Raw genomic sequence first — 144,179 nt, 5'->3', positions numbered from 1 at the left:
TAAAGGAATGGTTTGGGCATTCCCTGAAAAAAATTCCAAACAGCAAGTGGAGTCTACATTGTCCCAGTTGCTCCGGACTGCCTGTGGAAGGTTCTAGGCTGCTCCTGCTTTCCCTCCCTGAATGATTGCCCCTCTGTTCCCAGACTGGCTTACCTAGTGTCTATAGTCCTCACAGAAGTCAGTTCCTTGTAGATTCTCTTTTCCTCCTGCTCTCCTTCATCCTCTCCCTCTCTTCCTCCCTCTCCTGCCCATTCCGACCCCCTGACCATTAAGGTTTATTTCTCTGGTTGATCCCTGACTAATACAAGCCTGACAGATTTATCTTCCCTATTGGTACATTTCACATTCTACTACCACCACCCCCCCCTTTTTTGTGTGAAAACGACCCCTCTCTTAGTTTCTGTGAAACACACATGCTGGTTCCTCTGGTGCATAGAAAATTGTAGACACAATAGATATTCCTGTCTCTTGTGTAAAGCCTTGTATAATTTCTTAGTTATCCTGCATATCCTTCTATGGCATAATGTGCTACTCCCATTAACATAATAAATACCCATGCGCAGTCAGCAAATGCTAGATATTTGGAAGATTTAAATGTCCTAGAATCAATATATACTAAAAATTTGGTCAAGAGTAATCACGAAAGTTATGGTAGGAAGACATAATAGACAATTTCCAATAAGTCTAGGCCAAAATGATTATAAGGTTTTCCACTTCAGTGGAATTTTATTTTATGAACCTCTTTCAAACATTCTCCTTTTTAATCAACAGTAGATAAACCACAGGATAATATCACAGAAAAAGTGATCTTCAATAAATGAAAATAAAAAATTATTTCACTTCACTAAATGGTTTCTAAAACACACTCTCTAAATGATACATCTAAAACACATCACCAGATAGACTTATATGTACTCATCGAGATCTAATCATTCATTGAATAACATGTAACGAGTTCATCCTAAGTGTAGATATTGCTGCAGGTGCTGATGATACATTAGTGTCATTGCCGTCATTAATCCTACGTATCAGGGGAAGGCACAGAAATCAATAACTAAAAATGGATGAAATAATATTAGATGTGACAAGTGAAATGAAAGCAATAAGATGAGGGATAGAGAGGGATGGGATTAGCTATGTCACATGTATTTGTATCTATATTTTGTGTACTCTAGTTATGAAAATGGAGCTGCAAACAAGACACAGAAAATCCCTTTCCTATACAACCAACAATCTAATTCAGGGAAGGCATACCTCCGACATTAAATAAGTAAAACATATGATGAGTTAGAGTCTGATAGTACTCTGTAGAACAGTAAAGGAGGAAAGAGGAAAGGAGGAGCAGGGAGTGGGGATGAGAAGAGAGGATGCCCCAGATCTCAGCAGTAGGGCTAAATAATGGATTGCAGTCCAGCCCATATAGCTCCAAAACCCACTCGTGAGGACCAACGGGGCTACTTTGCAAATATGTGAGTTGGAAGAGAGGAGTCAGGAATTCACTTGTCAGGGAGGCTCTTAATGTGCACTTCATCAAGAACTTATTAAGTGGGTAAAATTGGTTGGATAAAAGAATTTCGATCCTGGTACAGAAAAGGAGGGGGAAAGGAGAAATAAAGTTCCGAGGGTTCTGTGAATTGGCAAGGCTAAGCCCTAGGTATAACAGATTGATCTGTCATGACACAGAGAATCAGTGAGATTCAACAGAAGAGATAAAAATGGGTTTATATTCTGAGTAACCCAATGTCCTGGCTGGATTAGGTGAATTTAAGGAGGGAAGCAATCGGAGCTGGTTATTAGAAGATGCCTCCATGTCTCCATGAGGAACAGCATCATACAGAGAGACCTGAAAGGGAGGACAAGGATATTTGTCAGTGACTCCAGGAAATTACAGCCAGAATGGCTCATGAGAGGGAACTCTTAAGAAGAAAATGTGCCATAAGCCGGATATGGAACTCCTCCAGCTGAAAATTGAGGAATGGTGTGTCAAGGCAGTGAACATTCAGCTGCATGGAAATTCTTTCTCTCAGCTGAAATCTATATTCTCTTAACCTTACATCATTTGTTTCCAGAAATATATTTCCATCACTGTACCTGCTTTATTGGGAGGGATTTCCTCTTCAGAGGATACTCTAGAATTTTTACTCTTCACTCATATCTCATATCATATAATAATAGCAAACAAATTGGTGAAATGATGAAGGTAAAAGCTGAAAGGCAAATAGCCTATCTAAAAGTGAATAATTATCTGTTTTGGCTTCTGAAAATCTACAAAATAATATTTAGGTTAATTTTTGGTCATAGCAATCTGACCTCTATTTTCCCTTTAATTTATTTTTTTAATTCTCTTAATTTTTTATTAACATATAATGTATTATTTGTTTCAGGGGTACAGGTCTGTGATTCATCAGTCTTACACAATTCACAGTGCAAACCATAGCACATACCCTCCCCAATGTCCATCACCCAGCCACCCCATCCCTCCCACCCCCCTCCCCTCCAGCAACCCTCCGTTTGTTTCCTGAGATTAACAGTCTCTTATGGTTTGTCTCCCTCTCTGGTTTCGTCTTGTTTCATTTTTCCCTTTAATTTATACCTCTCGATTTGTCCCTTTTATGTTCTTTCAACCCTGACCTATTTGGGAATAAGACCTGTACACGCCTCTGGACGGGCTCAACCACTCTCCAGGGAAGGGGCAGCCCATTAGCAGTGTGCACAAGATCTATTACTTTTTGTTGGGATCGTTTGGCTACTCGTTCCCCTTTTGCTCATTATTATAGTTATTTTCAGAAATAAGTGCATTATTTGACCACAAAACCTTTCATAACTTGTAATGATATTTGCAAGATGAAGAGTGAATTATAGTGGGAAACTGAAATATGGCCCAGGCTCCCAATGAGTCAGTTGCTTAATAAGTAAAAAGAATGATATAAAAAAACAAAAATGGAAGTGACTGGAGCAATAGTCAGAGTCAAGGTAAATCATTTAATGTTACATAAAAATTATACGTTTATTCAGCATATTTAATTGTTAGCAGCTAGGAATAGATTTCAAGTGGCAAATATTTTACTAGGGCTGGTTGTTCTTCTTTGTATTGCTAGTTTCTAATAAGGGCATATGCTATTCATGTAATAGAAACTGTGAATAAATATGTACATATTATCACCAGAATCATTTTTATAAAAAAATCCAGCCAAAATAATTAAAAAAAAATTTTTAGCAAAATCACATTATGAAGAGCTATTGTTAAATCTGAGGGCTCCCATTTTTAGCTGTCAAAAATAATGCTACCATGAATATTTGAGTTCAGGTCTTGGTACAGACATATGCTTTCATTTCTCTTGGATACACACCTAGGAGTGGGATTTCTGGGTTCTCTGGTCAATTTATGTCAACATTTTAAGAAAGTGCAGAAGGCCTTTGCCAAGGGTGCTGCATCGGAGCCATCCTGCCCCCCTCCCAAGGCACTGGGGCTGCCGGGGCAGAAGCGCCTGCATTTCCCACCACTCCCTTCTCCCACCACACATCACAAAAAGCCACAACAGCAGGTCCGCTGTCTGAACGTCCATCCCCGTGCTTTCCAGCGTACAACCTAAAAGCATCATCGTTCATGAACAGGGGCCTAAGTCAGCGGCTCTCAGAGGATGGTCCAGGCATCAGGACCAGCACCAGCATGTTAGAACGTGTTAGACGGGCAAACTCTCCAGCCTCACCCCAGACCTACTGAATCAAGAATCTCTGTGATTGAGGCCCGGAGGAGGTCTGTGCTCTAACAAGCCCTGCAGGTGATTCAGATGCATCTCCTAGGTTAATGCAGTCTTGAGGTTAATCTCCGAGAAGGATGCTTTCTCAGAAAAGAAACACGGCACAGCTGGGAAGGGAAGCTTCTTTTTGTCCTCTCCCGCTCAAATCCTCCCCTTTCTGAACCTAGACAGTCTAGTAATAGACACAGAGAATCAGTTCTGGGTGGTGGGGCAGACGGGAACAGGCCAGGGAGGTTCCCTGAGGACAAGCACCAACTGGAAGGCGAGCAAAGTGAGTTGTCTAGAACAAGATTGCCTTGCTTCCTTTTCTTTCCTTGTAGTTTTCCTGAAGGCTTTAATCAAAGTGCCTCATCTCTGCCCTCTGTTTGGAGGTGGGACCAGCTTCAATCAGCATATTCATGTGGAACACACACACACACACACACTCACCCATGGTCACCTCGATGGTGACAGTGGTTACCCAGAAAGCCTTCAAAGAAGTAGAACTGGAGAACCCTCTTCTGCACCTGGAGACATGCCTCCAGAGCTCCTTGAGTTTCATTTCTGTTACTGAAAGGGGCTTCATGCTCTTCACGCAAAGGTCTGTGAATACCGTGGGGATAGTAGTCTGCCTCCACTCTCCTAACACAACTGTGCACACATATTTTTGCTGCTTGTAATATGTTTGTAAATGCTACATAATGAAAGGAGGTTACATTAAATCATTGTAACCCATAATACAGAAAGTTTTTCTCAGTAATACTGTTAATATTTGCTAATACTTTTGGTTACTTTTTTTTTTTCAATTTTGTGATTCATTGAAAGGAAATGTTATTAAGAAAATTAGCCAAAAAATTGGAATTGTCTGGTAAGGTTGCTTTCATAGGTATTGAGAGAGGGATTGAGGGGAAAAGAGAGAGAGAGAGAGAAGTCTCCGTGCTGTGAAATCAGGTGCACTTTTGATATCCTTCTTGGGAAAATGCAGGATTGGCAAAACTTAACAGAATATATAATAATTTGAAATTTATTTCCCTAATCCCTAATCACAGCAATGTCTGTATCCTCTTGAAGAAGTCTGAGTGTGTGTGAGCATGTACACGCACATGAGAAAGGGAGAGAAGAAACGCAAATATTCCCATCCCTCCCGAAAGCTTTGTAATTTTTTAAAAAGATTTCATTTATTTTAGAGAGAGGAGGGGAGAGGGAGAGAGAGAATCTCAAGGAGACTCTGCCTTCAGTGCAGGGCTCGATCTCATGAACCTGAGATCATGACCAGAGCCAAAACCAAGAGTTGGATGCTTATCCAACTAACTCACCCAGGTGCCCCAAAAGTTTTGTAATTTTTGAGGAGCTCTTGTGTCTGGAGAAAAAAAAAAAAAACAAGAAAAAGAGGTCATGTTTTTCAAGGCTGAATGAGATCCAGGATCTTTTCTCTTCTTTTTCTCTTTCCTTCCTTCCTTCCTCTCTCTCTTTCTCATTCTTTTCTGCCCTTTGGTATTATGAGAAGCTGATTTGAAGTAAGGGCTGGGCTAAGCAGAGGTGAATATTGAAGAAAGGTTTCACTTAGTGGCTTTGAGAGGAACAGTACAGATGGTTATTTTGACTGCTCGTGGCTTTGATTTGTATAAATCAGTTGGTATAAAGGAGGTAATCCATCCCATTTGTTTTTGTTGCTGTTCCTTCCCTGTTTCTGAGTGGCTGTTACTTCCTTCTGAGGAACAGAGGAGAGGAGTACGCTACCTAGAACTTCTGGCCCCAGGAGGCTGCTTAAATGCCTATTTTCAGGAAAACTAGGATGCGGCCTGGGGGTGTGTGATGAGTGCCCCACTTAGGAATATTATACTAATGCTGCCAGGGCCATGCCTCCCAGAGAATGAAGAATGGGGGAGAGCTATGAGGAGCTCTGTTCTGTGTGCCAGCTGGGTGCTTGCTCTCAAAGCTAGAATGGGGACTGATCTACATCCCAACCTCCCTAATCTAGGGAGCTCTATTCAAGGACACCTGACAAGCTATGGCTCCATTAAGCAAAAGGAACGTTGAGTCCTGGATGTGGGCTTCACTGGGTGCTTGGTGAGAAATGAATTCCCAGAACGCATGAACTCACTTCTCATGCTTTACCATGCCTAGAGTCCTCATACACCCCATCAATCCTCCCGTCCCTTTGTGGCTCCACTGTGAACCTAAGGGGGTTCCTGATCTCACCTATGTCTAAAGGCAGCTGAGACCCTCTGTGGAGCTGAGAGACTCTTATTAATAGTTATGGAAAGGCTCAAGAGCATGAAGGAGCAATCTATAGATTCATTCTGGGAGTTGTGGGAGCCCAAAGGTAGCATCATGCCCCATCCTACAAACTGAGAGCTAAATGAAGGAAGGTCAAACTGTCTAAAACCCAACTGTTAGATTTGACAAGCTCCTTAGTTGAGAACTTTTGGCCATTCTCTGCTGTGACTTTTAGCCAGGTCGGAGAGCTGCAGGAAGTGATAGTTGAGATCTGTTACTACTGTGGGACATGACCATAGGGGTGGCGGTGGGGTCTTGGAAAGTGTGAGAAACAGATGAAATCTCCACCCTGGATTATATCCAATGGGTCCATTTCCCAACATCGTTTATCCCTTACCAATTTTAAAGTTTTAAAAACCTTTTAGGGTTTTTCCTGGCTCTTTTACCTATTACTGACTCAAATGTGGGTTTTCTCTCAATCTCTTGCTGGGTTTTTACCACTTGGTACTTGTCTCTCTACCTTTCCTTTCATCCCTCTCTTTTCGCCCTTCTCTCGAGTGTGCTCCCTCTCTCCTTCATTGTCCTCCTGTTTATATGCTTAACAACAGTAATGGGGAACAGTTGTGCAAGGCCCTGGTCCAGTGACCCCCTGTGACACAGACACTTTGTTTTGCAAATGAGGAAACAGGTGTCTCAAGGTGTCTGGGCTGGTAAGCAGTGGGGCCGGGACTCTAACCCGGTAGCTCAGCTTCAGGAACCGCACTCTTAACTATGATGCCATATTACTCTCAGCTGTGTTGTCCCTTTCGGGTCTTAATGAACAGCAGCTTTGTACCAATTCCATAAAATGGAATTTTATACCACCCAAGAGTAACTTTGAAACGTACAGGAAATGTTGCCTGTCACCTCCTCTATCAGCATCCCATATTCTCTACAACTTGGGTTCTCTTCCCCAAGGATTATCTTCCTCTTGGATTCGTGGGCGCATTCGGTTAAAGTAAGGGCAATTTACTTTGTGCAGGCACCGTTTGAACTTTTTTCTCTATATCTGCCCACAGCACCACTGGAAGCTTTTTTGGCTCAAACGACATTTCTCTTTTTGTACCGCTTTCCGTAAGTTCCTCTCTAGTCCTGCTGCTTCTCTTGTCCCACTCTTCTTTCTACTTCTGTACCTGGACATTACTTTTCTCTTCCTCTCTTCCTGTTTACATAATCCCAAATACCTCCTGTCCTATTAGACATGATCTCCTCACATGTTTATGGGATCAATCAAGACAGGAGAACCTTCACTCCAAGTATTTGAAATGAAGTCATGCCACAGGAATAGGACTGAACATTTTGAGAACCCTCACCCTTTGCTTCCTCCCCTCAACCTGAGCATCTTACATTTCTATTGCTAGATCTCAGGTAAGAACAGCAGCCCCCATTTCTCATTCTGTGATATTTAGATGATCAGCTCATCTCATGTGGTGAACATGAAGAGGAAGAACAGGGCCCTGGAATGTGGGAAGAGACACTCTAGACCTTTGTACTGGGATCTGGACTGAAGAAGGAGAAGGACTTCAGAATGCTTCTATCAGACCTCATGGTTCTACTGAATGTAGGTGCATATAGGGACACAGTCAGAGGGCTGTGGCAAGGACAGGGCCTCCCCCTTCAGTGCAGAGTGTTAATATAAATGCTAGATTTTAGCAAATAGATGATACGTCTCTGAGCCAGCATCAAAAATCTTCATGATGCAGGAGAGTGGGAGGTCACAGGAACTGGCCTGACTGTCCCTTCAGAGGATGGGCCACACAGGGACCGTGAGAATAGAACAAGCACAGTCCGAAGGTGGGGCTGAGGTTTCTCTCTCTTCAGGCCACACTTACTGGTAAGGTCCAGATTCCAGTAGTGCAGTTGTTCCTCCATATCCTTACCAATGCCTGGCGTGGTCTGTTTTGTTGTTTTGGCTTGATTTTAATGTTAGCTATTCTATTGGGTGTGTAGTTGGATCTCATGGTGGTTTTAATTTGCATTTCCTTAATGACTAATGATGTTTAGCATCTCTTCCTATGCTTTACCTGCCCGTTGTATATTTTCTAGGGTGAAGTGTCTGTTGAATTTTTTGCCTACGTGTTTAGTTGGTTTGTTGCCTGTTTATTCAGGTTTGAAAAATTTTAACAGGTTTTGGACAGAAATCCTTTATCAGGTATAGGATTTACAAATATCTTCTGCTAATCTGGTGGCTGTCTTTTCACAGTCTAAATAGTATCTTTTTAAAGAGCAGATGTCTTTCATTTTGATGATGTTCAATTTATTGATATTTATTTTTATGGATCATGATTTTGGTGTTGTAGCTAAGAAATCTTTGTATAAACCAGAGTCACAAGGATTTTTAATCTGTATCTTCTAAAACTTCTTAAAAATTTACATTTTACATTTATATTTATGATTCATCTTGAATTAATTTTTGCATAAGGAGTAAAGCTTAGTTGGAGGTTAAGTTTTTCTTGCATTTGCCTGCCCAGTTGTTGCAAAAACTCCTCTTCGTTGAATTGATTTTACACCTTTGTTCAAAAATCAACTATCCATATCTACGTAAGTTAATTTATGGGCTCTATTCTCTTCCATTGATCTATGTGTGTGTCTCTTTATCAACACTACACGGTCTTGATTACCATAGCTTTATAGTCAGTTTTAAAATTAGAAAGCATGGGAAAAAATAAAATTACAAAGTCTGATTCTAACGTTATTCTTCATTTTCAAAAATTGTTAATTCCTCTCGTTTCTTTGCCTTTACACATAAATTTTAATCAGCTTGTCTAAATCTACAAACACCCTGCTGAGATTTTTGTAGGAATTGCATTATATCTATCAATCAAAATGAAAGGAATTGTCATGTTTCCTATGTTGTCTTCCAAACCATAAAAAGGATGTCTCTCTCCATTTATTTGGTCTTTTTGATTTCTTTCATTAGGACTTTATAGATTACAGCATACAGATATTGTGCATGTTTTGATAAATTTCCCTACATTTTTCTTTTACTTTCTCTTTTCTTATTTCTTTCTTTTTTTTTTTTTTTCTTTTCCGTATTACAAATGGTATCTTTACTTTGGGTTTCACGTAATACATTGCTAGCGTATAGAAACATGATGGGGCTTTTGTTGATGTTATTTCTTTTATATAAACTTGTTCTTTTGGACTTGAAAAAAATTGCATGAGTACTTCAGAGAGTTCCTGTATATCCTTGTATTTGCTTTTCTAGAGCTGCCATAACAAAGTATCACAAACTGAGGTGCTTAGAACAAAAGAAATGTATTGTCTTATACTTCTGGAACAACTAAAATCAAGGTGTTGGCAGGACCATACTTCCTCACAGATCAGAGGATATTGGGGACGCCTAACATTTCGATTCAGTATGGTACTCTGGATTGGATCCTAAACTAAACAGAGCATATGAGTGGAAAAACTGATGAAAGCCAAGTCAAGCCCGTCTAATTGATGATAATGTGCCAGTGTCAATTTTTTAGTTTTCTTTTTTTTTAACATTTTTTTAATTTAGTTATGTTAATCACCACACATTACATCATTAGTTTTTGATGTAGTGTTCCATGATTCATTGTTTGCGTATAACACCCAATGCTCCGTTCAGTACGTGCCCTCTTTAATACCCATCACCAGGCTAACCCATCCCCCATTCCCCCTCCCCTCTGGAACCCTCAGTTTGTTTCTCAGAGTCCATAATCTCTCCTAGTTCATCGCCCCCCCCCGATTACCCCCTTCATTTTTCCCTTCCTACTATCGTCTTCTTTTTTTTTTAAACATATAATGTATTATTTGTTTCAGAGGTATAGATCTGTGATTCAACAGTCTTACACAATTCACAGTGCTCACCATAGCACATACCCTCCCCAATTTCTATCACCCAGCTACTCCATCCTTCCCACCCCTTCCCACTCCAGCAACCCTCAATTTGTTTCCTGAGATTAAGAATTCCTCATATCAGTGAGGTCATATGATACATGTCTTTCTCTGATTGACTTATTTTGCTCAGCATACTACCCTCCAGTTCCATCCACATCGTTGCAAATGGCAAGATTTCGTTCCTTTTGATGGCTGCATAATATTCCATTGTATATATACACCACTTCTTCTTTATCCATTCATCTGTCGATGGACATCTTGGCTCTTTCCATAGTTTGGCTACTGTGGACATTGCTGCTATAAACATTGAGGTGCATGTACCCCTTCAGATCCCTACATTTGTATCTTTGGGGTAAATATCCAGTAGTGCAATTGCTGTATCATATGGTAGCTCTATTTTTTACTTTTTGAGGAACCTCCACACTGTTTTCCAGAGTGGCTGCACCAGCTTGCATTCCCACCAACATCTGTCAAAAGACTCCACCCCAAAACTGCTAGAACTCATACAGGAATTCAGTAAAGTGGCACGATATAAAATCCCCTTTCTCTGCATCCCCGCCAACATCTGTCATTTCCTGACTTGTTAATTTTAGCCATTTGGATTGGTGTGAGGTGGTATCTCATTGAGGTTTTGATTTGGATTTCCCTGATGCCAAGCGATGTTGAGCACTTTTTCATGTGTCTGTTGGCCATTTGGATGTCTTCTTGGCAGAAATGTCTGTTCATATCTTCTACCCATTTCTTCATTGGATCATTTGTTCTTTGGGTGTTGAGTTTCAGAAGTTCTTTATAGATTTTGGATACTAGCCCTTTCTCTGATATGTCATTTGCAAATATCTTCTCCCATTCTGTCACTTATCTTTTGGTTTTGTTGACCGTTTCTTTTGCCATGCAAAAACTTTTTATCTTGATGAAGTCCCAATAGTTCATTTTTGCTCTTACTATCCTTGTCTTTGGCGATGTTTCTAGGAAGAAGTTGCTGCAGCTGAGGTCAAAGAGGTTGCTGCCTGTGTTCTCCTTTAGGATTTTGATGGACTCCTGTCTCACATTTAGGTCTTTCAACCATTTTGGGTCCGTTTTTGTGTGTGGTGTAAGGAAATGGTCCAGTTTCATTCTTCTGCATGTGGCTGTCCAATTTTCCCAGCACCATTTTTTGAAGAGACTATCTTTTTTCCATGGACATTCTTCCCAGCTTTGTTGAAGATGAGTTGACCATAGAGTTGAGGGTCCATTCTGGGCTCTCTATTCTGTTCCATTGATCTATGTGTCTGTTTTGGTGCCAGTGCCATACTGTCTTGATGATGACAGCTTTGTAATAGAGCTTGAAGTCTGGAATTGTGATGCCAACAGCTTTGCTTTTCTTTTTCAACATTCCTCTGGCTATTCGGGGTCTTTTTAGGTTCCATAAAAATTTGAGGATTATTTCTTCCATCTCTTTGAAAAAAATGGATGGTATTTTGATAGGGATTGCATTAAATGTGGAGATTGCTCTAGGTAGCATTGACATCTTCACAATATTTGTTCTTCCAATCCATGAGCATGGAACGTTTTTCCATTTCTTTGTGTCTTCCTCAATTTCTATCATGAGTATTTTATAGTTTTCTGAGTACATATTCTTTGCCTCTTTGGTTAGATTTATTCCTAGGTATCCTATGGTTTTGGGTGCAATTGTAAATGGGATCGACTCCTTAATTTCTCTTTATTCTGTCCTGGTGTATAGGAATGCCACTGATTTCTGTGCATTGATTTTATATCCTGCCACTCTACTGAATTCCTGTATGAGTTCTAGCAGTTTTGGGGTGGAGTCTTTTGGGTTTTCCACATAAAGTATCATATCATCTGCAAAGAGTGAGAGTTTGACTTCTTCTTTGCTGATTCGGTTGCATTTTATTATTTTTCTTGTCTGATTGCTGTGGCTAGGACTTCTAGAACTATGTTGAATAGCAGTGGTGATAGTGGACATCCCTGCCATGTTCCTGACCTTTGGGGGAAAGCTCTCAGTTTTTCCCCATTGAGAATGATATTGGCTCTGGGTTTTTCATAGATGGCTTTTATTATATTGAGGTAGGTACCTTCTATCCCTATACTCTGAAAGAGTTTTGATCAAGAAGGATGCTGTACTTTGTCAAATGCTTTTTCTGCATCTATTGAGAGGATCATATGGTTCTTGTTCTTTCTTTTGTTAATGTATTGTATCACATTGATTGCTTTGCAGATGTTGAACCAACCTTGCAGCCCAGGGATAAATCCCACTTGGTCATGGTGAATAATCCTTTTAATGTACTGTTGGATCCTATTGGCTAGGATTTTGGTGACAATTCTTGCATCTGTGTTCATCAAGGATAGTGGTCTGTAATTCTCCTTTTTGATGGGGTCTTTGTCTGGTTTTGGTCAAGGTAAAGGTGGCCTCATAAAACGAGTTTGGACGTTTTCCTTCCATTTCCAATTTTGGAACAGTTTCAGAATAGGTTTTAATTCTTCTTTAAATGTTTGATAGAATTCCCCTGGGAAGCCTTCTGGCCCTGGGCTTTTGTTTGTTGGGAGATTATTGATGACTGCTTCAATATCCTTAGTGGTTATAGGTCTGTTCAGGTTTTCTACTTCTTCCTGGTCCAGGTTTGGTAGTTGATACATCTCTCGGAATGCATCCATTTCTTCCAGATTATCTAATTTGCTGGCAGAGAGTTGCTCATAAGATGTTCTTATAATTGTTTGTATTTCTTTGGTGTTGGTTGTGATCTCTCCTCTTTCGTTCATGATTTTGTTGATTTGGGTCCTTTCTCTTTTCTTTTTGATAAGTCTGGCCAGGGGTTTATCAATCTTGTTAATTCTTTCAAAGAACCAGCTCCTGGTTTCATTGATCTGTTCTACTGTACTTTTGGTTTCTATTTCATTGATTTCTGCTCTGCTCTTTATTACTTCTCTTCTCCTGCTGGGTTTAGGCTTTATTTGCTGTTCTTTCTCCAGCTCCTTTAGGTGTAGAGTTAGGTTGTGTATTTGAGACCTTTCTTGTTTCTTGAGTAAGGCTTGTACTGCTATATACTTTCCTCTTAGGACTGCCTTTGCTGCATCCCAAAGATTTTGAACAGTTGTGTTTTCATTTTCATTTGTTTCATGAATTTTTTAAATTCTTCTTTAATTTCCTGGTGGACCCATTCATTCTTCAGTAGGATGCTCTTTAGCCTCCATGTATTTGTGTTCTTTCCAACTATCCTCTTGTGACTGAGTTCTAGTTTCAAAGCATTGTGGTCTGAAAATAGGCACGGAATGATCCCAATCTTTTGGTATCATTTGAGAACTGGTTTCTGCCCTAGGATGTGATCTATTCTGGAGAATGTTCCATGGGCACTAGAGAAGTAGGTGTATTCTGTTGCTCTGGGATGGAATGTTCTGAATATGTCTGTGAAGTCCATTTGGCCCACTGTGTCATTTAAAGTCTTTATTTCCTTGTTGATCTTTTGCTTAGATGATCTGTCCATTTCAGTGAGGGAGTGTTAAAGTCCCCCATTATTATTGTATTGTTGTCGATGTGTTTCTTTGCTTTTGTTATTAATTGGCTTCTATAATTGTCTGCTCCCATGGTAGGGGCATAGATATTTACAATTGTTAGATCTTCTTGTTGGATAGACCCTTTAAGTAGGATATAGTGTCCTTCCTCATCCCTTAGTATAGTCTTTGGTTAAAATCTAATTTGTCTGATATAAGGATTGCCACCCCAGGTTTCTTTTCATGTCCATTAGCATGGTAAATGGTTTTCCTCACCCTCACTTTCAATCTGGGGGTGTCTTTGGGTCTAAAATATGTCTCTTGCAGACATCACATCGATGGGTCTTGTTTTTTTTTTATCCAGTCTGATAGCTTGTGTCTTTTGATTGGGACATTTAGCCCATTTACATTCACGGTAACTATTGAAAGATATGAATTTAGTGCCATTGTATTGCCTGTAAGGTGACTGTTACTGTATATTGTCTGTGTTCTTTTCTGGTCTATGTTACTTTTAGGCTCTCTCTTTGTTTAGAGGACCCCTTTTGATATTTCTTGTAGGGCTGGTTTCGTGTTTGCAAATTCCTTTAGTTTTTGTTTGTCCTGGAAGCTTTTTATCTCTCCTTCTATTTTCAAAGACAGCCTAGCTGAATATAGTATTGTTGGCTGCATACTTTTCTCATTTAGTGCTCTGAAGATACCATGCCAGTCTTCTCTGGCCTGCCAGGTCTCTGTGGATAGATTTGTTGCCAATCTAATGTTTCTACCAGTGTAGGTTACAGATCTCCTCTCCTGAGCTGCTTTCAGGATTTTCTCTGTCTCTGAGACTCATAAGTTTTACTATTAGATGTCAGGGTATTGACCTATTTTTATTGATTTTGAGGGGGGTCTCTGTGCCTTCTGGATTTTGATGCCTGTTTCCTTCCCCAAATTAGGGAAGTACTCTGCTATAATTTGCTCCAATATACCTTCTGCCCCCCTCTCTCTTTCTTCTTCTTCTCGAATCCCAATTATTCTAATATTGTTTCATCTTGTGATATCGCTTATCTCTCAACATCTGCCCTTGTGATCCAGTAGTTGTTTATCTCTCTTTTTCTCAGCTTCTTTATTTTCCATCATTTGGTCTTCTACATCACTAATTCTTTCTTCTGCCTCATTTATCCTAGCAGTTAACACCTCCATTTTTTTTTAAAGATTTTATTTATTTATTTGAGAAAGAGAATGAGAGAGAGAGAGAGAGAGAGCGAGAGCATGAGGTGGGGGAGGGTCAGAGGGAGAAGCAGACTCCCCGCTGAGCAGGGAGCCCGATGCGGGACTCAATCCCGGGACTTCAGGATCATGACCTGAGCCGAAGGCCGTCACTTAACCAACTGAGCCACCCAGGCGCCCCAGCACCTCCATTTTTGATTGCACTTCATTAACAGCCTTTTTTATTTCAACTTGGTTAGATTTTAGTTCTTTTATTTCTCCAGAAAGGGTTTCTCTAATACCTTCCATGCTTTTTTCAAGCCTAGCTAGTATCTTTAAAATCATCATTCTGATCTCTAGTTCCGACATCTTAGTAATGTCCGTATTGATTAGCTCCCTGGCAGTCTGTACTGCCCCTTGTTCTTTTTGTTGAGGTGTTTTTTCCATCTTGTCATTTTGTCCAGAGGAGAATAGATGAATGAGAGAAGAAAATGCTAACAGGGTAACGATGACCCCAGAACAATATACACTAAACAAATCAGACGAGACCTCAAACTGGGGGAAAAGAACGGGAAGGAAAGAAAAGGGAGAGAAAAAAAGAAAAAGAAAAAAATAAAAACAAACAAACAATAAAACAGAGTATGATCAAATATGATCAGGATGTTGCATAGATCAGTGCCGCACACTAGATTTTAGGCATATTTTGGTCTGTTAGAATAAAGTACCTCCCAAAATTTTAAAGAAACAAAAACTTATATATGTACAAAAATAAGGGTTAATACGATGAAGGGATGGAATATGACTATAAAGATGAAAATTATAAAAGATTTTATAAAAGGAATTAATCAGATAAGATGTTGATTGAAAAAAGAAAGAAGAGAATTTAAAAAAAAAAAAGGGGAGAGAATGTGATCAGGCAGGAGACTAGAACAAAGCCATACACTAGAGATTTAGGGTATATTTTGGTCTGTTTGAATGAATTATATCCTAAAATTTTAAAGAGAGAACAACATATATATATACCAAAAATAAGGTTAACTACTATGAAGGGACAGAATATGACTCTAAAAATGAAAAATTAAAAAGATTTTTAAAAAGGGGATTGATAAGATGTTGGTTGAAAAGGGGGAAAAGAACTATTAAAAAAATAGAAAAAGTTAAAAAAAATAAACTTTGAAAGACCAAAGAATCATGGGGAAAAAGCCATGAATTCTATGTGCAGTATTCCCCTATTGCTGGCGTTCTGCCATCTCATTGATCAGTAAACTTGGTCTTAGCTGGCTGTTCTTGCTGATATTCTGCAGGAGGGGCCTTTTGCTGTGGTTCTCAAATGTCTTTGCTGGAGGTGGAATTGCCCTGCCCTTGCCGGGGTGGGCTAAGTAATCTGCTCAGGTTTACTCTCAGGAGCTTTTGTTCCCTGCAAGCTTTCTGTACAGCTTTGGAGGACAAGAGTGAAATGGCAGCCTCCCAATCTCCACCTTGGAGGAGCTGAGAACTCGGGGCCCCACTCCTCAGTAAGCCCCCAGAGAAAAGCAGTCAATCACTCCTGTCTCCCTTGTCTCTGGCCGCACTCTGTGCTCACCCGGCCTGTGACTGAGCGTTTCTATTTCTGGCACAGGACCCTGTGTGGATTCTCCAAACCCAGCAGATCACTGCGGTGCACTCCCACACCGCTCCTCCCGGGGGAGGCAGGGGAGTCTCCCTGTATCTGTCGCTTGTTGGGTCCCTGCTGGAAGAGCAGTGGCCCAACTGTGCCGCAGATCACAGTTTATGGCAACCCCGATCTGAGAGCCCGCTCCTCGGCTCTGTCTCTGCAGCCAGCTTCCTGGCTCCGATACCTGGGAGCTCTGCCGCACTCAGGCACCTGTGGTCTTTCTGTGACCCCGAGGGTCCTGAGACCACACTGTCCCAGTGAGAGTTCCACCCCCCGCTTAGCCACTGGAGCTACGTCCCTCATTGGAGCTGACTTCTAAAAGTTCCAATTTTGGGCTCCGCTGCTCTATCAGTTGCCAATAGCAGATGATGGAGGCCCCCTCCCCCACAGTCTATCTTCCCAAATATCGCCTCGGATTCACTTCTCTGCACGTCCTACCTTCCAGAAAGTTCAGAGAGTTGCTGCTATTCTTTTCTTCAATCTCCTGTTGAGTTCGTATGTGTTCAGAATGGTTTGATCCCTAACTAGCTGAGTTCTGCGACCAGACAAAATTTAGGTCTCCTACTACTCCACCATCTAGCTCCTCCCCAAATTGTGACTAAATATTTTTTAATTAGATGTTTGCTGTTATCTTTCCCATCTTCTAGAAATTGAATGGGAGAGGTTGCATATTGGCAAGGCTTAAAACTTATCTTGGGTTCAAAATACCTATGAAGTAAAAATTGCTTTACTGAATGGTTATAAAATCAATCTTTAAGATAACTCTTTGAAAAATGGGTAACAAGGAGGTGATGATACCTACAGATAGATTTATGAGTAACAGTTTGTGAGAGGGGATTTATGGCCTTCTGCGTGATGAACACACCATTTTCAGTGACATGGAACATAAAGCCTTCTACTTCTACATAAAACCTGTCCATCATGAGGAGGTAGTTTGAGGGACAGGGAGAAAGTTTACATTAGCCCTGAATGGGCTAGAACCTGGTCAAGAATTCAGCATGAATATAATCATTTCTAGGTTGATAACATTAATGAGAATAATACCATTAAAATGATAATAGTAGAAGCTAATACTGTTTTCTAACTCTAAGCGTGGACTGACTCCTCTTATCTGGATTATCTGTTTTAGTCTTCTCAACAATGGTAGTAAATTCTTTTTTCTATTTTTACCAACACTTTATAGCAAGGAAGCTTGACATAGTGTGAGTAAAATAAGTTACTTATCTAACTAAAAGTCACTTATTGAATAAAACAATTGATCCCTTATTCAAATATAGATCTTACTGACAGAAAATGAAAGAGAAAAAAATGAAAGAAAAACTAAGTTTTAGTGTCCAAGTTTAACATAAATGAAGCAACATTGAGGGATCTCTGAGCTGTATTGAGAATAATCTATTTATAAGATTTCATGGTAAAAAAAAAAGACCATATTTTGGTACTCACTAGATCAGAGTTTGAAGGATGATATAAAACAAGTTTTTCTAAAAAAGGAAATTGTTATAATGAAAAATGTGTGATGTGACAATGTGTAATGTCAAAAGAGAAGAGAGAACCATTTTTTTTTTGTAAATTTGTTTATTTTTTAAATGATTTTATTTATTTGAGAGAGAGAGCACGAGCAGGGGAGGGGAGGGACAGAGGGAGAGGGAGAAGCAGACTCCCTGCTGAACAAGGAGCCCAACTAGGGGCTGGATCCTGGGACTCCAGGGTCATGACCTGAGCCTAAGGCAGATGCTTAACCAACTGAGCCACCCAGTGCCCCAAAGAGAGAACCATTTGATAGATTACTTTTGGTTACACAACCATGCTACATGTATACATGCTCAATGCATACAGCCAAATTTACTTATCTTAATGCCTCACATATTACTTTAAGAAGATCCCCTCCTCAGAGTCTACCTTTTTTTAAAACAAAAGTTGACCTACTTTAAACTAAATGTTTCATAGTTTTTCACATCTTATCCACGACCTTCATTTTGAAAATTTTAAAGCAATTCAATTTATTTCTTCAATCAACCCTGATGCATTCAAGAAATTAATGATAAAAAAGAGTCTAGTAATATACTCATAATTCAATCAGACTCATTATCTAGAATTCCAGTTCTCTATGAAATGATATATACCTCAAGTCAAAACGGTTATCAGCAGTAAATGACGGTTTTGTTTTAAAATACATATTTTTTCTTGACTTGCGATAGGGCTACTTCTGAATAAACCCATTATAATTTGAAAATATCATAAGTTGAAAACACATTTAATACAACTAACCTACTGAACATCATAGCTTAGCCTCTCCTACCTTAAAAGTGCTCAGAACACTTACATCTACAACTGGGCCAAATCATCTAACACAAAGTCCATTGTATAATGAAGTGTTGAATAGGGCCACCTGGGTGGATCAGTCCGTTAAGCCTCTGCCTTCAGCTTTGGTCATGATCCCAGGGTCCTGGGATTGAGTCCCGCATCAGGCTCCCTGCTCAGCAGGATGTCTGCTTCCCCCTCTATTCCTCCTCACTGCTCGTGATCTCTCTCTCTCTCTCACACTCTCTCTCTCAAATAAAATAAAAATAAAGTGTTGAATATCTCATGTAATGTATTGAATATTGTAGTGAAGGTGAGAAACAGAATGGTTGCATGGCTGCAAATGGTTGTAAGTGCATCAGTGGGACTGCCATGGTTGCTGGCTGACTGGGAGATGTGGTTAATTCTGCTGCTGCCCAGCATCACCAGAGTGTCTTACGGCATATTGGCAGCCCATGAAAAAAACCAAAACACAAAATTCAAGGTTTAGTTTCTACTGGGTGTGAATTGCTTTCTCATCATTTTAAAGTCAAAAAATCATTAAGTCCCACCACCTTAAGTTGGGGACTATCCATAAATTGATTTCACTGCACTGAAAAGGGTCCTTATTTTCATGTTCCATGGATGCAGAGAGCCTTCTCCTACCTAAACTTCCTCATATGGAAAAATATCAGTTTTCCATAGGTCTTTTTTTTTCTATTTTTTATTCTTATGTTAATCCCCATACATTACATCATTAATTTTAGATGAAGTGTTCCATGATTCATTGTGCATAACACCCAGTGCTCCATGCAGAATGTGCCCTCCTCAATACCCACCACCAGACTAACCCATTCTCCCACCCCCCTCCCCTCTAGAACCCTGTTTGTTTTTCAGAGTCCATCGTCTCTCATGGTTCGTCTACCCCTCCGATTTCTCCCGCTTCATTCTTCCCCTCCTGCTACCTTCTTCTTCTTTGTTTTTTCTTAACATATATTGCATTATTTGTTTCAGAGATACAGATCTGAGATTCAAAAGTCTTGCACAATTCACAGTGCTTACCAGAGCACATACACTCCCCGGTGTCTATCACCCAGTCACCCCATCGCTCCCACCCCACCCCCCACTCCAGCAACCCTCAGTTTGTTTCCTGCGATTAAGAATTCCTCATATCAGTGAGATCATATGATACATGCCTTTCTCTGTTTGACCTATTTCATTCAACATAATACCGTCCAGTTCCATCCACGTCGTTGCAAATGGCAAGATCTCATTCCTTTTGATGGCTGCATAATATTCCATTGTATATATATCACATCTTCTTTATCCATTCATCTGTCAATGGACATCTTGGCTCTTTCCATAGTTTGGCTATTGAGGACATTGCTGCTATAAACATTGGGGTGCACGTACCCCTTCAGATCCCTACTTTTGTATCTTTGGGGTAAATACCCAGTAGTGCAATTGCTGGATCATATGTAGCTCTATTTTCAACTTTTTGAAGAACCTCCATACTGTTTTCCAGAGTGGCTGCACCAGCTTGCATTCCCACCAACAGTGTAGGAGGGTTCCCCTTTCTCCGCATCCCCGCCAACATCTGTCGTTTCCTGACTTGTTAATTTTAGCCATTCTGACTGGTGTGAGGTGGTATCTCATTGAGGTTTTTATTTGGATTTCCCTGATGCCGAGCGATATTGAGCACTTTTTCATGTGTCTGTTGGCCATTTGGATGTCTTCTTTGGAAAAATGTCTGTTCATGTCTTCTGCCCATTTCTTGATTGGATTCTTTGTCCTTTGGGTGTTGAGTTTGATGAGTTCTTTATAGATTTTGGATACTAGCCCTTTATCTGATATGTCATTTGCAAATATCTTCTCCCATTCTGTCGGTTGTCTTTTGGTTTTGTTGACTGTTTCCTTTGCTTTGCAAAAGCTTTTGATTTTGATGAAGTCCCAATAGTTCATTTTTGCCCTTGCTTCCCTTGCCTTTGGCGATGTTTCTAGGAAGAAGTTGCTTCGGCTGAGGTTGAAGAGGTTGCTGCCTGTGTTCTCCTTTAGGATTTTGATGGACTCCTGTCTCACATTTAGGTCTTTCAACCATTTGGAGTCTATTTTTGTGTGTGGTGTAAGGAAATGGTCCACTTTCATTCTTCTGCATGTGGCTATCCAATTTTCCCAACACCATTTGTTGAAGAGACTGTCTTTGTTCCATTGGACATTCTTTCCTGCTTTGTCAAAGATGAGTTGACCATAGAGTTGAGGGTCCATTTCTGGGCTCTCTATTCTGTTCCATTGATCTATGTGTCTGTTTTGGTGCCAGTACCATGCTGTCTTGATGACGACAGCTTTGTAATAGAGCTGGACGACGGGAATTGTGATGTCACCGGCTTTGCTTTTCTTCTTCAACATTCCTCTGGCTATGCGGGGTCTTTTCTGGTTCCATAAAATTTTAGGATTATTTGTTCCATTTCTTTGAAAAAAGTGGATGGTATTTTGATGGGGATTGCATTGAATGTGTACTTTGCTCTAGGTAGCATTGACATCTTCACAGTATTTGTTCTTCCAATCCATGAGCATGGAACGTTTTTCCATTTCTTTGTGTCTTCCTCAATTTCTTTCATGAGTATTTTATAGTTTTCTGAGTACAGATCCTTTGTCTCTTTGGTTAGATTTATTCCTAGGTATCTTATGGTTTTGGGTGCAATTGTAAATGGGATCGACTCCTTAATTTCTCTTTCTTCTGTCTTGTTTTTGGTGTATAAGAATGCCACTGACTTCTGTGCATTGATTTTATATCCTGCCACTTTACTGAATTCCTGTATGAGTTCTAGCAGTTTTGGGGTGGAGTCTTTTGGGTTTTCCACATAAAGTATCATATCATCTGCAAAGAGTGAGAATTTGACTTCTTCTTTGCCAATTTGGATGCCTTTGATTTCTTTTTGTTGTCTGATTGCTGTGGCTAGGACTTCCAATACTATGTTGAACAGCAGTAGTGATAGTGGACATCCCTGCCGTGTTCCTGACCTTAGGGGGAAAGCTCTCAGTTTTTCCCCATTGAGAATGATATTCACTGTAGGTTTTTCATAGATGGCTTTTATGATATTGAGGTATGTACCCTCTATGCCTATACTCTGAAGAGTTTTGATCAAGAAAGGATGCTGTCCTTTTCAAAAGCTTTTTCTGCATCTATTGAGAGGATCATATGATTCTTGTTCTTTCTTTTGTTAATGTATTGTATCACATGGATTGATTTGCGGATGTTGAACCAACCTTGCAGCCCAGGGATAAATCCCACTTGGTCATGGTGAATAATCCTTTTAATGTACTGTTCAATCCTATTGGGTAGTATTTTGGTGAGAATATTTGCATCCATGTTCATCAGGGTTATTGGTCTGTAATTCTCCATTTTGATGGGGTCTTTGTCTGGTTTGGGGATCAAGGTAATGCTGGCCTCATAAAATGGGTTTGGTAGTTTTCCTTCCATATCTATTTTTCCACCAGTTTCAGAAGAATAGGTATGAATTCTTCTTGAAATGTTTGGTAGAATTCCCCTGGGAAGCCTTCTGGCCCTGGGCTTTTGTTTTCTGGGAGATTTTTGATGACTGCTTCAATTTCCTTAGTGGTTATAAGTCTTTTCAGGTTTTCTATTTCATCCTGGTTCAGTTTTGGTAGTTGATACATCTCTAGGAATGCCTCCATTTCTCCCAGGTTATCTAATTTGCTGGCATAGAGTTGCTCATAAGAGGTTCTTATAATTGTTTGTATTTCTTTGGTGTTGGTTGTGATCTCTCCTCTTTCATTCATGATTTTGTTGATTTGGGTCGTTTCTCTTCTCTTTTTGATAAGTCTGGCCAGGGGTTTATCAATCTTGTTAATTCTTTCAAAGAACCAGCTCCTAGTTTCGTTGATCTGTTCTACTGTTCTTTTAGTTTCTATTTCATTGATTTCTGCTCTGCTCTTTATTATTTCTCTTCTCCTGCTGGGTTTAGGCTTTATTTGCTGTTCTTTCTCCAGCTCCTTTAGGTGTAGGGTTAGGTTGTGTACTTGAGACCTTTCTTGTTTCTTGAGAAAGGCTTGTATTGCTATATACTTTCCTCTTAGGACTGCCTTTGCTGCATCCCAAAGATTTTGAACCATTGTGTTTTCACTTTCATTGGTTTCCATGTATTTTTTAAATTCTTCTTGAATTTCCTGGTTGACCCATTCATTCTTCAGTAGGATGCTCTTTAGCCTCCATGTATTTGAGTTCTTTCCGACTTTCCTCTTGTGATTGAGTTCTAGTTTCAAAGCACTGTGGTCTGAAAATAGGCAGGGAATGATCCCAATCTTTTGGTACCGGTTGAGACCTGATTTATGACCTAGGATGTGATCAATTCTGGAGAATGTTCCATGGGCACTAGAGAAGACTGTGTATTCCGTTGCTTTGGGGTGGAATGTTCTGAATATGTCTGTGAAGTCCATTTGGTCCAGTGTGTCATTTAAGGTCTTTATTTCCTTGTTGATCTTTTGCTTAGATGATCTGTCCATTTCAGTAAGGGGGGTGTTAAAGTCCCCCACTATTATTGTATTGTTGTCGATGTGTTTCTTTGCTTTTGTTATTAATTGCCTTATATAATTGGCTGCTCCCATGTTATAGGCATAGATATTTACAATTGTTAGAACTTCTTGTTGGATAGATCCTTTAAGTAGGATATAATGTCCTTCCTCATCTCTTATTACAGTCTTTGGTTTAAAATCTAATTTGTCTGATATAAGGATTGCCACCCCAGCTTTCTTTTGGTGTCCATTAGCATGGTAAATGGTTTTCCACCCCCTCACTTTCAATCTGGGGGTGTCTTTGGGTCTAAAATGAGTCTCTTGCAGACAGCATATCGATGGGTCTTTTTTTTTAATCCAGTCTGATAGCCTGTGTCTTTTGATTGGGGCATTGAGCCCCTTTACATTCACGGTAACTATTGAAAAATAGGAATTTAGTGCCATTTTATTGCCTGTAAGGTGACTGTTACCGTATATTGTCTGTGTTCCTTTCTGGGTATGTTGCTTTTAAGCTCTCTCTTTGCTTAGAGGACACCTTTCAAGATTTCCTGTAGGGCTGGTTTTGTGTTTGCAAATTCCTTTAGTTTTTGTTTGTCCTGGAAGCTTTTTATCTCTCCTTCAATTTTCAGTGACAGCCTAGCTGGATAGAGTATTCTTGGCTGCATATTTTTCTCATTTAGTGCTCTGAATATATCCTGCCAGTCCTTTCTGGCCTGCCAGGTCTCTGTGGATAAGTCTGTTGCCAGTCTAATGTTTCTACCCTTGTAGGTTACATATCTCTTCTCCCGAGCTGCTTTCAGGATTTTCTCTTTGTCTATGAGACTCGTAAGTTTTACTCTTAGATGTCGGGGTGTTGACCTATTTTAATTGATTTTGAGAGGGGTTCTCTGTGCTTCCTGGATATTCATGCCTGTTTCTTTCCCCAAATTAGGGAAGTTCTCTGCTATAATTTGCTCCATTATACCTTCTGCCCCTCTCTCTCTTTCTTCTTCTTCTGGGATCCCAATTATTCTAATGTTGTTTCGTCTTATGGTATCGCTTATCTCTCGAATTCTGCCCTCGTGATCCAGTAGTTGTTTATCTCTCTTTTTCTCAGCTTCTTTATTTTCCATCATTTCATGTTCTATATTACTGATTCTCTCTTCTGCCTCATTTATTCTAGCAGTTAGCACCCCCATTTTTGATTGCACCTCATTAATAGCCTTTTTGATTTCTACTTGGTTGGATTTTAGTTCTTTCACTTCTCCAGAAAGGGTTTCTCTAATAACTTCCATATTTTTTTTAAGCCCAGCTAGTATCTTTAAAGTGATGATTCTGAACTCTAGATCTGACATCGTACTCATGTCCGTATTGAGTAGGTCCCTGGCAGTTGGTACTACCTCTTGTTCTTTTTGTTGAGGTGATTTTTTCCGTCTTGTCATTTTGTGCAGAGGAGAATAGATTAATGAGAGAACAAAATGCTAGCAGAGTAACAACGTCCCCAGAAAATATACTCTAAACAAATCAGAAAAGACCTGAAGCAGTGGGAAAAGAAAGGGAAAGAGAGAAAAAAGAGAAAGAAAAAAAAAGAAAAAGAAAAAGATAAAGATAAAAACAAAAACAAACAAAACAAAACAACAACAACTAAGAAACAAAAAAACCAGAATGTGATCAAATATGATCAGGCTGGTATATAGATCAGTGCCACACACTATATTTGGGTTGTATTTTGGTCTTTTAGAAGAAAGTGCCTCCCAAAATTTTAAAGAAAGAAAAACTTATATATGTACAAAAATAAAGATTGATATGATGAAGGGATGGATTATGACTGTAAAGATGGAAATTATAAAAAATTTTATAAAAGAAATTGATAAGAAGTTGTTTGAAAAAATAAAGAAGAGGATTTAAGAAAAGAAAAAAGAAAAAAAAAGGGAGAGGATGTGATCAGGCAGGGGAATAGAAAACACCATATACTAGAGATTTAGGGTATATTTTAATATGTTAGAAGAAACTATCTCAAAATTTTAAAGAGAGAACAACTTATATATATAAGCCAAAAATACGGGTAACTAGTATGAAGGGATAGAATATGACTCTAAAAATGAAAAATAAAAATGTTTTTTTTAAAAAAAGGGATTGATAAGATGTTGGTTGAAAAAGGGAAAAAGAAAAATTCAAAAAGAATAAAAAAGAAAAAAAGACATTTAAAAAAAATTAACTTTGAAAGACTAAAGAATCATGGTAAAAAAGCCATGATTTCTATGTGCAGTATTCCTCTAGCGATGGAGTTCTGCCGTTCTCATTGATCGGTAAACTGGTCTTGGCTGGCTGTTCTCGCTGATCTTCTGGGGAGGGGCCTGTTGCTGTGGTTTCCAAAGTCTCTGCTGGAGGCGGAATTGCCCCGCCCTTGCCCCCTCCCGGCTAAGTCATCTGCTTGGGTTTGCTCTCCAGGGCTTTTGTTCCCTGCAAGCTTTCCGTACAGCTTTGGAGGTGGAGAGTGAAAATGGCGGTCTCCCAATCTCCGCCGCGGAGGAGCCGAGAACTTGGGCCCCGCTCCTCAGTGAGCCCCCAGAGAAAAGCCGTCAGTCACTCCCGTCTCCCCGGTCTCTGGCTGCACTCCGTACTCACCTGGCCTGTGACCGTGCATTTCTATCTCTGGCACCCGACCCCGGGGGGAGCCTCCAAACCCAGCAGATCCCTGTGGTGCACTCCCACGCAGCTCCTCCCAGGGGAGGAAGGTGAGTCTCCCCGGATCTGCCGCTTGTTGAGTCCCTGCTGAAGGAGCAGTGGCCCGACTGTGCCGGGGATCACGGTTTATGGCAACCCTGAGCTGAGAGCCCGCGCCTGATCTCCACCTCTGCAGCCGGCTTCCCTGCTCCATTACCTGGGAGCTCTGCCACACTCAGGCACCCCCGGTCTTTCTGTGACCCTGAGGGTCCTGAGACCACACTCTCCCGGAGGGTTCCACCCCCCGCTTAGCCACCAGAGTGACGTCCCTCAGCGGAGCAGACTTTTAAAAGTTCCAATTTTGTGCTCCGCAGCTCTATCACTTGCCAGAAGTGGCTGACGGAGGCCCCTCCCCCGCCGTCTATCCTCCCGAATATCGCCTCGGATTCACTTCTCCGCACGTCCTACCTTCCAGAAAGTGGTCGCTTTTCTGTTCAGAGTTGTTGCTATTCCTTTCTTCGATCTCCTGTTGGGTTTGTAGGTGTTCAGAATGGTTTGATCCCTATCCAGCTGAATTCCTGAGAGGAGATGAAATCCAGGTCTCCTACCTCTTCGCCATCTTGCTCCGCCCCCTCCATAGGTCTTTCTAAACACTTGACAATCTATCTCTGAAAACTGAAATCTAAGCCTGAAACTGAAAACTGAGGAGACATTTTAAATACTCAACCTAACAATGAGAGTTTCTGGAATAATTGAGCATAGTGAATAGACTGGCATTCTATATGATTTGTTATACAAACATGTACTTAAATATGTACATACAGATAACATAACATGAGTAGCTTGGTAGGCATGGGTAGATGAATTACTGTCTATGGAAAACTAATACAATTAGCATCTATTTATTGCATTACCTACAGAACTGCAAGCTATCTGGTGACAATTGTTTTCTGTAACTCACAGTTTCATATGATCAATCAAAGTACACAAAAATAACAGAAAAAAATAATCATATTAATTCATAAAACAAATACAATGAAAGATTGCATCTATATAATGGAGTAAATTTAACGTAATGAAATCATTTTTACTATTAAATTCTTTGGGAACAACTTAAATACATATGGATTAACTTTCCTATTTTTAAGAGAAAATAACAGGAGTTGCTTTCGTGAACATGGAGTACTCACCTGTGGATGCTGTTAATGGAGTTTTCCATTCTTTATAAGTAAAGTGTTTCTATTAAAGTCAGTTCAAGGAGCGGGTGCTCACCTTTCAATAGCAGTAAATTTCTAGTCTTCCCAGCCCAGTCAACTCCAAACACCAGGAATGTGGAGAGGAATGAACTTGGCTCTTTGCCTGATGTTTTATATTCCCCAAAGACCACACCCATTTTCCCAAAATGATTAAGTTATCAAACCTTGGGAAAGGTGTTGGGTACATGATTAGATTTTTGCAGAGTGGAAGACAGACCTTGATGCAGAAGACTGATTGGAAACCTTCTTAAACCTACTTAATCAAACTGCCACATCCAAGCTCTAGTGAGAAGCCATGACTTGAGCTAACCTATGTGATCCACAGACCTGTTGTTTTTAAAATAAATGACCCCCCAAATAAATAAATAAAATGAACACCCCAAATATAAACTTTTTATCTGCTTTTAATTAACTAAATTACAACCCTAATTCCATCAACCCATTACTGTGTACTATATTTGGTTATCTGTCTGGAGGTCAGGAAGCTCCAAGATCTTGGCCACAAAGGTCCATCACTACCTTGTGTCATCTAGTGTCCCCCGGGTGTGAGATCCTCCCATGAAGGGGATGCTGAACCCTGGTGCAAAGTCAGCTTCCCTCTCACTTGTCCAGTGCATGAGGAACTTCCAAACCAGACCTGTCAGGCAGGTACTGCCCAATACCTTTGGATAAGAGATCTCTGATTCCTTTGAGTGCTGTCCATTCCTAGGGATTCTAGGATGCTGTCCAAGGTAGGAGCATTCCACACTGCACTCCAAGTGCCTGGGACCAGATCCCCTAAGAATTCATTCTGGAAACAAATGTGACCTAAGCCTTCAAAACTGTCAAAGCGCCAGCCACCTTCTGTCTCCACTGTCACTACCAGGCACGTGGCAGAGTAGGGACCCCGGTTTTGGCCCAGCACTTGGCTAAAGCCGGCAGCCTGGGCTCCCGAAAGGTGGTCCCGCGTGTGTCTAGAAGATGCAGGATTTAGAGCCACTGAGGCCAGAACAGGAGGAAAAAGGAACTTTGAACTTTTAAAATACACAGTAGCAAGGTGTGGTGGGAGCTGCAAGAGATTTCTTCCAGTCTCCCAGCTGTAGCTTCCAGAATTGTTGGAGAGCCACAGTAGAGCTGCCAAGAGCCTCCTTGCATGACCTGCTCAACTGCAGCGCCCTTGATCCCTGTGGGGGGGGGCACGTGGCTCCCTGTGACACAAGCGCTGACACAATAGGCATCCCTGGTCTCCAGGCTCTCGCACTGCCACCTCTGGCCTCCTGCTCACCCTTCAGCCTCCAGGTGAACTTGGGGGAAGATTGGAGCCAGCGCACCCAAACCTGCCTAGACACTGCCCTGACCTGAACTCACATAGAGCCTCTCATACCATTGCTCCCCCACCTCCTGCAAATTTCTCTCTGCTCAGCCAGGAGAGTTGCTCCACCTCATTACCAAAACTTAATATATTAATATTTTAAATGCTCATCCAATGGCAGTGATTGTCATTTTAATTTTATGTCTCTAACTATGAATGAAGTGAGAATATTTTCATATTTATTGCTTATTTTTTCTGTGAAGTAATATTTTCAGATGTTTTTCTTAGGGGAAAAGCCCTGTCTTATTTTTCTTCCAGATTGGAAGAATTCTTTACATATATTGGATACTCATCCTTTACTAGCTTTATCCCTTACAGTATTTTTCTCTCAGTATTTCACTTCCAGTAGAGTGTCTTTTGAGAACAGAAATCCTTAAAATTTTTGCAGTTAAATTGATCAGTATTTACCCTATTTGAATTGCGCTTGTAGTTTCTTCATGAGAAAATCCATTTCTAACACAGAATCAAAAAGATTTTCTTATATTCGCTTCTTTTAAAATGATGAATTTACTTTTTCATCTTGAGCGTATCTGGAATTAATTTTTGTGAACTATCACAGCATATTCACTGGAGAGTTTCTCTTTTTTAATCCATTGACAATGCCCGCCCATTCAGTCAACAACAAGGATCCATACATTAAGTGAGTCTTAGGCTTTCTGTTTGGTTTCCGTGCGTTTTTTGTCTTTCCCCATACCAATGTCCCACTTCTTAATTGCTAGGGTCATGAGACCATAACATCTGCCACTGATATCTCAGAATGCCTAATGATGTTTTAAGCCATAAAAGGATACTCCTCAAATATTACTAACATTCATATCTAGTACAAAATTTATATGTATGAAAAATTTGTATGGCTAAATATCTAGCACATATTTGCAAGTAACAAGTTGAAATTTTCTCATTCTATTTCCAGAATTTGAAATACACCCAAAAATAACACCTAAAAATCTGATTGCAATGCCTTTTCTGAATAATCTTCAAGAAAGTAAATTAAACTTGTTACTTTTTCACATACCTATCTATGGAGTGGTTTTTTTCAGTATTGTCTGTTTCCTGTATTTTTCAAGATATAGAAGGGAATTTTTTCCCTCTGTTTAAGCAGTCCACAATTCAAGAAATATGATTGTGTATCTTCCATGAAAATAATCTATTATCCATTTTATTTTTGAAATCATGAACATTCTCTTTAAGATCTTAATCTCCTCTATTATACTTTATTAATTGAAGAATATTTAATCAATGCTACTGAAACAAATTGTGTCTAGTGATATCCTACCTCTCAGGTGTGAGAAATTTACTCAAGCTTTGTATCTGTAAACCAGCCACATTTAGTGTTTCTCAAACCTGAGAATTCATCTGAATTACCTGGAATGACTGATAAACCACAGATTTCAGCCCCCCACATGCAACATTTTTTAAAGATTTTATTTATTTATTTGAGAGAGAGCACACGAGCCAGGGGAGGGACAGAGAAGCAGACTCCCCATGGAGAAGGGGACCTGTCATGGAACTTGATCCCTGGACTCCAGGACAATGACCTGAGCTGAAGGCACATGCTTAACCTACCGAGCCACTCAGGCACCCCACATGCAACATTCTTGATTCCATAATCTTGGGTGTGGGCCAACAATTGGCATTTCACACAAAGCTCAGGTGATTATGATGCTGGGGAAACTGAATGAAACTTTGAAAAGCATGGGATAAATCCCTTCTTCATCCTCTATTATCCTCAAAATTTTCTATCCCCATTGGTCCATCTGTGTCATTTTCAGTGGTTGATAGCATTTCTTCTAATGGTTATTCTTGATTATTAAACACAAATGTCTGGAATCACATGTATTTCAAAACTATCTCCCTTTCAGAAATGGAATATGGCAAACGGAATATATATTATGTAAACTGTAGCAAATATTATTGAGTAGCATACTGTAATCAAACCCTACTGCCAATAAGGCAACCATCTCACTCATTTATTAAATGAATCACCCATCAAATATTTGTTAAGTGCATGTTCTCTCTTAGACACTCTCTTATCTGCTGGCGATATGTCAGTGAACACTTTCTTTCTCGCAACTTACACTATTGTAAAAGAAATGGCCAAATATTTAGAGTTCATATAAAAAAAGGCCTATCTTGGTCCTGAGAATCAGTGGAGATTCACCTGAAAAACAGATATTTTTTCTTCTGAGGGTGAATTGATGGGTAGGATACACTAGATGAAGAGGTGGGAGAAGAAGGTTTCAGTTTGACATGGGCATTGTAGATAGCCGAGTCTGTCTGTGATGAGCAAACTCTGTTCCTACACTAGACCATTAAGTTGTTCCATTGGTCTATGTGTCTGTTTTTGTGTCAGTACCATGCTGTCTTGGTGATCATGGCTTTGTAATATAGCTTGAAATCAGGCAGCATGATGCCCCCAGCTTTGTTTTTGTTTTTCAACATTTCCTTGGTGATTCGGGGTCTTTTCTGATTCCATACAAATTTTAGGATTGTTTGTTCCAGCACTATGAAAAATGTCATTGGAACTTTGATTGGGATGGCATTGAAGGTATAGATTTCTCTGGGCAGCATAGACATTTTAACAATGTGTATTCTTCTGATCCATGAGCATGGAATGTTTTTCCATCTTTTTGTGTCTTCAATTTCTTTCATGAGTGTTCTATAGTTCCTAGAGGATAGATCCTTTACCTCTTTGGTTAGGTTTATTCCAAGGTATCTTATGGTTTTTGGTGCTACTATAAATGGAATCATTTCTCTAATTTCTCTTTCTACAGTTGCATTGTTAGTGTATAAGAAAGCAACCGATTTCTGTGCATTGATTTTGTATCCTGCCACATTACTGAATTGCTGTATGAGTTCTAGTAATTTGGGGGTGGAGTCTTTTGGATTTTCCACATAAAGTATCATGTCATCTGCAAAGAGAGAGAGTTTGACTTCTTCTTTGCCAATTTGAATACTTTTATTCCTTTTTGTGGTCTGATTGCTGTTGCTAGGACTTCTAGTACTATGTTGAACAATAGTGGGCATCCTTGTCGTGTTCCTGATCTTAAGGGAAAGGCTCTCAGCTTTTCCCCATTGAGGATGATATTTGCTGTGGGTTTTTCATAGATGGATTTTATGAACTTGAGGAATATTCCCTCTATCCCTATACTCTGAAGAGTTTTAATCAAGAAAGAATGCTGTATTTTGTCAAATGTTTTTTCTGCATCAATTGAGAGGACCATATGGTTCTTCTCTCTCCTCTTATGAATGTGATCTATCACATTGATTGATTTGTGAATGTTGAACCACCCTTGCATCCCAGGGTTAAATCCCACTTGGTTGTGGTGGATGATCCTTTTAAAGTATTGTTGGATCCTATTAGCTAGGATTTTGTTGAGAATTTTGGAATCCATGATCATCAGGGATATTGGTCCAAAATTCTCCTCTTTGATGGGGTCTTTGCCTGGTTTAGGCATTAAGGTAATGCTGGCCTCATACAGTGAGTCTGGAAGCTTTCCTTCTGTTTCTATTTTTTGAAACAGCTTCAGGAGAATAGGTATTATTTCTTCTTTGAATGTTTGGTAGAATTCCCCAGGGAATCCATCAGGCCCTGGACTCTTGTTTCTTGGGAGGTTTTTGATCACTGCGTCAATCTCGTTACTGGTTGGCCTATTCAAGTTGTCAATTTCTTCCTGTTTTGGTCTTGGTAGTTTATAGGTTTCCAGGAAGGCATCCATTTCTTCCAGGTTGCTCAATTTATTGGCATATAGTTGTTGATAATAATTTCTAATAATTGTTTCTATTTCCTTGGTGTTAGTCTTCACCTCTCCCCTTTCATTCATAATTTTATTAATTTGGGTCCTTTCTCTTTTCTTTTGGATAAGTCTGGCCAGTGGTTTATCGATCTTATTAATTCTTTCAAAGAACCAGCTTCTAGTTTCGTTGATCTGATCTACTGTGTTTCTGGTTTCTAATTCATTGATCTCTGCTCTAATATTGATTATTTCTCTTCTAATGTGTGGCTTAGGCATCATTTGTTGCTTTTTCTCTAGTTCTTTAAGGTGTAAAGTTAGTTGTTGAATTCGGGATTTTTATATTTTTTTGAGTGAGGCTTGGATGGCTATGTATTTCCCCCTTAGGACTGCCTTTGCAGTATCCCATAGGTTTTGGACCAATGTGTTTTCGTTCTCACTGGTTTCCATGTATTGCTTAAGTTCTTCTTTGATTTCCTGGTTGACCCAAACATTCTTGAGCAGAGTGGTCTTTAGCTTCCAAGTGTTTGAATTTCTTCCGAATTTTTTCTTGTGATTGAGTTCCAGCTTTAAAGCATTATGGTCCGAGAATATGCAGGGAATAATCTCAATCTTTTGGTATCGGATGAGACCTGATTTGTGACCAGTATGTGGTCTATTCTGGAGAAAGTTCCATGCGCGCTCAAGAAGAATGAGTATTCTGTTGTTTTAGGGTGGAATGTTCTGTAAATATCTATGAGGTCCATCTGGTCCAGTGTGTCATTCAAAGCTCTTGTTTGTTGATTTTCTGCTTAGATGATCTGTCTATTGCTGAGAGTGGAGTATTGAGGTCTCCCCCAATGAACATATTGTTATCAATATGATTCTTTATTTTGGTTAACAGTTGGCTTGTGTAGATGGCTGCTCCCATGTTGGGGGCATAGATATTTACAATTGTTAGATCTTCTTGTTGGATATACCCTTTAAGAATGATATAGTGTCCTTCTATGTCTCTAACTACAGTCTTTAGCTTAAAATCTAATTTGTCTGATATAAGAATTGCTACCCCAGCTTTCTTTTGAGGTCCGTTGGCATGGAAGGTGGATCTCCATTCCTTTACTTTCAGTCTGGATGTATCTTTAGGTTCAAAATGAGTCTCTTGTAGACAGCATATGGATAGGTCCTGTCTTTTTATCCAATCTGCAACCCTGTGCCGTTTTATGGGAGCATTTAGGCCATTCACGTTGAGAGTGATCATTGAAAGATATGAATTTATTGTCATCATGTTGCCTGTGAAGTCCTTGTTTCTATAGACTGTCCCTGTAAATTTCTGTTCTATATCACTCTTGGTGTCTTTCTCCTTTTATAGAACCCCCTTAATATTTCTTGCAGGGCCGGCTTAGTGGTCACATATTCTTTCAGTTTCTGTCGGTCTTGGAAGCTCTGCATCTCTCCATCTATTCTAAATGACAGCTTTGCTGGATAAAGTATTCTTGGCTGCATGTTCTTCTCGTTTAGTACCCTGAATATGTCTTGCTAGCCCTTTCTGCCTTGCCAGGTCTCTGTGGATAAGTCTGACGTTATTCTGATGTTCCTGCCTCTGTATGTAAGGAATCTCTTCCCCCTAACTGCCCTTAAGATGGTTTCCTTGGTTCTAAAATATGCGAGTTTTACTATGACATGCCGGGGCATTGGTCTGTTCTCCTTGATCTTGGGAGGGGTCCTCTCTGCCTCTAGGTCACGAATGTTTGTTTCATTCCCCAGATTAGGGAAGTTCTCAGCTACGATTTGCTCAAATACATCTTCTAGTCCTCTCTCTCTCTCCACCCCCTCAGGGATTCCAATAATTCTGACATTGGGACATTTCATGGTGTCACTATTTGTCTAATTCTGTTTTCATGGATTTTGAGCTGTTTCTCCCAAGCCTCCTCTTTTTCTTTCTTTTCTATCAAATGGTATTTTAGATCACTATTTCATTCTTCTGCTTTGTTTACCCTAGCTGTTGTTGTATCTAGATTATACTGGATCTCATTGATAGCATTTTTAAGTTCTGCCAGTTCAGCTTTCATTTCTGCCCTTAGAGACTCTATGTTGCCATTAATCGATTTCTCCATTCTAGCTATCCTCTTCATAACTTTTACCCTGAAGTCCATTTCTAACATCTAGGTTATATCTGTATCCATTTGTAAATCGGTGGCAGAAGTCACAGTCTCTGAGTCTTTCCTATTTTGGGGGCTCCTCCTCTTAGTCATTCTGTTGAGGGGTGGTTGAGGGAATGTACAGAGTCCAAATTATTGACCACAACCCAAGCAAGATGCACCTGTTTTATAGGGACCTTAGAGTTGTCAGTATCTTGTTCCCCAGCCTGTCTTCTGGGGGAGGGGCCTGCCATGCTGTTACTCAGGCAAACCTGTTTGGACAGAATTGCCCTGCCCCCTGTGTGTGTGGGGGGGTGATGGGTTCAATGAAAACCGGTTTTGGGGGGCTTTTGTTCTCTGGCGGCTTTCCCTGGTGGTTTTCCACATCTCTTTCTCTTTTGAGAGTCAGAGCAGAAGAAATTGTTTCCAACCCTCTGCCTCAGATCAGAGAGATCGAAGTCTGTTCTTCAGTGGGCTCTCCAGGCCACACTATCTCCATTTCTATCTGTGCTGCTATAAACTACAGCGTCCTGGGTTGTGCATCCCTCTGCAGTGCTCCCAGTCCTCGCCTCCAGGTCGGGGCACACCTCTGTCCTTTGTGCTTCTAAAACCACCAGCCACCCTCAGTTCCCATGCACAGCCCCACTGCTCCAGGTTTCAGTCTGGGGGGCTGCCCTAAAGTCCTTTCCCTGCTGCTACCAATCTGCGAGTCTGTGCCCTGTCCCCAGCTCAGGAGGCTTTTGCTCACTGGTGGTGCAGGATCCCCACAGCTCCCTCTTGCTTCCATTTATCTTCGGGTATCTGCCTGTGGAATCAAGGCTCCCAGCTTCATACCTTGAAACCCACTACCTGTGATATTCTGTTTGTAGAAATCCAGATATATCTTCTTACATCTCAGGTTGATTTCATGGGTGTTCAGAGTGGTCTGGTAGATATCCTGCTCAATTCTGGGGACTGGTTGGAATAGGGTCCCCTACTCCTACACCATCTTTTCCCTTTGGAAGAAATAAGTATTTCATCGTCTTGGAAATACTTTCTGACTTAGTCATTTTGATTGAAATTCTTTGGTACAAAGTCTGTCTTATATTCCCTAGAAGTATATTTTCCTTCTGTCACTACCTCTACTTCTTGGGGAAAACTATTTCTTTGTGTATTAGTCTTTTCCTTGTAGATTATGGATCCATTGTTAGCTAGGAAGACCACAGAGCTGAAGTGCCAGACTCATCACAAGTCATGATATCCACATGACATCAGTAGTGATATTAAATTCGATCATTTAGTTAAGGCACTGTTTGCCAGGTTCCTTCCTGTAAAGTTACTAATACTCTCCTTTCCTACTTTGTTCTTTATAATTAAGTCACCAAATCCAGAGCAGACTTTCATAGACTTTCCAATCATTAGAATTATAATGCTTTAGTGAATATCTATTACATTTCCTTGTGTTGTTTGGTGCTTATTAAAAGTAGTTGAAAAGGAATTGAGAGTTGCTTCACAGGACAGGTACTAACTTGTGTGCTAAAATAGCATACTAGTTTGTGGAAATGCTCTTTATTTTACACTCTAGTTAACCCTAAATATTATCAACATTTTTTTATTTTTTAAATTTAATACCTAAACATTTTATTTTCCAAACTAACAGGGGAATATGGAAATGCTATAAGTGCCTAATAATGATTTTTCCCTTAGCATGTGTGGTATGGATTACACGGGATACTTCATTTATGAATTTGTTCATCATATTTGCCTGTTTCTTTCTAATAGGTAATTAGTATTTATCTATTGATTTGCATTATATTATTTTCTACCTACTGTTATTTGCCTACTACTTTGGTAAAGTTTTTGCTTTGTTCATGAAGGCTTGTATTTTACAAAACATACAGAAAATTGCAAATTTTAGAAGTGTCCATAAAAATGATTCCTGAGAAGGAAGGAATTTTGGCAAAAGGGTTATAGATTTATAGTCCCATGTTCAAGACTAACTTTACTGAGGAGAAATAAATACCAGGCTGCATTCCATTGACATGAGAAATATGCAAATAGTTGCTCATGTTCTCCTTATCACAGGTTCAAATGTGGGATCCCTTATAGACAGAATTTATAGGAAGCGGTACAACATGCTAAATGAACATTTTCCTCTTTATATGCGTCCCTGCGAATTAACTATTCATTTTCTATGCTAGTTCTGAAAAAGTTTTCTTGAAACATTGGCATGATACTGAAAGTTGGCCCTCGTTGTAGTTTATGAGGAAAAACAAGGGTCTGAGTGTTTCAGATACTGCACTTTGAGCAGAGGATGATATTAACAAGCTCTTGTTTCAGCCAAGATGTGATGAGTGACTAGAGTTTAGAGAAATGATAATGTCTGTCAGATACTTGCATCTAGCCAACTAGGTCAGACTTGAAGAGAAGACTAAGCACCTCTCCTTTGACTTATTAAACTGAGACATATACCACTGCATTTCTTCTACCCCAGCCTGGTTCAAATCTGCAAGTAAAACACATTGCTCAGAATGCAGAGGAGCCTTGGAAACACTGTGCTAAGTGAGAGAAACCAAATACAAAAAAACCCCACACATTATGTGACCAATTTGAATGAAGTGTACATAATAGACAAAAATCCATAAAGACTCAAGGTAGTGTTAGGGTTGAGGAGGAAAGGGAAGGTGATCAGGGAGTAAATATTAATGGGTTTTTGTTTTTTTGGGGGGGTGATGGAAATGTCCTGGGATTAAATAGTTATGACAGTTGCACAATTCTTTGGATATGACCAAAAACCACTGAATTATGTACTTTAAAGGAATGACTTTAATGGTATGCAAATTTTATCTCACTAAACTGTTATTAAAAAAGAGGAAAAGGCATTGATTATATTCCAGAAAATGCTCCAAAATAAACAATTTTTATTAAAAGAAAACTTAATAAACAAATTTATAATTCAACGTGGTTATACCATTTTATAAACATACAATAGTTCTGTTGTCTTAAGTCACAGTGTTCTTAAAGACCACTATTATCCTGTGGCCTCACATGAAAAGGTTTCAGGACAGGAATTCCCTCAGACAAGGGAATTCATCAAATAAATGCTCATGAAACTTGATTTTTCAGGGGGCACCTAAACAAAGGAAAGGCTTCAGAGGGAAAGAGGAGAGAGGAGGGAAACTATATATGAGGGAACCTTTGTAAACATCATAGAAGCTCACAGTTCCATTGTTATAATCCAGAAACACTCCAATCTGACCCAGAGGCCGTTTCACATACTGAATTAGGGGTGGGCAGTTTGTGGAGAGACCATAACGATTGTTTATCTTCAAAGAAAACAGAAGAAATGCTTCCACAGGATGAATAATGCCATCATTATCACTGGTCAAGGAATCTTTACAGACTCCCAGAATCCAATTTGGGGAGCATGTGACATCCACCTCCCAGTAACGCTGACCAGAGGTAAAGACCTGAGGTCTCAGAGCTGCAAAGCTCTTGGCACCCTGGGACTCTCTGGATATGGCTTCATGGGTGACTCCAAGCGTCACACTTCCAGCATCCTTAGAAAGGCACCTGTAGCTACCAGTGGTTTCCTGACTCAGAACATTATCTACTGTAGAGAGAGGCAAAAAGGAGGTCAGCAAATGGGATTTCCATGTCCTGAGGGACATGGCTCTCTACCCACCAACTACCTTCTTCATTTCCCCTCAGAGGCAATGAAAAACAGAGTACAGAGAGTTCAGATTGGCTTATCTATGAAGACCAAGAGTTGTCGCTGCCTCTATACACACAGAAACCCTTCAATCATACAGAAAAAGGAAAAACATCCAGTATATCGTGAACTGGGAAGCAGTCATTTAATGTCAATATGGATAAGTTATTTCAGGACACACCTATTTTTTTTTCTTTACTTTAGAAAACTTTTCTTATGTTGTTTGTCTTTATTACTATTTAATAAATAGATAGCACTTAGCTATTATGTGGGTGTTTACTGGGATATAACTGGTACTTGTTACATTTTTCAAATGTCAAAAATTTGATAGAAATCCACATATGCATAGTTTAGAGACTTCTGAAAAGAATGTTCTGGTTTTACATTATCTATTCAGACCCCAAATTCAGTCAAATCCCAATTTCAGCCCTCTGCTGTCTAGACAGGCTCTCTATTGTGGGCCTGCTATGGTTGAGCCCTGCTCATATACACATCCCTCACCTTTCAGGGTTTTGAGATTGATCTAATAACATTACAATTATCCTGCCAATGACAATTTTGGTCTTTCTCTGTCAAAACCTTCTGAGTTTATAAGTAATAAATATTCTTCATAAAATGCATGATAAATGCACTCGAATATAGAACAAATTAAAAACTACCACTGCTGTATTTAAACTTTTAGGAGTGGAGTAAACTGAATAAACATACAATATTTTTTGCTATTCTGAGAACTAAATAGTCTTGTTTTTCCTAACCACGTGACCAGCCTGATGCTTGTCTTCTCTTGCTCTGTGTGTCAGATGTAACTAAAAATATGTATCTTGCTTTGCATTTGCAGTAAAGTGTAAGTTGGAAAATTTAGTCTTGATCATTGTAATATGACTATTCAAAGAGAAAAGGGATAATAACTTTGGAAAGTCATATACTACCTTCATGTCAAAAAATAAATAAAATTAAAAAGGAAGAAGGCTCATTCCCAAGAACCACTAAAGAGATCGAGGACTGATTGCCAAAGGGCTGGCTCTTACCCCTGAAGTTGTTCAGTATATATCTAGGATTCCCGTGATGTTCTGTGAACTCTGGGTTCACCAGCTGAGGCTTGTGCATCTGCGCCAATTCAGTCCTGTAAAGAATGATGTCAGTTATACTTCTGGGCCAAAGGTCAATCACACAACTGTTATAAAAGTAGCAGTTTTTAATCAAAGAGTTTTCATCAGAATTTTCCCACTTTGGTTAATTGGGTATATGTTATAGTCTATGTTGCCTTACCTTTTTTCTAAATTTAAGTTATATCAAATTCTAACTTCCCCATTCTTCTCAAATATTATTCCATTTCTAAAATTACTGAGGATCAATCTCTCCCTCTGCTCCACCTCAGGTAAAGCAAAGATCCTAGGGGTCTTACAGAGAACAGAAAGTTCAGGCAAAGCCTTTGGGATTTCAGTCTGCAAGTAGTCATACATTCAGTGTCTACAAGGGGAAAGCCCACTGAACCAGAAATCTTTGCTCTTTTCTATCCAGCAAGAGAATCTAATTCTAGCCTAGCAGTCCTGGTCCTGAGGGTCTGACCCCCACCGTGGGCATCAGGAAGCCATTCCCTCTGAGGCCTTGCCTACAACAGGATGTGCTATTCTTACTGCTGGGAACAAAATATACCCCCCTTCCCATTCTTAGGAAATCTCCCTCGTTCCCATCTTTTCACATCCAAGGCTCTAGAGTAGGGACCTCTTCTGTGACACCTTAGAAAAATTTCTTTAGTAAGGTTTATTGTGGTGAGGCTGGAGAGGTTGGGTGGAGAGTGGGTGGAAGGTCACATGGTTTTTAAGTATATTTGAATTCAGCCACATAAGAAGAAACCTCCTGAGACCAAGGAGCAGAAAGACTTCAGGCTTCTTTTAAAACAAATAGAAAGTGGGCGCCTGGGTGGCTCAGTTGGTTGGGCGACTGCCTTCGGCTCAGGTCATGATCCTGGAGTCCCTGGATCGAGTCCCGCATCGGGCTCCCTGCTCGGCGGGGAGCCTGCTTCTGCCTCTGACCCTCCCCCCTCTCATGTGCTCTCTCTCATTCTCTCTCTCTCAAATAAATAAATAAAATCTTTAAAAAAAAAAAAAAAAAAAAAAAAACAAATAGAAAGTAGGGGCGCCTGGGTACCACAGTTGGTTAAGTGTTCTAATCTTGATTTTGGCTCAGGTCACGATCTCAAGGTCCTGGGATCCAGCCCCATGTCAGACTTGTGCTCAGCAGGGAGTCTGCTTAAGATTCTCTCTCCCTCTGCCCCTCTCCCCCACTCTCTCTAAAATAATTAAGTAAATATTATTAAAAAAAATAGAAAGTAGCCACAGAGGATGACGTTAAGAGCTCAAAACATGTACATCCACTTTATCCCCAAGAACAAGAGACTTCCTCGGTAATCAGAAATCATTAGTTCAAACTCACCTTTGCAATACATTTCCCAAGTCCTGCAAGGAAAAAAAGTGTTAATCATGAGAGTTTTGTTCTTTTGCATCTTCTCTAGTATTCTTATTTGTTTAAATAATGTATTTTTTCTCTTATTCCCCTCTAAGGAACAATCAGAAACTACCTTCATAATAGAACCTACACTAAAGTATGATAGGCTTCTTTGGGGTGTATTAAGGAAGGAAGGAAGTCAGGAAGGGGCTGTGTAGTGATGCATTATGATTTAGGTTTCCACTGTCACTCAGCACCCAGTCTCATTCCCAAGAAGAGATCTGACCATTTACAATAACAATTAAAGCAAAACAGTGAACTTAGATATAAAAAAAATTATGGAGTGCATTGAAATTGATTATCAAATTCTACAATTCTTGCCTAAGCAAAGGGCAAAACCTTAGTATCTTCAGCAAGTTACTTCTGGGGTGGGGGGTAGGAGGTGGTGGTGTTTGGAGACAGAGAGTGACAATGGATTAAGGCAACATAAATTGAGAATTACCTCAACAAAGTTAATCTTTCTCTGGTTACAGGTTTTTCTGATTTTGGATAATTTATCTGTGTGGTTAGTACTCCTGATTACACAGTGATAATTTTGTCCTAGGTGAGCTACTAAGAGGGCAGAAATCTCCCACGAATTACCAGGATATGAGGAAATAAATAGTTGGGCAGACATAATGATGGGAATCAATGAGCAGTATCACTTAGCTGAGAGTAATGGTATGTGTGGGTAACATTTCCATGTCAAGGCAACATTGCCCAAAAAAGGATTCTTGCCTGTGAGGATGGACCCTCCCTTCTCACCTGGAGTAGCTCCACGTCAGGCTTGTGGCACACCTCAGTCAGCTCTCTATACATTTCTTTCAGGCTTTCCTTCTGTTGGGTCATTCTGAGTTCACTTTCCTTGAGTTGTTGGACAATCTCCTTTTCTTCTTTCTCCAGTGTCTCCAGATGGAGTTGCTCCTCTTCATGGAGAAATAGATGCATCTTCTGATACTGCGCTTTGATCATCATCTTCCTTAAGGCCACATAGTCCTGAAGAGATAGTAGATGCAAAGGGTTACATATCCTCCCTCTCAACAGAGAGTTCTATTTCCTTAGTGTCATCAAGAAAGTACTTGACAAACTTTGTGCCCTACATCTCCATGTGTCTTGGATATTTGCTGGTCCTTTCTGTTCACCCTTTCTCTAGGTTCTTAAGACTCCTTCCTTGTTTGAATCAAGCCCTCTAAGGGTCCCAGGCTCTCTAGCTGTGATACTCCAGCAATTATTTCCTTTCTTACTGGAAGCTCTTTTTTTCTCTTGTTCTTTTGCCCGATTTTCCTAAATATTTAAAAATATTTATGTATACATCATATTTTATAGATTTTTAAATTAAATTCTCTGGTTTTCCTCTAGGAGCTACACTATTGTTCTCCTCTCTTTCACCTCAAATTTATTGCGATGTTTTCTTAACTCAGTGTCTGAGAAGGTTCATCCAAACCTTCAAGGTTGTATACTAGGAATACCTTTCATGCCTTAGTTATCCCATATACTAGCATTTTTGCACTAGCTTTTATTGGCCTGTATATTTGTAATTACTGATATATCATTTGAAACAACTACTTTTTCTTGGAAAAAAAAATTATCCTTTAGGTGGTAACTTAAACTTAGCTACAAGTCTCAATCAGCATTATGTCAATCTGCATAAAAACAGAACATTTTCATTCTTACCTCAAATGACTGGATTTTGCTAGCTTCTTAATTCAGATTGTTTTGCATTTCTTTTTTTTTTTAAGATTTTATTTATTTGACAGACAGAGACACAGCGAGAGAGGGAACACAAGCAGGGGAAGTGGGAGAGGGAGAAGCAGGCTCTCCGCCGAGCAAGGAACCAGATGCGGGGCTCGATCCCAGGACCGTGGGATCATGACCTGAAGCCGAAGGCAGACGCTTAACGACTGAGCCACCCAGGCACCCTGTTTTGCATTTCTTGAGTCATGTTCCATAAAGAGCCCATTCTCTTCAGAAGTTTCTCCTGCAAAATAACCATGAGCTTTAGCAAGACAGAAGATGATATTATAGATTTTATCCTCTTATCTATAGGAAAAGTCAGTGGCTGAGAAAACTGCAATCTTGAGTTAGCATGGAGAGATCAGATTTCTCCCCATGAATCTAATTTGATTCTAATATTTGGGATGTCAGAGGTGACAAACATAATAGAGATTTGAGGGTACTCTGTAGATAATATAATCCATTTCCTTAGAAATTGGCACTCAGATTTTTATATAATTTGACTGTGAAGACATCAAGCTTGCATCAGAAGCCAGGGATCCCAGTACTAGCCACCTGCCCCACAATGGGATCAACTGCACATATTTGGACAATGTTTCTAAGGACATTTCCCTTCTTAGAGGCTCAACATAGCTATGATTATAGTGTCAATATTGGTCAGCAGCACTGAAAGGATGCATGTACATCTTGGTATTTCTATTGAAAAATCACCACCTCTGCTATCTCCACTCAAGTCAACTTCCTTATCATTTTCCTCATCTTGCTCTCCCATTAGAAGACTGTAAGATTCCAAATGGCTTTAGAGGCATCACTTACCCTGTATTCCTCAGCAGCCCACTGTACCAGACTGTGGCTATGAGCCATGTGCTCTGCTGATTCAGAGCAGGGCGTGCAGAGCAGGTTCTTGTTAACCTCACAGAAAAGCCCCTTCGCTTCTTTGTGCAGCACACAGATCTGCTCCTCGGAGCTGCTGACACGGTAAGTTTGTGCCTGTCTGGCAAGGGAAGCCAGCTTCTTGAGTGCAATATTTGTTTTGAAGTCTGACTTCTCTGAAACTCCCCTGCATTCAGGGCAGCACATTGGGGTTTGGGCGTAGGCAGGGACTGCAAAAGCTGTGCCCACAGTCAGTGGTGACAGGGTCTAAGTAGTGGTTCATACAGATGGAGCAGATGAGTTCATTCTGAAAGGCTTGCAAGGTGTCCAGATCCATGTTTCTATAAACTTTTAAAAAGACAAAAGAGAAAGAAAAGTCACTTTTCTGTGCCGATAAGGAAAAAAAAAAGAGCTTTTAGACAAAAGCTTGTCTGCTTGAACTCTATCTAATTTACCTATTAATTTAGTCCCAGTACAAACGTAGGCATGGTAAGTATAAACAGGTTGGGTTTATGCTATGAAACAAGAAAATGGGACAAGAGCGTTCTCGCCATCGTTTTTGTTTCAAATAGACAGTGTTCTCAATCAGAATTAAACTACGTGGACAAGCTTAAAGATTGGGGCAGGGAGTAAAAGTTAGGATGATTCCATAGTAACATTTCTTAGCTGATTGGTCCAGAAGCACATATAGAATCTCAATCTCTCCCATTCTCTCTTTCTCTCTGTCTCTCTCTCCATGACTCCACAACTGTAACACACACACACACACACACTTCACCGCTATGCTAACAGCCTCCATGCATCCTGTCTCCAAACTGACAGGTGTATTTTTCTAAAGACAAATAAAATTGATTAGGTTTAATTTAAGCTTGTTATTTAATCAGTGTTGACTTCAACTTTGACTCCTGAAACTACAATTAGTTGAATTTATGTTTCTAACTTTAATAACAAAACTCTACCTTTCAGGAAATAAAGTATAAAAATTATCTTTTGTTTCTAGTTCAGAAAATAATTTTTCCCAGAGTCAATTGAGATCATCGGAACATCTTCACATCTTGAACTGGAGAATGTTCAAGCTACAGTGCTAATCAGCAATAATTAATCATTTTTTTTTAACAAACAAAAAAGAGAATAAACACTGGGATTTCCTTTCTGCACTAGAAAATACGGAGCTATAGTTAAAGGAAGCATGATCGATTCATCTTTATTTTTGGTGTTTCCCCCTGGTGACTAATACCACTTCTTGAGAGTCCTTACCAGTTGGTTGGATCTATATTGGACACTTTTCAAATCTAGTCTGCAAACTGAGGGTTTTAGAGGGACAGCAAATAGGACTTTTACAACAAAGTTTTTCTAATTAATTCAGCATACTAAACTTTTAGGTTGTTGGGTATAAAGACTATTACATGCATACACTATGTTGAATATTTCAGGTGCTTTATGGGTTCCATAATTGCATAAAAACTGCAGAAATCTCAGGGCGCCTGGGTGGCTTAGTCGGTTAAGCCTCCGACTCCTGATTTTGGCTCAGGTCATGATCTCGGGGTTGTGGGATCAAGCTCTGCAATTAGGCTCCAAGCTCAGCACAGGGCCTGCTTGTTCCTTTCTCTCTGCTTCTCCCCCTGCTCCCTCTCTCTTTCTCTTTCAAATAAATAAATAAATAAAATCTTTAAAAAAAAATCTGCCAAAATCTCTAGGACCTAAAAATATTTAGTAACACATAAGGTAATAGAATAAAAAAATAACTTAATATAACAAATATTAGTATATTAAAATGCTCTAGTTACAGATATTTTAAATATTGATGCATTTTAAATAACTAAGAAAGCTATTTGTTTGCTTGGACAAGACCCAAGCAGGACAACAGCTAAATTCTATAAGAAAAAGTAGGCATGAAGATATTTACTCTAAATTCCATACTCACAAAGTCTACTGAGTAACCTCACCTGCGAAAGCTCTTGAAGGTCTGGAAGGGCTGTTGCTAGCAGGGTCAGCAGGGACTCTTCACTCTCCAAAGCCTGGCAGCTAAAAATTCAGCCAATCTACCCCAGAGAAGAAGTCCTCTCTGGACAAATGTGCTTTTTATATGATTAAGCTCACTTAAGGTCACACCTACTTCTTGAGATTGGCTGTTGTCTTCAAAAAGAAGTGGAAATGGCTGATTAGGTTATATAGAAAAGTTTAAAAATGGCTACTTAAGAGTTTATAGCATATAGAGAAAAACATTTGAGGGCTAATGCTCTAATAATCTGGATTTGTTTTGGGGTATGATGGAAGAAGTTGACCTCACACAAGTTGCTCAAAAAGACATTTTAACTGAAGCAATTACTTCATTAAATGACTTTTTATTTTACAAGCTTTGACTTCACAATTTTTAAAATTTGTTTTCTTACTCTACTTTTTATTTTATTTTTTTAAAAATTTTATTTACTTATTTGAGAGAGTGAAAGAGACAGCAAGAGAGAGCTTGAATGAGAGGGTGCGGAGAGAGAGAAGAAGGCTCCACACTGAGCAGGGAGCCTGACGCAGGACTCAATCCGAGGACCCCAGGATCATGACCTGAGCCAAAGGCAGACACTTAACCGACTGAGCCACCCAGGCACCCTGTTACTCTATCTTTTAAATTGCTAATTAAGCTCTAGCTATTGTTTATCTGATTATGTCAAAACAATAAAACATTAAATGGAAAAACCAACAAATCTGTACTGTGCAAATTTCTCATAAAAAATAAAGTGTGGGGTGCCTGGGTGGCTCAGTCAGTTAAGTGTCTTACTCTTAATTTCAGCTCAAGTCATGATCTCAGGGTCATGGGATCAGGCCCCTCAGGGCTCCACACTCAGCACCGAGTCTGCTTAGGATTCTCTCTCTATCCCTCTCCCTCTGCTCCTCCCCCAACTCACATGCACACCCCTCTCTAAAATAAATAAATAAAATCTTTAAAAAAATAAAATAAGAAATAAAAATAAAAAGTGTACCTAGGCACTCAATTGCGTTTTAAATAATTGTATATATAACTCTGTTAGTTTTATATAATTGTATATATAAATTCGCTAGTTTTTTTCTTACCTTCAACATTTGATGACTATTTTGTAATGACTGGTTCATGTAAAAATCAAATCTCTTTTGCAGACTCTTGTACCTTGGCAAATAATTTTAAACCAAATACTTTACATATATATATATATATACATGTATATATATATGCACACACACATACATATATATGATATATCTCAATGTATGTACTTGTGTTAAAATATTATATAATGTGACAATACTTATTTATACAAAAATTATGTGCACAATTATCTTTAATAAAATGCATACAGAAAATTATTTTTTAATTGAGGTATATTTGACATATAACATTATATTAGTTTCAAGTGTTACAACATGATTTGATATTTATATATATTACAAAATGAATGCCACCATAAGTCTAGCCAACATCCATCACCATACATAGTTACAAAATTTTTTTCTTATGATGAGAACTTTTTTGTTTGTTTCAAATTTTTATTTAAATTCTAGTTGGTTAATATATACTGTAATATTGGTTTCAGGAGTAGAATTTAGTGATTCATCACTTACATATAATACCCAGTGCTCATCACAAGTGCCCTCCTTAATACTCATCACCATCTAGCCCATCCCCCACCCACCTCCCTCCAGCAACCTTCAGTTTATTCTCTATAGTTAAGAATCTCTTATCGTTTGCTTCCCTGTCTCTTTTTTCCTTCCCATATGTTCATCTGTTTTGTTTCTTAAATTCCACCTATGAGTAAGATCATATGGTATTTGTCTTTCTCTGACTGACTTATTTCGCTTAGCATAATACCCTCTAGCTGCATCCATGACACTGCAAATGGAAAGCTTTCATTCTTTTTAATGGCCGAGTAGTGTCCCATTGTATATTTATAGCACATCTTCTTTATCCATTTCATGATGATTACTTTTAAGATCTCTCTTACCAGCTTTCTTTTTTTTCTTTCTTTTTTTTATTATGTTCAGTTAGCCAACATATAGTACTTCATTAGTTTTTGATGTAGTGTTCACTGATTCATTAGTTGCATATAATACCAAGTGACATCACATCATGTGCCCTCCTTAATACCCATCACCCCGTTACCCCATACTCCCACCCCCCTCCCTTCTATAACCCTCAGTTTGTTTCCCCGCAGTCGAGAGTTTCTCATGGTTTGTCTTCCTCTCTGATTTCTTCCAACTCAGTTTTCCCTCCCTTCCCCTGTGGTCCTCTGCATTATTCCTCATATTCCATGTATGAGTGAAACCATATGATAATTGTCGTTCTCTGCTTGACTTATTTCAACCACACAATACAGTATTATTAACTACAGTCACCATGCTGTGCATGTTGTAGAAAATTATTTTTAGCAGAAGTGCAATACTACCTGTGTTTTGTTGACTCCTATCACAATTCAACAAGTCACCACTGCTTACATATAGGTTGTCTCTCTAAATTATTTAATGCTTGGGAATTTTGGTTCTATTTTTATAAACGTATAAAAATAATCTAATCTTGCTAGAAATTTAAAAAGTAAAAATCTACAAAAGTTACCTTTTAAAAATTATCAAATTGAAAAAAGAAAGATAAAAGCCATAAAAGCTAGTATATCCTAGAAAGAGGTAAAGTAGTTGTCCTCTTACCAAATGCATTGGACTATAAATTAATATAAGCTTCAGAAGCATCATTTGACTAGCGATTATGCTTCAAAATGTATTCAAAGAGATTAAGTATATACTTTGTATATCTTATTAGGGTATATATTAGTAAGGTATATATAGTGTATATGAGGACTTTTCCAGAAATTTTAATTCTGGGAAAATGCCTCAAACATTTCTTAACAGGTTGCATATCATCTACATAAGCATATAGAGGAAGGAGATTTTAGTATTCTCATTTTTCAGTAAAAATTAAATGGTTATGGGGCACCTGGATGGCTCAGTCGGTTTAGGGTCTGCCTTTGGCTCAGGTCATGATCCCGGTGTCCTGGGATGGAGCCCCCTCATTGGGCTCTCTGCTCAGTGAGGAGCCTGCTTCTCCCTCTCCCTCTGCCTTCCACTCTGCCTACTGTTTTCTCTCTTTCTCTCTCTCTCTGTCAAATAAATAAATAAAATCTTTTAAAAATTAACTGGTTATGTGTGCAGGATACCCCCCTATACTACTGTTCAATTTACAGAGATTTGTCCAACATTTGCTTGCACCATTATTTCCTGGATTTGTGATTTCTTTATATAAAAGTCCTATAAATCATGCTCTGTGACTTCATCCCAACCTCAAATAGTAAATATAGTAATTTGTTGCTATCCTTACTAAGTTTTACTGAGTACCATAGCATCTTCTTAATTCCCTCCCCCCAAACCCAATTTTCAAAGGTAAATTAGACGAAATTCCTGGAATCTGGAGACTATAAGTTAGTAGGGAATGTGAATGCATACATAGAGAAATAAGAAATCCATAACATCTCAAATAAGAAAGAGAAATCTGCTGTGTACAACTGGAAAAGAAAACAAAGAACAGCTGACTGAATGTGACACTCTTTTCCCCTCATCTTTCTGTATGAAGAGCCCCCTGAAAAACATTGATTAAAAAGCCTCGAGTTCCCCGCTGTGGCCAACACTGAGCCTGCTGAAAGGTAGAAGATATCTACTCCTTGACATGGACTGATTCTTAAACATTTGCTAGATGTGGATTCACCAAGGTTTATGGGCTTAGTTTGATAAAAACCTAACACGGACATAAATCTAAAAATGAATAGTTGAAAAAAGGTATCTTTTATTAGCCTAAGGGAATGCTAGCATCACAAATATCAAGCCCTGGCGAAATAGAAGACAGACCAAATAATAATTTCAAAAGAACATTACAAATTTATGATTCTTAGAGATTCCCATGAAAAGTAGTTTGCACTGGGAAGGTCAAAAAGGACTTTTCATTCATTCATCTCACATGGCAGGGCTGGGACAGGAGGCAGATACCGCGAGAAGCCAGGGCTCCTACAATAACACATCCATCTGGACTGCACCGTGGATTATAACATGACTGGTGCCAGGCTCCCACCAAATTTTGACACCTGAAAATCCTGGGTGATGCTGCCCAACTTTGCTACTGGCAAACACTCATGAATTCCAACATTGACATTAGAGTCGTTGGTGGGAAGAGTTGGTGAGTCTTTTTACCAGAGGGTGATCAAGAAGTTATAAAACTGTTGTCACTATTCCTTGGGCAATTAGAAATAGATGGGAACACTTCAATAGGAAAAACAGCCCAAATTAGGCTAACCTGGTCATCTGCTTTTCAACCAATATGAACAACTTTTGGCCAGAAAATTTAGGGCAAACCCAGACCGTAAAGCCAGGTCTCAGCCCAGCATGATCAATAATGCTGCATAGCAAGAACCCAAATGCAGCAGCTACAAGCACCATTAGAACTGGACCTCAAATGAACATTTGAAAGCATTTTATAGCATAGCGACCTTCAGAACACAGTGTATTATAGTGCATTTCCTAATACATCTGGGATGCAAGGACGGCTAACTAGTACTGTTAAGTGACTTAAAATAAATCAGTTTGGGGGCACCTGGGTGGCTCAATCAGTTGAACAACCAATTCTTGGTTTCAGCTCAGGTCATGATCTGAGCATGGAGCCTGGCTGAGATTCTCTTCCTCTTCTTCTGCCCCTCCCAGCACCCCTCCACCCCACAGTCTCTCTCTCTCTCTTTCAATAAATGCATTACATTCTTAATAGAAGATTGGATTATTGTAGCTGTAAACATAAGTTCAAGTCATTCTGAAACATCAACAGATCTACCTGCTGGTGGTAGATAATCCACCTGCTGGTGGTAGATAATTACATCAGTGTGTCTGATGTCATTAGTTGATTTTACATTTTCAAGCCGATATAAGGTGACTTCACATATGCTTTTCAGTGACCTTTCTAAACCTAAAATATATTAACAACAGTAGGACTCTTGCAAGAATCTTATTAAAACATAAACTACTTTTTAGAGCAATTTTAAGTTCATAGCAAAATTGAGGGGAAGGCACAGAGATTTTCCATATACTCTTTGCCCCTACACATGTATAACCTCCCCCATTATCAACATCCCTCACCAGAGTGGTGCATTTGTTACAATTGATGAACCAATGATATATTTTTGTCAGCCAGAGTCCATAGTTTACTCACTCTTGGTATTGTACGTTCTATGGGTTTGGATCATTTTGTAATAAAATGTATTCTTCATTATAGTATCACACAAAGTTGTCTCCTTGCCTTAAACATCCTCTGTGCTCCAGAATCCTCTAAGCTGATCATGAATTTTTTTTTAAATGGAGGATGTTTTTCTGAAAAGACAATTAAAAATAAATATTATCTGATACAAAAAAATGCTGTGAGTTCTATCTGAAATGTGTCCTTTAGGGGTTCCTGGGTGGCTCAGTCAGTTAGGCCTTCTGTTCAGGTCATGATCCCAGGGTCCTGGGATGGAGCCCTGGATCCCTTCGGACTCCCTGCTCAGTGGGGAGCCTGCTTCTCCCTCTCCTTCTGCCCCTCCCCCTGCTTGTGCTCTCTGACTCTCTCTGTCGAATAAATAAATAAAATCTTAAAAAAAAAAAAAAAGAAATGTGTCCTTTAGATTGGAGAGGTTTATAAGCATTTGGTATTTATATTTTATTATAAAGAACTAATTTTTTTCTGTTTGTGAGCTTTTTTAAAGTTAAAAATATTTTACAAACCAAAGAACAGTTTGAATGACTTTGAAGAGAAATTTGCTACTCGACAGCAGAACCACCTATGGGGACTGAGTTATAAGTATGAAACTGTAAAAAAGGCTGTAGATTACTGGATCAGTATTCTGAAGAAATTAGTTGTAGTGTCTTAGATAAATTCCCAAATCACTGAGCAAAATGAATTTATAGATCAAAAGTTTGTAGTGGGCTAACGACCTTCTCTGAAACATTATCTACAACTCCTATTACTATGAAAAACAAGAGACTCAAAACATTTTTGATGAAATAGGTCCATTGAGAGCTATGTCTACTGGTTTAGAGGTCCTTTCAACTTTGGCTCAGTACATTATACGATTAATTTTTTCTGTGACCTCCTCCTCACGTTCTCTTAATTTATTCTTGTTCAGTAATCCCCTTAACTCTGCATTTCAGCTTGCCATTTTATTGCCCTCCTTGTTTGCTTCTCCTGAGCAATAGATTTATGTTTATGTTAAGGTTGTAGATGACCTTCAAGAAGGGTAGAGGTTAAGAACCCCACTGTTTAGGTACACATAGTCATACTACTTTGTGCCTTGGTTTTCTGTCCTTATCCTTAGTCTTTTATTTTCTTTTTCTCTTAACCTGAGCACATGTGCACACACACACACAGTCCTCCGGGAGAAAAGTGGAGATTAACTATTAATATTAAACTTACTGATTTAAAAGAGCCTGTAAGTTAGTTATGCTAACACTTTGTTATATTTATTGCAAATATTTTTCCCAATATGGTGTTTTCATTTTGTTTATAGATCATTTGCTTTATTTCCCCCCAAGTTTTAGGTTTAGTAGATCCTATCCATCAAGACATTAAACCTGATGTTTCATTTCATTCTGATTTTATGGTTATATTCTCCATATTTAATTGCTTATTTCATCTGAATTTATTTTGGCATTTGAATATATTTTGGATTGAATATAAATTGAACTGAATTTAAATTATTTGATTAAAATATAATTTTTTTGATGGAATACAAGTTGAATTTAAATTATTTGAAAATTTCACTATGTGGCATTGAATTTGATTTTTTTATTAATAGCACCAAATCATTCACTGAAGGATTTGATTTACTCAAGTAAATGCAGTGGAGAGTATGAATTGAAATATGAGAAATCATAATAATAGGCCCTAATAATCAGAGATGAAATTCCATCTCTATTGGACTTTATAATCTTTTCAGTTTTCCAAAGTAATGTATGTTTTATAAACTTTCATATCAGATGAACATATAAGGCATTAAACCTATGGATCAATGTAGCCCATAGAATAAGATAGAGATATATAGTACTGTCCCTGAGACTAGAAAATAGTCTAACATTGTATAATGTTAGTATACATGTTGACTTATTTTTCTATTTACTATTCCAATTTGATATTCTACTTTTGAGCTATAAAACCACTCTATGCCTACTTACCCATATATCTTTCTCCTCTAACTGCACAGCAGACAACCTATAAAGTTCAGCCTTCAGCAATATGGAACACATTACGGTTCCGAGATTGTCCCAAGAGATTAATGAGAAACAAAAATCTACAGGAAGTCCGTAGAACGCGGTTCATCTTTAAAGTTCATGCATTGTGTTTCCAATTTCATAAACCAGTTAAACTTGGCCTTAGTATAATCATGAAATTGCTGTCCAAAATGTATGCAGCATCTTTATCATTTTCTTGCCATTACAATTTGGTAAGTGATTTTACTTAATCATTATTAAATATCCAGATCAATGTAAAATTTACTTGGTATATTTCCTGTGCACAAAATTAGTTAATTAACCTCATTTTTAAGCCACACTTGGGACAACAAATATGTAACTGCAATTTGTTGAAACACATCTTGCAACTACATGAGATAGAAAAAAAAATAAGCAATTAAAAGATGCATATAAAAGAATAAACAATAATTCAGAATTGTAGGGCTGGAAGCTCTAGTAGGTATCTAATTCAACTATATCATCATGCAGAAGAGAAAAAAATGACACTTACTACCATATTAAGAAATACCCTACCACTCAAATGACAATATTAAACATGTATTGATTAGTATTTATATGCTGGGCACTCTTCTAAGTGCTTTGCATGTATTAGCTCTTTTAATCATTACAGAAACCCTATGAAATACTGTTTAACACCCATTTTTATAAATCAAAAAGCTTAAGAGAGCCTTAATAATTTGCCCATAGTCATATTCCAAGTGAAAGGAGCAGGGTTTGAACTGGCAGCCTATCTCCCAAAGCCGTGGTTCTGACCGTCATTGTACAATCTCTTGTACACAATGTTTTCCTTGTTTTAATGTTTTATTTATTTGAGAGAGCGTGCTTGCTTGAGTGGTGGGGGAGGGGTGGGTAGAGGCAGAGGGAGAGAGAGAAGCAGACTCCCCACTGAGCAGGGAGCCCGATGGGGGGGACTCAATCCCAGGACCCTGGGATCATGACCTGAGCTGAAGGCAGACGCTTAACCAAGTGAGCCACCCAGGTGCCCTGCCACCATAAGATCTCTTGTGAATAACAGTTACAATAAATGTATTGCCAAAATATGTTATTAAGCCATGCGATTATACAAAATGTTTTGGGGGAGATGCTTATTGCATGTTTACAATTTGACTGAAAGTTCACAAAACTTTCCAGTATTGTGTGGGTTTTTATGCACTTTTTAGAATGGTAATGTTCACCTTTCCCCAGTCCCATGCATCACCTACAGTACTGTCCAAATGTCTACCACTGACATCAATAAAAGCCTATTAGCATGCTCAATCAAATCCCATTACAAGGCATTGCTGAAATCCTAGTGCTGAGCACATCACTTCCCAGACATACCATTTGCCAAACACAGTTCCATACTCACACTACCGGCTCTTCACAAATAAGCAGTCGCACGGACTCTGCGTCCTGGTAGACACTGGAGACACAGTTATGATCCAGACTTGTCCCTAAGGATTAGTATGGGTTAAGATACAGGGAATGGGCATATGTCCTGGAGGTCTTTGCAGAAGAGCTGAAATGTGAAGGGGAGGGAAGTCCTATCTTTTCTAAGGGTGAAGGTCTGTGTGACACAGGGTTTATGAGAAAAAATTCAGGTTGTGATCTCTTGCTGGGTTAATGCCTTTCCAAGCCATCTATGCCTAGGCCAGAGTGCTTCCTAAAAGGTAAATCTCAACATTTGTCTACCCTGTTTAACTCTTACTACATGGCTTTTTATATAGGAAAAGAATCACCCTCCTTAGTGTATCTTCCCAAGCCTTACATGATCTAATGCTAAACATATAGATTGTTCTCCCACATTCTCCTTGAATTCTAGGAACACTAAATTCTTTGTATTTCTCTAATCTGCCAATTTTTTATTTCTATTCTTTTGTATAAGATGATTACTTTGCATTGGGAATATAAGTGAATAAAATCACTTTGTAACAGTTTCTCATTGCCAGTAAAATTAAAGATGTACACGTTTTACAACCCAGACATTTCATTTATGGGTAGATGCCAGGAAAGAATAACTTGAATATTTGTACTGGGAGATGTGTTGTTAGGAGCAAAAAACAGAAAACATTCCAAACTCCTACCAGCAGAAAAATGAATGAATGCATTCTGTTATGTGTCAGCTATCCAATTTATTGCTTCTCTGCTCCAGACTTACTCTTACTGCCTACTCTTTGTAAATATATCTGGGCCCTTTAAAAACTTCTTTGCCAAGAGGTATGATGTTAAACTTTGTGAGTAGAAAGCATTGTAGACACATTGCAGGAAGGGCTTTTCCTTCCTGGTTCCCATGTACTCACCTGGCAGGCCTCTGCATGCAAATGATTTCAGCATCTGGCTCATATGCATACATGACTTCACCATCACTCCCATCCTGCAGTGTCCCTGTCCTACAGTGCCCCCATCCTAGAGTACCCCGATTCTGGGGTACCCCCATCCTGCAGTGCCCCCATCCTGCATTGCTCCCATCCTGCAGTACTCCCCCATCCTGTGGTGCTCCCCCGTCCTGCAGCGCTCCCGTCCTGCAGTGCTCCTGTCTTGTAGTGTAGGCTGCTGCTGTAGCACTTGCTTCTTGCAGTTCATGGTGGTCAGAACTCAGTAGTCAGGAGCATCTTCCAACATGGCCCTTGTTTGGTTTGGTGGTAGAGAGCCTCTGGCAAGGCCATTTCCCCGAATCAGCTTCCCACAGTGGCCCAGAGTACAGGTTTTTGGGGAGTTTTGCAAGTTCTGCTAGCACAGCACCACAGTGCCTTCCTGCTGCTTAGTAAGGCCCTAGGCGTGGGGGGATTTCTTCCCCCTAGGGATAGTGACCGCTCCTTGTACCTGACGTACTTAGATTCTTTAGAGTTCTCCTTACCTTTAACTAGATAGTATCTCATTGCGGCAATGCTACTATAACTAATCATTCTTTATATTAACTTTCCCTGAGTATGTTGTGTGATTTCTCTGTCTTGACCCTGACTTATAACTGTTATATTCATGCAAGTGAATTGCTCCATATCAGTGAACTCTAGTGAACTCCAGCCCTAATGACACATGGATGCACCTTCAAAGGTGAGTGAAAAAATCAAGTCTTAGAAAATAGATACACAGTATGATTTTATTTATAAACAGTTTAAAAAATACACAAACCCCAACACATATAAGGAATATAGCAATGTGTTGAATAACGATAAATAACAGAAAAGATTCACGTAAGATTCAAGAAAGTGAATATCTCTGGCAGAAGATGAAGGCACACTGGTTAGTGATAGGGGATTCAAAGATATTGGTAACGTTTCTTTCTCAAACTGGTTATTTGGGGGGCAGTTCTACAAATGTTAATTTATTATTTTTTACTGTACATAATGTTACATATACCCTTTGATATAAATAGGATATTTGCTAATTTAATAAACATAATTATCCTTTGTGGTATAGAGTGACTATATTTACCCCAGAATGATTAGACCAGAGTAGCTCAACTAGTTTGCTAAGATAGTGATCTCTCAGCCCTGGGTGGCCAGTAGGGCTGATGCCAGTGCTGAATTAGACTCGATTCCCTATAATGCCACATAGGAGTTTTAATATAGTAGGCGTTTGCCTTAATTTTAACCCTTAGTTCAAATTCAGAATAACCTTTTATAATTTTAGAATAAAAATTGTCCATCTTTCTTTTTTGATTCATAGGGAGAAGAATGTTAAGATGTGTATGTGTGTGTGTGTATTAACTATATTTTTTAGTTTATTTTTTAGAATATGCCTTTCATGATTCTTTCTGAGTGAAAGACCATACCTATTCAATACGGGTTCTCTGAAGAACCACCTCAGGCTACTTCTCTCAGAGTCCCTGCTGCAGCCTGCACGGTAAAGGCTGCAATGGAGATCTGTCGCTTCACTTCTCCCCAGGCTTTGGAAGGATCCACTTTGCTTTCAATATCAAACAGAGCATCATAAATTCCTGGGAATGACTCCCCTGCATACTTGTTGTGGCTGCTGGGAGCATAGATGACGTGCCTGTTGATAAAAACAGTTTGCAGTCTATCAGTTGTCCAAATGATACATACAAGAGAAAAACAGGAGCACTCTACAAGTTCTGGACTGCAGAATTCTAATCTTATGATTTGAACAAGCCCCTTGTCAGCTAAACTTCCAAGTTTAATCATCTCCAAAGTCCAGTCTATGAAGTATATGTTTTGACTTTAAACAGAGGACTTAACATGGTTCAGAGCAACAAAAATAACAATAATAGCCCCAGTAGCTTGTCACCTACTATGGATCGTGCTTGCGAGTAAATGATTTGCCTGTAATTTTTCTATTCCTTAAAAATAAACACTACAAGGGCGCCTAGGTGGCTTAGTTGGTTAAGCCTCCGACTCTTGGTTTCAGCTCAGGTCATGATCTCAGGGTCTTGGGATACAGTCCCACATCGGGCTCTACGCTCAGTGGGAAGTCTGCTTCTCTGCCTCTCGCTCCCTCTCCTCCTGCTTGCACATGCATGTACATCCTCTCTCTCTAAAATACATAAATAAATCTTAAAAAAAAAAACTCTACAAAATTGATACTAGCATTTCAAAAAGGAGGAAATTGAGATCTAAGAGATTAAGTGACTAGTCTCAAGCTACATTGCAAAAAAGTACTGACTTTTCACTATCCCACTTTACCTCCTGAAATGTAGCACAGTTGTGATTATTAAAGTCCTATTTGTGACCTGCCAACCTACTATTGTGTTTTTTCTCTTTAAAAAAAGAGATATACTAACATGTTAGAATGCCCAGCTTAAAGCATGAATAATTATTAAAAACAATTTTGAAAGCATAACATGACCTAGGTAGAAGGTGATATTTTATTGAAAGACCTATGTCAGTTCATGTCATAACCCATGAAGGGAAGGATAAGTTCCCAAGCAAAGAGGTAAAGAAGGAAAGAAGCACAACCGTGCTGCCATTGGGGAACCAGTCACATGCCTGGATGATGCCCTTACTCCTAATTCTGATCCTCTGATAATCCATAAACAGAAAGACAGGGCCATTTCTCACTAGTCACTCATCTAATTTGTTCTGCAATTCCTAGTAAGATCAATCTAATGTTCATCACTGATGTTTATCAGAAATATTTACAATTGTTAAAAATTAGGAAAAAAGTGAACATTAGGAGAATGAGTATATAAATACATACTTTATATATTTTACATATATTTATTATGTCTTATGTGTATACATACATAAAGAAAATATATGTAAAATGAGAGGAGGCTAAAATTATATAAACCAAATATAAGCATGATTTTATAACTAACTGACAGAATTGGGGTGATTTTATTTTCTACTTGTGACTTTGTTGATCTTTTAAATTTCCTACAATGAACATATATTCTTTATAATCAGAAGTAAAAAAGATATTAAAAATAAAAAATGCAGCAATCACATTACATTATATGAAGAAATAATATATCATTTGCCACATATATTTTGAAATTTCTATTTGCTTATAAGAAATCAACTATATTTTTTCCACAGCGCAAAAAAGAAAAAATAAAGATATAATCAGGAGTCATATTTTATCCTTACCTATAGAAAGGCCTGTCTGGTAATCCTAAAGGATCAATAAATGCTCGTTCCAAAAACATCAGTTGATCGTTCATAATTCTCAATAATATTGGGCTAAACAACAAAACAAATACAGTTGTCACTTCGTGAGAAAGCATGCACTGCACAGCAAACTAAAAATTCACAACAAAATTAAATATAACTAATATATCTTAAATCTCTATGATATGTAAATTAAGAACAATAGTATACATGGTTACATTTTTTTTATTATGTTATGTTAATCACCATACATTACATCATTAGTTTTTGATGTAGTGTTCCATGATTCATTGTTTGCGTATAACACCCAGGGCTCCATTCGATATGTGCCCTCTTTAATACCCATCACCAGGCTAACCCATCCCCCACCCCCTCCCCTCTAGAACCCTCAGTTTGTTTTTCAGAGTCCATAGTCTCTCATGGTTCATCTCCCCCTCCGATTCCCCCCCCCTTCATTCTTCCCTTCCTGCTATCTTCTTTTTTTTTTTTAACATATAATGTATTATTTGTTTCAGAGGTACAGGTCTGTGATTCAACAGTCTTGCACGCTTCACAGCGCTCACCATAGCACATACCCTCCCCAATGTCTATCACCCAGGCACCCCATTCCTCCCACCCCCTACCACTCCATGGTTACATTTTTAAAATCCTATAAAATACTATTCTGCTGAGGCTTATAAAACCACATAAAGTTATATGTGCCAGTTGAAAAAGACAACAGTAATTTGTATTTATTTTGAAATAATAATTAATTGGCAAACCTAGGTATTTAAATATAGGCAAGATGTTTTTCATCTTAGGTATCCTAATAATCTACTCAAAGAAATCATTTCGATATTGAATGGGATAGTCTATTAATGGTTAGTAGGTCTCCAGAAATAGGTTTCTGGAGAAAGAAAATTATGCATATTTACCAAACCATAGGCAATGTTTTATTATTATTTTATTATTATTAAAGCCAAATGTCCTAGAAAATCATAATCCATTTCTATAAGGCACTTTGCCAGAGGGAGGAAAGATCATAGTTTTAAAGACAGAAAATCAACTTCATAGAATATATGGTGTTTGGAATCCCCTTAAGATTTATTTTTCATTGTTGATTTTTTTTTAACCCACACACAAATTTGGAAGGATCTGTAAAGTATAAGGAAAAAAAAATCCCATACTCACCCCAGGACGACACAGTTATTATACTAATTGGTTTACTTTGAATTTTTCTCTATATTTGTTCAATAAAAAGTAATCAAACTGTTTACAATTTTAAACATTTTTGGTTTGCTTCACATTTTATTGTAAATATCTCATATTTCCTTTGTAATCACCTATTTCAATGTTTATGAAATGTTCAAATTGGAGGACATCTAACTTTTAGATAGATCTCTTAGGTATTGATTGTTTTGAATGATTTGATATTTTTTAATAAACTATTTCTATTTTATTATTATTATTTTAAAAATATTTTTTTTATTTGACACAGAGAGAGAAAGCATACAAGCAGGAGGAGAGGCAGAGGGAGAGGGAGAAATAGGCTCCCCACTGAGCAGGGAGCCCCATATGGGGCTCAATCCCAGGACCCCGAGATCATGACCTGAGCCAAAGGCAGATGTTTAACCGACTGAGCCACCCAGGAGCCCCTATTTTTTTAATTAATTAATTATTTATTTATTTATTGAAAGAGCATGAGCGGGGGGAGGGGTGGGTAGGGGGAGAGGGAGAGAGAGAATCTTAAGCAGGCTCCACGCCCAGCATGGAGCCTGATGTGGAGCTCTGTCTCATGACCCTGAGATCATGACCTGAGCTGAAATCAAGAGTCGGATGTTTAACCAACTGAGCCACTCGGGAGCCCTTTGAATTGTTTGGTATTACAATTCATATCTTTTTCTGAGAAGCCTTTTTTTCTTTCCAAACTTGAAATTCTTTCCTGAAGAAAAGGTCCAAGAAATGGAAATACTATGGCAAAGTCTAAGAACTCTGTAAATGGCTCTTGAAACTTTAATAGTATGTATTTATGCTTTTCAGGTTTCTACTTTTTATTTTTATTTATTTATTTTTTCAAAAAGGTTTTTAAAACAATTCACAATGCTATCAGAAAAGTGAGAAAGCATCTGATCCAGGGCACCATCTCTAGTGCAATGTGTACAAGCAAGTTTTAAATCATTACTAAGTTGATACAAAAACAGTATAACGTTATTTCAAAAGTAGTATGATGTTATTTTCATCTATATTTTTTAATCAGTAGTTAATTTGAATGTTTTTTTTAATCTGTTTCTGTACAAGTAGTGTCTTCTTTTTGAATTGTCTTGCCCATTGTCAACATTTTCAGCTTTGTTCTTTTGGATTTTCTTACCAATTTTCAAAAAAATATTTTTATAATGTTTATATTACTCCCTTTCCATATTTGCTGGAGAAGAGCTTTCCCAATTTTCTATCTTTGCTTTTGATGATTGACTTTCATATTATGAACCATTTCAGTGTTCTCAAACCTGATTGCTTTGTCATTTCCCTGTTGCTTCTAAACTTGGAATTTCACTTCCAAGAAATCTCAACTTTTAATAAAGAATTTTTCTACAACCATTGCTTATGATTGCATGTGATGTGAAGTGAGATTCTGAACTCACTTTCTTATCAGTTGCTAAAAGAGCTTAAACAACATTATTGTTGAATATATCTTTCTTCCTCCATTTATTGTTGATGTGTCCTCATTACAAACACATTTTTTTTTACCCAAATACATTCCTATATGTCACTCATCTATTTTTGGACTGCCTGCTCTTATCTTTCAATGTATTTCTGCATCAGTCCCTAAGGATTTGATATCCGTATCATCAAAATAGGCTTAATAAACAGTAGAAGTTCACTTTCAAAATTCTACTTCAAAAAAATTTCCTTAATATCCTCTCATGATTTTTCTCCCATCTTTAAGTTCTATTCCAATTACGTTTACTTTGGTGATTTCACACAGAATGAATCCTAAATGCTTAATATTAGAAGAAAACTGGCTTCCCAATACTTGTTGTTCTGGAGAAAGAATTTTATCAGGTGGAAGTAGAAATGAGAAACTCTGGAGGTAATGACATTAAGAAGAGGAAGAAAAGAAAGTGTGTTCTGGAAATAGGAGAAGTTGGTTGAAGTATGATGGACAGACATTGAAAGAACAAGAGACAAAGCTAGTAAAAGCTAGGGTCATGCAGTGGAGGCCCCTCAGTGCTAAGGTGGGAATTTTGTCACTAATCAGCTGGTAGTTAAGGAGGTGCTGGCTTTTCTCAGCACAGGGCGGCCACTCAGAAAGTTAGAGGTGGGTCTTGCAGAGATAGGGCAGCCCTGTACAGGATGCCTTAAGGTGGAGAGACAGGAGCAAAACACTTTACAAAGACATTTCAGCAACAAAGATGTCAATTAGTATGTCTTTTTCATTGTATCTATTATAGGCATAACTTAAAAATGTAGAACATACTTGTTTTTGTCCAAGTGTTGAAGTCTCTCACTGAACTTAGAAGCAATTTCAGTAAAGTTCGTCACAGCAGAGAAAAGTGAATCTGAAATAGAAATCGGGGCCTAATGGCGTTGTCCTATGGCTTATGCAAAGGGAACAGTATACGAAGCTGTTTGTTCTCTTCTGCATTTTACAAGCTATTTATATTTTATATATTACAAGAGGAGCATCAGTGAAATGACAAATACATTTATAGATGTAAACAAAATGTCTGATCATAGGGACTGGCAATAAATAATAAATGGACTAAAGTAGATAATAACATTTTGGAGATTAACTGAAGCACAGAGATAATGAATTTTGAAAGAGGTGGTGTAGCATACCAAATGACACACTGTATGTTTTCATTTCTTGTGGATGTTTCATTGAAATATTGTAGATTTTGTCAGCATACTTTCTCAAAACTATAGCATAATCTCGACAGTCAAATGGGAGCACTATGGAATTGGCTAGTTCAAATACCATCCCTCCTCGAACCTGGGCCACAGCGAGGTGATACTTAAAAGTTGGATCATAAAACTTTTCCACCAATTCATATGTTTCAGAGACACTGTGATACAAAGGATAGCTCCTGGATTTGCTTGTTGCCTACAGAAAGGAAACAACAACAACAACAACAACACAAAACGCACACACACAAAATATATCTCATAAAATAGCTTATAATAAAATGCATAGTACCATATTTACTATTAATACTAGTAAAACTGTTTTGGTCAGTAATGAATAAAGGAATGTATTTAAGAACCTCAATAAGCCACTTACTAAAGGGTTAATATTATAATGTTAAAAGATACCCCAGATGTGGAATTAAAAAATATGTGTATACAACATAAATGATAGTATAAAAATTATCTGAAAGGGCCTAAAGTCTTGCCTTCAAGGATACAGGAGATGTGAAAATGTGGGCGCCTGGGTGGCTCAGTTGGTTAAGCGACTGCTTTCGGCTCAGGTCATGATCCTGAAGTCCCTGGATCGAGTTCTGCATCGGGCTCCCTGCTCAGCAGGGAGTCTGCTTCTCCCTCTGACCCTCCCCCCTCTCATGTGCTCTCTCTCTTTCATTCTCTCTGTCTCAAATAAATAAATAAAATCTTTAAAAAAAAAGAGATGTGAAAATGTTCCTGAAACAAAGACAAGATAATGTTGCATTTCAGTACAAATAATTTAAGAAAACAGGGAATTGTTGGAGGTGATTGTAAATGAGCATTATACAATATTATATAGGATAATGCTGCAAGTTGTTAATGACTGAAATTCCACAAATGGATGATTCTCTGACAAGCAGCATTCAGAAGCATGAAGAATCCACACAGTGAGGGGTTCAGGAGTGGATCCAGAGTCTCACGAAGGAGAGAGAAGGAATGCTCAGACATACATAAGACACCAAGAACATACACAAAAGGCAAGCAGCAAGGACTTTCCAAACTTTGAATTGCTGATTTATGCCTTTTGCCTGCCTTATTTAGCTATTTATGTTTTTATTGATATAGAAGAACACTTTATATAGCAGTGTGTTGAAGAAGCTAGGATTCTAAAATTAGACAGCTGGAGTTTGAATCCAGGTTTTAGGATTTATTACCAAATAACTTTGGGTGGTTACTAACCCAAAGATTATTAGCTTTTCTTTACTGTAGTATTCTTATGAGTAAAACATAGATAATATTAACATCTACCCTCACCCCACTCCCATCTAGCCCTGCCTAACTTCCTACTCCAATGGTAGGATTAAAGATTTCCTGTCTGGAGAGAATAACTAGTCCAAGAGAAAAGATCTATAGATTCTGTAGACCTATAGTTGTTGCCTCCCCTAAAGCATCTAGAAGAGGCATTCTTGATCACTCTTCTCTGAAGCTTCCCATTTGACAATTGCCACGCTTGCATACAGGGCTTTGGTCAGCTTTTTATAGACTCACTCCTAAATAAGACAGGTTGCCAAAGATGCCCAGGTATTTGAAAACAGCCTTTGACTTCAAAGATACAGACCAAACACACATACTAAAATAAAATCAACTCGGGTGCCTGGGTGGCTCACTTGGTTAAGCGACTGCCTTTGGCTCAGGTCATGATCCGGAATCCTGGGATCGAGCAGGGAGCCTGCTTCTCCCTCTGACCCTCTCCCCTCTCATGCTGTTTCTCTCTCTCTCTCTCTCAAATAAATAAAAAAATAAATAAAATCTTTAAAAAAAAGTTTAAAAAAAATAAATCAACTCAAGAGTAAGGAGGTACTCCATAGAAGGAAGGGAAGCTTAATAATAACAACAAGAGTAATAAAGATTTCAATAAAAAAAAATGAATGACAGAGTTGAGAAAAATATTCCTGATAGTAAAAAAAAGACACAGATAGAAACAAAAGATAAAAAATGAACACACCAGAAAATAATCCCTAGATGTTAAACAACTAGTAATAGTTCAAAAAAGACAAAAGAGGGAAGAAGTGGTCAAAGGGAAATGCATTCCCTCCAACTGCAAGACGTGGGTTTCCAGACCAAAGGGCCCACTCTGTGCCCAGCCCAGTGTGAGGAAAAATGGTATAACCAAGGCACACATGCACACCAAGGACAACATGGAAGATACTAAAACCTTCCTTTAAAACAAATCATGGTACCGGTGTGAAAACAGACACATGGATCAATGAATGAAATAGAATAAAGAACCCAGAAATAAATCCATACATATGTGGTCATTTAATCAATGACAAAGGTGGCAAGAATGACACAGTGGGGAAAGGACAGTCTCTTGAATAAATAGTACTGGGAAAACTGGACCGCTACATGAAGAAGAATGAAACTGGACCACTTTCTTACCCCATATACAAAAATAAATTCAAAATGGATGAAAGACTTGAACTGAAGACCTGTAACATTAAAACTCTTAGAAGAAAACATGAGCAGTAGGCTCTTTGACACAGCCTTAACAATATTCCCTTGGACCAGTCTCCTCCAGCAAGGGCAGCAAAGCTAAAATATACACATGGGACTACATGAGAATAAAAAGATTCTGCACAGCAAAGGAAACAATCAACCAAAGGAAAGGGCAACCTACTGAGCAGGGGAAGATATTTGAAAATCATACATCCATTAAGGATTTACTCTCCAAAATATTTAAAGAACTTGCACAACTCAGTATCAAAAACACAAACAACATGATTAAAAACTGGGCAAAGGAGAAAAAAAACTGGGCCGATGACTTGAATATACATTTTTACAAAGAAGACACAAAGATGTCCAACAGGTACATAAAAAATGTTCAACATCACTAATCTTCAGAGAAATGCAAATCAAAATCAAAATATTACATCATACCTGTCAGATTGGCTATTATCTAAAAAGCAAAATACAATAAGTGTTGGCGAGGTTGTAGAGAAAATGAACCTTCATACACTGTTGGTGGGAATGCAAACTGGTGCAGTCACTGTGGAAAATAGTAAGGAGATTCCTCAAAAATTTAAAAATAGATCTACCATACAATCCAGAAGTTCCACTGCTGGGTATTTATAAGAAGACAATGAAAACATTAATTCAAAAAGATACATGCACTCCCTATGTTCTCTGCATTATTTACAACAGCCAAGATATGGAAGTAGCCTAAGTGTCCATCATACACACACACACACACACAGGAATATTAGCCATAAAAAAGAATGAAATCTTGCCATTTGCAATATGGATGGACCTAGAGGGTATTACGCTAAGTGAAATAAGTCAGAGAAAGACAGAATACCACACGATTCCTTATATGTGGAATCTAAAAAACAAAACAAATGAACACACAAAACAAAAACAGACTCACAGATACAAAAAACAAACTGCTGTTGGTTACCAGAGGGGAAGGGTTAGAGGGCAGGAAAAATAGGTAAAGGGCTTTAAGGGGTACAAACTTTCAGTGATAAAATAACTAAGTCCTAGAGATGTTAATGTACAGCACAGGGAATATAGTCAGTAATATTGTAATAACTTTGTATATCGTTAGATGGTAACTAGATATTGTGGGGATCATTTTGTAATGCTTAAAAACACCGAATCACTATGATGCACATCTGAAACTAGTAAGATATTGAATGCCAATTATACTTCAATAAAAGGAAAAAATCAGAGCCAAGGGATCAGGGGTCAAATAGCACCAAATTTCTCAACAGCAATCCTGCAGCCTGGAAGATACTGAGGGATGAGTTCAGAATTCTGAAGACATAGAATTTTCAACCAAAACTTTGTGCCCACACAAACTATCCAAGAATTGTGTGTGGTATAAATGTATTTCAGACACAGAAGGGCTTTTGCTTTGATACACCCTTTTCAAGAAGTTCCTGAAGGATATGCTCCAAACATACTAAAGAATAAACAAGAAAAAGGAAGAGACAAAATCCAGGAAAGAGAAGATGCAAAACAGGAGAGAAGTGAAGGTCTCTCAGACTTCTCAATGAAAGAAAATTTCACAGACAAGAGCTGTGTCACAGGCAAAGAAAACCACTAGAGAATCCAGAGGAGCAGGAGAAAAAGAACCCAAGGGGGAAAAAGAAATCTGCCAGATCACCCGATGCGTTTGAATACCCTGAAACTTTGTGTTGGATACATGGAGGGGGAAAAAAAAAGATATTCTAATCCACAAGTATGGTAAAATGATAGACTGAGAAAATGCAATGAGGGAAACTATTTGGGAGTTGGGAGAAAAAGTGATAAAGAAACGCTAAATGCCTATCTTTCCTCATGAGAAGTAAATGGATGATACATCAAACTGAAAAATAAATAAATAGCAGCAGGAGCATAGCATGTATAAGCATGCAGATAGATGTCAGAAGAAACCAATGAAAAAGTTGAAAAAATGTGAATCTGTTGAACAGAATTAGAGATGGGACAAGCCTGCAAGTGGAATAAGAGACCAGTGTTTTTCTTCATACACCCTTACAGAACTGTATGACATTTTGTGAACTATGTTCCTATGTTACTTTGGTAAACATAAAACTATAAAATTGTCATTACCATCAGCGGCAACAATGGTAGGAAAAAAAATCATGACCTGTATATGTGTTCATTGCTTCTTGTGCCATAGAGCATAATTTTCATGTTTACCGACTAGAGATAGAATGGGATAAAAATCCAAACATCTGCTGGTCTGGATACTAATTCATCTTTGGAATAACAGGTAGGGAGGAGTCAAAGACAATTTCTACACTTCTAGTGTAAGTAACTGGGTGAAAGCAATGCCACCTAATGAAACAGAAAATATATTTAAGGGAGAACATGCAAGTTCAAGTTCTAAGGCTTAGGATACCCGATTCAGGCATTACCCCATGTGATAGTAGCATGACCTCAACCACTTCTGCTTTAAATTCCTCTATTTCTCTAGGGCTTATGTCACCCTTTTTCTATTCCAGAATTATTTGTGTAGCTAAAATATATTCATAAGTAATCTTGAAAAACGTACTGACAGACTTACCCAATTTTTAGTGTACCGTGCTCTGCCTGAAGCAATTCCAAGTCTTTGGAAGAACACCTCAAAGTCATTACCAGATCCCAACTTACTAATCCTTTTAGGGATAAAATAGGAGGTTATTTGAGTAGTTTCTTCAGTGAGTACAAATTAAAGATTAATTAAACTCCATTCTTGCTCTTATAAATATCATTTTTCTTTATAAAAATCACGTCAGACAAGCAACAACAACAAAAAGTAATTGAGAGGAATATCAGTCCTGATCATAAAGTATCTACTTCCATAAGACTGTTTTGGGTAGTAGGGACCATTGTTCTTTTGGGTTCCTGGACCCAATTCCAACATGTGGAGGGGAATGTGTGGTGTTTCCCATATCAGTGACAAGCAATGCTTGGGTGTCCTCCAACTCAACTCAGTTCTGACACTGAAGGTAGCACCAGATTCCACAGGTGAATGGCTCAGTCCCACAAGACTGCCCCTCCACTGATTTCAGAAGCCAACCACAAACCCAGATTGTTATCTGTGTTTCTGACCAACGGGTGACATATTGGAGATTCCCAAGTTCCCTTCCTTGCTTTCGATTAATTTGCTAGAGCTGTTCCCAGAACCCAGAGAACCATTTTATTTACTAGATCACTGGTTTATTATAAAAGGATGTAACTCAGGAACAGCCAGATGGAGGAGGTGCAGAGGGCAAGGTGTGGGGAAAGGGTGCTGAGCCGTCCACACCCTCCCCAGGTATGCCACTCTGCTCTAAGTTCCATGTATCCACCAATGTGGGAGCTCTCCGAACCCTGTCTTCTTGGGTTTGTATCTTCATTACAAAGGCACAATTGATTAAATCATTGGCCATTGCAAAGTGATTCAACCTCTGCTCATGGGGTGGGACTGAAAGTCCCAATTCTCTAATTATATAGTTGGTTCTCCTGGCCATCAGCCCGCATCCTTAGGTGGGGTCCAAAGGTCACCCTGCTAACACAAAAAGAGACACCCTTGTCTCTTTCATCACTTAGAACATTCTAAAGATTTTGGGAGCTCTCTGTGCCACAAAAGGGGCCAAAGATCTAATATATACTTCCTATTATAAATCATAGTATCACAATTGCATAAGTTACTTTTTTTTTTAAAAGATTCATTAAGTTGGAAAATATTTTCCCTCAACTTATTTTATCGTCTGTATTTGTTGTTCATGATAAAGTTAAAAGAAGCAGATTTTTTTTTAGATAATTCAGATGTAAATCCTACCTTAAAAATTTTTAGTTATTCATACTCTTGATAGGTATAATCTTATCTATAATCAATCTATATCTCTGAGATAGTTATTCCTCTAACCTTGCTTGTGAAGACATAACCATATTGAAATGATGCCTATATTTTTCTTAGAGTAACTATTTTTTAACTGTATGATATTCAGAAAAAAGAAAATGTATCAAGTAACTAAGGGACAGAAATGCGAGGAGAACTACTTTCTGCCATTATAACTTTTGACTTATACACTGCCTGCTCAAAAAAGAACCACTTTTAGATGGCCTACAGATTTAACTTCAAAACACATAGTAATATTTTATTTGAGAAACAAAGCATCGCCTTCCCTTTATCACTGAAAGAAAATACACTTTCATTTTCAACCCAATCCTATGCTGTATCTAGTAGAAAGTCTTGTTTGCTTACCTGGGCATGCCACTGAACTCCGGTGAAGGACTTTTTCCATTCCAGCTCTCATAAAGAGATTTGCCTTCAAAACCTTCATCGGGGCTTTGGAGCTACACAGATTAAAAGGGAAAAAAAGAAAATACTTATAAATCAGATATTTTAAAATTTAAATGTCCATTAACCAGGGAATGAATAACTAAACTATATTCAGCAAAACACGTGATGCAATTCATACATTAGCAGTCATTAAGAATTACAACAATGAGTTTCTGACAATAGGGAAAATGTTCATGCTATTATATATAAGTGTGACTATTACAAGAAATACATGATATGTATGGAAAAGAAGGCCAAATTATTACCAAGCTACTGTATGCAAATGAATGGTCTTACTGTAAGATTTTTTGGGCTATTTTTTCTGAATTGAGGGAGGCTGCTCTCAAAAACAATTTCTCTCCTCTTATAAAAAAGAAAATGGGGGCGCCTGGGTGGCTCAGTCGTTAAGCGTCTGCCTTCGGCTCAGGTCATGATCCCAGTGTCCTGGGATCGAGCCCCACATCGGGCTCCCCGCTCAGCGGGAAGCCTGCTTCTCCCTCTCCCACTCCCCCTGCTTGTGTTCCTGCTCTCGCTCTCTCTCTCTCTGTCATATAAATAAATAAAATCTTAAAAAAAAAAAAGAAAATGAAAGGAAGCAAGGTGATTAAGAGAAGGTATTTCTTTTAATATTGCTTCTTGTCAGTAAGGTTGCTAAAGTCATTAAATAATACACAATAAAAACAAATGCATTAATATCTTAATTAATTATTTATTATAATTGTGTTAAATATTGGGCTTTAAATACATTTTCTGGTTTTATAGATGAGAAAACTAAGGAAAAAAAATATGACCTAATATTGAGTTCTAGACCTATTCTTGAAATCTAGCGCATTAGATGTTATGCCGAAAACATTTCACAAACTAATTATAAATTTTCCATCACTATTCATGGGTTATTTATTATACATTATATGGTATACAGTGTTTTTATATTATATTTCATAAAAGTCCTATGTTCTATTTTTTTTTAAAGATTTTATTTATTTATTTATTAGAGAGCGAGCAAGAGAGAAACAGCATGAGAGGGGAGAGGGTCAGAGGGAGAAGCAGGCTCCCCGCTGAGCCGGGAGCTCAATGTGGGACTTGATCCCAGGGCCCTGGGATCATGACCTGAGCCCAAGGCAGTCGCTTAACCAACTGAGCCACCCAGGTGCCCCTATGTTCTATTTTTCAACAAATTTAATTTTTAAAAGTTTATAGAGTACCTATGTTGTTTAAGACTTTTTGTGAATGCCAGGGATACGAAGCTCAGTAAGACACATTACATACTCTCTATGAGTGAGAACTACAGGTAAAAATGTGGAATGCAATGTGCTAGGTGCAAAGGTCTATGGGAACACAAATAAATTTGCATAAGCATGAGGAGAGAGTCAGAACTTAGGTTAACAGAAATTATGTTATTAATTTGTAAAGTATGAATAAATAGGCAACAAAAGAATTTCACTCAAGCTTATAAATTGACACAAAATTTTGATATAAGGAACAGCACTGCTGCATTTATTCTAAGAAATGCGCATTTAAAACAGTGTAGAAATACAGTACTAAATGCTCAGTTTATCACTCAAATGTAAAATGCTATAAATCACTCTCCCCAAATAAAACAGAATAAAACAAACCCCCAAGCTGTCAAGCATCACATAATTTCAAATCTGACCTAGAGGGTAGTATTTTTGCAATTGTCTCCGGATGCCACCAAACCAGCCAGAAAACAAATATAACTGCCAAGCTTCCTTAGCATTTGCCTTAAATTACATGAACAGTGAACATTCTCAGAAACACCCTGTTGCAGATATTTAAATTTTTACACACTTCATGGAAATCAATAAAACTGCAGGCAAATGATGCAGCTCTTGAGTAACGACATGAATTTTTTTTTTTTCTATTCCTAGAGGAGAAGCTAAGTCATAAGATTACATTCCATGCTTTTGAAACCAAAGGTTAGTGACATTTAAGTCTTACTGAAAACCCCTATCTGAAGGGGAATGATTGTGTTTTCCTTGGTAATTATACTTCAATTGGTAATTCTATTAAATAGGCAAGTCTTTTTTTTCCTTTCCAGTTCAAATCAGATAAGTAGCAGTAACAACAAAATCTGCCAAGCAATACGTTCTTCATGATGACAAACGCTAGGCCCAGTAGACTGAGGATCAGGACAAGGAAAGTGAAGAGCTGCCTGTCAGTCCTGGAGGAACTCAGGCACAATCTCTCCGGCAGGTTCGGGATCCTGTGCTGCTGTCGGAATTAAGAGAACTTCAGCTGTCAGCCAGTTCAGTGGGGCTCAGTGGAGTGCAGCTCAAGGCCAAAAGTCAGGAAGGGGGGGTACATGGTCTCCCCTAGCCTCTGCCCCCAAACGATTGGACCCTGGAGTCAGCGCTTGCTGTTTTTACAACATACTCCTTCTCAATCTCTTAGAAACTTCAGCTCTTCCTGCGTCCTGGGCTAATTGATATCATTACTTGAAGGAGTATAAATCAGTTTTAAAATTAAGGAGTGAAATCACAGGACCAAGTCCCGGTTCAGCTATTGCACGAGTTGTATGACTCTGGGGGCTAATGCTTTTTGATCTCAGTTTTCTCGATTTCAAATGGGGATGGTGGACACAATGCTACCCCAGGGCTGCTTCAGTAGTTGGGAGAAATGGGGTAGCATATGTAAACAGTTTATTAGATGTAATGTTCTCTGGAGTTTATTAGACGTAATATTTGCTATATGAGAGAAAGACAAGTTATAAAACAATGCAGCTGCTTAACATAATAATGGTTCCTCAAGAAAACATCATTTGTAGAACTCAAACTTTCTAAAATTATACATAATTATTTTTACCTCCTTTGTTAGGTTGTATACCAAGCTGTACATTAGTGGGGTGCAATCGACTCTCAGAGTATAGTTTCCTTAAAGATAAAGAGAGAGTGGGTTTTTATTTCATTTACTTCATTCTTTCATTCAAAGATGAATCCTAGGTCTTTACCCAGAAGGATCCTTAACATAACATAATAATAAAAAAAAAACTTAAAAAAAAAACTAATGATGTAATGTATGGTGACTAACATAACATAATAAAATTAAATAATAAAAATAAACCTAAGTCCAGTAAAAACTGTCCAGCTTACTATTCAATAAAGGCATCACTGCTCACCATGGTCCTCAGTTCCAGGCATGAAACAACCCCCATCACCGCTCCAAATCTTCACCTCCCACTCTGCCCAAGCAGACTCCTGCTCAGGGGCTTTGCATATACAGTTCCCTCAGCCTGGAACAGTGTTATGCATTATATCTGCATGACTTAAAACTCCCCCTCTAGTCTAATGTCATGTTTTCTGAGAGTTTTCCCCTGAACTTCCTACCTAGAGGAGCACCCTCTCTTCCTATTATCCTAGCCGCTCTTTCTCTTTTGACCTTGCTTATTTTTCTCATTAGTTATCTTTCAAACATGTTAAATATTTGCCTTTTTATTTTCCATCCTCCCAGCAGACTAGAAGTTCCACGGGAACAGGTGTTCTCTTTTATTTGTTGCCAGGGGTTAGCACTGTCCTGGCCTTTAGCATTTACCCAATAAACATTTGTTGTAAAAATGCATTTATGGGGGCACCTAGGTGGCTCACTCAGTTAAGCTTCCAACTCTTGATTTTGGCTCAGGTCATGGTCTCAGTTTCCTGGGATCGAGCCCTGCATCGGGCTCCATGCTCAGCTTGGAGTCTGCTTGAGATTCTCTCTCTCTCTCTCTCTCTCTCTCCTTCTGCTCCACCTCCCCCCGCTTGTATGTGTGCATGCGCACACACACTCTCTCTCTCAAATAAAAGAAATAAAATCTTTTTAAAAATGCATTTATAAGGCAGATGCTCTCCAGCTAGTTCTGAATAGAGAACAGAGATGGCGTTCCCATTCCTCAGGAAATCTGTCTGATGAGTTTGAGAGTCATGAGAACCAGACAGGAGGGGTAACCTCAAGAAGTTGTGGGAGTACAGGGAGGGAAGGCTAAAGCATGATGGGGGCCTGGGGAAGGGAAAGTTAAGACAACTTCATCAAGGATTAGCCTGTACAAATGCCCAGAAATATAAAAGTACACGATGTACTCAAAGAATGGCCAGCAACTCTTATCACAAAGCTTCATATCCATGTCTGGGGACAGCAAAAGTTGAGGCTTTAAAAATAAGTAGACACCCCAGCAGAACTGTTCATGGAACTTAAAAGGCTGGTTCTAAAATTCAACTGAAGAATAAATATGCACAAATTTTAGCCACTGACATTTTTAAAAGCGATAAAGAGCTAGTAGGAGTGCAAACCAGAGAGTCAGAGAGGTAGTCTGGCAGCATGAATTACCACATAATGCACGTGTACCATGACCAAGCCATGATACTGTAGCTCTCCACTCTCCACTTATGTAGAAAAAGGCAAATAAACAAGATATTTACTGCAACAAATTGAAGCAATCTGACCATCAGCTGGAGAATTGAGACTTAAATTGCTCTGTTGAAAACACTGTAGAAGTTTTTGTTTTCAAGTGATAGATCTATATATAATGACATGGAAAGTTTTCCATAATATGCTGTTGAGTGGAAAAGAAGATGCAGAACCATGTAGCATGTAATATGTAATATGTAATGAAAACCTGTATAAGGTAGTGAGGGGCAACACAATGTAGTGGTTAGAAGGATAAAGTTGATCAGCTAGATTTGAGTCTCAGCTCAATCTTTTACTAGCTGTGTGACCTTGGTAAAGTTACTTAATCTCTCTGAATTGGACGTTTCCTCTTCTATACAAGGAAAATAATAAAAGTACCTACCTTACAGGATTATTGGATTAAATAAATATTTACATGTAAAGCACTTAAGACACCACCTTCAACACCACTGATGGTTTGTGTGAGCTAACCATCTATAGATGAATGTTAGTGTGATGGAAACATCTCAAATTGAGGACAGTAGCACCTTCGGAGAGAGGGCTGAGTTTGAGAGTAATATTAGTAAAGGTTTTTGCTTTATTTATAAATTTTGCATTTTACCATGAGAAAGCCAATGTATCACTTATTGTTTTATCTTAAAAATGAATATTTAACAAAATTTTAAATATAAAACAAAGTAAGATAAGTGGCATCCTAGTCATCGAGTAACATGGTGTCACGTGCTCTTGATCCTGAGAATGATGGGGAGACAATGCAGCATTTTAAGGCAGGGAGTGACATCATCAGCAAATTCCAATGATTAAAACCATTAAAAATCAAATCTTACAAACAAACCTAGCAATAAAGACATTATTCTACTTCTGAAAAATACACGTTTAAGTTCTTATTCTCTGTAGCAAAGGTGTTTCATCTGATTATGTGTTTCTAAGTAAGGGTAATAGTTCCAAGCTAATATTTTTCAACTTTTACTCTGTGAGAGGCACAGGTCTGGGAGTTTTGCAAATATTAGCCACTTTTGCCCTGATAAGAGCCTTGGAGATACGTACTCTTGGTAACTCTATTTTTAAATTTTTTTAAGTGTTTTTCCTTTTTTTTTTTTTTTTTAAAGATTTTTATTTATTTATTCCTGAGAGACAGAGAGAGAGAGAGGGGCAGAGGGAGAAGCAGGCTCCCTGCCGAGCAGGGAGCCCGATGCGGGACTCGATCCCAGGACCCTGGGATCATGACCTGAGCCGAAGGCAGACGCTTAACCATCTGAGCCACCCAGGCGCCCTTTTTTCCTTTTTTTGAAAGACTTTATTTCTTTATTTGTTTGAGAGAGTGAGTGAGAGAGGGAGAGCACAAGCAGGTGAGCGGCAGGCAGAGGGAGAGGGAGAAGCAGACTTCCCGCTGAGCAGGGAGCCCGATGCAGGACTCGAACCCAGGATCCTGGGATCATGACCTGAGCCGAAGGCAGATGCTTAACTGACTGAGCCACCCAGGCAGCCCGGTAACTCTAGAGGTGAGAAAACTGAGACATGATAAGTAAGTCACAACCTGAGGTCACACAACGAGGAAGTGGCAGTGCCACGAGGAAGGCCAGGCCCTTCACCACGAACGTAAGAGGAGGGCAGGATGGCTGAAATGCACTGCGTGAGCTACCTCCTAGGACGATGTAACTCAGAAAGGTGGACCAAGAAGATATGTACATGGCAGCATGTCTCCAGCAAAATGCAATGTCTCAATTACTGCTGATACGGAAAGTTTACTCCTACACTACAGGGAAGATTCTAAAAGCCCACCCTGCGTTCATTGACTCATTCATTTGCTGTACCTGTGCAACACGTGTTTCTTTAACAAGACATTGGGAAGCCATGAGTTATCAAGATCCTGTCTGTTCCGGGCTGAAGAAGACAGCCTAGTAACAGAAATAGTTTGTAAAGCAAATAGTTGTTTAGCCATGGCAGTGATGAGTGCTAAAGATGGGCTTGCCTGAAAAAGTAACAGTTCAGAGGAGGCTGTAAGGATAAGAATTAAACAGGTAGAGTGTGTTGCACAGACATCTGGTACTGAGAACAGCAGGTGCACTGTCCGGGAAGGAGCATATGGTCAAGAACAGAAAGATGAGTGGGTGTGGAGGGTAGTGGCAATGGACTGCTTGATCTTGGAAATAGACCTGACGATGTCCTTTTGTTCAAATCTCTGCTTATCAAAAGCAAATACGTTCTTTTTTTTTTTAATGATTGTATTTATTTATTTGAGAGAGAGGGAATGAGAGACAGAGAGCATGAGAGGGGGGAGGGTCAGAGGGAGAAGCAGACTCCCTGCCGAGCAGGGAGCCCCTTGCGGGACTCCATCCAGGGACTCCAGGATCATGACCTGAGCCGAAGGCAGTTGCTTAACCAACTGAGCCACCCAGGCACCCGCAAATACGTTCTTTAAGGCCAGTCTTAAGTGTCATTTCTCAGGCTTTTCCTGAACTTGCTACTATTCTCTCCTCTGAACTCCTAGACCAGTCTGATTATAGCCTTTTTTTAAAATAGTAATATGATTTTTTTTAAGGATTTTATTTATTTATTTGAGAGAGAGAGAGAGACCTAAGCTGAGGTCAGACACTGGGCTGAAGGCAGGCGTTTAACCAACTGAGCCACCCAGGTGCCCATTTGGCCTTTTCATAGTACCTGCATATATTAGTATCCTAGACTAATTTATCATTTGTACTGAGCCACAAACTCCTGAGTGCAAGACTGTTCTTTACTAACCTCTTATTCCTTTGAAATACTGGAAAGTACATTATGGAGAGAAGTGCTCAATAACGATTCATTGAATTGGAAAAAAAATTAAGAAAAAATACTTGGACATCAGTATTTTTTTCCAAAATCTATATGCATGATATGATAAAACTAGGATTATATTTAAATTATACTTTTTGCTACCCCATTCTAAAACCATAGAAATCTTTAGTTCTATTATTTATTTATCCACTTAACAGGTATTTACGATCCCTAGCACAGACAAGAAAATCTGCCAGATGAAGCAAATCAGAGAGGGCTGCTTTCCCAAATTAGCACTCTTGGGCTTACAGCTGCTGTGAGGCAAGCGCACAGCCGGACCCACCAGCAGCAGAGTCCCTAACCACATGGACCGGATTTGCCTTCTTTACTGGAGCATCATTTATAAACTAAGTAGCTGCTACTAGTTCGTGTACTAGATCGCATCTTTTCCTATGAGACCAACGTTATTCACCTTCTATAGAAGAATCAGCATTAACATAGGCCACACCACGCTCTTGAAGGAGTCTGGAATTCTCCTATAATAAAAAAGAAAGAAAACCATAAACATATATCATAACCTCCCCCTAAAACAATGTACATCTACATGTGCTGTGTGGAGATATTTGAAACAAGCTGACCACAAAATTGATATATAAGATTCTGAAAACAGTTTGTTTGAAATAATTCCGATAAAGATTATTCTAAGAGATAACAAGCAAAACATTTTTAAGACTAAAATTTAAGATGAACCTACCCATATTCTTAATATGGTAAATAGAAAAGGAGTTGATTCCTTTAACCATGCCATGGTTTACCCTTCAAGAAATTCTCTTATCAAACCTGAATGACATAAGATAGAAACCCCTCAGTGGAAATCTTCCCATGAACATCTCCCTCTCAATTTCTCTCTCTCTCTCTTTTTTTAAAGTAAGCTTCAAGACCAGCGTGGAGCCCAACTAGGCTTGAACTTATGACCCTGAGATCAAGACTTGATCTGAGCTCAAGAATGGGACGCTTAACCCAACTGGCCCACGCAGGCGCCCCCCCCCCCGCCATGAACATCTCTTTATTTAAGAGGAGAATCTCGCCTGATTCAATCATTTCAAATTTCAAATTTATGGGTTAAAAATATGTGGTTTCCATACTATACTCAGAAGCATGAAGTTCTTCTGTAGGATGACACCACCTACTGGTCAAGACTGATCATTGCACAATAGTAAAATGCTGACAAAACGTGTAGCAGGGTTTTTGGGGTTTTGTTGTTGTTGTTGTTGTTGTTGTTGTTGTTGAGCTATCAAGTGGATTTTGAATCTCCAAAACATGTAATTTCCTAAGCATCCCGACAGTAAGAAAGGAAGTAGAAACAATATGCAACTTTAGGTGGTGAATCTGAAACAGACAAACCAAGAGGTTTCTCTCCCCCCACCTTTGGTTGTTTCCTAAATTCCACATATGGTATTCATCTTTCTCTGACTTATTTCGCTTAGCATTATACTCTCTAGATCCATCCATGTTATTGCAAATAGCAAGATTCTGTTCCTTTTTATGGCTGAATAATAATCCATTATATATATATACATGTTTGTGTGTATATATGTGTGTGTATGTATGTGTGTGTGTGTGTGTATATAAAATGAGATATATATATCTCACGTCTTCTTTATCCATTCATCTATTGATGGACACTTGGGCTGCTTCCATAATTTGGGTATTGTAAATAATGCTGCTATAAACATAGGGGTGCATATATCTTTTTGCATTAGTGTTTTTCGTATTATTTGAGTGGTGGAATTATTGGATTATATAGTAACTCTATTTTTAATTTTTTAAGGAACCTCCATACTGGTTTCCACAGTGTGGACCAGTTTGCATTCCCACCAACAGTGCATGAGGGTTCCTTTTTCTCCACATTCTTGCCAACACTTTTGTTTTTGATTTTAGACATTCTGGCAGGTCTGAGGTGATATCTCATTGTGGTTCTGATTCCCATTTCCCTGATGAAGAGTGATGTTGAGCATTTTTTCATGTGCCCATTGGTCATCCATATATCTTCTTGGGGAAATGTCTGTTCATGTTTTCTGCTCATTTTTTAATCAGATTGGTTTTTGTGTGTTGAGTTGCTCAGTTTTTTTTTTTTTTTTTTTTTTTGAGTTGCTCAGTTCTTTATTTATTTTGGATACTAACCCTTTATCAGGTAAGTCATTTGCAAATATCTTCTCCTATTTGGTAGGCTGTCTTTCAGTATTGTTCATTGTTTCCTTTGCTGTTCAGAAGGTTTTTATTTTGATATAATCTCAATAGTTTGTTTTTGTCTCCCTTGCCTCAGGGAAGGCATTATTGAACATGATGTCAGCTGTGGGTTTTCATATATGGTCTTTATTATGTTGAGGTATGTTCCCTCTAAACCTACTTTGTTGAGGGTTTTCATCATAAATGGATGTAGTACTTTGTCAAAAGCTTTTTCTGCAACTACTAAAATGATTATATGGTTTTTATCCTTTCTCTTGCTAATGTATCACATTGGTTGATTTGCAAATATTGAACCACCCAGGATTAAATCCCACTTAATTGTGGTGAATGTTTTTTAAATGTATCATTGGATTCAGTTAGCTAATATTTTGTTGAGGATTTTTGCATCTATGTTCATCAGAGATACTGGCTTGTAGTTCATTTTGTGTAGTGTCCTTATCTGGTCTTGGTATCAGGGTAATCTTGGTCTCATAGAATGAATTTGAAAGCTTTCTTTCCTCTTCTATTTTATGGATTAGTTTGAAAAGAATAGGTATTAACTCTTTTTAAAATTTTTGGTAGAATTCATCTGTGAAGCTATCTGGTCCTGGACTTTTGTTTGTTGGGAATTTTTTGATTACTGATTCAATTTCATTGCTAGTAATTGGTCTATTCAAATTTTCTATTTCTTCCTAATTCAGTTTTGATAAATTATATAAATTATATGTTTCTTTTTTTTAAGATTTTATTTATTTATTTGACAGAGAGAGAGGCGCAGTGAGAGAGGGAACACATGCAGGGGGAGTGGGAGAGGGAGAAGCAGGCCTCCCGCCGAGTAGGGAGCCTGATGTGGGGCTCAATCCCAGGACCCTGGGATCATGAGCTGAGCTGAAGGCAGATGCTTAATGACCAAGCCACCCAGGTGCCCCAAATTATGTTTCTAAGAATGTATCCATTTCTTCTTGGTTGTCCAGTTTGTTGGCACATATAATTTTTCATAATATTTTTCATAATATTCTTTTATAATCCTTTGTATATCTGTGGTGTTGGTTGGTATTTCTCCTCTTTCATTCCTGATTTTGTTTGAGTCCTCTCTTTTTTTTGATGAGTTTAGCTAAAGGTTTATCAATTTTATTGATCTTTTCAAAGAAGCAGCTCCTGGTTTCATTGAGCTGCTGTATTGTTTGTTTTGTTTTGTTTTGTTTTTTTAGTTTCTATTTTGTTTATTTCTGCTCTAATCTTTATAGTTCCCTTCCTTCTACTGATTTGGGGTTTTGTTTGTTCTTCTTTTTATAGTTTTTTTAGATGTAAGGTTAGGTTTTTTATCTGAGATTTTTCTTGCTTCTTAAGGTAGACCTGTATTGCTATAAACTTCCCTCTTAGAACAGCTTTTGCTGCAACCCAAAGATTTTGGACCATTGTGTTTTCATTTTCATTTGCTTCCATGTATTTTTTGATTTCCTCTTTCATTTCTTGGTTGACCCATTCATTGTTTAGTACATGTTATTTAACCTCCATGCATTTGTGCTCTTTCCAGATTTTTTTTGTGGTTGACTTATAGTTTCATAGTGTTCTGGTCAGAAAAAGATGCATGGTATGACTTCAATCTTTGTGAATTTGTTGAGGCTTATTTTGTGACCTAATATATGATATATTCTGGAGAACGTTCCATGTAGACTTGAAAAGAATGTGTATTCTACTCTTTTAGGATGGAACATTCTGAATGTATCTGTTAGATCCATCTGGTCCAAAGTGTCATTCAAAGCAACTATTTCCTTATTGATTTTCTGCTTGGATAATCTATCTTTTGATGTAAATGGGGTGTCAAAGTCTCCTACTATTACTGTATTACTATCAATTAGTTCCTTTATGTTTGTTGTTAACTGCTTTATGTATTTGGGTGCTCCCATGTTGGGTGCCTAAATACTTACAATTGTTTTATCTCCTTGTTGGATTGTTTCTTTTATGATTATACAGTGTCCTTCTTTGTCTCTTGTTACAGTCTTTGTTTTAAAGTCTATTTTGTCCAATATAAGTATTGCTACCCCAGATTTCTTTTCACATCCATTTGCATAAATGTTTCTCCATCCCTTCATTTTCAGTTGGCATTTGTCTCTATAGAGTCTAAAATGACTTGTAGGCAACATTTAGATGGGTCTTGCTTTTCTACCCATTCTGCTTTTTGTCTTTTGATTGGAATGTTTAGTCCATTTACACTCAAAGTAATTCTTGATAGGGATGAACTTATTGCCATTTTGTCACTTGTATTATGGTTGTTTTTATAGTTCCTCTCTGTTCCTTTCTTCTTTGGCTCTCTTCTCTCACGGTTAGTTGGCTTTCTCTAGTCATATATTTGGATTCCTGTCTCTTTATTTTTTGCATATCCATTACTGGTTTCTGATCTGTGGTTACTATTTGGTTTGTGTACAACATCTTCTGTGTAAAGTAAAATTACTTCCAAAGGGGCCTATCAAATATTCTGCAGTGAGACTTCCTGCCTCATTTTTACCATGATTTAATTTAGAGTCAGTCATATAAGGAACATGAATGTGAAAAGTGTACCTTAATATTCAGGCTCAAGGAGGGATTTAAATGTGGTTAGCTTTAGGAGCTAATCTGGAAAGGACAATAGAAAAAATGGTATCTTATTTTGATGTTTGGTTTCTAGTGAATTTACTTATTTACTGTCACACTCCCAGAAAATGAAGATTGATCATTTTGACAAGTGACATTAAGTGGCTTCAAAGTTCAAGCCAAACAGGTCTTTAATACAAAGAGACGGTTATTTTTAAACACGGATGCATTGTTTCAGATTTTGGAAATAAGTCTGAATACGTCCTCACTGAAATCACTTGTTATTTTTACATCCTTGAGAATTAAGTCCTAACTGCTTCGCTGTAATGAAAATTTATATTGTAGCAAATTATCAACTAACCTCTGCCCACTCAGTAGAACCAAGAAGACCAAATTCTTCCGCATCCCAGCTTGCAAACAAAATTGTTCTTCTAGGTCTCCATCCTAAAATATATGTGTAGACACATTAATGCTGGGACAATACATAATATATCCAAGATATTGTACAACTCCACAGAAAAACAACACTAAAACTTCATTGGTTGTTTAGGAAAGGTGAACTCTGGTGAGAATTTTTACTTACATGATTTCCTTTCGTGAGATTTTTAAAGCTGATTTGTCAATACAAAAGAGCACATTTGCACTGAAAAGGGGGAAAATGTAGACACAGCAAAAATTCTGTGAGGTCATAATATTTGAATTGGTGTATAATGATTGGATACACACAGGCAGCCATCTGGTTCTGCAGCTGCCCGGAGAGAAAGAAGAAAGTGCTAGATGTGGTCTGTGTTCTGAGAGCAGATAAAACTGAGAGAAAACTCCTTACAACCCTTCCACGTTCTGGCATTGCACAAACAATTGTTCAGTGTCAGCTGGTTGTGTGATTTCACTCCCTTCTCTGCCAGCATTCGTCAACAGAAGCTCTGTTAGCAATACCGAAGTCTGTGGCCGCTACAATAACTCAGCACCACTCAACAAGGAGGTGATACGGCTGGGACTTAGAAACACTGACCTTGGAGTTCAAGAAAGATCTTATTTCAATTACCAGTTCTTTCACTTACTAGCAGTAGGACTGGGGAAGTTATGCAAGCTTCCTCAGTGTCCCTTTCTTCATCTATACCCCAGGAGGAGCAAGGTAGAGATGAAGATACTACTTGATTTGGGGGAAGACTGAATGGAGTCATGTTTACAAATACAACACTTCATATGTGCTCCCAAAACTTGTCATTATTTTAGTAAACAGTTCACTTGTGCTTAACAAGAATATGTATCCCTACAGCTGAGTCCAGTGTTTTATTTTTGTCAAGTTTGTTCATGATATTATTCAAATTTCCTATGAGTTGTTATTCCTCATCACTGCATTCTCTTGGCATGCTATCATTGTCACTGTGATGTTTTGTATTCATCATAGGGAGTCTTACTGCAAAATCATGGCATTTTTTTGGACTACTCTTAAACACTAGCTAATTCATGACCTATGTAGATTCAAGCCTTCATGATTCTGTGTTCTTAAAATGCAAGAGAGCTGTGTAGAAAAAAAGAAAAGAGCCCTTTACCATTTTGTTTTAAAGAGAAACATGGCTTTGTGGATGGGTAGCCAGAAATTTGAGTTGAAACCCTGGTTCTCTGACCTGCCACATACTAGGTACACCACACACTAGCTATACAACTGGATTCTATAAACCTTGATTAGCTTATTGGTGAAACGAAAACAGAAATAACTAGACTTCTCCCTGGTTGCTAAGAGTTCAAAATAGAGAGCACTCGAAAACACTGGTTCTCTGAGGAAACGAGCACCATGCAAACTTAATATATTTTTGCCATTGTTTTTATTGTTGCTAAAAAAAAAAAAAAAAAAAAAAAACCTGGATCACATTTCCAGCCCCAAACCCTCATTTGCAGGGTCAGTACACAGCGCGGTTTTCTGCTCTCAAGGCGTAATTTATTTTAAAAAGCAGCCATTTGAACTCAATCTTATCTTTGTTTTCATAAGACGATTGTAAAATGATTGAAGCAATTGTGCTAGGAGCAGAAACCTAAATCTCGGGAGAACAAACCAAGGCTGGGGGTGTGGGAATGCAAACATCAAACTTTTGAGACATCCTATTAGGCAGCGAGACCAGTACTTTTCTGAGAAAGCTTCCATCTCCTTACTTGGGACACTTGACCTGACGTGTGAGGCCAGAAGGGCCCAAGGAACTTTTGCTCACAGTTCTCTGATCAGGACACTTTGGCCTATGACCTATTTTGGTTTGTCCTCTCCTGTGAAGAAACCCATTTCTACCTTCTTTGTTGTCAAGAGCAACCCCTAACAGCAGAATTCCTTTATTTTAGATTATAATTTTATGAATATCAATAATGTAAACATTATTCTATAAATAAGCAAAAATAAATAAACAATATAATTAACTAACCCACATGACTAATATAGCCACTAGTTATTGAAAGCTGTTCTATGCCAGTAGGTATTACTAAGTACTCGATACTACTAAGGTGGTATACTTTGCACACATCCTCTCAGGTGACCCTTCACACAATCATGTGAAAACGTGGTAATTTTACACACTTTACAGAGGACTACACTGAGATTCAGAGAGGTTGATCTTTTTACTTTCTGTTTATATTACCTTCTTTTTTCAGTGTTCCAAAACTCCTCACAATTTCATGAACAACAGCTGCTCCGCTCTGAGGGTCAATGCCACCAAACACCCATGAGTCACGGTGACCTCCAAGAATGACATATCTGTCTAGAAAGCATCATTGCAGAATTACTTGTCATTCCAGGTCAACAACGGAGCAAATTGCAAATGACTCAAGAGCATCCAAACAGAGAGCATTCGCGACTCCAAGAAAGATACCAAGGTTCCTGAAGACTTGTGTAAATATACCTATTGTGTTCTGATTTTGATGTATGAAGAAAATATGAATGTGATAAGCAAAGGTATACTTCAACGTATGATAGTAATCACAAGTATAGAGGTAATGATAAGTATAGAAGGATAGAAATGATTCCATCCACCTCTCTTTATAATTCTCTTACTCCTCTCTTACCTACTTGTCACTTTGCTTCCAGTATTTTCAGAGTAAGAGAACGCAGTGGCCACATAGTAGGTTCTCCACTTCCTAATCCTTCTGGTCAATTTTCAAGGTACAGCTCAGTGATTTTCCTCCTCTATGACTCCTTCCTAGCTTCCAAATGGGAGGGAACTGCTCCCACGATCCAGCCCTCAGAGCAATCCTATCATACCTGACCAACAGTTACCACACTTGAATGTATGGTTCCTTGTTCTCATTTTATCCCTTCATCCCTCATGCCTAATACAGAGCCAGCACAAAATAGGTACTCAGGAAGATTCAATGAATTGCCCCTTATATATTATTTAGTACTCACTGAAAGCATACCAGTATTCTTTATCACTGAAAGAAAGCTTTGGCTGCTTCTAAAAAAATATGTATAATGACTGTTGGTAACAAATATATAACCATAATTCCTAAGGAATTCAAACATAATGAAGTAAGACTATTTATAAAAAGTATTAATCTGTAGGTCATCTGAAATTCTGTGGAAATCATGCGTCTATATATCTTATTAACTTCAATGGAAAATAAAACCATGTAAAGGATTCATTAATTCAAGGTTACCTTAATTTTCTTTCCTTTTTTTAGAGAGTGAGCGCACATGAGCCGGGTTGTGCAGAGAATCTTATGCTGGCCGTGGAGCCCGACACGGGGCTCAATCTCACGACCCTGACATCAGGACCTGAGCTGAAATCAAGAGTTGGATACTTAACCGACTGAGCCACCTAAGTACCACAAGGTTACCTGAATTTTCTAAGAATGTTATCTTTTATATAGATGCTTGTAGCTATCATGAAGATATTTCCCCAAGCAAAATATGTGGTAAACTAATCCAGAAAACCCTGAGAAAATACCTCAAAATGACCTCTTCCTGCCCTTGCTCCCTTGATCATTTAATTGAAGCATGCACAGCTTAACATTAACTAACCTTGGGCATCTAACCAGCCTAGCCCCACATTTCCTTTTCTTCACAACACGTATCACAATACAAAATTACCTCATATTTATGTATTCTGTGTTTGTGTAAGTTCCATTAGGGCAAAGAATTGCTGTGCTCTGTTCACCCTACGTTCCCAGAGCTCAGAGGAGTACCTGGCCCAGAAGAATTGTTCAATCGATATTTGCTGAGCAAATGATTAATTTACCTGGTTCTACTGCTCCTTTGAGAGTTCCAATCACATTGTAGATTCTTGTCACTTTGTTGTTAGAATGGATGTGCATCTTGACTTTTCTAAAGCAAAAATAAAGGACACATTCTGAAAACACTGGTTAACGCTTTGCCACCCACAGTTTTTTTTTAACTCTTACATCATTTTAAAGATTTCTAAATGTACATATGCAAGAATTCCATTGTTCCGTTGTCCAATACCAATGAGGTAAGTGTACTCCCGTCTACAACCTGTGGTTTTGTTTCCTGCCAGTACTAGATATATTTTATTTTTTTAATCATCCTCTGTAATTCTTTTTTTGAAAAAAAGATTTCCTTCCCCGAAAGAGAGTTACAATAGAAACAGTCTCTTAACCTTGTAGAAAAGTTGCCAATAAAGCCAGGTCCAACATTGTAGGGCACGTGGAGATTTCCTTTCCAGTTGCTATCTGGCGGCGCTGCCCCACCCATTTTCCTGTTGAATGCAAAAAGTATTATCAGCTGAAGGAACATTTTGTAGCTAACAGTTAAAATGTCAGTGAGCTTGCTTTCTTGAGTGCCTGCTCGTAACGGTCTCTATGAGTCAGGGATATGCCATTTCCCCCTTCCTACGCATCTGGCTCCCTGCTCAGCGGGACCCCTGCTTCTCCCTCTCCCACTCCCCCTGCTTGTATTCCCTCTCTCGCTGTGTCTCTATCTGTCTCCGTCAAATAAATAAAAAAAAAAAAAAAAGAAGTTAATCAGAAGAAGATACATATAAAGCCAACTGTAATATAAAACAAAACAAGACAAATGATAGAGAAAGTTGTAAAGAATATAGACAAAAGAAAGCTTGATTTAGCTTATGGGATCATGAACAACTTTCTAGAGGTTTTATTTGTCTGAATTTTAAAGGATGAGTTAAGATCTCAGCATGGGAAGGTGACGTGGAGAGCGTTCCAGGTACAAAGTATGGTATAAAGAGGTACAGATGCAGAGAAGTATAGAGGAAGTGTAAGGCATGGTGATTGTTTTGGCTGTACTATAAGATGACTATAAGATGCTATAAGATGACAGAAGCTTGAAAAGGAGTAAAACTTTGCTTCTGGAAAAATGGAGATGTGCTTTACCCTATTCTTCCTGCTAAGTACAACTAAATCCTCTGGACCATAAGTGTACAGAAAACAAACATTAGGCTCTGAAGGGTGGAGAGAAGAAAACACACTAGCTTGGGACCTCAGAGTACAAGAAAAGACCCAGTGGTGAGTTCCTTCAGTTTCCTTTTTGGTATATCTACCCCAGACTTAGAGCTGAAAAAGCTGGCAAGCCAGAAATATCCGGTGGCACATCTGGAACACTCTATCTGATGACACCTGAACACACGTTCTTTTCAAGTCCATATGGAATATATTACCAGGATAGACTATATATTAGGCTGTGAAATGAGTCTAAATAAATTTAAATGACTGATATCATGCAACCCTTTAATTATATAATCTGTTTATTAATCCAACTACAAAAGAAATAATTTAGCAATCAATAACAGATGGGAATTTGGGAAATATGAAAATATATGGAAATCAAACAGCTGCCTCCTAAATACCCAATGGCTGAAAGAAAAAAATCACAAGAGTAATTAGAAAATACTTGGTGATGAATGGAAATGAAGACACAACATATCAAAACTTACGGGATTTAGCTAAAGCAGTGCTTGGAGAGAAATGTATAGCCATAAACATCTATATTTAAGAAGTAGAAAGACATCAAATCAATAAACTAGACTTCCACCTTAAAAAACTGGACATTAAAGAGCAAACTAAGCTTGTATCAAGCATGAGAAAGGAAATAATAAAGATTGTAACAAAAATAATTAGAGAATAGAGGAAAGAAATAGAGAAAACCCATGACACCAAAAGTTGATTCTTTGAGACAAGATCAACAAAATTGACAAATAATAGCATGATAGATGCTATTATTATTACTTCATTATTGTTGGTGTTGCTATCATAATACTAGTAGTTACTCGGGGAGGCAAATGAAAGCCATATAATCACATTCCCTTCAATATAGATGGGAATCCCTCCCACCCAAGTAAATGTAGTTTTGCTTTACTTTAACTCACATCTCATCAACTTTTATTGAAATTCTCAGCACTCTTGGGCCATTATATGATTTTATATCTCTCCTTGTCTTCTCACACATTTATTAAGAAATTCTCATTTTATGATGTATCCAACTTATAAAACATCTTTTCCAATTAATACATAATGTTAAATGGCTAACCGTGGGCGCCTGGGTGGCTCAGTTGGTTAAGCGACTGCCTTCGGCTCAGGTCATGATCCTGGAGTCCCGGGATCGAGTCCCGCATCAGGCTCCCTGCTCAGCAGGGGGTCTGCTTCTCCCTCTGCCCTCTTCCCTCTCATGCTCTCTGTCTCTCATTCTCTCTCTCTCAAATAAATAAATAAAATCTTTAAAAAAAAAATGGCTAATCGTTTGTGGGCATCTGAGAATTGACTATCAGGGACAATGAGCATACTTCTAACCTAAGTGTGCAGAGGGAGTAAATTTACACAGTAAAATTCATAAACAAATTATATGTTCTTTGAAAAAAATTATAAGACTAAATTCCAATCATGTAGAATGTTTCATTATAACTTGGAAAGTACAGAAGATGAAATAGGAGAGGGGCCCAACTGGCTCAGTCGGTGGAGCATGCGACTCTTGATCTCAGGGTTGTGAGTTTGAGCCCCACATTGGCTGTAGGAATTGCTTAAAAATAAAGTCTTTAAAAAAAAAAAAAGAAAAGAAATAGGAGCTGTCTTCCGCTTTTAATATATAAAGATCATCTCCTATTTCCAAGTAGATTGTGCTTCCAAAGTTCATTTTTAATTATGGTGTTTTCAAAGCAAAATGCACTTTTCCATGGAAGTTATGTTATAAATGGTGACTGCATTTACAAGATGGCTTAAAGAAGCTAGTACATTAGAGACAAACTACATTTGTGATTTTTTCCAATCAAGTAATTCTAAGTCCACATTTAGGATATAGCTGACATTGACCTACTTAATCTAAGGAGCAGTCAAATGGTAGACATAGTTAAGTACACCTCAAATCAATTCTATATGATCTTTCCTTCTTTCTTTTCATGCACTCTTTTTCTAATTACAAAGATAATACAGGCTTATTTTAAAAAAAACTTTTACATAAATGAGATCATTCTCTCTATATGTTTCTGCATATCTATATATAGATATATCTATATATATCTAGATATCTAGATAAATCTGCCATTTCCACTTAGTAGTATAGCATAAGTGTGTTTCCATATCATTAAATATTCTTGCACAACATATATTTTAATGGATCCATGCACATCATAGCTAGTGATGTATCTGACTACTTACCAATAATTAAAGATATGTGTTATTTACAGTTTTCCACTATTATAAGTTATGTTACAATCACTTTCAACTTTTAAATATCACAAATATTTAGACTTTACAAATATGTTTAGATAAACACATAACCATGGTGCCCTCAAAAGTTGTGCCTGAATACTGAATTCTAACCCATGTGGCAAAGCTAAGAGCCCAAAAGGAAAAGAGACCAAGGTGCTATTCCTAAATCCACTTCTCCGAATCCCTCCACTGCTCCAAATGTCAGCCTCCTCAAAGGAAGGCCCTGCATTAGGTCATAAAAAGTCTTCTTATAGAGACTGGAATAAATTGATTAAGAATGCCTTCTTATTTGAGAAAAGGTACTATCTGGCCAGATGCTTCTCTCACAATTCTACTTATAGAGAAGTCATGTTCTCTCCCTCCTAAAGGACACTGGACAAGAAGGGACATGCAGATGGGAGAAAGCAGGGCAGGAAAGGGGAAAGGGTTGCAATGTCAGGAAAGCAGAGGGGGAAGAGGAATAGAGAGGAAAATAAAATGGAATTGCTCTTACACTGTGTTATTCCAGGTCACCCAAGTCATGGATAATACGAGGATGAGATGAGTAAGATATTTCTTAGGGGAAAAGCCTGTGAGAGAAATAGCAAGGCGGCGGGGGGGGGGGGTGGGGGGGGGCGCGGCAAGGCTGAAAAAGCCAACAGACTGCAATGTAGGTCTCACGTGGGGTGCAGGAGAAAGAGAAGGAAGGAAATGGTGGTGGGTGGTGGCGTCTAGTTGGGCAAGCCTGCCGTGGAATCCTGAGCCAAAGTTTCCGATGAGAGGAGCCCTGCGCCTCCCAGTGATGAGCCTGTTTTAGTTGTCCCTGCTGCAACCAGTCACTGACTGGGAATGCCTGTGGGAAGCAAGGCCTTGATACAAACAGGGTGAGAGATTTCAAAGCGCAATAGCTAGCGCCACTGATCAATCACGCCCCTACAGGTGGAGAACTGAAAGTCTCATTTTCATAACCGTCACACACTGGATACCACTACATAACGTAAATTCCAGAATAGAACCACTCTTCTTTAAAATGGTGACAAAATTATAGGTTCTACCATTAAGAGAATTTCAGCATTCCTTAATGTTGAAGAAATATTCAGATGTTGAATATTGCCGGTAGTTGAAGACTGCCAATAAAGAGAAATATCCAAACAGCCATCTGTTTGTTGCTAACAAACTTACTCCAGGAGCTTCTGTGCATCATAGTATCCAATTGGATGAACAGGAATGTTTGGAAGACCAACAGCCTCTGTGATTTCACGTCTATAAGCGTATTCTGAAAAAAGTGGAACACACGTTAGTAGAAATTCAGTCCCTTTCAAAAGTTTGTCTGTAAATCACCTTAAACACTACTAGCATCTACTAGAACTGTCATAATAAAAAGACAATTTTGAATGTCAGTATGTGGAGCAACTGAAACTCTCCTACCTACCTTGCAAGAGTGTAAAAACACTTTGGATAACTCTTTTGAAAAGTAAGGTTATACAGAATTGTGCATGAGGACATGGCAATTACTCTCCTAGGTATTTCCCCAATGAAGAAGAAAATACATGTACACAAAAAGACAAAATTGTACAAAATTGTTCATAGCAGATGCATTCGGGCAGCCAAACATGGGACATGGTACAGATGTCTGTCAAAAGGAGCAGGAATAAACAATCGGGTGCAGCACATATACTAAACTTGGAACAATACAGAGAAGATTAGTATGTCTGCTGTGCAAGGATGACATGTAAATTCATGAAGTGATCCATTAAAAAAAAATAAAAACAATCTGTAGTATAATCACACAGTAGAATTCTACTCAGCAATTAAAAGGAACAAACAATTAGTACACACAATAACACGGATAAATCTTAAATCATTATACTGAACAAAAGCAGCAAGGTACAAAAGAATAGACACTGGGGGTGTCTGGGTGGCTCAGTCTTTAAGCATCTGCCTTTGGCTCAGGTCATGTTCTCAGGGTCCTGGGATCGAGCCCCGCTTAGGGTACCCTGCTCAGTGGGGAGTCCGCTTCTCCCTTTCCCCTCTACCCTTCCCCCACCTTGTGCTCTCTCTTTCTCAAATAAATAATATCTTTAAAAAGAGAGAGAGGGGGGCGCCTGGGTGGCTCAGTCGTTAAGCGTCTGCCTTTGGCGCAGGTCATGATCTCAGCGTCCTGGGATCGAGCCCCACATCGGGCTCCCTGCTCAGCGGGAAGCCTGCTTCTCCCTCTCCCTCACTTGTATTCCCTCTCTCGCTGTGTCTCTCTCTGTCAAATAAATAAATAAAATCTTTAAAAAAATAAAAAAATAAAAAAAATAAAAAGAGAGAGAGGAAGGAAAATTAGAAAATATTGGCAAGATGGTGGAGGAGTAAGAGACCTGGATTTCATCTGGTCCCAGGAATTCAGCTGGATAGGGATCAAACCATTCTGAACACCTACGAACTCAACAGGAGATCAAGGAAAAGAATAGCAACAACTCTCTAAACAGAAAAGCGACCACTTTCTGGAAGGTAGGATGTATGGAGAAGGGAATCCGAGGCAATCCTCGGGAGGATAGACGGCGGGGGAAGGGGACTCCATCGGCTACTTCTTGCAAGTGGAAGATCAGCAGAGCACAAAATCGGAACTTTTAGAAGTCAGCTCCGCTGAGAGACGTCGCTCCAGTGGCTAAGCAGGGGATGGAACCCTCACGGGACAGTGTGGTCTCAGGACCCTCAGGGTCGAGGAAAGACCGGGGGTGCCTGAGTGAGGCAGAGCTCCCAGGTATCGGAGCGGGGAAGCCGGCTGCAGAGACGGAGCCGAGGAGTGGGCTCTCAGCTTGGGGTGGCCATAAACTGTGATCCTCGGTGCAGCAGGGCCACTGCTCCTCCAGCAGGGACCCAACAGGCAGCAGATCTGGGGAGACTCCCCTTCCTCCCCGGGGAGGACTGGCACAGGAGTGCACCACAGGGATCTACGGGGTTTGGAGACTCCACCCGGGGTCGGATGCCAGAGATAGAAACACTCAGTCACAGGCCGGGTTAGCACGGAGTGCAGCCAGAGACCGGGGAAACAGGAGTGACTGACTGCTTTTCTCTCGGGGCACACAGCGGGGCCCCGAGTTCTCACTCCTCCGGGTCAGAGACTGGGAGGCCGCCATTTTCACCCTCGTCCTCCAAAGGTGTACGGAAAGCTTGCAGGGAACAAAAGCTCCTGAGAGCAAACCGAAGCAGATTACTTAGCCCGGACCAATGGCGGGGCAATTCTGCCTCTGGCAAAGACATTTGGAAACCACGGCAACAGGCCCCTCCCCCAGAAGATCAGCAAGAACAGCGGGCCAAGACCACATTTACGGATCAATGAGAACGGCAGAACTCCAGCGCTAGGGGAATACTGCACATAGAATTCATGGCTTTTTCCCCATGGTTCTTTACTCTTTAAAAGTTAATTTTTTTTAACTCTTTTCTTTTTTCTTTTTTTTTTTTTGAATTTTTCTTTTTCCCATTTTCAACCAAAATTGTATCAATCCCTTTTTTAAAAAACATTTTTTATTTTTCATTTTTAGAATCATATTCTAACCCTTCATATTAGTTGCCCTTATTTTTGGTATATATATATATATATATATAAGTTGTTCTCTCTTTAAAATTTTGAGATACAGTTTCTTCTAACAGATCCAAATATACCCTAAATCTCTAGTGTATGGCTTTGTTCTAGTCTCCTGCCTGATCACATTCTCTCACTTTTTTTTTAAACCTCTTTTCTTTTTTCAACCAACTTCTTATCTTATCAATTCCTTTTATAAAATCTTTTATAACTTTCATCTTTATAGTCATATTCCATGCCTTCATCGTATTAACCCTTATTTTTGTACATATATAAGTTTTTCTTTCTTTAAAATTTTGCGAGGCACTTTCTTCTAACAGACCAAAATACACCCCAAATCTAGTGTGTGGCACTGATCTATGCACCAGCCTGATCATATTTGATCATATTCTGTTTTTTTTTGTTTTGTTTTGTTCTGCTTTTGTTTGTCTTTATATTTTTCTTTTTCTTTTTCTCTTTTTTCTTTCTTTCCCTTTCTTTTCCCCCGGTTTCAGGTGTTTTCTGATTTGTTTAGTGTATATTTTCTGGGGACGTTGTTACCCTGTTAGCATTTTGTTCTCTCATTCATCTATTCACCTCTGGACAAAATGACAAGATGGAAAATACCACCTCAACAAAAAGAACAAGAGGCAGTACCGAATGCCAGGGACCTAACCAACATGGACATTAGTATGCTGTCGGAACTAGAGTTCAGAAAGATGACTTTAAAGATACTAGCTGGGCTTGAAAAAAGCATGGAAGTTATTAGAGAAATGCTTTCTGGAGAAATAAAAGAACTAAAATCTAACCAAGTCGAAATCAAAAAGGCTATTAATGAGGTGCAATCAAAAACGGAGGCTCTAACTGCTAGGATAAATGAGGCAGAAGAGAGAATCAGTAATATAGAAGACCAAATGATGGAAAATAAAGAAGCTGAGAAAAAGAGAGATAAACAACTACTGGATCACAAGGGCAGAATTCCAGAGATAAGTGATACCATAAGACGAAACAACATTCGAATAATTGGGATCCCAGAGGAAGAAGAAAGAGGGAGAGGGGCAGAAGGTATATTGGAGCAAATTACAGCAGAGAACTTCCCTAATTTGGAGAAGGAAACAGGCATCAAAATTCAGGAAGCACAGAGAACCCCTCTCAAAATCAATAAAAATAGGTCAACACCCTGATATCTAATAGTAAAAATTACCAGTCTCAGAGACAAAGAGAAAATCCTGAGAGCAGCTTGGGAGAAGAGATCTGTAACCTAAAATGGTAGAAACATTAGATTGGCAACAGACCTATCAACAGAGACCTGGCAGGCCAGAAAGGACTGGCACGATATCCTCAGAGCACTAAATAAGAAAAATATGCAGCCAAGAATACTATATCCAGCTAGGCTGTCAATGAAAATAGAAGTAGAGATAAAAAGCTTCCAGGACAAACAAAAACTAAAGGAATTTGCAAACACGAAACTAGCCCTACAAGAAATATTGAAAGGGGTCCTCTAAGCAAAGAGAGAGCCTAAAAGCAACATAGACCAGAAAGGAACACAGACAATATACAGTAACAGTCACCTTATAGGCAATACAATGGCACTAAATTCATATCTTTGATTAGTTACCCTGAATGTAAATGGGCTAAATGCCCCAATCAAAAGACACAGGGTATCAGATTGGATAAAAAAACAAGACCCATCGATATGCTGTCTGCAAGAGACTCATTTAAGAGCCAAAGACACCCCCAGACTGAAAGTGAAGGGGTGGAAACCCATTTACCATGCTAATGGACACCAAAAGAAAGCTGGGGTGGCAATCCTTATATCAGGCAAATTAGATTGTAAACCAGACTGTAATAAGAGATGAGGAAGGACACTATACACTACTTAAAGGGTTTATCCAACAGGAAGATCTAAGAATTGTAAATACCTATGCCCCTAACATGGGAACAGCCAGTTATATAAGTCAATTAATAACGAAAGCAAAGAAACACATCGACAACAATACAATAACAGTGGGGGATTTTAACACCCCCCTCACTGAAATGGACAGATCATCTAAGCAAAAGATCAACAAGGAAATAAAGACTTTAAATGACACACTGGACCAAATGGACTTCACAGATATATTCAGAACATTCCATACAAAAGCAACAGAATACACATTCTTCTCTAAAGCCCATGGAACATTCTCCAGAATTGATCACATCCTAGGTCACAAATCAGGTCTCAACTGGTACCAAAAGATTGGGATCATTCCCTGCCTATTTTCAGACCACAATGCTTTGAAACTAGAACTCAATCACAAGAGGAAAGTCGGAAAGAACTCAAATACATGGAGGCTAAAGAGCATCCTACTAAAGAATGAATGGGTCAACCAGGAAATTGAAGAAGAATTTAAAAAATTCATGGCAACAAATGAAAATGAAAACATAACTGTTCAAAATCTTTAGGAAAATGCAAAGGCAGTCCTAAGAGGAAAGTATATAGCAATACAAGCCTTTCTCAAGAAACAAGAAAGGTCTCAAGTACACAACCTAACCCTACACCTAAAGGAGCTGGAGAAAGAACAGCAAATAAAGCCTAAACCCAGCAGGAGAAGAGAAGTAATAAAGAGCAGAGCAGAAATCAATGAAATAGAAACCAAAAGAACAGTAGAACAGATCAACAAAACTAGGAGCTGGTTCTTTGAAAGAATTAACAAGATTGATAAACCCCTGGCCAGACTTATCAAAAAGAAAAAAGAAAGGACCCAAATCAACAAAATCATGAACGAAAGAGGAGAGATCACAACCAACACCAAAGAAATACAAACAATTATAAGAACATATTATGAGCAACTCTGTGCCAGCAAATTAGATAACCTGGAAGAAATGGATGCATTCCTAGAGATGTATCAACTACCAAAATGAACCAGGAAGAAATAGAAAACCTGAACAGACCTATAACCACTAAGGAAATTGAAGCAGTCATCAATAATCTCCCAACAAACAAGAGCCCAGGGCCAGATGTCTTCCCAGGGGAATTCTATCAAACATTTAAAGAAGAATTCATACCTATTCTTCTGAAACTGGTCCAAAAAATAGAAATGGAAGGAAAATTTCCAAACTCGTTTTATGAGGCCTCCATTACACCTTGATCCCCAAACCAGACAAAGACCTCATCAAAAAGGAGAATTACAGACCAATATCCTTGATAAACATGGATGCAAAAATTATCCCAAAATACTAGCCAATAGTATCCAACAGTACATTAAAAGGATTATTCACCACGACCAAGTGGGATTTATCCCTGAGCTGCAAGGTTGGTTCAACATCTGCAAATCAAACAATGTGATACTATACATCAATAAAAGAAAGAACAAGAACCATATGATCCTCTCAATAGATGAAGAAAAAGCATTTGACAAAGTACAGCATCCTTCTTGATCAAAACTCTTCCGAGTATAGGGAGAGGGTTCAATATCATAAAACCCATCTATGAAAACCCACAGCAAATATCATTCTCAATGGGGAAAAACTGAGAGCTTTCCACCTAAGGTCAGGAACACGGCAGGGATGTCTACTATCACCACGGCTATTCAACATAGTATTAGAAGTCCTAGCCACAGCAACCAGACAACAAAAAGAAATAAAAGGCATCCGAATCAGCAAAGAAGAAGTCAAACTCTTACTCGTTTCAAATGATATGATTCTTTATGTGGGAAACCCAAAAGACTCCACCCCAACACTGCTAGAACTCATACAGGAATTCAGTAAAGTGGCAGGATATAAAATCTATGCACAGAAATCAGTGGCATTCCTATACACCAACAACAAGACAGAAGAAAGAGAAATTAAGGAGTCGATCCCATTTATAGTTGCACCCAAACCATAAGATACCTAGGAATAAATCTAACCAAAGAGGCCAAGAATCTGTACTCAGAAAACTATAAAATACTCATGAAAGAAATTGAGGAAGACACAAAGAAATGGAAAAACGTTCCATGCTCATGGATTGGAAGAACAAATATTGTGAAGATGTCAATGCTACCTAGAGCAATCTACACATTCAATGCAATCCCCATCAAAATACCACCCACTTTTTTCTAAGAAATGCAACAAATAATCCTAAGATTTGTATGAAACCAGAAAAGTCCCCAAAGAGCCAGAGGAATGTGGAAAAAGAAAAGCAAAGCTGGCAGCATCACAATTCCGGACTTCAAGCTCTATTACAAAGCTGTCATCATCAAGACAGTATGGTACTGGCACAAAAGCAGACACATAGATCAATGGAATAGAATAGAGAGCCCAGAAATGGACCCTCAACTCTATGGTCAACTCATCTTCGACAAAGCAGGAAAGAATGTCCAGTGCAAAAAAGACAGTCTCTTCAACAAATGGTTTTGGGAAAATTGGGACAGCCACATGCAGAAGAATGAAACTGGACCATTTCCTTACACCACACACAAAAATAGACTCAAAATGGTTGAAAGACCTCAGTGTGAGACAGAAATCCATCAAAATCCTAAAGGAGAACACAGGCAGCAACCTCTTCCACCTCAGCCGCAGCAACTTCTTCCCAGAAACATTGCCAAAGGCAAGGGAAGCAAGGGCAAAAATGAACTACTGGGACCTCATTAAGATAAAAAGCTTTTGCACAGCAAAAGAAACAGTCAACAAAACCAAAAGACAAGCGACAGAATGGGAGAAGATATTTGCAAATGACATATCAGATAAAGGGCTAGTATCCAAAATCCATAAAGAACTTATCAAACCGAACACCCAAAGAACAAAGAATCCAATCAAGAAATGGGCAGAAGACACGAACAGACATTTTTCCAAAGAAGACATCCAAATGGCCAACAGACACATGAAAAAGTGCGCAACATCGCTCGGCATCAGGGAAATCCAAATAAAAACCTCACTGAGATATCACCTCACAACAGTCAGAATGGCTAAAATTAACAAGTCAGGAAACGACAGATGTTGGCAGGGATGCGGAGGAAGGGAACCCTCCTACACTGTTGGTGGGAATGGAAGCTGGTGCAGCCACTCTGGAAAACAGTATGGAGGTTCTTCCAAAAGTTGAAAATAGAGCTACATATGATCCAGCAATTGTACTACTGGGTATTTACCCCAAAGATACAATGTAGGGATCCGAAGGGGTATGTGCACCCCGATGTTTATAGCAGCAATGTCTACAATAGCTAAACTGTGGAAAGGGCCAAGATGTCCATTGACAGATGAATGGATAAAGAACTAGTGGTATATATATACAATGGAATATTATGCAGCCATCAAAAGGAATGAAATCTTGCCATTTGCAATGACATGGATAGAACTGGAGTGTTATGCTGAGAGAAGTAAGTCAATCAGAGAAAGACATGTATCGTATGACCTCACTCCTATGAGGAATTCTTAATCTCAGGAAACAAACTGAAGGTTGCTGGAGTGGTGGGGGGTGGGAGGGATGGGGTGGCTGGGTGATAGACATTGGGGATGGTATGTGCTATGGTGAGTGCTGTGAACTGTGCAAGACTTGAATCACAGATATGTACCTCTGAAACAAATAATACATTATATGTTAAAAAAAATAAAAAAGAAGAAGAAGATAGCAGGACGGGAAGAATGAAAGGGGGGAAATCGGAGGGGGAGATGAACGATGAGAGATGATGGACTCCGAGAAACAAACTGAGGGTTGTAGTCGGGAGGGGGGTGGGAGAATGCATTAGCCTGGTGATAGGTATTAAAGAGGGCACGTTCTGCATGGAGCACTGGGTGTTATATGCAAATAATGAATCATGGAACACTACATCAAAAACTAATGATGTAATGTATGATTACCATAATAATTTAAAAAAAAAGAGAGAGAGAGTATACATTGATTCCATGTATATGAAGTTCAAAACCAGGCAAAGTAATCAATGGTGAGAGATACCAGCAGGTGGTTGTTCAAAAAAAGGAGCACAGGAGAACTTTCTGGAGTCATGAAAATGTTCTGAATCTTATTTTGAGTGACACAGATATATGCAATTAAAAATTAAAAAAAATTTTATTGAACTGAATTCTTAAGGTCTGTGTATTTTATTATATGTAAACTCTACTTCAAAATAAAAACATATTGTCATTTCTTCAAATTTAAAAAATGAGTTATTTTTCCACTTTTCCTTCAAATTTTAAATTAATAAGAACTTCAGGTGATTGCAAAAGTGTATCCTTTTTATGGGTAAAATGACATAATGATATGCGATGTGGGCTTTATTTAAAATTTTTCCTAAGTAACAACAAAAAAGGGAGTATAAAGAGATGAAACAAAATTGATAAAATATGTTGATAATTACCTCTATTTTTCTGTATGTTAGAACTATTCCATAATAAAAAGTAAAACTAAAAGGAAAAGAAAAGAAAAAAAAAAGAATAGGGCACAAAAGGGAATTCAATAAATGTAAGTCCCATAGGGATACCAGGGATACCATTTTCCTCCTCCAAATACTATCATTTAAATTTGAGGATAATCAACAGAAATATTCCAGTTAAGTTCATTTTATGTTCATAATCATAGTTTTGTAAAACAGAGATTAAGAGAAATTATATATAATTTTTTAACTTGGGAATAAAAAGAAGTAAGTGAAGTTCAGGTATATTTATCTGATTTTATTATAGAAGAATATGTGTTGTTTAAAAAAAAATCATGACAGTTCCAAGATTTACAAAGCCAAAATACGTAAGTTTTAAAGGAGTTTACAATTTGACAGAACAACCAGATGAAGAATAAATATGAAAATGCCACAGATACTTTGGCGACCTATTTTTTAATTTTTTTTTAATTTTTACTGTGTGGCATAACAGATTTTATTTTATTCAATTATTAACATATAATATATTATTTGTTTCAGGGGTATGGGTATTTAGGAGTATAGGTGTGTGATTCATTAGCCTTACATTGTGTTAACCCAGCACTCACCACAATACATACCTCCCCCACTGTCCATCACCCAGTTACCTCATTCCCCCAACCCCCTTCCCTCCAGCTACCCTCAGTTTGTTTCCTAAGATTAAGAGTCTCTTATGGTTTGTCTCCCTCTCTGGTTTCATCTTGTTTCATTTTTTTCTCTCTTCCCCTATGATCCTCTGCTATGTTTCTTAAATTCCACATAACAGTAAGATCATATGATAATTGTCTTTCTCTGATTGACTTATTTCACTTAGCATAACACCCTCTAGTTTCATCCACATCATTGCAAATGGCAAGATTTCATTCTTTTTGATGGCTGAATAATATTCCTGTGTGTGTGTGTGTGTGTGTGTGTGTGTGTGTGTGTGTGTGTGTACCATTTCTTCTTTATCCATTCATCTGTCGATGGACATCTGGGCTTTTTCCACAGTTTGGCTATTGTGGACATTGCTGCGATAAACATTGAGGTGCAGGTGCCCCTTTCGATCTCTACATTTGTATCTTTGGGGTAAATACCCAGTAGTGTAATTGCTGGGTCATAGGGTAGCTCTATTTTCAACTTTTTGAGGAACCTCCATACTGTTTTCCAGAGTGGCTGCATCAGCTTGAATTCCCACCAACAGTGTAGGAGGGTTCCCCTTTCTCCACATCCTCACCAACATCTGTTGTTCCCTGACTTTTTAATTTTAGCCATTCTGACTGGTGTGAGGTGGTATCTCATTGTGGTTTTGAAATGTATTTCCCTGATTTGGCGAGCTATTATATCCAAGATATACACCTTATAACCACACAAATTCAGGGGCACCTGGGTGGCTCAGTGGGTTAAGTATCTGCTTTCAGCTCCAGTCATAATCCCAGGGTCCTGGGATCCAGCCCTACTTGGGGTTCTCTGCTCAGTGGGGAGCTTGCTTCCCTCTGCCCCTGCTCATGCTCTCTCTTGCTATCTCTCTCTTTCAAATAAATAAATAAAATCTTTAAAAAAAAATAAGCCACACAAACTTAATGATCACAGATTTTTGTAAACCTTATCAAATAGCTGAGGACATTCAAAATAAAGTGGCTTCCTTTGTTAATGATCTACACTTTTACAGGGAAGCATTTCAGCCTTACACAAGCATGTGCATCTGGAGCCAGGTGGCTGGAAGCCCTCACTTAGCAGGGTGGTGATCTGGGCAGACACCCGCTTGTCTCCCTTTCCTCCTGTCAAGCAGAGGCAGTAATACTACAAGGCTAATAGGTCTGTTAATACATGTAACAGCTGTCATTCAGGAAACAGTCCTAGAAAGTTATCACTATGGTGTTTATATAGCAAAGATGCAATAAGCATCTTCTGGACTCTATACTTTATTTTTTGTGTTTTTTAAAAAGATTTTATTTATTGAGAGAGAGAGAGTGTGGGGAGGGAGAGGGGCTAAAAGAGAGGGAGACAGAGAATCCTCAAGTAGACTCCACACTGAGCATGGAGCCAGATGTGGACTCGATCTCACAACCACAAAATCATGACCTAAGCCAAAATCAAGAGTTGGAGGCTTAACTGAGCCACCCAGGTGCCCCAGGACTCTATATTTTAAATGTGCCATTTCGGAGGTTTATAGAACTTCTTTTCTGCTATCCCTTATCCATAACTAGGAAATCCAAAAACTTAAAAACCATAAATTTGGAGGGAATTTGCTTAGCATCAAAACCTGATTTGATGCAAACTCATTTGACAGCAAAATCTAGTTTGAGCAGACATGTGGTTATTCATATTATTTATCATTTATTATTTTCCTCTGCTTAGTATGATTATTCATACATTTTGTTGCAAAAATATTTATATGCCTGCTTCCTGTATCCTAGCCCAGTCTCCTGAGTGTTAGGCAATATATAGAATATGCCCCATATTACTTTTAAATATCTGAAAATATCAGAGTTCTAAAACCCATCAGGCCCAAGGGTTCCAAATAAGAGATAAGGGACATAAACCAATAATTTCCAGAGTTTGAAACTCTTTAACTTACTTCTTAGATGCAAAGAGAATTTTGAAAAGACATACTTGATCTCAAAATCCTTTAATAAAATCACTTAAAAAGGTTTTTTTTTAGTTTCCCATGATGATTAAGGTCCTATCACTCACCATTTGCTGGGTAACCAGGTGTGAGAGGGTCTCCTGCACCATTAAGATTTAAGATATTTCCACGCTGGACACCGTGTCCAGGAAGATTCCAACCATCTGGATAGGACTCCACCCCAGGAGCAAAGTAATCAGCAGGATCTGAGTACAGAATGACTCCTTTGGCCCCTGCCACCTGGGCATTTTTAACCTGGAAAGAACAATGTCTCTCTTATTTCAGGTTGGTTGTTCCAGATTTGATAATATCAATTTTTTTTTGAAATTACACTTAAATGAATAGCCAAACTTTATTTTCAATCCTTTATCATTAGACCTACAACAAAGGACATCTCACAGAGTACTGGCTTTTGCTTTTTCCTACTTCAGGTTCTAAAAATGGGCTTCTAAGAAAAAAATAAAATAATAAAATAAAAATGGGTTTCTAGGGATGGATCATCCCTCAGAGCTGTAGCTTTAGGAAATGTCCACAATAGTGATAGCAAGAACTTGCTGTTTCTTCCACTGGTCTAGAAGCACAAGAAGAAAGCAGACTCCATAGGCCAGATCTTTTATGACTGGGAGGGAATATTTTTGAAATTTAATTTCTCACAAAAGAGGAAAAAAATGAACAGATCAAGTGATAGTAATTTTTTAAAACTGCTATGTAGAATTTGGTTTCTCTGATTACCTATATTAACAATTCACATTAAAATTGAATTTAGTATTTTCAAAGATAATATTAAAAAACGAAGATACTGATGGCAACAACAAATCCAATGAATGCTTCTACGTAGACCACAGGCATAATTTACAGGTATGAAAAAATATGCTTTGTTCTCCTTGAACTTCTACACTGGTTCAAACTCCAATGACCCAATTTAAAACCCCTGTCTATAAGCTAGTAAATGTGTCCTCCCCATAAGGTGGCCGTGTTACAGAATATGAAAGGATCATGGTCCTCAGAAAGTTTTAGGGATATGTTTCTACACATGTAAGATATTTTTTTATATGGGGGGAAAGGAAAAAAGAAATGATTTTTACCTTATTTCCTCTAAAAATTTTCCCGTATCTGGCAATCACAATCTTCCCAGAGCAATTGATTTTCATGTCCCTCTCTAGTTTAAGGAAGTCTTCAGTCTGTGCATAGTTAACATACACAAGATCACCCTGTTGAGACCAGGAATGGTTTAGGACAAGCACGATTTAATACAAGGAGGTTTCTCTGCATTAGGACGGTTTCACATCTTTGAATGAGGGAAGAGGCAAGAGCATGCAAGAGAGTCAGAAAAGCACAAGACTCCTATAAGAGATTCAAGGGAGAAATGAACTTGAATTAGGACAACTGGCTGAGTTAGAGATGTATGAATTTAACAGTAAGCTTTGTTGATATATGTCTCCTCTAGAGTGGCTATAATGCTATAGAAGTGATCCCCCCAAAATGTACATGAATATATATACTGCCGCATGCAGTTTGAAGGGGTCCAGGCACCCTAGGTTAAGAAACCCTTGAGGACAGCTTCATTCTTAGAAGTTCCTTCACACTAGTAGCCTAATGGGTCTCCACTACCACCAGGTAAGGAAGAAAGGTCAGGTAGTATAGCTGCTTTACGGGTCTGGTTTCATATTACTAGTATGACTATGTGCAAATCTTAATAACATCTCTGAGTCTCAGGATTCTCATTTGCAAAATGACCTGTTAGATGAGATCAGGATTCTTCATTTTTTTCTCACCTACTCCCTAAATTAATTTTGAAACTCCCTCAACATCAGCCCCTCATATATTTACTTGACATCTAAAATTGCTTATCATAACTTTAAGTAGCTACAAAAATGCAATTTCCAGCATATTATAACTATTAATATTTTGAGAAGCAATTTTACATCACTTTTTATATGCATCCAAAGGAATATACACACTATACTGATTTACTATTCCACATCATTCATTTAAAAAATACAGGAAGACACTCTTCAGTCAGAATTTTATCACCCATTTTCTCCTCGAACTTCTATCTTGTCCCCCCCTCACCAAAGAATTTTACTCTAAAGTAAAATATATTTGTGCTGGACACTGGGATGTGCTGTCCAGATTTCCCTTCGCTGAAGACATTCTTGTTCCAGCTGCAAGGAAGGTTTTCTGCAGACAGCCTTCAGTTCTCAAGCCTCTTTAGGAATTGCCTCAGCTACAGACAACCACTCTGCTCAAAGTCATGCCCCTTCCTGGGATGTCACACAGTGCATGACTGATCAGTGGGAAGTATAAAGCCTTGGACATTTTAGTCCAACCCAGGACAGTTCTGAAGAGCTCTGCTGACTCCAGAAATGCCCTTCAGGTCAGCCAAGCCTGTCCCTGAGCTGCCATTGAGGGTCACTGCTCCCTCTGCTCAATCCAGCTTCCCTTCCCTCCCCTGACACAACTATTGATCCCAAGAGAACACTTCTTAATTAATTAGCATGCTACATTCCATTTCAGTGTCTTGTCACCTAGGATTTGGGAATGCTTGGAAGTCTTTTCTTGATCACTGCCAAACTTCCTTTGATTAAGATTATACATATATGTGTGTGTATGTGCATATATATGTGTGTATGTGTGTGTGTGTGTGTCTATTGAATTTTTTAAAATGTCTTGTGACAGGACATATGCGCTAAGAAAATTCTTTAGGAGTAAGCTAATTATTAGTAGTATCAGATTGAGTCTAACAATATTACAAATTTGTGTAAATGATACCCAAGCACAAAATTTTACTTGAAATATATTTCTTAATGCTATTAGATGTTAAAACATCAGGTCACTGGATGAATAAATTGTTGCTAGAATGACACAGGACTCCACATTAGTTCTATTCACATTTCTTGTTTTTAGACCAAATTTCTGAGAAACTTTGAGATGGGAGTGAAAGAAGTTTTGTTGCAGAATTTTCACTAAGTTATATAAACTCCTTCCAAGTTACAACGCCCAAATCACAGACACTGATCTATTATCTGAGTTAATTCTAATGATGTCAGCTAGACGCTCAACTAGGCTCATCTAATTTTGTTCAGTTGCAAACCATCTGATTTGCCAAATCTCTTGTTACCCAGTTATGAGAATCTTTCACTATTGTCTCTTTGTCCAGAACCTCAGGGATAGTTACAACTCAGAGATATGCTTCATATTGTTTTAGGATGGGTGAGAGATGTCTTTCATTTGTAAAAATAAGAGAAAAATGATTATAAATAAGGAAGTACCAGCAGGACCTGATCATGGGCTAGTTTTCAGTCCAACATAACTGCACCCTGAGAAACTGGTGGTGGAAATGGATTTCTTTAAAACAATCTCATGTCTGCCTTCGGAAGTCTTCACACATCCTAGTTTGAAGTCCCTGGGCTGGACAACTTCTCATATCCTATAATTTTATTTTTAGTTTCCCTCTTCGGCTACATTTCTCCTAGCATGTGCACAACAAATGTACAACAGATACTAAAATAAAACTGTTTCCAAACTAATTCCAGGATTTATTTGACAAACTTGTTGAAAATGTATCATTATGAACCCGGCAGTGTTCTACGAACTAGGGATACAGCACATTCCTGTCCTTGGAGGAACTTACATTCATGTGAAATGCAGAAAGATAATAATAAAAATAATAACTAATAAGCAAATTACATAGTATATTAAAAAGTGATAAGTGCTGTAGAAAATTGTTTCAAAGTTTAAACAGAATAGGCAAATAGTAAACTAGTACTTAGGTGCATGCAATTTAAACGAGAAAAGTCGACTGAGAAGTGATATTTGAATCTTTGCTTCAGTAAAGGGATTACTTTTAGCTCTTATATTTCTTCCTCAGACAATGCAATATTAATGCACTATTAATAACCGTACTGTATGTCTCATTTATAATTGTTAGCCCTCCCTGGAGCTCGCTCTTATTTTGTGAATATAGAGTTATTAATCAATTTAATTTCAGTGAATTTTGTCTTAGTGTCGGTGTCTTACTTGAAACTTATCCCTATTTAATATCACTAACTCTGGGGAGACTACTTCCTTAAATGTCTGTAAAATGTGGCTATCTTTTGATAAATCTGCAATCTGCACAAAACAAATGAGGGATCGAAGGAGACATTAGTTTAAAAATGACAGTACACTTTTATTAAAGAGGGCACGTTCTGCATGAGCACTGGGTGTTATATGCAAACAATGAATCATGGAACACTACATCAAAAACTAATGATGTAATGTATGGTGATTAACATAACATAATAATAAAAAAAAGTAAAAAAAAATGACAGTACACTTTGAAAATGAAAACAAATGTGATAGATATGTCCTCTGGGCACTTCACAAATGCAAGTTGTCACCATCAATTAGAAAAAAAGCTTTGTTTTCAGACAATGACTTTCTTGTAAAGTTTACACTGTACCATTGTTCTATGACTGGGAATAAATACAATCTTGCACTGTTAGCCTAGAATTTTCCATTTCTTGCAAGCTTCCATCTTCCTGCTCTTGTTAATTGAAACAGAACCAGGAGACAAGGCCAGTGGCTCCCAAAGCATGGTTCTTAAGCCCTCAGAATCAGTGTCACCTAGGGTCTTGTTGGAAATGAACTATGAAGACCTACCCAAACTCAAGGGGGTGGGTGCTAGAACTGGTGTTTTACAAACCTTCTGGATTATCACGGTACATGCTGACCACCGTTTGAGAACCGCTAGATTAGATTATATTTTTATTTTATCTTATTTTTATTTTTTTCAAGATTTTATTTATTTATTTATCAGAGAGAGAGAGCACAAGTAGGGGGAATAGCAGGTAGAGGGAGAAGCAGGATTTCTGCTGAGCAAGGAGCCCGATGCAGGACTTGATCCCAGGACCCTGGGATCATGACCTGAGCCGAAGGCAGATACTTCACTGACAGAGCCAACCAGGCACCCCTACAGCGAAATAGATTAAGCACAGACATACATAACTTTAAAAAGAATTAGCATTGCACTGGCTGAGTTACAGGTGATCCAGTGAAGCACATCAGCCAGCAAACTCATCTAATATTTGAACAGAAACAAGAATCTCATGCAGGATCACAGACTCTATCTTCCCATTAATCAAGAAGAGTTTAGGTCTACTTGAAAGAAATGAGTTAATAATCTCTATGACTCTTATGAGTAGAATAATTCTGTCAAAGTCCAAAAATTACTTGGGGATGTCAATTGATTATACATTAAACCCACAAACTAATGTGGGAATAATTTTCTCCCTATAGCATTCTGTCTTCTTATCTAGAAACATAAAGTTTCTTTATATGTAATATTTTCACTGCTCAATAAATTTCACAGTGCTCTTCAACTACTTCATGCTCATTGAAGACTTGTATTTTATATTTTATGGCTATTTTAAACTAAATTTTTTGTTATATTTCCTGTTATTATACACTATGTCCATATATACTTATCTTCAATCTGATAATATTGTTATTTTTAAATAATGATATATTAGTATTTTTTGTATATTCTGATTATACAGATATATCACTGTAAATAATGAATTAATAAAGAAGACCCAAAGTATAAAAACATAAAGAGAACAGTTGAGCAATATTAAAATTAAAGATACCTTTTCAATAAAGGACAACTTGGGGCACCTGGGTGGCTCAGTCGGGTAAGCGTCTGCTTTTGGCTCAGGTCATGATCCCAGGGTCCTGGGTATGAGCTCCCTGCTCAGCCAGGAGTCTGCCTCTCCCTCTCCCTCTGCCCTTCCCCCGTTCGTGCTCTCTCTTGTTCTCTCTCAAATCAAAAAAAAAAAAAAAAAAATTCCTTAAAAAAATAAGAAAAGGGGAACTTAGATAACATGAACAAATGGGTGAAAAATTAGAAAAAGGTTTGTAATATTTAAACCAATATGGAATAAATAATTAAAATATTTAAGAAACCCTTAAAATCAGTAAGAAAAAGACTGGAAATTCAACAGGAAGAAGGCTATCCTTAGTCATTGCACAGAATAAAAACCAGAACAGCTAATAAATAAATATGTTTACAGATGAGCAACCTCAGTTGTAATCAGAGAAACGTGAATTAAAATAAAATAATAAAGTTATATAAACAAAAAGCAAAAATCATAAAGTTATATAATTTCAAGTGTTGATGAAAATATATGAGGAAAAAGGAACACTCATTTAGTGTCAGTGGAAGCAACCAACTGCTACAGTCTGGACATTGTGAAATTAAATATTCCTACAAAACAGCAATCCCACACTTGGTTTACTGTAAACAGAGAAACCCTTGCAAGCCCAGATGGGGACACATATGAGGACATTCGCTGCAACACTGTGGTGATGAGGATTTAGGAGTAAAGCAGCGCTCGAGGCTCAGAGAATGGGTAAGTTACATGTGGTGTGCACATAGCATGGGATGATAGGCAACAAGTAAAAAGTAACGAACTACCCTGACATAAAGCAACGTGGATAGAGTTTTTAAAGGCCACTGACTGGAAAGAGTAAGAGAACAAGTAAGACCTAAAGTTTAATGCTATTTACATAAATTTAAAATACATCAAACACAAACTAAAGCCATATGTTTTCAAGAATATGTACATTGCTGGGGCATCAGGGTGGCTCCATCGGTTAAGGGTCCGACTCTTGGTTTCGGCTCAGGTCATGATCTCAGGGTTGTGAGACTGAGCCCCACTGAGCATGGAGCTTGCCTAAGATTCTCTCTCTCCCTCTTCCTCTATCCCTCCCCCACTCTCTCCCTCTCTAAAGAAAAACAAACAAAAAAAGAATATATGCATTGCAAAGGACATAAATACATTGGGCAGGGGAAGAGGAATGAGACTGAGAACAAAGATGAGAGGTACCTTAACCTTGGATTAAGTCTAAGTGACTGCAGTACACCTAAGATCTAAAATATACTATCTCTTCACTTCCAATTGTTATATGCCTCATTCCTATCTCATGTCAATTATGGAATAATTATGATTGCCAGCATTCTATTTATGTGCTAAATATTAGACAGAATTTTTCTAATATTATACCATTAAGATGTAAACTATTCATTTGAAGTGAACTTCATACAACCAATGGATAATACTCTTTCATTCTAAGTTTGCAAGTTTTTAAATTATAAGTTAATAAATCAATACATTTGAAAATAAAAATAGTATTTTCTCTCTTACTTATTAAAAGATATGGCACTTCCTGATATTAAATCATCCTTATGTTCTTGCAATAAATCCTAATTGATTAAGCAAATTTTTTACCTAGGATGTTTCCAATAAGAGCCTTCTATTGAGTGACAATCCAATATACCCAACTGTCAATTAGCAACTTCTTGTGAATATATCCCAGGCACTTCAACCCAATACATCCAAAATTGAATTTACTTACTGTCAAGTATTATAATAGGAGAGACAACTTTTAAAAAGATGTTAATAATTATACTCAACTCTTTCAAATTTAGCGTTCTTATAAAAAACAAAGTACCTCACACGAATCTGGGGATTGACTATAGAATTTTAGATGATAGTTATGCACACTGCTTTATTGAGTAGACCACACAAAATTTTCTAGAATGGACATTCATGCTCTTCATTTGAAAATGGCAACAATACTCTTATTCAAATTCTTTGAAAACTAATCAGTGCTATGCAACAGTAGTAAGTAATGCTGTATTTTCATACAATGGAAATTACTTAGCAATAAAAAAGAACAAATTAAAAGCTAAAACACATGAATCTCATAGACTACACTTAGTGAAAGAAACTGGACACAAATGATTACATGCTGTACAATTCCATCAATATGAATTTTTAAAATAGGCAAAACTAATCAATGGTAGCAAAAACAATTAGAATGATTCACTGGCAGGGGGTAAGGGGTGTGGTACTGATTGAGAAAAGGCACAGAGGTACTTTCTGAAATGATGGTAATATTTTGTGTGTTAAGGGGTTTGGATTACACAGGTATATACATTTGTCAAAAGTCAATAAATGTACATTTTGGATTTCTGCATCTCACTGCAGTAAATTTTATCTTTAAAAACTGTCAACAAAACAATAAATAGTGCTTTTTCTTATTAAGAAATTCTACTGTCCTAACTGTGAAAAGGGGGTAAATTTGGATTATATAAAAAATCTCCTTATAGCTGTTCAATTGTTGCCTGCATGTATGAGGGGGTTCTGTTTGTTATTTGTATATTATTACATTGCATATTTACCTCTGGCATCCCCTGGGGAGAGAAGGCATTAAAAGGTGGCACAACATCTGAAACATTTTCATATCCTGGAGGAGGTGGTTCAAATAATGATGAGTTGAAAATCTGGAAAAGCAAAATATAAGTCAAAACTAAGTTAGGTAAAGTTTGATTACTACAAGCAAACAAGGAAAAATGTACATTATCATTTTTGTCAGTAGAGGGTTTTGTATTTTGTATTTTGAAAATACATATCAAATACCCAGCACTGTGCTAGAAGAATAAGCCAAAGACCCAGGGAGGATCTATAAAGCACCAGGCTTTGATTTAGGAGGAAAATTTTAACACCCAAATAAAAAGTATCATTGTATTGTAATCTCAATCCCTTATAACATTGCTAAGATAATTATTTAGCAACAAATTAAATACCAAATTCACTTTAATAAAAAAAATTACATTGGGGGGATCCATATCTAACAGTATCTAGATACACTGAACAACATTCACACTGAAAAGAACTAAAGATGCTGAACTAAATATAAAATATTATATTTTTAAGTGTATCATCAAATTGGGAAAAAAAAATAAAAAGGAATACTCAGAAGCCAAAAAAGTGGCGTGAAAGCAGGAATCCTGAGAGATTGCACTAAAGTCTGCCTTTGCCTTAGTTGGATCCATCAGAGCCCAAACAAAAGGCACAGGAGTTTAAAGAAATTCTGAGATGGTCAAGCATAACGCTGGGTTGCCAAAGAACAACATCCTTCAGGGTTAAGGATACACTAGAGACAAACCCATTGGATATATATATGAGGATCTGTAAAAGAAAAAAGAGGGGCACCTGGGTGGCGCAGTTGGGCATCTGACTATTGGTTTCAGCTCAGGTCTTGGTCTCAGGTTTGTGGGATCGGGCCCCAAGTTGGGCTCCGTGCTCAGCATGGAGTCTACGTGGGATTCTCTCTTCCTCTGCCCTCCCTCTGCCCTACATCTGCGCTCTCGCTCTCTCTCTCTAAAAATAAATAAATAAATAAATAAATAAATAAATAAATAAATAAATAAATCTTTAAAAAAAGAGAGAGACGAGAATAAAAAGACTGTGGAGGAGCTAAATTTGAAAATATAATGACTAAGAATTTTCCAAACTGATAAAAATTATGAACTCTTAAGATTCAGATCGTCCAATGAATCCTGACCAAACTAACGAAAAAATAATCTACCTCCAGACCCATCGCAGTAAAATTATGATATTCAATATACTATTTAATGTTAAAAGTTACAAAAGAGAGATTATACAAGAAACCCAAACAGAATAACAGATTAGCAGCTGACTTCTCAACAACAATAACGAAAGCCATAATGCTGTCAAATATTCTCTCCATGTGTGAAGGGACAGTAACTGCCAAACTACAAATCTAGGTCCCACAAAAACATCCTTCCTTTTGAAAATGAAATGGGGGTGCCTGGGTTGCTCAGTCGATTAAGCATCCGACTCTTGATTTCAGCTTGGGTCATGATCTCAGGGTGGTGCGACTGAGCTCCGAGTTGGGCTGCGAGCTGGGTGTGGACCCTTATGCACCCCGCCTCCTACTCCAAAAAAATTTAAAAAAGGAAATTAAATGAAAGCCACATTTTCTACCAAAAATTAATAGTTTGGAGCCAACAGATATTCACTTAAAGAAAATCTCTAAAGGATATCATTCAACAAAACAAAGCCTCTAAAAGAAGCTCTAAGATGATTCAGAAAGACTGGTAAGCAAGGTATCCTGAATACGTGGAAAAAATGAATAAATATGTACTGTATGTAATATGAAAAGCAAGTATTATTCAAGTTGACAAGAACAAGATTGAATTAGAATTATGGGCATAAAGTGGTAGGGTATGACCAAAGTGAAAGTATTCTAAGATGTTTGCCTTGTAGAGATATTGATTGAGCCCACATATACTTTAAGGTTTTGCCGAGTCATTTTGACCTTGGTAAAGGTTCAAGTACAGCTTCTCTGGGAGCCCAGAAGCAGGGCCCACAAACATGAAAAGTTGAAAATTCCCTTTCTTTTTTTTTTAGATTTTTTTTAGATTATTTATTTGACAGAGAAAGAGAGAGTCAGTGAGAGAGGGAACATAAGCAGGGGGAGAGGGAGAAGCAGGTTCCCGCTGAGCAGAGAGCCTGATGTGGGGCTCGATCCCAGGACCCTGGGATCATGACCTGAGCCAAAGGGAGGCACTTAATGACTGAGCTACCCAGGTGGCCCTAAAATTCCCTTTCTTTTATCACAACCAGGAGTTGATTTGGGGGATATTTACCTCTATTTCTTTAAATAACATGCAGTGTTTCAGATTTAGGCGTTATCTATGAACGTTGTGACAGTTCAACTGCTTTTGTCCCTCTGTCACACCTATTAATGGTTTTGTACCATCACCATGTCCAAGTGAAATTTAATTATTGTGACTCTTCAGACCTGCGTTCTGTGGTAAACTGTAAACTTTTACTCTCCTGCACAACACACACAAGTTCCTCCTTCCACAGGCAACCAATATGACTAGTGTTCTACAGATTCTACCAGAAATATTTTAAATATATATAGACACATTATCTTATCTTTGTTCACAAAGATAACATATGCTATAGATTGAACTATATACTGCCTTTTTTTATGTCACAAAATTTGTAAACTAAACTGTTTTGGTTACACTGAGAATACATAATTTGAGGCTACATTAGTGAATTCTGGAAAGTGAGCAATGCTCTCTGGTATATAGTCTATCTTTGATAAAGTCACCCAAAATAGTTGTTTCCCTGACCTTACAAATTTCTCCCACATGTTAGAATAACTCATAAACTTGCTCTAAAATCCACTTGTTCAGAGAGGCTGTAAAAGTGAAGATTACCATATAGGCAAATTGAGTGAGATCAACTTGAATACTCCCTTGGCTGAAAGACGTGCTGATGCAAGGACTTTGTTTCTAGATGGTTTTGTACTGCACTTTACTACAATTTCTTTTATAATCTTTCCCAATGATTCAGATGGGTTTCCTACGCTATGTGTGTCAGAAAAATTATGGGCTAAATGGAGGATGTGGGGATTTTTAAAGGGTAGTAATTGATACAGTTTCACGGTAGGTTCTGTGTGCCTCAGAAAAGGTAGATATTTCGTGGCACCTGGGTGGCTCAGTCAGTTAGAAGCTGCCTTCGGCTCAGGTCGTGGTCCCAGGGTCCTGGGATAGAGCCTCGCATCAGGCTCCATGCTCGGTGGGAGGCCTGCTTCTCCCTCTCCCACTCCCCCTGCTTGTGTTCCCTCTCTCACTGTGTCTCTCTCTGTCAAATAAATAAAATCTTAAAAAAAAAAAAAAAGAAAGAAAGAAAAGGTAGATATTTGGTGCTCTAGTTGGGATAACATAACGTTAGGTTCACTCCCGGTCTCCCATCACTGTTTGTACCCCTGCCCAGGACCAGGGCCATGTACAATGTCACAAAGTAGTGATAGATATCCAAATTCCAGGGGAATGTTTTTAATGTCTCACCATTAATTTTGATAGTTGCTGGGTGCCTGGGTGGCTCAGTTGGTTAAGCGACTGCCTTCGGCTCAGGTCATGATCCTGGAGTCCCTGGATCGAGTCCCGCATCGGGCTCCCTGCTCGGCAGGGAGTCTGCTTCTCCCTCTGACCCTCCCCCCTCTCATGTGCTTGCTCTCTCTCATTCTCTCTCTCTCAAATAAATAAATAAAATCTTTAACAAAAAAAAAAATTTTGATAGTTGCTGTGACCTTTATCAGGTGATGTTAATTAACTTCCTTTCCAAGTTTACTAAGAGTTTTTATCGTGAATTTATGTTTCATTTGTTCAATTTTTGGGGGGGGTATTTTTTGAGATGAGTATGCAATTTTTCTTTTTCATAATGATAATTATATTATCCATATACATACATTACACATTTGGCCTGTCTGTTTGCAATTTGCTTGTTGGGTTATCGTTTCTAGATTATACTTGCCTTAAAAAATGAGTTGAGTTTTTAATATTCTTTGAAATAGCTTGTGTTATATTTAAACGATCTTTTACTTTAATCTTTCAAACTTAAAGGAAAACCAGTTGGTCTTGATGCTCTGTGTTGTGGGAGTTTTTGAAGTACTGATTTAATTTCTTCAATATTATAGAACTATTTGGATTTTGCATTCTTGTGTCAAATTTCACGTTTTTTCCATTTCATCTCAGCTGTGAATTATTGGCATACTTCTTCCTAGTATTTTCTTACCTTTTCCTATCTTTCTTATCTGTGCAGCATCTATAGATATGCCTCTTTTTTTTTTTCTTAACTCCTTATTTATTTATGCTTTCCTTGTATTTTTTCCTTATTAATTTTTGTCCTTTAGGGGACAAAGGGGGTCATTTGGGTGGATTACCTCATCAGTGCTGACCAGGTAATTCCAGATTGACTAGTTAAAGGTCACATTCCTGGGAGAGGCTGAAACTGCATTAGGTTAGGTATTAAATCTTGGTTTTCTAAGTGGGTCTCAGTACAAGTAATTCAATTTTGGGCCTGTTGTAACTTTTCCTTTAACAGATAAAAACAATTTTAGAATTGTTGGTGAATAGAAACACTTAGGTAGTGACCCTCTTTATCTCTTAATAAGGTTTTTGACTTTGCTTTAAAATTTACTTTATAAGATAAAACCATTTTTTAAGTCAATATTTACTTGGTATTTCTTTTTCAGTTTTGTTACTTTCAGACTTGTGATGTTGTGTTCAAGTCACTCCTTATAAAATAGTACACAGCTGATTTTACTTAGTCTGATATGCTATTTTTAATCAGACAGTTTTTTCCTTTAAATTTTTTCTAATTACTGATACACAGCATTTAAGTCACTTTTGTTTTCCTATTACGTGATTTTTACTCTTCCTTTTCCTCCCGAATGCTCCATTTTTCTTTTGTGAAAATCGTGTATCCTGGGCAGCTGCCTTAACTTGGATTCAAATAAAACTCTTTTCCTTTTCCTTTAAAATTTATAAGGTTTGGGGTCCCTGGGTGTCAGTCGTTAAGTGTCTGCCTTCGGCTCAGGTCATGATCCCAGGGTCCTGGGATCGAGGCCCTCATCAGGCTCCCCGCTCAGAGAGGAGCCTGCTTCTCCCTCTCCCTCTGCCTGCTCCCCCTATTTGTGCTCGCTCTCTATCAAATAAATAAAATCTTTAAAAAAAATAAAACTTAAAAGGTTTGTTCATTCTGTGTCAACAGTTGAATATTGCTTGCTTCAAGAAATAGGGAGGAAGCAAGGCATTTTGGAGAAGTACGTGACTATGTTCAAATGTACTTTGGATGAAAATAAAAAAGGAAAATGAATTAATGATATAGCTTTTAAAAAATTAGGAAGATTTAGGCAGTGTGATATTGTGATTTATAATAAATATATATTTGATCTTCATCCCATTTCTGGCACTGAGCTCCTAAAACCTCCTAAAAGGAATTTCCTGACGAGAGCAACAAATGTGTCTATTGTTATGTTAACGAGGTAACTTTTGGACCCCACTTAAGGATGGGTGCAGGTTGCAGGAGAACCAACTTAGTGATTAGAGGGTTGGAACTTTCAGTCCCACTGCCAACCTCTCAACCAGGAGAGAGGAGCTGGAAGTTGAATCAATCATCAATAGCTAAGATTTAATCATCACACCTGTGTAATGAAGCCTCCATAAAAACCCAAAAGACCCGGTTCAGAGAGCTTCTGGGTTGGCGAACACATGGAAATGGGAGGGGATTGGGGCTCCTAGAGAGGGCGTGGAAACTCTCTGCTCTTTCCCACATACTTTTTCCTATGCATCCTTCATCTGTCTACTGATCCATATCATTTATCATCCTTTTAATAAATCAGTAATCTGGAATGTAAAATGTTTTTTGCAAATGTTAATTTGCTCTAGCACATTAGTCAAACCTGAGGAGGGAATCATAGGAACCTCTGATTTCTGCCCGTCTGTCAGAAATACAGTTAACAACCTGGGCTTTCAACTGGCGTCCTGAGTTGAAGGGGGGTTATTGGAACCTCCAGTCTACAGCTCGTAGGTCAGAAATAGGTTAACAACCTGGGCTTGCAATTGGCATCTGAGTGGGTGGGGAGGGGGCAGTCTTATGAGACTGAACTCTTACCTATGGAATCTGATGCTATCTCCAGGTAAATAGTGTCAGAATTGAGTCAAATTATAGGAAACCCAACTGGCATCTGAGTGGGTGGGGGAGGGGGCAGTCTTATGAGACTGAACTCTTACCTATGGAATCTGATGCTATCTCCAGGTAAATAGTGTCAGAATTGAGTCGAATTATAGGACACCCAACTGGTGTCTGAGAATTGCTTGTTGGATGTGTGGGGAAAACACTCCCCATCCCAACAGAAATTGGTCTAGGAAGCCAAAAGAGACAGCTAACACCATTCCAGAAAATCTCCAGAATGATGTTTCTACATGATACTTTTATATTATGTGACAGGCTTGAAGAGTTTAATAAATGCTTATAATGGCAAAACAAACAATGAAATGGAATAATAAAAGCAAAGTCACAGTCAAAATTAGGAAGTGAAAGAAGAAGGAAAAAAGAAGTGCAAGTTTTCTATTTTCCTCATTGTGTATAGATCATCCCCAAATCAGACAGATCAAGACAGAGGTTTTATATATATATATATAAATATATATATACTTAACATAATCTATATCTTATTTCATCATTAAATAACTTTCCTAAGCATACTTTTATAGACTGCTTAGTACTTAATTATATAGATATGCCCCCACTTATTTAACAAATGTTATGGGACCATATGCAGTATATGGATATTCCACATAACTTTTTTTTAAAAAATACTTTTTAAATTTTGAGATAAGTTAATATTTTAAAAAGATAAACAACTAACTACAATAATTTAAAATAGTAGTTAATATGGAAAGTTTCAAATCATATTAGGAAATTTAGCATGGAATTACATCATTGACAGCAAAACATAACAACATATTTGCCATTAAAAGACTAATCCATTAGTTGATAGAAGGTGATTGACATATTAGGAAAAAATTTTTAAATTTATATGTATTTAAATCACATGACATTTTCAGTTCACTGATCAAGCTGGACATATTTGAAGCTATTTACAACTGAAAAGGCCCAACTGACAAAAGGACTGAGGGAGACTATCTGGATTGAAAAGGGCTATTTCAGTTAAGATACAGTAGCTCTAAAACTAAGGTATGCTAAATAGGGTTAAGCGAATGAGTTTTACTTTCATATTGAACGTATCATGACAAGAAATACCTCAATCACTTGTATTATCTCTTCTTACTCAAGTATGTACCCTAACTTACAAACAAGATTATAAATTCATTAGATAATCATTCTATAGACATTCTCTCCCAATTCTCTTCCCCCTTCAAATGTCCACATCCAAGTTCTGGGCACAGAGCTGAATACATGATCATATGAGTCATATCATTAAGCACCAATAAAAAGCTGCGGACTCAAACTACATACCAGGCGTCTTGGGTTTCCTCACACCCCCAAACTTATACAGTATCTATAAAAGATATGTCTATTTTACTTGCCTGGAATTACTAATATATCATATTTTATATTAGCACACAATACTAAAAAACAGAAAATACAACTGTCATCAAGCATTAATTTCTCAGACTTTTTCCAACATCACATTAAATTCAAACATCATAGGAAAGGAGTTGACACTGGTAATGAGATATTAAAGACAACATTGACAAGTTTCAATAATATTGATTTCCATCAATAATTAGAGATAGTATAGGGCATTCTTTCATAAAAGGTGTTTGAAAAGAATAGAGATGAGGGTAGTTTCTTATCTCTTTGTTTTACCTCATTTCCGTCTTCATCAATTATTGAGATGTAGTTGGGATGAGTCTTATTTGGATAGGACAACAGGACATCATAATGGGCTAACTCAACAGAATCCAGGCCAAATTCTTTCCACTGGGATTGAATTTGCTTTGCAAGCTGAAAGTTTTGTTCTGTTCCTGCTAAATGTGGCAGCCGTGTAAAATTACTGGTGAACAAAAATTGAAAGTGGTTAGAAATTAATGTTTAGTCAGCCTTTATCCCAAATGAACAACCAAGGAAGGCAGATTGACATTTAAAACGTGCTTTGAAATGTGATACGTTAAAAAAGGAAAGTGGTGCTATTATCGCATCAAATAGATTTTCAAAGCATATTTTGAAGTTTTCATGCTCTAATTTGTACTCATTCAAGAGAAAAATTGGAGAAACTGATCTTTGTAGAAAATTGTTATATGCAATCCACTGGGTGTTTCCCTATATAGTAGATGAGGAAGTGAAGACTCATGCGTCTTAGAACTTTCGTGGAATTATTTATTTCACTGTGTGAAATAGACTTAGAAGGTAAAAATATTTTCATACAAAATATCAAGCTGTGACGTGCCAAGAATAACTGTTAATTACATTTATTTTTAAATACTTCAAGTTATGGCCAACCAAGAAACTTTTTTTTTTTTTTAAAGATTTTATTTATTTATTTGAGAGAGAGAGAATGAGAGACAGAGAGCATGAGAGGGAGAAGGGTCAGAGGGAGAAGCAGACTCCCTGCCGAGCAGGGAGCCCGATGCGGGACTCGATCCTGGGACTCCAGGATCATGACCTGAGCCGAAGGCAGTCGCCCAACCAACTGAGCCACCCAGGCGCCCCTGACCAAGAAACTTTTTGATTAGCAGCCTTTATAAAGTATCTTGATTAAGGAATAATCTAAACATATTTTGAGAAGCTCAGACTAAATCTCTTGTACTCCATTCATCATGCATAGTAATACACTTAAAAATCAATGATGATAATTAGCCTGACCAGTAATATCTCTAATGAATAAGCTATGTGGGCAGAATTTCAGCTACCAAAAATACTTTCACAAGTTTACTACTTTCTCATTAATATGTCTGGATACTGGTGCTTTTGTTTGTTTAAATTTCTCTTTCTCTCCTGGAAATGTTTTGTTTCCCTGAAGATTCAGCTCATTGGTATTTTCATCTTAACCCACTTAAAGAAAAAAATGCACATGCCAAAGCATTATGTATCATAAAAAGACATTTATTTCTAGATCTTCACAAACTTCTGCTTCTGAATATGTAGGTTTTTCTAAAACCAACACATGTTCATCCTTATAGGGTTTTTTAAAAAAACTAATAAATAGGCAACATGGCTATGATGATTCCATTTTCAAATGTTTACTTTTACTGTAAATTTATCTTAATTTTTGACTTGGCAAATCAACTGCCAAGAAGAATAACTCTCAATTTTTAAAAAATGGAGTTCTTGTGATAATTTTTTATAATTCTATTAAAATAATTTAAATTGTATTTACAAAGATAGTATCAAGATCCTTATTCAAAAAATGTTTAAGGGCTAAACACTATAGGGGCTGAATGTGGGCTGCCCCAAGATGGGCCACATTAGCATGAACGTTATTCTGACCTGAAGGCAATCAAAACTCTACAGGCTCAAAGAAACTTTTGCTGCTCCCTTAACAACATAGAATCTAAACTGATGGCTGTTCTCAAAATAAGGGTTATTAGCAGAGATAAATTTTATCTGACTGATCCACCTGTATAGTAGGGCAAATATCTAATTATCAAACAGCTGCTTTTCTTATCACCTTGTGAAGTGTGTTCCTTTCATATACCTCATTTTGCCTGTCTTTGGAATTTTCATGTCTATATGGATTCCCCACACATACACTATTAAGTTTGATTTTCTCCTATGAATCTGTCTTGTGTCAGGGTGCTAGAAGTACCTTGAAGGGGATAGGACATTCTTGCTCCCTTACAACAACTTACACAAAATTTCTAATGTGTATTTGCAAAACATAGTAACAAAATAACACAATTTTAAGAGGCAGCTGAGGTGTTTATATTACCTGCAGAGATAACGGAAAAAGAGCCAACATGGTGCTATTTTTTTTCTGTATTACACAGATCACAAACTGTAACATAACCAAAGTGGATGCAGATTATACATATTTCCTTAAGTCACAGTGATAACTCTGCCCCTACATGTAGAAATAGGGCACCTGGCTGGCTCAGTTGGTAAAGCATGTGCCTCTTGATCTTGGGGTCATGAGTTAGAGCCCCATGTTATGGGGTAGAGTATCTTAAAGAAAAAAAATTAAATTAAAGATTTAAAATTAAAAAGTTTAAAATTTTTTGAAAATTTAAAAAATTAAAAAGAGAAAGAACAGTTGCCAATAGGGAGTCCTGAACCTGCTCTCCCCACCACAAAAGGAAGGAAGGAAGGAAGGAAGGAAGGAAGGAAGGAAGGAAGGAAGGAAGGAAGGAAGGAAGGAAGGAAGGAAGGGAAGGAACTGATTATTATCAGACCTGGCTATTATAAGTGAAATTCCTTATAACAGTGTTGTCATTACCAATGAGGATATAACACTGTGCTACAATCAGGGCTGGAACCCACTCATTTGGAGCAAAGCTGATCCTAATGAAGAGTAGGAAAAAAACCCATTTCCAATGATAAATAAATTAACTGGATAAAATCCTATAAGTGATATAGTAGAAGTTTTGCCACTAACCTGTATAATCCTGGCTAAATCTTCAGTTTCTCATCTGTACCCACAGAGAATATTGCTACCTCACTATTTTCCAAAGATCTGTCTGTAGCTCAATTCGGTAACTCAAACTGCAGCTCTTAATTTTTCTTGTTTTAATCAATTACGAAGTGTGTTGCAAGTAATTTGTCAATCCTACTAAAATATCAAGTTTTCTTAAAAAGTAATAATTTACAGGTCATCCCCAATAGCCAACAACTTGTATTCAAAAATGGGCTCACATATTTCTGTCTGGCTAGAAAAGTTCCACATATCATTACATCATCTCAATTAATAAAGAGAGCTGTTAGTACTCCTGTTTTAATACATTGCATCTGATTTACAAATGATGGAACAGTGCTTCCAGGAGCTAGATGCCTGGAAGGCAGCTACTCCAAGCAGAAGTGGTACTCAAAGGCATATCAGGGAAATTCTGAGCCCAGAGGTCTAAGAGTTTTCTAAAATAATCTTGTCTTTCCGAACCAGGAAGAGAAGGAAAGTTTCCCTAAAGAGATGCAAAGTAGTGAACAGAGCTGAGAATTCAATCAGGTGTTGACAAAACAGAAGGGAAACAGGACAACCCTGTATCCCAAGGGAGGCAGAAAAAACAGACCCTACTTTGATCCTTCCAGCCAGCTACTATGGAGAGGCAGACAACTTGGAAGTAGAGAGGATTTTTTGTAGCAGAGCGAAGGAGGGTAAGATGGAAGATCTGAGGCCTATGGGCAGAATTAGATTGAAAGCTCTTTGATGGCAGAATGGCAAATGGGAAATCTGGAGAGTCCAGGAGGTTTCTGGTGATTCTGTGGTCCTTAGAGGGATGAATTGGGTTCTCATAATTTCTTTCTTTTGTGCTAATGGTGAAAATCCTTGAGTTCTAAACAGTTAGAGGAGCTTGGTTGGGGTCATGGAGAATAAGCAAGAAACTGACTGCTTCCATTTTATTCAGGGTTTAAAAAGAGAAATGAAGGCATTCATTTTTCTTCTTTGCCGGTCAGTCAGTCCGTGTCACAGGTTAGGAAAGGAAGCAGGGACAGCAGCTCTGTCTAGGAGTGAACATTATATCTTGCCAGAACTCCACTATTATTTTATCTACTATACATAATTAAAGTGAAAGAAGTCCAAGAGGCAGAGGAGGGGTTTCCACAAAATTTAAGCTTCCGGGTCTCTCACTTGGGAAATGGCCCTTCCAAACACCTGGAAGGTGCCTAGCAAATTTTTATTCATAGTTTTAATTCTATTGTAATTTAAATAGGAAGCACTTGGGTGGCTCAGTCGGTTAAGCATCTGCCATTGGCTTAGGTCATGATCCTGGGATCGAGCCCCGCATTGGGCTCCCTGCTTACCGGGGAGCCTGCTTCTCCCTCTCCTGCCTGCCGCTTCCCCTGCTTGTGCTCTCTCTCTCTGACAAATAAATAAATAAAATCTTTAAAATAAATAAATAATTAAATAAATTAGACATGTGTTTGTATGATCATGTGTGTGTATATCTATGCATATGTGTGAGTGTGTGTATATATATATATATATATATATATAACTGTCTTTTATATAAAATTATAATCTGTATTCACAAAGAAATCCTTCAATCACTATCAGGAACTCCAAGTATTTTGCCTTGAAAAAGCTAGTATTCTAGGGGTGCCTTGGTGGCGCAATCATTAAGCGTCTGCCTTCGGCTCAGGTCATGATCCCAGCTCCTGGGATTGAGCCCCGCATTGGGCTCCCTGCTCCGCAGGAAGCCTGCTTCTCCCTCTCCCACTCCCCCTGCTCGTGTTCCCTCTCTCGCTTGTCTCTCTCTGTCAAATAAATAAAATCTTTAAAAAAAAATGAAAAAGTTAGTATTCTAATCAGTTACATACAATCATTCTACACAAGTGTTTTTTACTTTTAGCTGCTTTGCAAATACTCTTTAAATTTACTCATTTACATCTTTTGCTCTACACTACAGATAGCTATTTCAGGAAACAGGGAGCTAGTTTTCACACCATGTCACATATATGCTAATTCATCCTTGTCACAATGATATCATGGTCACCATTTTATAGATGTGGAAATGAGAGCTCAGGAAGGTTAAGTATTCACTCCAAGTGATTTTACTGTCAATGGGCAAAGATGGAATTTAAATTCAAGTATATCTGAGTCCAAAGTCCAAGTTTATTCTTTTGACTAAAATACAATGTTGTCTTCTAAAACAGGAGTCCAGCCCACTTCCTTGTTTTTGTACAGTCCACAAGCTGAAAATGGTTATTATATTTTAAATAGCTTAAAAAAAAAAGAATATTTTATGACATATATGACATTCAAATTTCAGTACCCATAAATAAAGTTTTACTGAAACTGCCACTCTCGTGTGTTTATGTATTTTCTCCGGCCTCTTCTGTGCTACAATAGCAGAGCTGAGTAGTTGTGACAGAGATCAGCTGGCCTACAGGGGCTGGTCCTATACAGACAGAGTTTGCTGACTCCTGCCCAAAATTGTCTCTAGTGATACAGTTTAGCTTAAAGTATAATCCTGTCTAGATGAAATATGATACAAAGTTTTCAACAAATAAGACTTTTAAAAAAAGTCAGTTCCTGTATACAAAATATTGAATCAAAACTTTCTGAACAGAATAACAAATTACCCATATAAGCCATCAGTATATGCTTACTATAAGAACCTCTTGATGTTCTCAGCTTTCAATTCATCCAAAAATGCCTTCTTCACATTATGCTGTGGAACAATGTTAGTAGGTTCATTGGAGGATTTTATAAACCATCCTGTAAAATATATACAAAGATAGGAATGAGACATGAGCTCACAAACAGGACCTATTTTTCCTTATTATTGTATCTATTCATGCATGAAACACAAAGTATCAATGACCTCCAGTATTAACTGAGATTCTCTTCCATTTAATTTCTCTTGCCACTTCCACTGGAAAAAAAAAATCATGGAAACACTTTTTAAATACAGATTAGTCACAACATATTTTTTAATTCAATTTCAATGACAGGTGTTGCTGTTATTCTAAAAAAACAAAATGTTTTATAAGAAAAGGACCACTAAAATTAAAAATGCTTCAACTAATGGGGATAAACAAGATCTCTTAAAGGTTAAGGCAAAAAGGAAATATACCTATTTTCTCCTGAAAGCTTCTATCCACAGCGACTTCTCCTCTGCTGACTCAGAATAAGCATTTAGTAAATGTTTATAATGAATTAATGATGAATCTATTTCAAGTACATAAATTATTTCAGAGTTGAAGGAAACTCAGACTTATAATTTGTTGTTTCAGAAACTAAAACAAAATGTGCTGAGATTCTGTGTTTCCAGTTGAAGCAGGCTTGAGACTTTGAACTTTAGAAAGCTACAAGAAAACTACAATTTACCCAGTGGCTCTGCAAGATGCCCAGTGCACACAGAGACCAGAGGGAATGGGTAGCCAGATCATGTGGAGCAATTAGCTCTTGTAGGGGCTTTTAATCTGGGGGAAATGAGGCATCTTTACAGGCTTTATTTAGAGAAATGATACAATCTGGGCATAAAATAGCTACCAAAATTGCCCATCCAGCTTTCATGGAACTTTCCAGTTATTAATCATATACATGCATACACACACACATATATACATGCATATTGAAATAAATGGGTGGCAGCAAATGGAAATACAATTCCATTGGTACATAAAACAAAAGGACTTGGATTCGACTGGGATCAGGGAAGGACACACTGAACTGAGAGCTGAAAAATGAACAAAATGAAGAGGTGGGAGGCCTGTGGGGGAGAGGAGAGCAGAGAATCCTAGGAAAAAATTAACAATTAATAAAGAACTTATTCCGTGTCATCCACTGGGTGGTGAATTCAGAGCAGGGGTGAATTACCTTAAACTAGTCCTGTGCACCAACATCCAGTTAGAAGCATCTCATCATCAAAAAGGAATAAAGAAAAGTGCCAACACCCAAACACTGTGCTAGGAGGTTTAGGCGCTATTTCATTTACCATTCCTAATAAATTACAGATATTCTCCTCATCATAAAGACTGAAAAACTAAGGCCAGGAGAGTCTCAGTAAATTGTTCAAAGCCACAAAGAAGTAGCAGAGTCAAAATTAAAATTCAGAGTCTGAGCTTGTCTGTGCTGCCCCTGGTTCTTTAGGAAGTTGGGTTAAGTGTGCGAATCAGTACACAGAGCAACCGGTAAAGATCTGTTCAGAGCGCTGACAATAGCCAGTTTCCAAATGTTCCTCTAATTATTTAACTCCCAAGGACGAAAGAATGAGGAGAGAAAAGAGGCCCTGTGCAACAATGCCTTGACGTCTACCTACTGCATACATGAGGCAGCCCAAGCACAAGACAACTAAAGACCCCAAACAGGTGAGAGTCCTTTCCTGCAAAGCTCCCTGGACAACCTGGTTCAACTGCCCAGCTCTTCCTAAAAATGCACCAGTTTCTCAAAGGGCTCGAGCGTATGGCACCTGCGGAAGTCCCGTTTCAGGGTCCCTGCGTTCCACTCCTTACCCTGGAGTGGGGTATACCACTCCTACCATAGTCTATCCAGAGCCCCACTATGCCCCGTCCCCAGCGACCCCCAGCTAACCCGCGGGGGCCCGTTCCCCACCTTCCCGCAACCCAAACCACCGTCCCCGGGGAAACACGCAACAGGATCGCACTCGGCAGCGACCCGCGAGTCCCGGGAACCGCAGGGCCGCGGGGTAGCCTCCGGCGTGCGCTTGGCCGGCGCGCCCCTACCGAAGAGGGAGCCGACGATCAAGAGGCCTGCGCCCAGCGCCAGCGCCCCAACGCACAGCCAGCGCGGGCGGCGCCAAGCGAGAGAGGTCGAGTCGGCTTCGTGCAGGGGATTCCACATCTCGGCGCGGCCGGCGGGGCCTCCCGGGACCTGTGCCTCTGCTGTGGCCCCGCAGCAGCGAGGCAACGGAACCGACGCTTCCTCCCACCAGCGCCGCGCTTTCCAGCTACTGCGGGCTAGAAAGCGCCCCCTGCCCCGGACTCTAGTTTCTCCGCCCTAAAGTAGTTCTAGCTCACTCTGAACCAATCAGCCTCCGGAGTTCTTACAAAGTGCAAACGCTGGTAATTCAGCGTGCTGAAGCTGTACAGTTGTGACTTGTGTACTTTTCTGTATGTCGATGTACAGCAATTAAAACGTGTCTTAAAAAAATAAAGGCAGAGCATGATCTCATTTCGTATTTCTTGAAAGTATTTTGTGTGTGTGCATAGAAAAATGTCTGGGTAGCCGAAATGTTTACAGTATTTACCTCTGGAGGGTGGTATGGTGAGGGCAGGGAGAGAGGGGTGTAAAAGATTTACTTGAGCTTCTTACTTCCTATACTTCTATATGTGTTTCTTAAAATAATAAGCAAGTTTTACTTAGTAATAAAAAATAACAAAAATACTGCATTTTACTTAAATATGACAAATGTGGTTTTTCTTCAAAAGTAAGCTATTTTCTATTGAGTATTCTGCTTTTTTCTTTTTGTTTTGTAAGAACTTATATATATGCCTATAATTTTAAATTTATTTCTTTTACTCAATAATGAAGATTTCCATATCAATATGTAAATTATTTCCTATATTGTTTTTAGTAACTTTATAATATTTTCAAGAATAGATATGAATGCAATTTTTATTCTAAGCATAACAAAAATTTCTATGTGTAGCTGATTCATATAAGAACTTAATATATTGAATTAAAGCTAAAAGCTATTCTGAAAAGTTACACCACAAATTTGGTCATGAATAAACATTTAAAAAGAAAGAGTGGTCCTTAAAGAACTTGAAATATGAGAAGGCATTCTCCAGACAGATGAAGTAGACATATTCCACACACAGCAGAATAATCAGAGAACGTTAGTGATTTCAGTGTGATAAGAAGCAAGATGAGTGTGATTTGTACAGAGCAAAGTGAAAACTTATTGAGATTTGTTTGGAATATAAAAGTAAGAACGCAGCCAGAAGCTGATTGGGAATAAATATTGGCAAAGGTTGCAGTTGTTTTTGTTTTTGCTTTAAGATTTATTTATTTATTCTAGAGAGAAAGTATGTGTGAGCAGGGCTGCGGGGGTGGGGAGTTGCGGGGGGGACAGAGGGAGAGGAGAGAGAGAATCCTCAAGCTTACTCCAGCTGAGGGCAGAGCCTGACGAGGGGCTAGATCTCATGGCCCAGGAGATCATGATCTGAGCCAAAATCAAGAGTCAGACAAAACCAACTGAGCCACTCAGGCACCCCTAAAGGTCACAGTTTTGAAGGTCTATAATGGGAATTCTGAGAAAAATATATTAAGACCAAAACCGAAGGGAATTGAGTTAGCATGTGGCTGAAGAAGATCTCCTTCAAAACTCTTGACAGAATATGGAGGAAAAAATGGGGTGCCTGGGTCCTGATGTCGGGGTCCTGGGATCCAACCCAGCATCGGGCTCCCTGCTCAGCGAGGAGTCTGCTTCTCCCTCTCCCTCTACCCCTCCCTCCCGCTCGTTCTCTCTCTCTCCCTCAAATAAATAAATAAAATCTTAAAAAAAAAAAAAAAGAATATGGGTGAGAGGAAACTGAAATTCAGTTAAAATGCAATTTTATTGGAAAATGGGAGGAACACGGAATGAAGGGATACTACATTGTTTATATCAAACTAGAAACTAAAAGCTAGAATCTCTGTTTTTGTTTTATTTTGTTTTGTTTTAAATAATTGGAACTCTTGAACACTGTTGGTGGGAATGCAGAATGGTGCAGCCACTACGAAAAACAGTATGGACATACCTCAAAAATTTTAAAAAGAGCTACCAGCAATCCCAGTTCTGGGATACTCATCCAGAAGAATTGAAAGCAGGATCACGAAGAGATATTAGCACTGCCCTGTTTATTGCAGCCCTATTCAGAATAGCCAGGATGTGGAAACAACCTAAATGTCCACCAATCAATGAATGGGTTTAAAAAAAATGTGGTATATACATAGAGTGGGATATTAGTCAGCCTTGAAAAAGAAGGAAATCCTGCAATGTGCAACAACATCAATGAACCTTGAGGCCATTCTGTTAAGTGAAATAGCCAGTCACAAAAGGGAAAATACTGCATGCTTCCACTTATATATCTAAAAGACTCAAACTCGAAGAAGCAAAGAACAGGATAGTGGTTGCCAGGGAGTTGCTAATCAAGGGCTATAAAATTTCAGTTGTGCAAGATGAAAAGGATCTACATACATGATACACAACATTGTACCTGTAGATAACGTTGTGCAGTATAGATACCAATACTGTTCTACACACTTAAAAGTCTGTTTAAAGAGGGCGCCTGGGTGGCTCAGTTGGTTAAGCGACTGCTTTCGGCTCAGGTCATGATCCTGGAGTCCCTGGATCGAGTCCCGCATCGGGCTCCCTGCTCGGCAGGGAGCCTGCTTCTCCCTCTGACCCTCCCCCCTCTCATGTGCTCTATCTCTCTCATTCTCTCTGTCTCAAATAAATAAATAAAATCTTTAAAAAAAAAAAAAAAAAAGAAGTCTGTTTAAAGAGAGCCAAGATATGGAGACAATATAAATGTCCATCGAGAGATGACTGGATAAAGAAGTAGTGGTATAGATATATAATGGAATACTACTCAGCCATAAAAAGAATGAAATCTGCCATTTGCAACAACATGGATGGATCTACAGGGTATAATGCTAAGTGAAATAAGTCCGAGAATGCTCACACTCACATGAGGAATTTAAGAAAAAAAAACAAAAGAACAAAGAAAAACAGAAACAAACATTAAAAAAACCCCAGACTCCTAACTATAGAAAACAAACTGGTGGTTACCAGAGGGGAGAGGGGTAGGGAGCATGGGTGAAGTAGGTGAAGGAGATTAAGAGTATTGGGTGATGTATGGAGTTGTTGCATCAGATATTGTAGACTAGAAGTTAATATAACACTGTATGTTAATTATACTGGAATTAAAAAATAAAACAAAAACAAAAACAAAAAGCAAAATAAATAAATAAGTAATCTGTTAAAGGGGTAGATCTCATATTAAATGTTCTCACCACAATTTAAGAAACAAACTAGATGACAACGCTAAAAACTAAAGGATACTAAAAAGCCCAAATTATAACCCAAACAACAAATTAATAAAGATTTGGCTTCCAAGATGCTGAATCTTAGATTTATTTAGGGTATTCACCTAATAAAAAAAAATAAACAACAACAATAAATATTATTGAAAAGACACAAACATTCCCACATACAAATATGCCAAGTACATCTCCTCAAAGTCACGGCTTTAAAATCATACATACTTGGGCCGCCTGGGTGGCTCAGTTGTTAAGAGTCTGCCTTTGGCTCAGGTCACGATCCCAGTGTCCTAGGATCGAGCCCTGCATCGGGCTCCCTGCTCAGCAGGAAGCCTGCTTCTCCCTCTCCCACTCCCCCTGCTTCTGTTCCCTCTCTCACTGTCTCTGTCAAATAAATAAAATTTAAAAAAAATAAATAAAATCATACATACTTGATTTTAAATCTATCTCAATTACTCACATACACAATTAGAGGTAAATTGTTCGGTCTTCTCAGAATTACCAAGGCGGTAGTCAATTATTTTTCTCTGTCTACCCCAACCCCAGCTTATCTCATCTTTTGTCTCTCCCTCCTCCCACTCTGCCCTCTCTCAGGCAGCCGAATGACTGAACATTGGGGCACTGTAGAGCTATGAGAGTTATCTAGACCCATACAGGCATCTGTTCCAACCAAACAGGAAATACATGACAAAAGTGTAGGTTTCCATCAAGTTTACAGATATCTAGACTTACATAAGAAGACATTTTAAATAACATAAGAACCAAAGAAAATTAGTTCTAGTGATATAACCACCTGAATGGGGTTGCAGAGTATTATGAGAAGAAGAGTTAGGTTAAATCCAGATCCAAGCATGTAATCTACATGGATTTTGAAATCTACATGACCATTTAGTAGGCTGATGTAGGGGCTACAATAGGGCATCACAGGGACAGATATGAGTATCTCTTTTCAGTATCTCAGATAACTATGCAAATCCCAAATATCTAAGGGAGTATCCTTGAAGACTGCGATGACACCAACGTTTCCTTGGAGAAAAAGCTTATTTTTACCTCCAGAATATTTATATTTAAACAAAGAAATGTATGGGTAATTATAAAAAAATTAGGCATATTTACTATTTCAAAAATGTAATATGTGATATTTGAGAGAATTTGGACTATTCAATTAGACTTACTTCTAAATTTAACTGTATAATCAAGTAATTAAATTCATCTTTTGGGTTTTAAATTGAAATTACTTAGTATATTTATATGCAGTTTTATTGGAATATGTAAAAGAAATTAAGATTCCCCATAATTATAAATTAAATTTATTAAACTTATAAGAATTACTTTTAAGAACTCGAAAATTTTTGTTAAATGATTGAAGTACCTAAAAATTAATAGAATCCATTAAATGACTAAATGCTATTTAAAATGTTTAACAGTATTTAATCAAGTGTGTAAAATAAGACTAAAATGAAAAAATGTCTCATAGTTACTGTTAAAATTTATTAGATTTATAAATAGAATGAGATACATTTAAATTAAAAGCTGCTAAGGAAAAACAATGTTTTTAAAAATTTCTAATTTCAATCAACCAAATACTGGTTATAAAAATCAAAGGGAAACTCTGAATATTTTTTTCTATATAAAACCTGCCCTCAAGAACATCAAAAAAAAAAAAAAGTGTCATGGTGTCTAGCAAAATTAATTACTAGTTCCCCAATTAATATTTTCTCTTCTAGACTAGATGGCACTCTCAAACATACTGTCAATCCTTAGTTTCCTTGGCCAGGTCCTCCTTTGCCAGTCCTTTAAATGTGGCAGTCTCAAAGGTCTGCCTTTGGCCCTGTGTTCTCTTCTTTCTATAGTATCCCTTGAGGTGATTTCAAATTCCAAGTACCCTCTATACTCTGGCAGAAACTGGCTAGAGGTTCACCAAACATTGCCCTGTTTCCTAGGCACACAGCTAGACTACAAGTCTCCATATCCTTTAAAACTGGGTAGGCCACTTTCCTGTGTAAGGGCTACTAAAATACAGGAGAAAGTAATGTCTGGCACGGCCAAGCCTGGCCCTTAAAAACCTCCTATACAATCTTCCACATCAACCACTTGGCTGAATGCACACAATTTTTAGAGAGGAATCAAGGCCCTAGGGGATGGTATAGCCTCAAGATGGAAAGAACATCCATTCCTAAATCATTTCTTGGAGGAGTGACCAGTAATCAAGAATGTCTAATTGGGCTTCAAAGAAGTGAAAAATTAACTTCTATTTTTTTTAATCCAGTGGATTTCATTGTTATAATAGCTGGTATCACTAAATATTACTGATCTTGATGGAATCCTCCATTTTTTTTCATGTTTATTGCCAGCCTAGGCTTCACACCCCTGAGATCCAGAATTAAATATCTAATTGCTGAATTGAGATCTCTACCTAGAAGTCTATTAGGCCACTCAAAGTTCACATGATCAAATGGAAGTTGGTCTACTACCCAGCTGTATTAGTCGAGGTTCAAAAGAAAAGCAGAACCAATAGGATACACATGACTATATATAAGAGAAGATTTATTATAGGAATTGGCTCAGAAACTTATGGAGGCTGAGAAAGTCCCTTAATCTGCTGTCTGCAAGCTAGAGACCCAGGAAAGCCAGTGGTATGATTCAGTCCAAGTCCAAAGTCCTGAGAAGGGGTGTTGAGTGAGAAGGGACAGCTCTGGGTTAAGTCCCTAAGTCTGAAGGCCCAAGAATCAGTTGCTCTGAAGTCAGAGGGGCAGGAAATGATGTAGTCCCTGTTCAAGAAGAAAGAAAAGGAATTTACCTTTTTCAAATCTTTTTGTTCTCTTAGGACCCCAATCACATTGGTGACGGAAGATCGTTTTTTACTCAGTCTACTGAATAAATGCTAATCTCTTCCAGAGACACCCTCACAGACACACTCAGAAATAATGTTTACCAGCTATCTGAGTGTCCCTTAGCACAGTCATGTTGACATAAAATTAATGATAATAGCATGTCCCAACACCACTCCCCCCTCCTGCTAGACTTCCATGTCTGCCCTGAGTAAAAGACACCATTCTCCATTGTTGTTCAGGATGAAATCTTAAGTCATTCTTTATCTATTCACTTATGAAATATTTGTTTAGTGTCTCCTATGCGCTAGGAACTCTGCCAGGTGCAGCAGACACAGTCATAAAAAAGTAGACATGGTTCCTGTTATCTCTTCTACTCCTACCGAACTACCGACCACCCGTGTCTCCTAAAAAATAAATAACATCATCTCAATCTTCTGTTTAAAAATCTTCACCTTTATTTTTTCCCTTACAAAATAAAGTTTAAATTCTTCATCGAGATCTGAACATTTTTCCAAATCCTTACTCAAATCCATTCTTGTAGTGGACATCAACTTTGAAAACCTCATGCCCCTGGGCACATTTAATTAAATGAAGAATACACACTTGATTCAGCTTTGAGGAAAGTCTTTTTTTGCTAAGGTGTTGAATTGTAGTTTGAAGTGGCTGGAAGTGTTACATAGGTGGCCAATAAGCTTCTGCCTACCACACGAATACAATACAGAGAAAGCGGGATTAAATACAAAGTGGAAGGAAGCAAGTGTCCAGAGAGGAGCAGAGATAGTATCAGAAATGCAGTCAGGGGCAGAGCAAGATGGCGGAGGTATAGGAGACCTGGATTTTATCTGGTCCCAGGAATTCAGCTGGATAGGGATCAAACCATTCTTAACACCTACAAACTCAACAGGAGATCGAAGAAAAGAATAGCAACAACTCTCGGAACAGAAAAGCGACCACCTTCTGTAAGGTATGATGTGCGGATAAGTGAACCCGAGGCGATATTCAGGAGGATAGACGGTGGGGGAGGGGGACTCTGTCGGCCGCTTCTGGCAAGTGATAGAGCCGAGGAGCACAAAATCGGAACTTTTAGAAGTCAGCTCCTCTGAGGGACGTAGCTCCAGTGGCTAAGCGGGGGGTGAAACCCTCGTGGGACAGTGTGGTCTCAGGACCCTCAGGGTCACAGAAAGACCAGGGGTGCCTGACTGCAGCAGAGCTCCCAGGAATCGGAATGGGAAAGCCGGCTGCAGAGACAGGAATGGGCACTCAGCTCGGGGATGCCATAAACTGTGATCTGCGGCACAGTTGGGCCACTGCTCTTTCAGCAGGGACCCAACAAGCAGCAGATGCGGGGAGACTCACCTTCCTCCCCTGGGAGAAGAGGCATGGGAGTGCACTGCAGGGATCTGCTGGGTTTGGAGACTCCACACGGGGTCGGGTGCCAGAGATAGAAACGCTCAGTCACAGGCCGGGTGAGCACGGAGTGCGGCTGGAGACCAGGGAGACAGGAGTGACTGACTGCTTTTCTCTGGGGGCTCACTGAGGAGCGGGGCCCCGAGTTCTCCGCTCCTCCGGGGCATAGATTGGGAGGCCGCCATTTTCACTTTTGTCCTCCAAAGCTGTATGGAAAGCTTGCAGGGAACAAAAGCTCCCGAGAGCAAACCCAAGCAGATTACTTAGTTCGGACTGGGCAAGGGCGGGGCAACTCCGCCTCCGGCACAGACATATGGGAACCATGGCAACAGGCCCCTCCCCCAGAAGATCAGCAAGAACAGCTGGCCAAGACCAAGTTTACCGATCAATGAGAATGACAGAACTCCAGCGCTAGGGGAATACTGCACATAGAATTCATGGCTTTTTCCCCATGATTCTTTACTTTTTCAAAGTTAATTTTTTTTAACTGTCTTTTCTTTCTTTTTTCTTTTGAATTTTTCTTTTTCCCTTTTTCAACCAACATCGTATCAATCCCTTTTTTAAAAAATATTTTTTAGTTTTCATTTTTAGAGTCATATTCTGTCCCTTCATAGTAGTTACCCTTATTTTTGGTATATATATATAAGTTGATCTCTCTTTAAAATTTTGAGATACAGTCTTCTAACAGATCAAAATATACCCTAAATCTCTAGTGTATGGCTTTGTTCTACTCTCCTGCCTGATCACATTCTCTCCCCCCTTTTTTTTTAAATCCTCTTCTTTCTTTTTTCAACCAAGTTCTTATCTGATCAATTCCTTTTATGAAATCTTTTATAATTTTCATCTTTACGGTCATATTCCATCCCTTCATCATATTAACCCATTTTTGGTACATATATAAGTTTTTCTTTCTTTAAAATTTTGGGAAGCACTTTCTTCTAACAGAACAAAATATGCCCCAAATCTAGTGTGTGGCACTGATCTATGCACCAGCCTATTCATATTTAATCATATTCTGTTTATTTTATTTTGTTTTGTTTTTGTTTGTTTTTATCTTTTTCTTTTTCTTTTTCATTTTTCTTTCTTTCCCTTTCTTTTCCCCCAGTTTCAAGACTTTTCTGATTTGTTTAGTGTTTATTTTCTGGGGACGTTGTTAACCTGTTAGCATTTTGTTCTCTCATTCATCTATTCTCCTCTGGGCAAAATGACAAGACGGAAAAAATCACCTCAACAAAAAGAACAAGGGGCAGTACCGACTGCCAGGGACCTAATCAATATGGACATTAGTATGATGTCGGAAGTAGAGTTCAGAATGATGATTTTAAAGATACTAGCTGGGCTTGAAAAAAGCATGGAAGTTATTAGAGAAACGCTTTCTGGAGAAATAAAAGATTTAAAATCTAACCAAGTTGAAATCAAAAAGGTTATTAATGAGATGCAATCAAAAACGGAGGCTCTAACTGCTAGGATAAATGAGGCAGAAGAGAGAATCAGTAATATAGAAGACCAAATGATGGAAAATAAAGAAGCTGAGAAAAAGAGAGATAAACAACTACTGGATCACGAGGGCAGAATTCGAGAGATAAGCGATACCGTACAACGAAACAACATTAGAATAATTGGGATCCCAGAAGAAGAAGAAAGAGGGAGAGGGGCAGAAGGTATATTGGAGCAAATTATAGCGGAGAACTTCCCTAATTTGGGGAAGGAAAAAGGCATCAAAATCCAGGAGGCACACAGAATCCCTCTCAAAATCAATAAAAATAGGTCAACACCACGACATCTAATAGTAAAACTTACAAGTCTCAGAGACAAAGAGAAAATCCTGAAAGCAGCTCGGGAAAAGAGATCCGTAAACTACAATGCTAGAAACATTAGATTGGCAACAGACCTATCCACAGAGACCTGGCAGGCCAGAAAGGACTGGCAGGATATATTCAGAGCACTAAATGTGAAAAATATGCAGCCAAGAATACTATATCCAGGTAGGCTGTCACTGAAAATAGAAGGAGAGATAAAAAGCTTCCAGGACAAACAAAAACTAAAGGAATTTGCAAACGCAAAACCAGCCCTACAAGAAATCTTGAAAGGGGTCCTCTAAGCAAAGAGAGAGCCTAAAAGCAACATAGACCAGAAAGGAATACAGACAATATACAGTAACAGTCACCTTACAGGCAATACAATGGCACTAAATTCATATCTTCGATTAGTTACCCTGAATGCAAATGGCCTAAATGCCACCATCAAAAGACACAGGCTATTAGATTGGATAAAAAAACAAGACCCATCGATATGCTGTCTGCAAGAGACTCATTTTAGAGCCAAAGACACCCCCAGATTGAAAGTGAAGGGGTGGAAACCATTTACCATGCTAATGGACACCAAAAGAAAGCTGGGTGGCAATCCTTATATCAGACAAATTAGATTTTAAACCAAAGACTCGTAATAAGAGATGAGGAAGGACACTATATCCTACTTAAAGGGTCTGTCCGACAAGAAGATCTAACAATTGTAAATATCTATGCCCCTAACATGGGAACAGCCAATTATAGAAGCCAATTAATAACAAAAGCAAAGAAACACATCGACAACAATACAATAATAGTGGGGGACTTTAACACCCCCTTCACTGAAATGGAAAGATCATCTAAGCAAAAGATCATCAATGATATAAGGACTTTAAATGACACACTGGACCAAATGGACTTCACAGACATATTCAGAACATTCCAACCCAAAGCAATGGAATACACATTTTTCTCTGGTGCCCATGGAACATTCTCCAGAATTGATCACATCCTAGGTCACACATCAGGTCTCAACCAGTACCAAAAGATTGGGATCATTCCCTGCCTATTTTCAGACCACAATGCTTTGAAACTAGAACTCAATCACAAGAGGAAAGTCGGAAAGAATTCAAATACATGGAGGCTAAAGAGCATCCTACTAAAGAATGAATGGGTCAACCAGGAAATTGAAGAAGAATTTAAAAAATTTATGGGAACAAATGAAAATGAAAACACAACTGTTCAAAATCTTTCGGATACAGCAAAAGCAGTCCTAAAAGGAAAGTATATAGCAATACAAGCTTTCTCAAGAAACCTGAAAGGTCTCAGATACACAACCTAACCCTACACCTAAAGGAGCTGGAGAAAGAACAGCAAATAAAGCCTAAACCCAGCAGGAGAAGAGAAATAATAAAGAGCAGAGCAGAAATCAATGAAATAGAAACCAAAAGAACAGTAGAACAGATCAATGAAACTAGGAGCTGGTTCTTTGAAAGAATTAACAAGATTGATAAACCCCTGGCCAGACTTATCAAAAAGACAAGAGAAAGGACCCAAATCAACAAAATCATGAACGAAAGAGGGGAAATCACAACCAACACCAAAGAAATACAAACAATTATAAGAACATATTATGAGCAACTCTGTGCCAGCAAGTTAGATAACCTGGAAGAAATGGATGCATTACTAGAGATGTATCAACTACCAAAATGAACCAGAAAGAAATAGAAAACCTGAACAGACCTATAATCACTAAGGAAATTGAAGCAGTCATCAATAATCTCCCAAAAAACAAAAGCCCAGGGCCAGAAGGCTTCCCAGGGAAATTCTACCAAACATTTAAAGAAGAATTCATACCTATTCTGAAACCATTCTAAAAAATAGAAACGGAAGGAAAACTTCCAAACTCATTTTATGAGGCCAGCATTACCTTGATCCCCAAACCAGACAAAGACCACATCAGAAAGGAGAATTACAGACCAATATCCCTGATGAACATGGATGCAAAAATTCTCACCAAAATGCTAGCCAATAGGATCCAACAGTACATTAAAAAGATTATTCACCATGACCAAGTGGGATTTATCCCTGAGCTGCAAGGTTGGTTCAACATCTGCAAATCAAAAAATGTGATACCATACATTAATAAAAGAAAGAACAAGAAACATATGATCCTCTCAATAGATGCAGAAAAAGCATGTGACAAAGTACAGCATCCTTTCTTGATCAAAACTCTTCAGAGTATAGGCATAGAGGGTACATACCTCAATATCATAAAAGCCATCTATGAAAAACCCACAGTGAATATCATTCTCAATGGGGAAAAACTGAGAGCTTTCCCCCTAAGCTCAGGAACATGGCAGGGATGTCCACTATCACCACTGCTATTCAACATAGTATTGGAAGTCCTAGCCACAGCAATCAGACAACAAAAAGAAATCAAAGGCATCCAAATGGGCAAAGAAGAAGTCAAACTCTCACTCTTTGCAGATGATATGATACTTTATGTGGAAAACCCAAAAGACTCCACCCCAACACTGCTAGAACTCATACAGGAATTCAAAAAAGTGGCAGGATATAAAATCAATGCACAGAAACTGGTGACATTCCTATATACCAACACAAGACAGAAGAAAGAGAAATTAAGGAGTCGATCCCATTTACAATAGCACCCAAAACCATAAGAAACCTAGGAAAAAATCTAACCAAAGAGACAAAGAATCTGTACTCAGAAAACTATAAAATACTCATGAAAGAAATTGAGGAAGACACAAAGAAATGGAAAAATGTTCCATGCTCATGGATTGGAAGAACAAATATTGTGAAGATGTCAATGCTACCTAGAGCAATCTCCACATTCAATGCAATCCCCATCAAAATACCATCCACTTTTTTCAAAGAAATGGAACAAATAATCCTAAAATTTGTATGGAACCAGAAAAGACCCCGAATAGCTAGAGGAATATTGAAAAAGAAAAGCAAAGATGGCGGCATCACAATTCCGGACTTCCAGCTCTATTACAAAGCTGTCATCATCAAGACAGTATGGTACTGGCACGAAAACAGACACATAGATCAATGGAACAGAATAGAGAGTCCAAAATTGGACCCTCAACTCTATGGTCAACTCATCTTCGACAAAGCAGGAAAGAATGTCCAATGGCAAAAAGACAATCTCTTCAACAAATGGTGTTGGGAAAATTGGATAGCCACATGCAGAAGAATGAAACTGGACCATTTCCTTACACCACACACAAAAATAGACTCAAAATGGTTGAAAGACCTCAATGTGAGACAGGAGTCCATCAAAATCCTAAAGGAGAACACAGGCAGCAACCTCTTTGACCTCAGGCACAGCAACTTCTTCCCAGAAACATTGCCAAAGGCAAGGGAAGCAAGGGCAAAAATGAACTATTGGGACTTCATTGAGAGAAAAAGCTTTTGCACAGCAAAAAAAAAACAGTCAACAGAACCAAAAGACAAGCGACAGAATGGGAGAAGATATTTGCAAATGACATATCAGATAAAGGGCTATTGTCCAAAATCTATAAAGAACTTATCAAACTCAACACCCAAAGAACAAATGATCCAATCAAGAAATGGGCAGAAGACATGAAAAGACATTTTTCCAAAGAAGACATCCAAATGGCCAACAGACACATGAAAAAGTGCTCAACATCCCTCGGCATCAGGGAAATCCAAATCAAAACCTCAATGAGATACCACCTCACACCAGTCAGAATGGCTAAAATTAACAAGTCAGGAAACGACAGATGTTGGCAGGGATGCGGAGAAAGGGGAACCCTCTACACTGTTGGTGGGAATGCAAGCTGGTGCAGCCCCTCTTGAAAACAGTATGGAGTTTCTTCAAAAAGTTGAAAATGGAGCTACCCTATGACCCAGCAATTACACTACTGGGTTTTTACCCCAAAGATACAAATGTAGGGATCCGAGGGGGTACATGCACCCCGATGTTTATAGCAGCAATGTCCACAATAGCCAAACTTTCAAAGAGCCAAGATGTCCATCAACAGATGAATGGATAAAGAAGAAGTGGTATATACCACTGTGGTATGTGTGTATATATATATATATATATATATACACACACACACACACAATGGAATATTATGCATCCATCAAAAAGAATGAAATCTTGCCATTTGCAATGACGTGGATAGAACTGGAGAGTGTTATGCTGAGCCAAATAAGTCAATCAGAGAAAGACATTCCTCACTGATATGAGGAATTCTTAATCTCAGGAAACAAACTGAGGGTTGCTGGAGTGGTGGGGGGTGGGAGGGATGGGGCGGCTGGGTGATAGACAATGGGGAGGGTATGTGCTATGGTGAGCGCTGTGATGTGTGCAAGACTGTTGAATCACAGACCTGTACCTCTGAAGCAAATAATACATTATATGTTTAAAAAAAAGAAGAAGAAGAAGAAGGAGAAGAAAAGAAGAAGAGGAGGAGGAGGAGGAAGGGGAGGAGAAGGAGAAGATAGCAGGAGGGGAAGAATGAAGGGGGGGAAATCGGAAGGGGAGATGAACCATGAGAGACTATGGACTCTGAAAAACAAACTGATAGTTGTAGTCGGGAGGGGGGTGGGAGGATGGGATAGCCTGGTGATGGGTATTAAAGAGGGCTTGTTCTGCATGGAGCACTGGGTGTTATATACAAACAATGAATCATGGAACACTACATCAAAAACTAATGATGTAATGTATGGTGATTAATATCACATAATAAAAAAAAAGAGGCTCAGCAGGGACCTTTGTCTAGTTGCTCATTTGCTCCTGGGGGTCACTGGGGGGGCGAGGATAGGTCTCCTTTGATTCCCTCTTATGACACCACAATATTAAAAGATAAACTGGGGCAGATTAAAATTTTGTGAGTTTGCTTAAGAAAAATCAATTCAAATCAGGCAGCATCAAACTGGAAGTGCTTAGGAATGTTCCACTGGCAGGAGCATGGTGAGAGGCTTTTTACAAAGAAAATGCAGAAGAAAAGTTAGGAAATTACTGATTGACTATAGCTTGAAGACCTGTTGCCTGATTGTGATTGGTTGTCCTTAGCATTTTTTTAAAAGAGTTTATTTATTCATTTGAGAGAGAGAGAGCGTGCATGTGCATGAGTGGAGGGGAGGAACAGAGGGAGAAGCAGACTCCCAACTGAGCAGGGAGCCCTCCATGGGGCATTCAGGACACACGGGACTTGATCCCAAGGCTCGATGCCAGGACCCTAAGATCATGATCTGAGCAGAAGGCAGATGCTTAACAGACTGAGCCACCCAGTGCCCCTGTCCTTAGGATATTGATTTCCTAACCTTGAGGCTTGGATTTGGGTTTGCTTACAAAGGCTGCCATGACATTAGAACCACATCAGTCTAATGGCCTCCTGGTTTGATTAACTTAACACTGCTCATTTATCAGTTTGGGATTTTGGATTCCTCCATGTCCAGTGGGTATAAAGAAAGGGGCTCTTGCCAAAGATATGCTCTAGTGCAAGTCATTTATTTAAGTTTATAAAGACTTTTTGTTGTTGGAGTAGGAGTTTCTTAACCAACCATTTGAGGGCTTAGAGAAGGTTGTGAGCTATTTCACACTTTTTATATAGGGATCCTCGATGCCCTCTTACCCTAGAATATTGTGTTATTATCTTCAGAAATGTCTATTTTATGATTGTTTACTTTTCTAATAAGTACTCTAACTTGGCTAAGAAACTTCCATTGAGGGCGCCTGGGTGGCTCAGTTGGTTAAGCGACTGCCTTCGGCTCAGGTCATGATCCTGGAGTCCCGGGATCAAGTCCCGCATCGGGCTCCCTGCTCGGCGGGGAGCCTGCTTCTCCCTCTGACCCTCCCCCCTCTCATGTGCTCTCTCTCTCAGTCTCTCTCTCTCAAATAAATAAATAAAATCTTAAAAAAAAAAAAAAGAAACTTCCATTGAGTTTCCACATTTTCTTCTGCCAAGAGCTGAACTTAAATGTTTTTTTTTGAGCTACTGGCCAGTAATATGCAAATAAGTTCTTTGTGTGGTAGGCCAGCTAGGCCAGCCTTGTGGGAAAGACCTCTTTACCCTTCAGAAGTGGCAGGAAAATATGCTGTTCCTCAAGATCTGCTTCTCCATCTGTGATTCTGACATGATCATACGATGATGTACACTGATGTACGCTTGACCATTCATTTCATTGTTACTTGCCCTTTCTGGTGAGGAGTTTGATCTGTTCTTCTGTTCCAGCTCCTCCCCCCATAGTAGTTAAGTCAAAGGAGAGCAGAGAATTATTGAAGAAGGGTGACCGAGACCTGAGAGTTAGGGTTTCAAGGTGATATTTTCCAGAAAGACTGAAGAATTACGTCAACCAGTCAAAACACATTTGGACTAGAATTTCTTTCTATATGTCTTTTTGTTCTAGTTTTTAAAAATTTTCTCCTTTATACAAATTAGATAGAAGAACTCCAGCTCTATCCTAGCTGAATGGACAGGACAAGGAATGTTTCCAGATCTCAGACCTAACTACACAGAGGAACATCTTATTCCTAAGGAGGCAGCCTAGTTGGGGAGGATCCTCTTTGGATAGTTCAATAAGAAGAAAGTTGATATGAAGTGGAACCTGGGAGTTGCCCTGCAAAATAAACTTTTACCCTCAGACAAGGACAAAGAGAGAGTTGTAATGTGGTTTCAGATTCCAGAAGAAAAGGCATTCTTGCCCTGGATTGCCAAGATATCCTTTTGTAGTTTAGCTTCTGTTTAGAATGCTTATTCTCACCTCTCGTACCTACTCTCCTTCCTGTTTCTTGGGAAAGCTGCCTAATTCCATCTGTGTTTCTACCTGGATATTTGGAATTTATTTTCTTCTCATGAGCATATATTATTCATATATTATTCCAGTGGATTTTGCTGTTTAATGGAAAGAACTCTAAGTCAGAAATCTAGAACCATGATTTTATACATTTAAAAGATTTAACAATGTAATAACTGTTATTTCTTATTTGCTATATGTCTGAGACTGTGATAAATGTTTACATGGATAGATGGAAATAACATGACACAATTTAGTTTAGTTACAGAATAAAATATAAATAAAATATCCATGGTTTACATGCAATCATAAGTGTGCTTTGTGCTTAGGCATAAGTAAAGAGTATTTTAAACAGATGTTGCAATTTTTATAGCCAAGCCAAGTAGCTCAATAGAAGATAAGTCTGCCTTTATTATTTTATTATTATTTTTTGTCAAGGCTAAGAAGCTGGATGTCCGCACTAAAAAGACATATCCAGAGGAGCACCTGGGCCGGTCAGTCAATTAAGCATCTGGCTCTTGATCTCAGCTCAGTTCTTGATCTCAGGGTAGTCAGTTCAAGCCCCATATTGGGCTCCACACTGGGCATGGAGCCCACCTAAATAAATAAATAAATAAATAAATAAATAAATAAATAAATAAATAAATAAAGCCGTACTCACAGCCTGGGCATTGCAAGACCTGAATATTTACTATTATAGATATGAAATAGACCTGAGTTATACCCTTCATTCCGAGGCTTCAGGGCAACATATGCTATATAATAGGGTAAAATGGGAAGCAGGGAAGAGGGGAAACATAACTTTATTAGGATGTGAATCCAAGATTCTTTTTCCCCCCACCAGGGGTGAATCCAAGATTCTTAAAAGGGCAAAGTAACTTTCTCATTTTTAAGTTTCTTTTTTATTTCCCTTTGGGGAATTAATAAACATTCCTTTCCCCTTCCCATTTTCACTACTGATTTTTATAAAGATGGAAATGCCCCTTTTTGGACTTTGTCATCCCAGATAAATTTTATTATTTGAAATGCCCCTTTTGGGACTTTGTCATCCCAGATAAATTCTATTATTCAGTTAAAATTCTGCACACAGAAGGGTCACCTGGGTGGCTCAGTCAGTTGAGCATTCAGCTCTTGGTTTCAGCTCAGGTCGTGATCTCAGGGTCATGAGATTGAGCCCTGCATTGAGTCTTGCTTCAGCCTCGGTGCTCTGCATCGGTACCCAGCCAGGAGTCTGCTTGAAGATTCTCTCCCTCTGCCCCTCTCTCTACTCATGCTCGTGCTCTCTCTCTCTCAAATAAATAAATAAATCTTAAAAAAAAACTGCACACAGAAAATAATTTGGATTAGTAAGCAAGTGGCATAGATGTTTGTGCTACCTCAATAGGTATTATGCTATTTCAATAGGTAGAATATCTTTATTATTATTATTATCATCATTATTACTATAGCTTACTATGGGTTTGTACATTCTGGGTAGTGGATTTTGTCAGCAAGAGTAAGGTGAAGTTATCACAGTCCAAAATATGGAGGAGTTCTATAAGTCAGGACTTCACAACACAAAGATTTTTGAAAAGACTAATTAAGAATTCCTTTCTTCTAAATAAAAGAATGAAAGCCATGTACTTTTTTATACCATTAATTTAACTTTCATTATGGGCTATATATTACCAATGATAAATGAGATGGGGTTCTATCAGAGCCAGGCACTGCATAGCTCCCTTTGGGGCACATATGGTGCTCAGTGTGGAATGTTTACCCTGGGGCACTGGTCAGGTATAAATATTTAATTCCAGTTTAGTAATCCCTTAACTATGAGAATCATCTTTATTCTAGTTTGGTTGAATTCTTTGTTGCTTGACCTAAATTTTGCCAATTCCTTTCCAAATGTCTTCACGTTCTGTTCTTGTACCATATCCTTCTGAATTTGGATATTTCTTGGTACTGAAATTAACCATATACATATGTACAGCCATAATTTTCAGCATTCACCATGCAGTGTACCTTTATTTTTCTTCTCTGTCTCTGTTTCTCCCAGTGTGTATTGATCTGCCTGCACCATTAAAAATGTAGTTCTCTTCACAGGAAGAGTCTATTCATGGAGATCCCAAAGGAAAAACTTCCTCTTATTGGACAGAAATGTGGATGGCTTAGCACTTCATACATAACAACATTTATTATCTTCCTTTGATTGAAACAGTTTAGAATTATTATTGGTTAACCATTTTATGTGCCATAACATGTTAGGGAAGCATGGTAATTTAACATATCTTTCCTATATCCTTCTTTATTTTTTATTCTGTTGTACTTTGTAAATCTTTTGTAAGCCATCTAAGATCTTTCTGTGAACTAAGTCTAGAAATGAGTTATTTCTCTGCTCCAGCCAAATTTATATGTGCCTGTTATTTGTTAAATATTTCCCCCAAAATTGACATGTTGAAGTCCTAACCCCCAATACTTCAGAATATGATCTTATTTGGAGACTGGACCTTTACAGAGGAAATCAAGTTAAAATGAGGCCATCAGAGTAGGCCCTAATGCAATATGCAACATGACCAGTGTCCTTATGCAAAAGGAAAATTTGTATATAAACATTCACAGAGGGAGAAGGCCTTGTGGAAACACGGCAGGGATTCACGTGATGCTTCTATGTGCCAAGCAACACCAATGATTGCCAACAAATAGTGTAAGTTAGAGTAGGGGCAGGAAACAGATCTTTTTCCTACTGCCCTTGGATGGAACCAACCCTACCAACACCTTGATCTTGGACTTCTAGCCTTCAAAACTGTGAGATAATAAATTCCTCTTGTTTAAGTGACTCAGTTGTGGTATTTGGTGGTCGCGGCCCTGGGGAATGAAAGCAGTGCCTCTATACAACAATTATCTTATTAACTGCAGATTTTTTTCCTTTGGTATTTTTTTCCACACTGGATATGCATTCATCAGGGGAAGCAACCTTGCCTGTCACATGCTTTACTCTGTGATAGTTTTGTAAGAGATACAAAATGTAAGACACGATTCCTGCCTTAAGATCCAAAATTTATTTATCAAATATTTATTGAGTGCTTGACATAATTATGTAACTAGCACTCAGTCAGCTCAAGGATCATACAGTGGTGAACACTAGAAATGAAGATCTTTACTTTCATGGGGCAAATAGTCTGGAAGACAGTGGTGGCGTGGAGCATTAAGAATATACACAAAGGCAGTGCCTGGCTTGCTCAGTCAGGTGAGGGTGAGCATCTGACTCTTGATTTTGGCTCAAGTCATGATCTCAGGGTCCTGGGATCGAGCCCTACATTGAGCCCTGCATCAGGCTCCACACTCAGTGGAGAGTCTGAGGATTCTCTCTCTCCCCCTGCTCACATGCATGCTCTCTCTCTCTCAAATAAATAAATGAATCTTAAAAAAAAAAAAAAGACTATACCTAAAGAGAAAACAATTGCATGTTATGTAAATAGTTTGAAGGAAAAGAGGCCTGCCATGTTTTTATATTTTATATTTATTTATTATTTTTTTATCCTTATGTTAATCCCCATACATTACATCATTAGTTTTAGATGAAGTGTTCCATGATTCATTGTTTGTGCATAACACCCAGTGCTCCATGCAGAATGTGCCCTCCTCAATACCCACCACCAGGCTAACCCATCCTCCCACCCCCCTCCCCTCTAGAACACTGTTTGTTTTTCAGAGTCCATCATCTCTCATGGTTCGTCTACCCCTCCGATTTCCCCCGCTTCATTCTTCCCCTCCCACTACCTTCTTCTTCTTCTTTTTTTTTTCTTAACATATATTGCATTATTTGTTTCAGAGGTACAGATCTGAGATTCAACAGTCTTGCACAATTCACAGCGCTTACCAGAGCACATACCCTCCCCAGTGTCTATCACCCAGTCCCCCCATCCCTCCCACCCCACCCCGCACTCCAACAACACTCAGTTTGTTTCCTGTGATTAAGAATTCCTCATATCAGTGAGATCATATGATACATGTCTTTCTCTGTTTGACTTAT

At 38.4% G+C, this 144,179-nt stretch overlaps 2 protein-coding genes and 1 pseudogene across 2 annotated transcripts; 1 reads left to right on the top strand and 2 right to left on the bottom strand.

The window, feature by feature from the left end:
• Positions 1-37,209: 37,209 nt before the first annotated feature.
• On the bottom strand, positions 37,210-43,230 carry LOC123856531 (tripartite motif-containing protein 64-like). Its single transcript, XM_045892703.1, is given in 7 exon segments — positions 37,210-37,700; positions 38,828-38,922; positions 40,236-40,258; positions 41,052-41,322; positions 42,203-42,264; positions 42,837-43,113; positions 43,115-43,230. Coding segments are annotated over 7 exon segments (1,335 nt in total).
• A 12,031-nt stretch (positions 43,231-55,261) lies between these two features.
• On the bottom strand, positions 55,262-124,251 carry FOLH1 (folate hydrolase 1). Its single transcript, XM_045892829.2, has 19 exons — positions 124,038-124,251; positions 121,959-122,067; positions 116,565-116,751; positions 108,743-108,844; positions 101,601-101,726; positions 100,584-100,770; positions 89,169-89,262; positions 84,947-85,045; positions 84,569-84,654; positions 82,973-83,092; positions 80,707-80,789; positions 76,015-76,078; positions 71,211-71,278; positions 68,310-68,401; positions 66,645-66,735; positions 61,535-61,799; positions 61,173-61,254; positions 57,698-57,790; positions 55,262-56,144 (listed from the first exon to the last, which is right to left on the bottom strand). Exons 1-19 carry the CDS (start codon positions 124,153-124,155, stop codon positions 55,955-55,957), a joined length of 2,256 nt encoding a protein of 751 aa, XP_045748785.1. The 5' UTR covers positions 124,156-124,251; the 3' UTR covers positions 55,262-55,954.
• On the top strand, positions 89,650-89,746 carry LOC123858080 (U6 spliceosomal RNA; annotated as a pseudogene).
• Positions 124,252-144,179: the final 19,928 nt, after the last annotated feature.

The sequence above is a fragment of the Mirounga angustirostris genome, unplaced genomic scaffold, assembly GCF_029215605.1.
Source record: "Mirounga angustirostris isolate CCGP_5_RB_7025 unplaced genomic scaffold, mMirAng1.0.hap1 SCAF_13, whole genome shotgun sequence".
Lineage (NCBI taxonomy): Eukaryota > Metazoa > Chordata > Mammalia > Carnivora > Phocidae > Mirounga > Mirounga angustirostris.
This window is presented reverse-complemented; position numbering and strand designations above follow the sequence as displayed.

What these genes read in the sequence shown, in the direction of transcription:
- FOLH1 (XM_045892829.2), bottom strand. Translation starts at nt 124,155, where the DNA reads ATGTGGAATCCCCTGCACGAAGCCGACTCGACCTCTCTCGCTTGGCGC. An exon ending in AACATCAAGAGGTTCTTATA is followed by an intron (nt 116,752 to 121,958) that starts GTAAGCATATAC and finishes TTTGTTCACCAG; the next exon opens with TAATTTTACACGGCTGCCAC. An exon ending in TATACAACCTAACAAAGGAG is followed by an intron (nt 68,402 to 71,210) that starts GTAAAAATAATT and finishes TAATCTGTGTAG; the next exon opens with CTCCAAAGCCCCGATGAAGG.